Raw genomic sequence first — 144,179 nt, forward strand, 5'->3', positions numbered from 1 at the left:
ATTATAATCAATAAATTTCAGTTATGTAATAATCCAAGCACGCAGAGGCTGTTAAGGGAAAGCAGATGTGCTTCCAAAGTTCAGTTTTGGAGAAATCCATATAAACAAGCCTAGGGAAGTATGCATACAAGAAATAATTATACATATTATCATATTTCAAAAATAATGATCATACCTGGAACAACAGCATCAAAAAGAGTTCAAAGGATAATGGCAGAAGACATGTAACAAAGATTTTTAAAAGCCAGTTCAATGCAATAGACAAGTGGCAGAATGTAGGGATTTAAGACTACTTTCTGTCATCTAACACAGAGAGAAGCATAATGCTCCTTTATTTTTCTTGCATTTTTTCCTAATCAATTTACAGCAAATGTATTTTTGACAGTTCCATATGTAACTTGAAGAAAAAATAGCAAAAACTTTTCCAGAAAGTCAATTCTGCAAGAAGCAGTATAAGAAAAGAAGTGTACTTTCTAGTAGTAGTTCAGATTTCTTTTATTTTTCTTTCTAAAAAATGGTTTTCATTGTACTTGCTTTTGTGAGGACAAATTTCATTGAGTATTTTTAAATGCTAATTTTTTATTCCCTCACTTAGCCTTAAGAACAACTGTCTTGTGCTCTGAAATACAGAAACTGATTAACACCAAAGCAGTCCAGAGTGTATTACTGTGAAAAACAGATGTTGAATAAAAAAATAGGGCAAATATTTTATCTATAAAAAAGAGAATGTGTGTGTGAATGGCATCAAATGTGGGCCTAGGAGGAGGAGAATGCACTAAATACAGAGAATATCCGCAGCATAAAAGGTAGAAGCTAGTGTAGAAAAGACTACAAAGGAAGCTTAAATTCTGCATTGATACAAAACCAGTTCTAAAGTGGACTTGCTTTAAAAGAAATAAAACCAGACTTGCCTGAATAATTGTCGCTGTACCACACAATGGATGAATATAGTATATAGAAATAGACTTCTAATCGCAAGTTCTGAAAATCTGAATTCACAGATCTCCATCCTGTTCAGTCAAAGAGATAAGTCACTGACAAGAGAAAACAAGATAATTGGGTGACATACATTTTGCAACAGATCCAGAATACTTCTAATATAATGGCGGTATCTTTGCTTCCAACAGAGCTTGTTTGGTCTGAGTGCACCTGTCTTACCAGATCTCCTATTTCATCTCTCCAGAAGACGAATAAATGTTCCTTTACTTAATAAAATTATTATTTGTTTACTAATATAAGTACTGAAAATTTGTGAATCTTTTAAAATCTGAGTATAAGTCCATTCAGACTTACTGTCTTATTTGTTTTCAGACTCTAGATAGCTTTTTTTTTTTTCTTTTGGGTGAAGGCTGGGAATATACTTAGACTTATACTTTTATATGTAAAACTTCCATAAATTATTTTAAAAGGTTACTCTGGAAAGCATTTTGAACTCTATGAATTTAAACTACATCTGTAGACGTTTTTAAAGAGCACTCACACAGAACATATAGAGTTACAAATACTGAAAAGCAGAAATGAAAATAAATTAGAAAATCCAACCAAGAGAATTCAAAAGACTGAAGTGACATTGGATTTGAAACAGAATAGAATGAAAAAAAAACCTGGAAGTTCCTGTCTTTTCTAGCTTCGATATTAGTTGTGAAAAACGCCAATCACTTGTTTTTAAAATTTTAAAAGTTTAATAGTAATAAAATTGTTATAAAAATACTAGTACAATTAAAGTAGTAATAATTTGGACAATTTGAATTAGAACAATATGAGACAATAGTGACAAAGAGTTACGGACTTCTGGCTACCTTTTTCTGGGCAGCACGAGCCTGAAAAAGGACACCTGTTAACAAAGGATTAACCCTTAAAAACAATAGCCTGTTGCATATTCATACACTTCATACATGATGCATAAATTCCATTCAAACACAGGATTCTGTCTGGTCATCGTCAACTTCTTCCTCTGATTCCGAACAGCACCTTTGAGGCGGGAAGAAGTTCATTTCTTCTGATAAGAGGGCAATAAATTCTTTTGCTCCGAAAGATTCAGGCATCCTGTGACTGCCATCTTGCTGCAAGTCCTTTCTTTATAAAAAGTATCCTACACAGCATAGTTTCTATTTCAACACTTTTTATAACCTAAAACTATATTTAACACACTACTTAAGAGAATTAATACAGCATTACTTTCTAAGACAACTCATATAATATCCATCTTAATATTTGCGAAAAGCCAATAATAAAATACATGCATTTCTCACATAGTTATGAGTAAGTAAACATGGACTAAAACTATGTGCTATTTTAGGTCAAAAAAATTAAGAACAATGCTAAGGCACCTGAATACATCCAGAAGAAGACACCCAAACAGGTAGAAGAGTTGGAAGGCCTGTCCTGCAAGGAGTGGTGGGGTTTGGAGAGAAGGAGGCTGAGGGGCAACATCACTGCTGTGTTCAGCTGCCAGAGGAGGGGAAGCGAGGAAGTAGGTGCTGAGCCCTTCTCCTTGCAATTCAGTAACAGGGTGTGTGGGAATGGTTCAAAGATGCATCAGGGGAGGCTCTGACAAGACATTAGGAAGCATTTTCCTTCTGAGAGGATGGTAAAACCCTGGCACAGGCTTTCTAGAGAGGTGGTTAATACAATGAGCCTTTTTGGTGCCTCAAAAATAGGCATCTGGATAATGTCCTTTGTTGCAGTGTGGCAGGGTGATAGAAATGCTGCAGCCTTCTTTGAAATGTCTCTTTCAGAAGCTGCTCAGAGTAAGGCCACAAGAACAGCCATTTCAAGCCCATGCACACACACACACCACAGATAGCTCAGCAGAGGAACAGGAAGAGTCTTTATATGATATATTCCAGCGAGGGTTTGTTACATCCATTATGTCAAAGGAACCACAGACAAAAAACAGAACTATGTGGTCTGCACGACTTAAGAATGGGGTCAGTGACCAATGACCTGAGGGCACAGGGGCGGGCAAAGGGCAGGGCAAAGGGCAGGAACCTGTAGCGGAAATGAGATGAATAACTGGGGTGCAGTGTCAACTGGGCAATGAGGGAGGCAATCTAACGTAGATTGGCAGTAGTGCTGCAGAGCATCATGGGTTAAGTCTTCTCTATCAGCCTAGATAGGGAAAACTCTATGATACAGCCTTCCAAGGCATGGCTCTGGGGATTTCCCTGAGGGGAAGCAGTCAGAGGATTCCCCAGTCCTTCATAATGGGCTTTAAATTTGGTCAGCCCTGCAGTGGTCAGGCAGTTAAACCACATGATCACTGTAGGTCCCAACTGTTCTATTCTATTCCATTCTATTCTATTCTATTCTATTCTATTCTATTCTATTCTATTCTATTCTTTCTGTTATTAATTGCCAGACATTTTAAACTCAACATAGGCTATGCATTCAATCCAAAAGCAATAAGGTTAAACAAGGATCATAGGAACACACAGTAACTCAGAATGGAAATGGCTTCAGGAAGGCTGTGGTCCAATGTCTTGCTCAAATCAGGGTCATCAGTGGGACCAAACAATGTCACTTAATCCAGCTTGCACTTGAGAGCCTTGAAGGATACAGACTGCACCAACTCTGTGAGCAACCAGGTCCACTTATAGACATGTCTTCATCACTTCTCTTGCTCTTTAACAATGCACAGTTTGATTTTGATAAACTTACTTACCTTCAATAAACAGCCTACAGCAACATTGGCAAGTATTTTCTGTTGCCTCTCCCTATACATGTGCACACTAAGTGCAAATTTTTCTAAAGACTGGTCCAAAATTTCACTTCCCTTTCCCAATAACTTTTAGATCTCAAGGTGTAGGACAGAGTGTGTCTTTTCATGTTGAATAGTTCAGTTTATAGTTTGAGATGCTCTGAATCACAGCTGGTACTAACTGAAGATCTGCGAAATGCACAAGGTTCTAAACCCACCACATTTTCATATTCTTTCCTGTGTTTGTGTCCATCGGACAAAATTCACCTTGCTTAAATAGCTGTTATTCCAGCTGAAATCAGCCTTATTAGGCAAAAAACTAAATTTGGCCCAATAAGTAAATCAAGGGATGCTTTTTACACTTATTAAACTTTTTAAAATTAATTTTTTTCACTGTTATATAAAAATTAAGATGGTATTTTAATAAATGATATGCTTTAAAATTTTTCTGTAGATTTTAAGTTGATTTTCACTGTATTCACTGGTCTGCAAAGTTTTTAACTTAGCCAAGTAATCTTTTAGGAAATTACTAAACTTTTTTATTTGGATGGAAAAGTTGCAAGTTTTATGGTAACATGTAATATTTATTTCTATGTCTTTTAATATAAAAATACTCCTTCTGTGCCACCCACCCCCCACCACGCCCCCTAATATAATGCTCTTCTGCCACATCAGCCATACCCTCCTCAGAGGTGCTTTTCTCTTCCTGCCCCCTCTCAAATTAGTGCCTTGTTTTTTATCCTGTATGTAATTCTGGATTTCCAGCAAAAATTGTATTTTCAAAATAATGGCTACAATCCTTCAAAAGCAAAAGGAAAGTGAGTATTTAGTAAAAATGTTTGTCTCATCAGGCTTGGTGATTATATCCATGTACAGAGAGCCAAAGAAACACAATGAGTAAATATTCTATAAATTGCTCAGCTTTCAGCTGTTGAATTTAATAACTTCACTAATGCTCAAAACACCATAGCAGTTTCCAATGTACAAACATGGAATACAGGAATAGCAAGAAAAAGAAGCCTTTTGATAAAAGGACTCATGGCATAATAAATCAGGAGGAGCTTGAAGAGGAGAATAGAAATTGAGCTGTTTTCCATGTATTTTACCTTTAATACTGTGTTTACTTACAAATTGTCTCGCATTGTCCTTCTAATTGACAATCATTGATGTGGGAAGCTACTGATGAGCACAGACAGTCTAAGATGTTGGTATTTCATGTTCTGGCCAGGATGATGCAGAGAAAACAGCTTGTAATGGTCTCTTTCTCTCTGTGTTGCAATAGGACTACAGAGTGTTAATTAGATTTTACACGGGAAAACAAAGCCCAAGTTTTCTAAAGTATCTTCATTTTTCATGTAAAATCTTGGATGCCTTGTTAAACATTGCAAAAAAGCAATCAAATATAGTAGTTTAACTTAAGAAAATCTTAACAGCATGATTGCATTGAAAACGCAAAATTTTGAAAATTATGGGGATTTAGAAAAATGTAGGTTCATTTTCAAATATTTGGTTTTGAATTTGAATACTACGTTTAAGTCTTCAAGATCTTTTTTTCTTTTGGTGCTTAGGAATTTAAAAGTTTTGCACCATGTTAATTCTGTCAATGTGATAAATGTTAATAAATTTTACAGCTAATTAAATACTAAAATATCCTACTGCTGCCTGCCCTTTTCTCCTTGGAACTCCATTTCAGAGTCTGACTGAAAACTCAGTTGACAGTGAGAAGGAAGTTGTTGGGAGGAAGTTTGTTGGAAGAAAGTTGTGATATACTAACTCACAAGATCTTACAGCAACATTTATACCTTGGGACATTATAGGAAAATTCCCGCTCAGGCCAGTATTGCAGGTGTCAACATGAACCAAAGGAGTTTGTCTACTGTGAGCAACATGGAGCATCATAACACCCTGAACTACACTCCAGGTTCCTTTTTTTAGACTGCTGATTGACCAGATACACTCCCCATGTTGTGTGCTAAATTTACAAATTTAGTTTTTAGAGCACTTTTGTGATCTTGCAAACCCTATGACTCTTAAGGACTTGCAGAGCCTGTAATTAAAATTCCTTATAAAAACATTGGGGTTTATTTATCTGTTGTTTATTCTAGCTGAGAATTCCAAGGAACACAAATTCCTTGGAGCATTTGGGTGCATAGTGGTTAGTCTGGGTGCATATGGAATGCCAACACCCTTCAGTGCAATTCAAGACCAGAGTACCTGCAACTTTCTTGGCAGGATTATTGGGACTAGAGGGAGAACAGAATGTGGCCTTGGTATGGAGGTCATCCATGCCTTCCCAATCAGACTAATAAACTTCAGCTGTGTGTTTGAGTCTTTAAACACTCATTTTCAGAAACAAAATCTAGTTTAAGTCCACCCCTAGGGGTTTAAGAGCTGTGTGGTAGAGCTCGTAACTATTATTAAAGGGGAAAACCAGGACTATGACATCAAACTTTTTCTTCCCCTTCCCTTTTATTTCACTTGCAAAAGCCAAGTTAAGCAATTGTTTGCAAGGTTTGCTGCAGTAATAGCGTGTGCAGTAATAGCAGTAATTTGCCTGTACAGCAAAATGCTATAGGGAAATAGTATCTAATTGGTTGTTGGCAAAACCCGTTACTAAAGGTTTGTTATCTAGTCGGCGTTCAAACTTTGTAGGCTGTTTGGAAATACTACAGAAGTAGGAGGTATGCTCGCGATGAGAAAGTCACCAAGAGATGGTTCCTTGATCCATTCTTACAGGTATATACAACGCAAGAATGGTATGGGGGACTAACGCTTATTAAACCACCCTGAGGACAGCTGGAAAACACCGAGGCTCACGCCGGGGAGGGAGGCGGAGCTCGGAATGGCCTGGATGTACCGCACGGAGCCGCCGCCACGCTCCGCCCTCAGCCCGGCGCCGGGCAGGCCGGGGGAACCGGGCACCTGCTGCCGCGCGGACCCCGCCGCGCTGGGCCGCAGGTAAGAGCGACCGGGATCTGAACCCAGGCTCCACGGCCTCTGGCCCTGCCCTCGGTTCCTGGAGCTGGGTGGGCCCAGGGAGGAGCCGTAGGCCGGGAGTCTCCTTGGGTGGGCGGTGGTGCCGCCAGCGGGGAGGCCTAGGGAGCCATGCGGATTGCACCTCCGGAAGGCGCCGGCTCCTTTGCCCGCTCCCGGCGGCAGTGTGGCACGCGGACTAGGGGCCGGGTGAGCCGTGCCCGGGCAGCGGCAGGTCGCGTGGTGAGAGCAGCGGCACTGCGCTCTTGCAGGCCCCGGAGCCCGCCCTGCGGCCCCGACTGCTGCGGGACTGAGCCGGTAGCGGGGAGCAAGGCAGCCCGGCAGCCCTAGGAGAGCAGGATGCTTGGTGGTAATTCCCATGTGTATAGGGAAACCGGGGAGTTGCCATGCGGGGCCTGCAGGCTGCGCTGAGGCTGCTCCTGAGCTCTCTCCGTGTCACTCGATGGGTGACAGTGTAAGTGGTGGAAAAGCCCAGAACTTACTCTTTTTCAGCTATGTCTAGTATTAGTGTAAGTATGCATTTAGTATGCATAACCGTCTCCTCAGTTTCAGTTTAAAGCACACTGGCAGCCCCATACTCAAACAAGTGATAAACGTGAATATGATCTTACTATTGAATCTGACAATGACAATGTGCACTAGGGCACAGTTTTCTGTGGGTAACTTTTGTACAACTTTGTAAAAAATTTTGCTTAGTGAAGAGTAGACAAGAGTTTTGTCTTAATATTTACTGTATGGCCTCGGAAGCTCACAGACTGCACTTGTGCACTCAAAGGTGTATTAAAGTGTTACTTCAGAGCACTAAACTTGCTAAGGTGCTTTGGTTCATTAGCAGGCATGTTTTTCCAGTTCTGTCTCTGCACATTTACTGGAAAAGTGTCTTCGAACATCTGAAGTGCTGTTTTGAGTGGTATGCAGAATGTAGGAAAACAATCTCAGATCTTAAGTCTCTGTATATATTACTTATATCCTGGTTTATATATATTTTGCCTAGCATAAATGTATTCTGTATTACAAAGAAAAAAAGAAATTATGAACGCTAACAAATGCTTCTTATAAACATGTCTCTGTTACTGTGTTTTCTAAAGTGGGCCAGGATGTCATACATGTTTGCTTGTATAGCTGCATGCAGAAAGCTGCTTCTCCCACCACCCTCCTGCTGTTGGTATATTTTGAACCATATTCCGGCTAATGGGGTGTGCTTGCTTCAGTTGTCTCTTTTCTCCCTTGAGGAAGAGCATTTGTTGATAATGAAGATAGAGGAGCATGGTTCTCACAGTGGCTTTGAAGCAGAGGGAAATGAGGCAGTGGCAGTGCAATCACTGAAATTAAGCTCTTGCGTAAGAGTACTGACATTATAGGGTAGCTTTCTGTACATTCTTGTTTTTGATCAGCCTTATGCTGCTGGCTTGGCCACCAGCAATGTATAATCATATGCAAATGAGGTCTGGTATTGCAAAGTCAGATGAATCAGAACTGAGTGTTCCAGGAGGAAGATTTCTGTTCACACTAGTTCTAAGTTTAATAGAAATTTACTGTGACTGCATGTACTGTTGGGCTTTTATTAATTGTTACTCTATGCTTGCATTACTCTCATTTTAAAGCAGCATTTAAGTAAGGAAGGAGCGTTTGAGAAGCAGGCAAAAAACAGAACTTTAAAGCCTTTATATACATTACTCTAGTGAGCTTGAGAAAGTGACCTTTATCAATGTGGATTGTATAAGTGAATGTGAAACCAATGCCTTAAGGTTTGAGTTTCACATTATCCAGATTCTGTACTGCATTAGTATATAACTCTGACCTTCATATAAAGTGTTAGCAAATTCTCTTCACAGTTTAGTTAGACAAAATAGTCCTTTTCCAAACTGAGAACCAAGGACGCCATTGCAGCTTCAGGCCCAAAAAGTATTAACAACAGCAAATTGAGGAGAGCAAACTCAGAGGATCGTAGTTTATTACCTGAAGCTGTAATTGGACAATTAACCCCAATATGTAAATGGAACAAAACGTATAAAAGTGTGAGACGTCATCCCCAATTGCTCATTTTGGGTGTAGCTAGAGTCGGGCCCCTTGTACTGCCCAAGGTATATCCTTTGAAGGCCTTTTTAATAAATACCTACTTTATTCCTTTAACACTGTCTAGCCTCTCTTTCTAGGTAGCCTCTCAAGGCATCAAAACCTTTCTACCAAATATCTAAATATCTGCTGCAGATTGTAGCAAGGTAAGACAGAGAACAAGTGACTTAAAGTGCTTCCATTAAAAAAACTGAAAAAACTAAATTGCATTGGTTGAATGTGTTTTTCATAATATTTATGATTAAGTCTATTTTTAAAGTTTCCTTCCTTGAATTCCTAGTCAAAAGCTGAGTATTGTATGATTTAGGCTGATCATTTCAAAATAATGTAACTTGTAAGTATAGAATAACTTGTAAGTATAGAATACTACCCAACCCTGAATTTCTTTTCTAACAGAGAAACATTGGAGACCCATAGTCTCTTTGGTTCTTAAAGAAAAGAAATCAGTATTTATTTAGTGAAAACTAGAATACTTCAAGCACTCTCCTTTTGTTTGTTTGTTTGTTTCTGTCTCTTATTTTTAAAAGGTGGTTTAGTTTTTTGTTGACAACTCAGGTTGTTTGGTGTCTTCCCAAGTGGGCTAAGTAAGAACTACAAAAATTAAACTTAGATTTTATTTGATGAAAAGATGGAAGATCAAAAATACAGAGAACTAAAAATGAAATTATAAGGGAAACATTATTTTACATACTAATCCAATAAAGAATAAAAATTATATGCGTTACAATATGCATCAGCTACTTTGCATGTATCTCATGGTTTCAATTTTTGATGAGTCAGCATAGTAAACAACCACCTTTATGCTGGCCAGGAGCATCATTTTACTGACCAAGTGAAGGGGAAGCATTTGTCTGTGATTGAATCCAACAAGGGAGTCTCATTGTCCATGTGGAAGGCTGTAAATATTTTAGAGAAGTTATGGTCTGTTAAACACTTTTGTGTAGTGTTGCTTGGCAGAGAGATGTTAAATGGCCTTCTTTCCCACCATTTTATTTCACTTCCCCGGCTTGCTAAGTCTGCTCATACAAAATTCATTAGTCTGGTCAGACTCTTTACATTCCATGTGTCTCTTTTCTTTGTAGATTGCGTGCTCTGTCATGCTGATCTGGGACCTGGTCTGAGGTAGTCAGTTGTGTTGCTAGCTGTAGTTTCTTGGTAGTGCACTTTTGACAGTCTTCAATTTTACAAGGTAGTTTTCTGGATCATAATAGTTTTCTTTTTAAACCTGTCAATTACAAGACTTTAAAAAACTGGTTCCTGCTACTTGGAGTAGGGGCATATTAGTAGAAATTGATGTAATCATACTGGGTAGCTGAATGGCTTAATTTTTCACCTGTTGACAAGAACAACCCCCCCCCCCCCCCCCAATACACACACACTTTACTAGTTGTTTTGTAGGCTGTTGTTTTACATTACATTCTGAAATTACTGCACTGGCTTTATTAACTCAGTAATATCAATTCATGTTTTCTTAAGGTCTTTAGGATTATAGTGTATGTTTTATGCATAATTTTGTTTTCTTGCATGTAATTTTGAGGAAGTAAATCTGTCCTATGCTTAGTTGTTTGTTACTCCATCTGAATGTTTTCTTATGTGGTGCAACAATTTTTTCATACTGCCTCCATTCTCTTTAGCTTAGAGGAGTATGGAATTTCTTATAAGGAACAGCAAACTTTTTTTTTCCCTTCAGACTGCAAAGGAAGTGATGTAGACCTTATCTTTCACTCTTCACAAAGAGACAGTTGAAATAATTAAAGATGTCCTGGCTTCACACATGCTGGGCTATTTCACTTACTCCAGATGTCTAACAGGAGTAAGCAACATTTTGTCTTTTAAGTGCAATTTATATGTCAAGTAATGGCAGCACAGAGAAGGGAAAGTGTCAAAACTGGCTTGATATCTCTATACGGTATGTTTGACTCTTCTACAGATATCAACACTGCCATCTCCATTCTGCTTTTTCTTGTTGCAATTACTATAATTTTATCAATGTGACATATCTTAGTGATTCTTAACTAAAAAGTATTGCCTACAGGCTTGGCATCTTGGAGGAAGAATCAGTTCTGAAGAAGAAAACATTTACTGAATGGACAGAAATTTAATGCTTATCTAAAAGGAAAAGAAAGAGGTGTGTTGTAAAATCACTTCAGATTCTAGCTGAGGAGATAAGTAACAATAGAAATGTGAAATTACAGAGAACCAGATACTTTGTTAGGAGTAACTTACAGTAGTTCTAAAATAATGTGGACTTTCTACAAAGCATAAATGTTATCAAGGAAAAAATGCTCTTCATCTTTCTTTTTGTTTTCAAATACTGAATAATTAAAGTTTGTATTGTATAAGTCACATTTCTTTCCTCAAAAAGACAGTAAGTAATGCATGTAACAGGAGAAATAACACTTTATCAGAGAAAAAAAAACTTAACACAAGATTTTGAGTGCAGTGAAGCACATGGCAAGAAGTCATTTCAACAATAAATGATTTACAATGCATATATTGTGATATCAGGCCCTAGTGTGTCATGCATATGTGTTTTTCATTTGTCCCATGTTATGAAAAGGATATGAATAATATCTGACAACTTTGTGGAAGATTCAATAACTGGAAAATATATTTGCAAAATGTGGGAATTTTGATGGTTTTACACTGAAAGAAATATCTCAAGAATATTAATGTATTCTTTGAGGTCATACAGGGATTTTTAATAGTTAATCTAGTATTTATCTTAATTATTTCTCTGCTCTGTGTTTTAGACAATTTTCTTAGTGTTTATATGGATTGGGTCTGGTTACTTCATATGCAGAGCTTGCTTTAAATATACAGAGAATTGATAAAATCTTGTAAAATCTCATTGAATTTTATTCTGAAGGCCATTCTGGTAGGTATTTGTCAAATTAATTCTCTTGGTAAGAATTAATGCTTACTACTTTCATATACTTTGCATATGTTTTTAATATGTGGACCAGCAGCAAAGGATATGCCATCTTGTTCTTAGTCTCCTTGCTTAGATTAAATAATAATCTTCAATTATAAATTGTCTTGAATTGGCATCACTCTGTCATCATTCTGTTTGAGGGGCAAGAAGACAAGCCAGCAGTGATCTGAAGAAGTAATCTTTTTAAACTGAAGTACTGTTTTTTCCAGTGTTATTACTGATGAGCTTGTACTTGTAAACAGCAGTGAACATAACAGAAGTTATCAAATGCTTTATAACCATAGAAATGTCCTAAAAATATTGTCAAAAAGTTTTAACTATCTGTTTATAGGTGATGGTACAGACGCTCACTGTGAAGCTCAAATTATTTTCTATTTTTTAATAGGAGTTTTCTAGATAATGTCTTTGTGGTTTTTTTTGGCTTTTTTCCCAGATAAGGATACAAATCACTTTGAAGCCATATGGCAGCTTGAATAACTGGCTTAAAAGTCTTGGGAAAGAAGAGCTGAACACCTAGATGCTGAGTTTTGGTCCTTTGCTTATGGAGCTGGCCAGTCATTCCTGTCACTGGCTAGCAGTCTCTAGCTCAGTCCCTTTAGTTTTTGATGTTTGTGGCACCAGTTTCTGATGCTGCTGTTGCTTTCAAATGTTTGACAGATTTATTGATTTTGATACTGTTCTTCACACTGCAGCACAGAATGGGAGTTCTGCAGTTTCAGAACCTTAAGTACTTAGGCTGGACCTTGCTGTCTTGAGGACTTTCTGCTCTGATTTTCCTTTGTACTGTTTTACAGTGAGGGTAATTATTGTGCAGTGAACTGCTGACTCCTTCCCTTCTGCATAGTTACTTTTCCAAGTTGATTGCTCTTGGTTGCCAGAGCACATGCCCATGTTTAAAACAAAATAAATTAACTTTAAAAGTTGGGTTCTGAGAAGAGCAGCCTTTGTGTTACTTTCAGATTTTAAACACCAAAAGTGCATGAAGACAATCTTCCTCCTTCCTCTTCTGTAGGGCACATACTGCTGTGACAAGTGATTTGTTTTTTCTGGGCGTGTTTGTTTATTTTTTTGTTTTGTTGGTTTTGCTGTTTATATGTGACTAGGTAATATGATTCATTTTCAGCCTTGCAGTATGTCCATTTTATTTATACGTTTTCTAGCATCATTTCAGTTTCTTTTAACAGAACAAATTGAGTCTTTCTGAAAGGTTCCAGGAGAGATTTCCAAACTGCAGGGTAAAACTTGGGAATTAAGAGCAAGAACAGATACTTGGGTTTCTTGCCTAAAATCACAGGATAGCTGAAAATTGTAATGCAGAATTTCTGTGTGCTGTGCCTCCAGTAATTGTGGTTCCTGGTGGTACATAATTTCAACTTCAGAAATTGTCATTAATATCTTTGTCTCAGCAGCTGAAGCCTCATCAAATTTACTGTTTCACTGCTGGATATGGTGTTAAAGTAGGAAACAACTGCTTCTGCTATTCTAAAACTGGTAATTGACTGCATAAACATATATTGAATTCAATTCAATGTCACGGGAAGCATTATTTAGTTGTGTGGACTTTCTGCAGTTTGGTGTCTGGTTTGCTTCAGTATTTTAATTCTTTATTTGACTGTTTTACTTGTTTTGATTGATTCACAGAATTGTTAGGGGTGGAAGGGATTTCTGGAGACCATTTAGTCCAATCCCAGACCATCTAGTCCAACCCCAGAATGCTTAACAGCTCATTGGATGAAGTATATCTGCAAAAGTTATGGTACGCAAAACTGGTAATGAAGAATTCTCAGTATACCACAACTGAGAATGAAAAGAGACCATTTAAGACTAAAGGAACATTAAAATAGTCTCTCCATAATATAAGTCTGTTAATGGCAAATAAAATCCTCTTTAGCAGAACTGTGGGCATTTTGTTTACTCCTAATTTATTAGCATAGGGACCAGCAGGTTAACTGGGGACTAAGCAGGGAAGGAGAGATAGGAACGTCAGACCCCAGTCACTTAAATCCAGGGTAAAACCAAGATTCTTTTGGTCTGGATAGGTGCAAAGGAGAAATACCAACCAGATGTCTTCAAGAGGTAAAAAATCACAAAGTTTACTAGTGAATTATCGAGGATGAGGAACTTTGTCAAAAGATTTAGTACAACATCAAACACCACAGCACAGACATAGCCCACTGAACATAGAAAATGTTTAAACCCATTTGGCATTATCTTCTGTGAAAAGAAAGTTAGAAGGCAAAAGGGGGAAAGATGTAGAAAAACAGACATAACTACTGCCTTCAGGGTTCCAGTGGTGTAAAGCTCCAAGATGAAGGTAGAGTTAAAGAGCAACATGCTTGCGTCATGATTAGTCTTCTTAAAACCCTTCCTACCAGGTGGGTCTTTCAGTTGCTCAGCCATTTAGGGGGCTGTGTTAGGCAACACTGGGGGGCTGCCTCCATTGTGCCATTTGTGACAGACACTGAGGGGCTGGGGCAGGGCACCACCTCACCAGAGCAAGGCCTCACCCACCCCTTACTACATATTCCAAGCACCCAAGAGGTCTTGAAACAGATTTCCACTCTCTGACAGAACATTATTTGAACTACTCCTTCCCAGTCCCTTCACAGATACAAGGTTATCTTATATTTTGCATAAGGCTAGTATTTTCTTTTGCCAAGTGATAATTGTGCACAGCTCCCTCTCTAATTTAAAACAAATTAATGGAGATTGGTCTTAATGGGATTTTGGGGGGTGTCTTAATTACAGAAGATGGAATAAAGTATTTCCTTGTTTGTTGCGTCGTTGCTACTTGGCCTGTGACGTTCCAAGCCTGAAAATGGCATCAAGTAGTAGCTTCAAAAGTTTGCAAACTCCTGGAAGTGTGTTTAAAGTCAGGCTTATTTGTGAAATATTATTGAGCTTTTGGATGTAGTTTATGATCACATATAATGAATTTTAGTATTCATTCAGCTTAACACTTGGATGCTAACTTTCCTTCCTTTGTTGCCTTTAAACGTGACATAGTTATGTTGATTTTTTTTGGTGAAGTATATTGACTACAGTAGCTGACCTTTAGAGCAAAGGTGAGTCTGACAATGAAGAAAGCATGGATTTGCAGGAAATGAAGAAAGCAGGTCACAAATGTGACCTGTTTTGTGAAGTAGCTGTGTGGGTGAAATGGTTCAGATGATGCTGACAATAGAAATGAAAAGGAGGCCTTCTGGTGTTCCAGCATCTGCTGGTGTATACTTGCTGTGATGGTGACCATATCTTTTCATGTTAGAGGTGATAATAACTTGCAGTGAGTGCTTTTGTTTGTAAAGGCACCAAATAATGTATTTGGAATAGTAGTGAGGGAAGGGTAAAATGTTTCCAAGAGAAATAGGAAAAAAACAAATAAATATTGTTTATTCTTAAGATGCTTATAAGAATCTAATGCTATATTCATTAAACACAGTATACTTTGTTAGAAATACATTAGAATCCTATTAGAATAAACGAGTGTGTGTTTGATTAGTTGTGAATAAGATGATAGGTCAGTTTTCCTGGGGAGGATGTGAAGACTGCTGATGACCTAATCAGACAGGTGTGGAATGGCTAGGATGCCATTCTGTGAATTTAGAGCAAGCTGTCTGCACATATGGAAGATGAAAGCATCAGATCAGGTACACTCAGATCAGGTGTGATCCAGGTCATATCTGAATGAGCTCATACTTTTTAGGCGTGTTTTTTGAAAGCTTTGTTTAATAATATTGTAAGTAGACAAATTACAAAGTAAAGACTGGGGAAGGTGCCGTGGATCTGCTAATGGATGTAGATGCTCCAAGAGGTGAGGGACTACAAAGAATCAAATGCATCAAAAGGCTGAAAAAATGATCCAGAAAGATGCTCCATTTTTATGTATGATAGTATTAATATATTTTTAGCTATTTAGAAATAGCAGTATCTTTATGGTATCTTTTATTGAAAAAACCCACCCAAGATAATTTTGAAAGACAGATGTCAGTGATAGGTCTGTTACGTGACACCATGCAGAGCTAAGACCAGGCTGAATAGGGATTTACTGGTTATGACTTCTGGGTGATAAAAATTCCTTTCCTGTGGTCCTCTTTCATCCCCTTGTATTGCATTTTCTGATCAAGCTCTGTTTTATTTTTAGGAGCAAAGCTTTGTGTTTAAAATGGAAGTTGATGTGACTGGAGAGTCCAGAACTGCCCTCTCCACCCTCTCTGTGCCTCTTGCAGAGTTGAGTTCTGCAGCCAGGATGGAAGCAGAAAAGCCACGCTGTTCCAGCACCCCCTGCTCACCATTGAGGCGGACAGTTGCAGGATATCAGATCCTTCACATGGATTCTAACTACCTGGTTGGCTTCACAACTGGAAAGGAACTGCTAAAATTAGCCCATAAGTATATTGGAAGTGAAGAGAATAAAGGAGAATCTGGTCGTAACTTGGGCTCCAAACATCTTGATTCGGGACTTTCACGTTCCTCGCGTTTGTACAAAACTAGAAGTAAGTACTACCAGCCCTATGAGATCCCAGCAGTAAATGGAAGGAGGAGGAGACGGATGCCCAGCTCTGGGGATAAATACAATAAAGCTTTACCATATGAACCTTACAAAGCACTTCATGGTCCCCTGCCTCTCTGCCTTTTGAAAGGTAAAAGGGCTCATTCAAAATCCCTAGACTACCTCAATTTAGACAAAATGAGCATTAAGGAACCTGCTGACACAGAAGTGCTACAATACCAGCTCCAACACCTTACTCTTAGAGGGGATCGTATGTTTGCAAGGAATAGCACATGAGCTATCATCTCAAATTTAGAAATGGTTTCTGATCTTTTGTCTCTTGCCGCAGAAATCCACTGTTGAAGTGTGTATGTGACTGTCCACATTGTAGGTGGTTTTATCAGCTCAGTGTTACCAGGAAGTAATTTATTTGAATACAGTCTTGGCAATGAAGCGTTCTGCAAATACTTGGAGAGTGAAATCTTTCCTGATTCAGCAGCTTCTGATGCAGATTTGACTGCAACTAGTGGATATTTCTTTGGACACATTTTAACAAAAAAAAAGCTTTTGATTTTTGGGATTTTTTTTTCTGTACTGCTACATCTAGTGTTTACAGTAATTCAACACTGAAAAATATGTGGTGTCTGCTTGGTTGTTGCTAATTTTGGCATGATATTAGAAACTGCTCGTGGATTAGTACCCAAGGAGGTTTTTTTGGTTTACTTTTTGTTTCTGTAGTAAAATGTTTGTGGTTTTCTTACAGCATGGAGAAGAAAGTGAGCTTGACTGGATGAACCACTTGCTATTTAAACAATCCAATTCATACATTTTGAGACTGCGCTTGTACTAGTGATGTGGGTGAGATTTATTCGTAAAAGAAATGTTTGCTACTTTAATCCTATCAAAACTGGTTTTTTAGTTTCTGCATTGAAGTAATTGCTTTGTCCTTTTTATTCTATAAAACATGTTCACAATAAATCTTTAAGTTATTTAAAGCAAATCTTTCAAGAAGCAAAGTGATTTTTTTATTTGGTTGGTTTTTTGGGTTTTTTTGTTAGATTTTGTTTTTACATTGTCTAGAGACAGAAAATGGAATGTCTGTACTGGTATGTTGGTAATGTTTTTGATTTTAATTTGTGATTTTCTTTTCATCTGTAGTAGCAGAAGGTATCAACTTCAGCATAGTTTTGGAAATTTTGTCTACTTGAAGCACTGAACACGAGCTCTGGAGGGCAGATTATTTCTTGACAAGAGTGAAAGTGAAATATTTCTTGTCAGTGTTAAAAAGATGATCTTGAATTTTACAGCAGAATAATGCACTGGTTACTTTTGTTAATAAATTTTTATCCAAATATGACATCAAATGAAGTTTTGACAGCTGTATTCCTAGATGTGTTTAAAACATTTTGTTTAATTAGTTTTTATTTTACTTTAGTTTAAAAATGAAAGTTTTCATACTGTATATTTTTTAGATGCAGTCTTGTACTGAAGCAGTAGATAAGTTGATTTTTTCCTGATGACCTCTGCAGAAGTTAAAAATAATTTCATATTGCTTTGAAGCATAAAATATTTGATCAGTTGTTTCTGATAGAGTCAAGATTTTTTTTGTTTGTTTATCACTCAGAATTACTAGAAAGCACTAGTTAGTGCATGTGCTCTGGGAAATGAAGGGTTCTTATGCAGAGTCAGTCTACAGTTTAAATGAAGGTAGCCCACTATTGAGCATTTTGTAGTTTGGTTATCTTTTTTAGTTTTTTTTAGAAAATACAAAAAACCACCAATGTGTATTTTTCAAAGTTAACTGCACTGGTGTAAATTTAATGTAGTTAACATTGATCTTGAAAGTAAAGTCTTCTATTAGTCTTCAGTTTGAAAAACAGAATACAGTCAAATGCCAAAGAGATAGTGGGTTTATTTAAGGAATAAACACTACTGTTTATTGAAATATGAAATTAATTTGTATTTCTGGCTGAAAAATAAAAAGGCTATTATAAACAGCTGTTGTTGTGAATTCATTTGCTGTGTAGGAGAAAAAGAGGACATAAAAAAAATACAACTGTAGACCAGGGAACATTTAAAAACAACTTGAAAGTCATGGTCCTAGATTTCTGTGAAATAGATGCTTAGCTCTGTTCCTTTGTTTTGGGAAAAGGGCCACACATTTACCTTATGTGCATCTTTCTGATATTGTCCAGTGCTATAATTGTATGGCTACACAAAGAGAATGGTTGATGGCTATATAGCTGAGTTCAGACATAACAAATGTGTTGGTATTTTATCTTTGGTGATTTGTTTGTCAGTGTGCTCAGACAGGGTCATGGTATTCGCTTAACTCACGTACACTTGCAGCCCTCATAACATGGGAAATACTATTTACACTGCATGTAATACAGACTAAGCAAGGAATTGATAATAGATAATTTGTTTTTTCTAAGTTTTAATGGTATGAAGGAATCAGAAACAAATTTTCCAACATAATCAATTTTTAAAAGTTCTGTAGTGTGGTCTGGTTGAAGCTAGTTATTTTCACTTTTAGAGCATTACATGCTAAATGGACACAGTTGGAAAAGATCATCCTTAGTGAGAATATAGTCAGCAAACACTAGAAAAAATACTTTGAATAAGAGTAATTTTATAGTAGAGCTACAGTAAAGTAGAGAAGTATAAATAAGTTGTTAAACTGTTGTAGGAAAAATGTTGATTAAAACTGAAAAATGTAGATTTATTACAATGCTAATAGCTTTAAAGACAATGTCAAGCTTGGCAACCAACAGTAAAATGCACATACCTTTGCATGTTGTTGGAACTGGCAAGTGTGGGTTTATTAATGAATCTGAGGATGACTTTTTGCATGAATGGTTTGCTGTAATCTCTTAATTGGAACATCAGTTTCCATAATGGGTGATTACACTGAACACTGTAAGAGTGGCACAAATGTGCCAGATACACAGATCCTTAGAAGAACACTATAATGTTTGATTTACTGCTTTTTTTTTCCTGTGTCTCACAGTACATTGTTTTAGTCAGAAGATAATGCCAACTTTCCAAGTCTTCAAAAACCTTCTGACAGATTATATGGGTTTTTTCCCAGTGATTTTGCCCGGGTAATTTTTTTTTCTCTTCCATCACAACAGCACTCAGGAAAGATCAAACTACCTTCAGGTCTACAGAATGTGTAATGCTTCCTTTCCACATTGAAAAGGAATGTGGAGCAGGGGAACGTTGCCCTAATATTTGAAAGGAGCAAGGGAACATTACCCTTATATTTCAATACGCACTCTGTCTCACATCATTCTTAACTTACTCTTAGGGAGTTTGGCAGTAGAGAGTGACATTGATGTAAACCTACAGAGAGCGTGTTAGAAGAAGTGGGGAAAGAAGACTATCACTTTTGGGGGAAAAACCCAGAATCAGTTGTCTTGTGTTGAAAACAAAAGAGAAGGTAAGGAAATTAACTAACCACATTGCATCCATTTTTAGGAGACAAGTAGTTTCACCCTGCATATGCTTGGTATCACTTATCAAGAAATTGGCCTGGAGTAAAAAGAGGGGGAGTTTCTCTTTAAGAGGAGGAGGAGAGCCTTGCGCAGTGCTTTAAGTTCTGTGGAGAGTGGAAGGACAGAAAGAATTCACCATAATATATCAGGGAAAGGCTGGAGAAATAAATCAAAAACCTCAGAGGAGCAGTGCTACAAGAACAGCAGGAGTGTAGTTCCAGTGTCAGAAAAAGCAAAGATGTGGAAGAAGATGGTGTGCTGGCCTCAAATCTCTGTAGGTAGCAATGCAATGTGTTTCTGCTCAGCTAAGGAGGCTGATGAGATGTCTTAGCAATATGCTGTGATCAGTTGAGGCTGCAGTGAAGGTAGGAAGCAGGAGCTTGAGGCTGTGTGTGTAACACTTTCATGCTCATAAGGTTAGATGAAATTCAGATGAGAGTGCTGAAAGAATAAAATAATAGTCTTTATTCCAATTGAGCATGGCCTGAATTAAAGTTCTGTGGTATATTATGATACTGAACAGCCCTACACAGCGTGAATAAGTAGATGGTGCAGTTTTGTAGTTTGAGAAGCTCTCTGAAAAAGCAGAACTTTTGTCTGTTAAGTTCCTTTATTATTAATTTTAGTTTAAAAAAATTAAGCATCTTTCAAGCTTTGTTATATATTATGGTGTAAGTACTGACTATGATTTCTGGTAGGATTACTGTTGCATTCAGTTTTGACATTTTGTTAGACTCTCCCCTTCTGAAGCTCCTCATGGGCTGTTCTTTCTGTGATGAGGCAGAAGTGCTAAAACATGCAAGAACATTGAGAACAGCACTGACAGCCTGAACCCTATGAGAAAATGGAGCAAGCCACAATTTGCTGTAGTGTTTTACATTAGCTGATTTTTCAGGAAGTCAAAAAATGGTCAAAAAAAGCTTGAGATACTGGGATGCCTTTAGAAGTCTTATTTCAGGCTAGGAATGTTGCAGGATAGAGCTTAATGGTGTGAACTATAGTCTGCAAATGGATAAAAGCAGAAGGGGAGAGAGAATGTTATTGTGCACTGGAATGTTGAGTGGTGGAATGCTAACTTTTTAAGCTAAGTGGATGAGAGGAGAAAAAAAGAATGTATTAAATGCAAATTAATTTGTTTCTGCCTTATCTCAGTGGTTTTAAGTTTTTAGTGTTAATTGTGGTGAACATCTTCCAATTTTTATGAAAATTGGAGGATATCCAGAATAGCTACAACTCCAAGTGACTGACTATGCAAGATTTTTACCTATCCATCTATAACGATGCTTTCTATAGAATTTAACTATTTTTATTTTTTATGAGACTTTCAAAATTTAGCTGATATTTTTTTCAGAATTAATCTTGTGAAAGAGATAGTTGGCAAAAAATATTGAAGCAAGAAATACTGATGGGAGTCTCAGTAAAAATGGTAGATAAACCTTCATGTAAATAATGGCCATCCTATCAGTTTAATAACTTTTGAAGTAGAACTGCAAACCTAGAGAAAAAAAAAGAATTATTCACCACCCCCAGGTGCAGAGGTGGGATACAATGATCTCTAAAGACTGCTCCAATCTGTATCCAATTTTGCTCCAATTAATCCAATTTTGAGACACAGTCATGTTTCAGAGATGACTTAAGTGCTTCATGGTTGTAGTAATATTTCAGAGAGGCTTTTAGAAGGCTGGAATACCCAGTTCTAGAAACACAGAGTCATTTAGGTCCAAGATCATTGTGTGTCCAACCATTAACCCACTGCCAAATCCACACTAAACCATGTCCCTGAGTGCCACATCTACAGGTCTTTAAATAGCTCCAGGAATCGTTAATGCCACCATAGCCCTGGGCAGCCTGTTCCAGTGCTTGAAAACCCTTAACAGGAAGGAATTTCCCCTAATACCCAAACTAAACCTCCCCTGGTGCAGCTTGAGACTATTTCCTACTGTCCTGTTGCTTGTTTTTTAGGACAAGAGCTGCCCCACCCTGGCTGCACCCTCCTCTCTGGTCATTGTAGAGAGCAACAAGGTTCTACCTAAGCCTCCTTTTCTCCAGACTGAGCCCCCCAGCCCCTGAACTGCTCCTCATCAACTCCATTCACTTCTCTGGACTCACTCAACACCTCAATGTCTTCTTGTGGGAGGCCTAGAACTGAACACTGGATTTGAGGTGCAGCTGTCTTTGAATGTTTTTATCTGCCTTCCATTTTCAGTAGGCCAGTGATGCATTTGAAATAACTTCTGTCTCCTTAGATCTAGGTTCTAAGAAATGTGTGGGAAAAAAAAATCTTTTTTACTCTTACATATTCTTGTCATATAATACATGCTTTAAATTATTTACTGCATAGTCATCCAAGATTTTCATCAGTATTGAAATTGCTACTGCAGTAATTGGTAACTTTTCTGTCTGGCCTCAAAATGAAGTATATTTCTAAATGCATATAAATGTTGGCATTTTCCCTACTTACATGATTTAGGCTTCCAGTTAATTGGAAGATTGACACTGGTTTTAACATTAGAGGATCTGGACTTCAGAAAAATTAGGCTGTAACACTTTTTTCATGTAAAACCTCCAATCAGCTGCCTGCATTCCTATCTCCTGTAGGGTTCTTGTTGATTAATTTAGAACTTCAGCCAGAAGGTAAGACTTTTTTGGAATGAAAAGATTGCCTCAGGTGGCCAATTTTCCAAGGAAAGAATCTTCTTTTGTCAGTTTGAAAAATATTGAGACTTGGGAAATATTGAGACAGTTGAGACTTGCTTATGTCACAAGAAATAATTTCAGGGGCAGTATTTTTTGTATTTATTTGACACTGAGCTGAAGGAAGAAGGCAGAAACCTTATTACAGCACCTAATGCTTAATACTAATTCATATAAATATTGCTGAAAAAAAAAGGGAAAGTATATGTGTCAATCAGAGGAGACATGACTACGGCTTCATTCGGTAATTGGAATCATTCAAGGTATCCTTTAAAGAGAACTTAAAAGAACAAACTCATAACAGTAGGTAATAGGCAGTATTCTACTCACACATGAAAGGTTTTCTTGTACCTTTGATCCAGAAGTTTATTTAATCCTCATGTGGTGTGAAAAGGTAGTAATCCTGACTGGTAAATTGGCAGAAGTTGAAATTTTTTGCAGAGGGAGGGTTGGTAATGCTGCTTGCTGTGGCAATTTCTACACAGGCAGTAATCATTCTCACGAAGGCTCCCTTTTAGACTGAATATTTTCTCTGACTGGAAGACTAAATTTGTCTTTAATCATCCAGATTAGATGACATCATCAGGATGCTATAACCTGGTCGAAGGATTAAATGCCCACTATCAAAATGCAAACCTAATTCTGAAGTTGGAAAAGGCTGCCATTTTTAATTCTTTGATCAGCATTAACTAACTACACACTATAGCTGAATAAAAAGATCTTTATTACAACATGTGTTATATATAGGGAGATTTTTTTTATTTATTTAGCAGACAGCTGCTGTCTCAAAGAATTTTTGGAAGAAGCTTTTCTGTGCTTTGTTCCAGCTGAACACTTACTATGGACAAATTACTGGTATACCTCTGTAGTAACATTTACATTATAGTTAGATATATAATTGTTACAGGAATGAAGAAGTCAGGTAACTCACAGAATTTATTTGCAGAATTCCTACACATTTTAATTATTAAATGAGGCATTTAATTAGAAATTAAGCAGTCCAAAAAGCAAGAAACCTCCAAGCAAAGCATTTTATTAAACCATATCTGACTCATTAGAACATTTTGGGTAGTTATTACAGCGTTGATGTTAAGAAAGGCTGATGTCAGTAATTTAAAAGCATGCTTAAATACACAGGACAAGGCAGACAGTATGATGGACTGCTTAGCTGGAAACAGAACTATAAGATGGTTGGAAAATTCACTTTTCTATGGAAACAAAAGATGGTAATGAAAAGTTCTCTAAATACATCAAAAGCAGGAAGTCATTTAGGGAACAAGTGAGGAGATGACAGGAGGAAGAAATATCAAAGAGGTGCTTGAGTAATGAGACTGACAGACTTGGCAAATTCCTTGTTTCATTTTTGTTGCTGAAAATATTGGGCAAAGTCTCATGCACACAATAAATTATTTGTACCAGAAAAACTGCATGAAATCTCAGGCCAAGGATATTGGATTGATTTTTTTTTCTTTTTTTTTCCTTAAACATTGAATTAATCAGTTGGTGTCAAAACCAGATTATTTAGGAACCTGTCATATTTTCAGACGGGGCAAAGTCCCTTCTGAAAAAATGTATCCCAACCACACAGGAATTACTGTGCTTGGAGCAAGGGTACATCAGGGGTACATCAGTGGTACATCAGGCCCATTAAAACTGAGGTGATGTCAGGCTTGGTTGGCATGCAGTGTCCCTTTGACCTTTTGGTTAGGAATGTATTAAAGAATTCTACAGATGGACTAACAGCTGGTAAAGCACATATGGACAGCGCAGAAATACCCATCTGCAGCCACCACCCTTGTAGGATAAGTCTGTGCTGTGCTCCGTATCCTGACTCTCTTGACTAAGTCATCCAGCATCTTCTTGCTAACAGAGGGAACAGAGTCAAGAGGAGCCAGCTTGATTTAAAGGATACAGATACAACTGTTGAACCCCATGGAAATGCAGAGCAAATAAGCTACCTGGGCTATGGCATCACCCAAGGAACCTGAGCATACATGAGAAGTGTGAGGTGGTGGGATAGCATAGCTTCTCTCTGAAGGGAAATCCAAGTGGACTAAACTTGATATGTGTTCCCTGAGTGAGTCAGAAAGGGTACGGGTAAAACTGTCTAGTGAGTGCTCAGAAAGCCTTTGATAAGGGTGTGCAGCTGAGATTATTAAAACACGAAAGTTACCACAGGGTTGGAGGAGAGATGGCCAGTCAACAGGAGGCAGAAGTGGATCTTGCAAAGGGAAGAAAGTTTTGGAAGCTGGTTGGGTTTTAGTGGGTACTCTCAGGACAAAATGCAGAACAGAAACATTCTTCCTTTGTGTGGTGGATCATAAAAGGAAGCCCCGTTTTTTCATAAGTGTTTCTTAAAACTAAAAATGGACTTGTTATAAGATACCTATAAGTAATCAGTAGCCTAGAGGAGCTATAGTTTGGCAGTTCTCACGTACTGAGACTTGTTACCTGAATGGATGTCTTTTTTATAAATTTAATTTTTTTTAAACTTAAAAAATAATTTTTCTCATAAATTGCTATCATATTATTAATGTCAGGTGTAATATTCTTTGTAGATTATGATGGAACATGACAAATTAAACTAATTACACTATATCTTTTGTCTTAGGTCAGACTTAACAGCTTGAATTATTTGCAGCATCCTAAGGCTTCAGCAGTTACTGCCTTGAACTCTGGTAATGGATGAAGATGCAGGAAATATTCTTGAGAGAGCAGTTAATAATTATTATTACACACAATGCATGAAGCATCTTTATTCCAACACCCACCCCTGTTGAAAATTGGTCCATAATTCATAATGGTTTGTAATGTTCTTGATTACATTTTAAGAGATGTTTGTGGATTGAAATGCATTTCCTATTGGCCTGAACCTTGGATTGGTGAAACTCTTTTACTGGAGATTGAATTTCTATATTGTTTTCCTTCCTTCTGTCCTTCCTTCCTTCCTATCTGCCTTCCATCCTTGCCTAAAGCTGAAAAAGTGTAGACTGGGAGTGTCTTATTATAGTGTTCTATAATACTGGGAGTGTCACATTATAGTGTTCAGCTTGATCTTAATATAACATTCAGTATATCCACATGAGATCCATAATTTCTGGTTGGAACTGCATGTTCAACTGAACTGCACCTTTAGCCATTAGGCCCTTATGCCTTCTTATTTCACTTCGCTGTCACTAGGCATATTACAACAGACATTTTGAAATTATTTTAATTTCCAATTGAAAACTCTGTTTTTATTTAAAATATTACTTTGCTTTTTATAATAGAAAAATCTAAAATTCACAGTTGCCAGAGCTTATCTAGACAGCAGTGCAGAGAGTTTAGGCTTCCCAGAACAAAGATTGGTCTGCATTAAAAGCTTCCAATCTTTTTCAAGTCCCAAGCTGCAGCCATAGACGGAACAGGGCTACACATGGTCTGGTTCACTTAAAACCTTTTCTTTGAGTTACTTTGCTTGTGTCTCTCTAGAAAAGCAGGACGTAGCCGAGAATTTGCTACATGATAGTGCAGTCTGCAATATTAAAAGGTGTAGCAGCATGTGACGATTATATCTGCTATAAGTAGAAAAAGCTGCCAATTTTTTTTTAAAGGTTGCAGAGTGAACAGGTTGGACCAGTTGCTGCCAGGGTGGAGTTCTAACTGTTTGTTATTGTAATCACCGGTCATTTTCATTAACTACCTCCTTTTGTCAGTACCACCCTGGCTGCTGCTTGGTGGATGACCCCCTCGGACAGTGAAAGGAGGGGACATGGAGGGTGGGGGATGACATCGGAGGGCATGCAAATGACCTTGGAGCCAGCATGCCACGGGAAAGCCACCCCACCAAATTTACCAAAAGACCCCAAAAACAACGAGCCAACACAGAATTAAAGATCAAAGTGATGTCTGAACGTGAGGAACAAATTCCAGAGCCTGCGGAGGTGCTGAGACCCTTTTTTGCCCCTTGCCCTAGCTGGGAGGACCTCGGCTAGAGGCAGGAGCCTGGGAGTCAAACCTACTCAGAGGACCAAGGGATTTTCCCAATGCACTCATAGGGGTAGAGTCTTCAGCTTTGCCCACCGACCAGTGGTCAAAGTTGTGCGGTTTTTTATCTCTCAAGTCATTCCTGGCAGGGGCAGGGGCAGGGGTGGTGGCAGTGTGGGTGTGGACCCGTCAGTTTTCCCCCCAGAGCTGATTGCTTTAATAAAGGCATTTAAAGGAGAAAAATCTCCTGCCCATGTTTATATCAGTATCCAGGGAGGCCACAGCCGACCCCAGGGAAAACAGACTAGACAAGTCTCTTTGTTGTTTAGTACAAGAGTCCATTTTATTTCTCCCCCGAATCCCATGCTGGGGTGGGCAGGAGGTGGAGGCCCGGGAGCCCGAGCAAAGCCCAGAGAGCTGAGAAAGCAGAGAGAGGACACAGACCTGGGGCTGGGGTTTTATCAGGTGTCCCATGGGAAGAGTCTTAGGATCAGATTACAGCCTCCTCAGAACGGAAAAGCTCCACAATTCTGCTGAGAAAAGGGTAGAAGCAGGCTTCTGTATTACCCATGTTCAAAAATTCCCTGTTCCTATTATGTAAAAACTACTGTCACAGCATAGTTAAAGACAAAGTTCTGACCAATCCTCATGTAATAATTACTTCCAGGCTCACATTTCCCTATTGTTGAGAAACAGCTGTATTTAAATGGACATTTCTTTTATGAAATTGTTTCCTAGGCTGTTCTGTGCTAATCTAAATTTGGACTGAATAACTGTTGGAATGCATGAAATGGAAGGCTCTCTGAGTCCCTCAGAGAGAGAAAAGAATGCAGAGTTTGAATTAGAGCCTCTAGAGAAGCTTAAATACATTAAGCCACACAGATACCAAATAGAAATGTAAGTCTTAGTTTTAAGTAAGTAGAAATATATCTTAAGTGCCTTAAGAGACTGTATTAGCTAGTAAAAGCCCTAAAGCCTAGTTTAACTTAGCTCCAGACATCATAAAAACATAGCAGAACATTATTTGTGTTTCTAGATAGAATAGATAGAACTACTCATGTAAATAGATCAAATTACATACCTAGATTTTAGGTAAGAAAACAGATAGTATATTTACATGAATAAATAAAATCATGTACATAAATTTTGGGTAAGAATTGAGACTACTTTCGCAAATTAGAATTAAGATCGGGTTGGTGTAGAAAGAATATTTTACAATCATGCTTTTAGCTGATTGGATGTTTTATGGATAAAAGTCCCCCTGTATTGAAGTGCAAAAAAAAGAAGAAAGAAGAAGAATGAAGAAAGGTGGGAGCTGCTTCTGCTGCTGCTTCTGCTCAGGACTTTATGCCAGAAAGCTTTTAGCATGGACTTTAATACTCTGGACTCCTGAACTCTGAACTCCTCCTCCAAGACTGATGTATTCATGCAATAAACAACTTTACTACAACCAACATCTGCTCTTGTCTCTTTGAAGACCCAAGACCCACGAAAACCTTGACAAATAACTACAAATGAAAGCCAACATCTGATATGTTGACCGTAATGATGCAAAAAGGTGCTTTTTAACATACATCTTCCTAAGAAAAAAAAAAGAAATGGTAGAACACAAAAGTGGTGGTGTTCCATGCTGCCAAAAATCTGAAATTTGCCAGTTTTGCTATTTATTTTGGCTTAGTATGTCTCATGAATTAAGATTTTAATTCAATCCCCCTTCCATTGTGTTTCCACTTCTCACTTTGTGTTAGCAGTCACAGTGCACCACCATCTATGAGTTGCCTTATCTTGCTAGAATGATACAAAACAGATAAATTCTTCTGGAACAAGTGGCACTTCATATAACTCTGCAATAACCCTGTGCATATTATCCACATTGTTTATTTTGAATTCTTGTTTTCCCCTTGCCCCAGTGGTCCCAATTAGTTATTAGTTATTAGTTAAAATTAGCTATTTTCCTCTACATCACAAAGCTAACTGCGTCTCAAATTCAGTGTTTAAAAATTATGCAATCAACTCTCCAACAGGGTTTCAGAACTAAGTAGTAAAATTAGAAAGTACACAAAGCATTACTCAGAAACATAAATGCGTTCCTTGCTTGGGTATTAACCCTCTGAAGTGTACGTGTATATTTGTTGTGTAAACATGAACTATTTCTCAAGACCAAAACCTAGTAAATTTTTGTTAGTATGCTGTGGAGCCTGGGGTCAAACTGAATCCTATGGGATATGGCAGTTGCTGGGGTAATAAGCATTATTTGTGATTGCTTATAAGAACTCCTCTTTGTGAGACGGTTTTTTCCTTCTTTCCTCCTTTTTTTATTCTCTTCTTCTTGCCTAAAAAAGGGATGGAAGTGGCATTTCATTTCCACACAATTTTTACAGCAAAACATTATGGGTTTTGACCCCTATTTTAACTAATAGAAAGAGAGAGGCTTTCATAGATAGGGCCTCATTTATATCTGCAAGATATGTTGAATTTTAGAAGAACACATTTGACTTTTCCAAGCTTTTCTGTGGCAATAAATTTTGCTGCTGCTGAGAGCACAAATGCTTTAAGCAGAATAAATATTGAGAAATATTAGGAAATATTGAGTGCTGTCATCTTGCTTATTATTGTAACTCAGTCTGAATTCATAGGAATCCAAAGCGAAGACAGAGCACTATTTGCAAAAAGAGAATGTTGGTTTAACACAGCCTCGCTTTTTGGTGGGGGCAGTGGAAGCGACAGAGGCAGCTTCTGAGAGAAGTTGCTTGAAGCTTCTACTATGTCTGGAAGAGCCAGTCCCTGATGGCTCTGAAGCTGGACGAATTAGAAAAGTTGGTCAGTCTTCTGTGAAAACATATTTAGGAAAGAAAAAAAATTGCCCATAGTCCTCCTTCCGAGGAATGGGGAGGCGTGGAGGCAGGGCCAGCACTGCGAGTGGCCACGCAGCTACTGTCATCTTGGCACAGCCAGCAATGGACTTTGCCTGCCTGGCTGCTTTTAGCCAGCTGTGCTGAGGACAGAAGGACGAGGGCAGTGGCAGCAACTTCTCCTTTTCAGCACTCTGCATGAAGAGAGGTGCTGTGGCAGCTGGCACCACCTGTGCTGTGCCAGTGGGGACCACATGGCCAACATGAGTGATTCCCCGATGTGGAGCCTGGACAGGATCAACCTTCCAGCACTGCTAAACCCTGTAAGAACTTTTCAACTGATAGAACTTGAGAAGAAAAGAACCTATGGACACCAGTTCTCTCCCAGGTTAGAGAAAAGGTGTCTTAGGTTGCAAATGCAAGATGTCAGTGGGGGTGTGTATTCTATTGCCATCTGTTAAAACCAGGTGGGTCAGTTTTCTTTATCTCTTCCATGACCCATCCTCCCTCTAGGGAGACATCTTCTGTTAATGGGCCATTGAGTCTCACTGCTTGACTGATTAAATTAGATCATCCCCTTGTGAGATGCTTTGCCCAGGGGGAGGAGCCAAGCATTCCTTATTGGATATAATCTGAATTAGAACACCACAGGCAGCCTTTTCCCACTGGACTCCCAGAGGAAGACCAGGCCCATCAACACCACCACTGGACCTTCACAGGAAAACCACATCCTTTCTACAGGTTTGTTGTTTCAAAAGAACTAGATCTGTAACACTACATCTGTCACTCCAGGAGGACTGCAGCCACCATTTAATCAGACTGCTACCAAGACCCTGACCAACTGGGTGTCAGGTTGTATTCTGACTCTGTTGGTGTTATTTTGTATTACTGCATTTTTATTTTCATTTTTATTTTTATTTTTTCTTAATAAAGAACTGTTTTTCCTACTCCCATATCTTTGCCTGAGTGCCCCTTAATTTCAAAATTATAATAATTTGGAGGGAGGAGGGTTTACATTTTCCATTTCAGGGGAGGCTTCTGCCTTCCTTAGCAGACACCTGTCTTTTCAAATTCAGACAAGAGGAAAAGGTGAGGACACCAGAGGAAAGCAACATGGCAACACTACGGTCGATGAAAGGAGAGAGGGGCAGGAGGTGCTCTGAACATCGGAGCTGAGATCTACAAGCCATGATATAGACTATAATAAAACAAACAGTTTCCCTGTAACTCATGACGTGCTTGGGCAGATCAGAGGTCCACTTGCTGCCCATGAGAAAAGGTGTTCACACTGGAGTGCATGGATGCTGAAAAGCTGTATTCTAGTGGGAAACTCAAAGAGAGAGATAGAAGACCCTTGTTTCCAGAAATAAAAAGAGCCATTGCTTCCAAAATAGAGCAGCTTATCCTTAAAAGACTACATCCCCTGAACTAAAATGTCTCATGCCATGTTGTTGGAGAAGACTGTTTTGCCCATGGGAGGGACTCGTTACAGCAGGTTGGGTGGGACTGCCACTCGTGAAAATTAGAACCACGTTGGAGAAGTTCACAGAGAACTGTCTCCCATGGGGGGAACCCAACGGCATAGCAGAAGAAATTAACCTTCCTAAGCAAACTGAAGGTTTTGAGTGAAAAACTGACCAAAACTCCCACACCCTGTCTCCTTGTACTGTCGGTGGAAGGGAGGGAGGGGCTGGATGGGGAAAAAGATGACCTAAAGGTTTATTTTAGTTTTCATTATTATCTTTTAATTCTGTTAATAATTTATTTTCCTTATACTTTATAAGTTTGAGTCTGTTTTGCCTTAAGTATTCTCTCCTAATCCTTGGCTCATGAACCCTTCAATTTTTCCTTACTTCCTCCTCCACTCAACTATATCAGAGAAGAATGATTGAATGTTTGCTTGTATTTTTCATGGCTGCCTGGCTTTTAGCCAGTGTCAGACCATGACAAAGACATAAACATTTCATGGATTTCTTTTTTTTAACATTAGCAGTTATGGCAAAAATACAGCGTTTTACCTATTCATAGCAAAAAGAAGAGAGAACTACTGGCAATGCAATAAGTTGGTTTTAAAATTTTTTCTTCCATTTGACATCTTGTTATTTTTAATTTTAAAGACATTTGCAAGGGTATTCTACTTAAAAGAGAAATATCTATTTCCAATCCTTTTCATAAAAATTGTGCTCTCTAAAGTTGTTGATTTTTTTTTTTAACCAACAATAATATATTTTTTACTTTGAAACTGATAGAAATAAGCACAGTTGATATTATTTTATTGCCAAATCATCTTTTTGTGTGTGTGTGTGTGTGTGTGTGTGTGTGTTTTGGATGAAAATAAATTTGAATGAAAGCTGAAAAAGCATATTATTTTCAGTGCAGCCTTAGCAATCAAACCTACTTGGTTTCAGAAGATACTGCAATTTGTAATACTTACATGAAAATTAAATGTCACATTGATTTCTTTAAATAATTTGAAAAATAATTGCTTTGCTTTTGGTAATTTTCCTCATATGCTATGGAAAAAAAAAAGCCATTTGAAACTAAGTACCAGCACTTAAAATGTTATTGAATTTAGCCATTATTTCTGAATGTGAATGATCTTTTATTATAGATGCTTCTCTTTTATTGTTATTTGCTGCTCTTACTGAAACCAGCAAGCCTGAATGCAAAACATGGGTGCAAATTAGGGGATTTTAGGAATTCATGTCTGTAAGTGGTAATTGACTTAAGCAGAAAAGATGATCCCAAACCCATTCACTGGAGGTATACTTTCTATTGCTTTTAGGCATGGTAGTTGATGCTTGTTAGAATACACAAAAAAAAAAAAATTAACAATCTGAAAAAAAGTGGTAAATTTTTTTAGCCATTCTCCAAACTATTTACAAGCTCATTCTGAATTTTCTAAAGAGTTTTTAATGAATCATAGAATAAAAACATATGCTGAGTTGGAAGGGACCCACCAGGATCATGGAGAACAACTCTTGGCCTGCATAGGACCCTCCCAAGACCCATACGCTGGGCCTAAGAGAATTGTCCAAACACCTTGAACTCAGGCTTGGTGCTGTGAATAATTTCCTGGGGAGCCTGTTCCAGTGCTCAACCACCTTCTGGCAGAAGAATCTTTTTTTAATATTCAACCTAAATCTCCCCTGATACAACGTCAGACCATCCCCTTGGGTCCTGTCTCTGGTCACCATGAAGACATTGCTGAAAGTGATATCTTACAAAAATGGAATGATAAGTTCTCTGTTTTCACCAAGGAACAAGTTTCTGAACAGCGCAGGGTTTGCAAGCACAGATTATCTTACAAGATCAGAGTCAGAACTCTTCATGACTGAACCTGATTCTCAGTGCTAGATTTAAGTGGCACTGGTAATCCTGTAAATAAAAAAAACCTGGTGTCACAGCACCAAACAGAATTGAAATGTGTATAAAAGGCACCTTGGGCTTTTTGTATGGTAGAGTTTACAAGAAAACATAGAGTTATGATGACATTTCCTTTCCTGGTTTTTGAATTCACAAACTAGAAAATTCTGGTTGCTTCAATAACTATGTAAAGTAATTTGATATTAAGATCAAACAATGCCTAGAGATAACTACAAAAACTGTAAGCTGATGCAGGTATGATTTCTGCTAATTGGAATATTGTTGGATAATTTCCCTGTTTTAATGATAAGAAACTTGGCTCTTTTCTAGATGCTATAATCTCTCCCTGTCATCTGCAATAATACAGGATAAAAATAATTTTGTTGTGAAAGCTTCTTTTTCTGTGTCAAGATACTTCACAGCTTTTGTTAGGCTTATTAAGGCACACAAAAAGGTCTGTTACTTTTAACTGATGTTTTCTTATGTATCCTAAATCACTGAGAAGTAGATGAGCAATTTTTTAAATGGGACTTAGAGAGATTTATTGCCAGCACAACAAAAAGGAAACTTTCAATGAAGAAAAGTAATCATAAGTTGTCTTTAATAGTTCCCCAAAAAAGTGATCTGAGCATGAATGGGACTTTTCTAGCAATAACTAGGAATGATTTTAGGAGGCACACTGCAAAGCTACAGTTTTTTGTACCTATTACCCTGTCACCTGTATAGTCTTGCAGAAATCATAAAACTTTGCAGAAGAGTTGTGAAGAAACATGGTGGAGAGATTGCTACAGTATGTACAGTGGGAACAACCTAATTGCACTATTGCAGCTCAGGGCTTGAAATAACATGTCCTCCAAAGACAACGGCTTAAACTTAATACAGGTAGACTGTTGCTCTGGACGTGAGTGAGATCACACATAGTTATGTATTTATTGTTAATCTAGTCCATGCAACACTGGGCAGAGACAATTCACTTCTCCTGTCATCTGCCAGCACAATCCCTGTCTTTGTTGCTCCTTTACTTTTTGTTCTTTTTGACTTAAGTTATAACTTCATTTTGGTTAAAGAGTTTATCTCTTTGGACAACATCTCTTCAGCTGCACTAAATATTGTGACCCTTAGAGATGGTAATAATAGTATTTAGAATAAAAGAAACATAGAACCATGGAATGATGTTGGAAGGGAGCTTAAAGATCATCTAGTTCCAACCTGCTGCTGTGGGCAGGGACACCTTTCACTATCCCAGGATGCTCCAAATCCTGTCAAACACTTCCAGTAATGGGGCATCCACAGCTTCTCTGGGCAAGTTTTCCCTAATATAACTTCCACTATCAGTCTGAAGCCATTCCCCTGGCTCTGTTATTACACGCTCCTATAAATAGTCCCTTTCCAACTTTCTTGTGGATTCCCTTCAGGTAATGGAAGGCCACAATTAGGTCATAGATTATAGGATTCATTCTCAGCTCATGCTGGTTCTAGGTTTTTCCAGTGCATTTTATCTTCCACCTTGATGGCATTCTTTCTTTAAATTATTAGTACTAATATGGAAAGATTATTTTTAATTCTTGAATTCTAAAATAGGTTATTTACTGAAGATGAAATGACAAATAGCTACAGACAGGAGTTGTGCAATAGTGAAATTAGCTTAAAATAAATTATACCAGTTGAGGGAAGTGGGAAAAAGTACTTTGAAATTTTACTGGTTTTATGCTAGGATTTAGAGAAGTTTGTAAGAACTGGCCTTTCCTGTAGAAAGTGAACTTTATTTTTCTAAAGTAAATTCTTGCTGTTTTTTCAGTAGTAGGAATTTTTAATTCTGGACTTTAAGAAAGCAGTGAGGTGGCATTAAGTATGGTAAAGTATATCATTCCACATCTGTACTTGAATAAAAGGGGTTTTGGGGTCTGAATTTGTGCTCTAAAAAATCAATGTCAAAATGGCAGAATAAAATACAAGGATAGAAATTTGTTAAAAAGCCCCAAAACCTTCTGTCAGAAATGTCTCTTGTAGTAATATTTAGCTTTATTAACAGTCCATGTCAGTATAGCTCACAGAAAGACTAGGTTGAAAGAGACCTTCAAGATCATTGAGTCCCACCTGTTCCCTAACACCTCAACTAAACCATAGTACTGAGTGCCACATCCAGTCTTTTCTTAAACACATCCAGGGATGGGGACTCCACCACCTCCCCAGGCAGACCATTCCAGAACTTTATCACTTTTTTTGTAAAAAACTTCTTCCTAATATCCAACCTATATTTCCCTTGATGCAGCTTGACCCTGTGTTCTCTGGTTCTGTCAGTTGCTGCCTGGTGAAAGAGACCAACCCCCACCTGACTACAACCACCTTTCAGAAAGTTGTAGAGAGTTATAAGGTCTCCTCTGAGTCTCCTTTTCTCCAGGCTAAACAATCCCAGCTCCCTCAGCCGTTCCTCATGGGGCTTGTGTTCCAAGCCCTTCACCAGCCTTGTTGCCCTCCTCTGGATGCACTCGAGTGTCTCAACATCCTTTCCTAAACGGAGGGACCCAGAACTGGACACAGTACTCAAGGTACATCCTCACCAGTGTTGAGTGCAGGGGGAGAGTGACCTCCCTGCTCCTGCTGGCCACACTATTCCTGATACAGGCCAGGATGCCGTTGGCCTTCTAGGCCACCAGGGCACAGTGCTGGCCCCACCAAGGCACACTGCTGGTTCACGTTCAGTCGGCTGTTGAGCAGTACCCACAGGTCCCTTTCTGCCTGAGCGCTCTCCAGCCACACCATCCCCAGACTATAATGCTGCAGGGGGTTATTGTGGCCAAAATTCAGGACTCGGCACTTGGACTTCTTAAACTTCATCCTATTAGATTCTGCCTATCCATCCAACTATTCCAAGTCTCTCTGCAGAGCCCTCCTCCCAACAGATCAACACATGCTCCCAGCTTACTGTCATCCACAAATTTACTAATGAAATACTCAATCCCCTCATCCATGCTGTCAATAAAAATAAAACAAAACTGGCCCCAGCACAGACCCCTGAGGGACACCACTGGTGACAGGCCCCAGCTGGATGCAGCACCATTCACCACCACTCTTTGAGCCTGGCCATCCAGCCAGTTCCTGACCCAGCACAGAGCGCTCCTGTCCAAGCTGTGGGCTGCCAGCTTTTCCAGGAGTGTGCTGTGGGAGACAGCGTCAAAGGCCTTGCTGAAGTCCAATCAGACAACATCCACAGCCTTTCCTTCATCCACCAGGCAGGTCACTTGGTCATAAAAGGAGATCAGATTGGTCAAACATGACCTACCCCTCCTAAACCCATGCTGGCTGGGTTTAGTACCCTGGCCATCCTGTAAATTCTGTCTGATGACACTCAATATAAACTGTTCCATAATCTTACCTCATACTGAGGTCAGAGGTTGCTTTCTTTCATCACTTAAATAGAATCAAATAAACTTTTATGGGTTGTCATTTGCCTTGTCAAAATAAACACCATTTTTTAAATTTTAAAAGGATGCTATCTGGAAATGAGTCTGTAAAATAGATTAATGATTTAATATGAACTCTGTGTGTTCTGTTTTGAAAGCAAAACCAGTGAGACACTCCAAGTCAGAAATAGAATTTATTAGGAAATGGGAAAAAACCCAAATACATGCAATAATACAAACCAAAAACCACTGACAGAGTCAGAATACAACCTGACACCCTGCTAGTTAGGGTGGTGGTTGCAGTCCAGATGAAATGGTCTTGTTGGAGTGGTGATCCCATAGAAAAGGTCTGGAAGCTCTTGTCCTCTGGAAACCAGTGGGTAAGGGCTGCCTGTTCTGTCCCAAAGCCCACATTATATCCAGGTGGGGATGCTTAGCTCCTCCCCCCTGGGCAGAGCATCTCACAATGGGCTGATATCATTCTGAGTCGTGCAGTGGGTTCTTGATTACCCATTAAATAGACATGGGTCCTGGAGGGAGTTATCTCTGAGTCATGCAGCAAGGCATTGATGGCCCATTAACAGGAGGTAAGGAAAAACAATGCCCCTCCTGGTTTCAGCAGCTCTTGATGATGGGAATAGAATACATCTTTATATTGTAACCTAGGACAGTGTGTTAGCATGAAGCATATGCTAACTGCTGTGGATTGATTAGTAAGAGGAGAAAACTGAAATAACTAGGAAGTAGCAAAATGATGCAGTGATATATATTAATGATACGTATTAATTTCTAATAACCAAATATGAGTTTTATGTGGCTGGCCTGTATTTTCACATGTACAGCTAATTAATAGCAAGATTTCTAAGGAGTATTTTTTTAAACTGGAATAAACAAGGGTAGTAAAAAAAAAATCAGTGTTTCTGTCATTGTTTGGGGGTTTTCTTGACTATGTTTGAGATGAGAAGCTGAAATACATTTTTACAGAGTTTTCAGGCCCTCTCTGGAAATGAATTAAAACATTCCAGTCTCATGCTTTCTATCTTCATTTTCAGAGTCGAAACACCTTCTGGAGGTGTTCCATAGTGTGAAACCATACTGGTGTTGTTTTAGGTGCATGGTTTCTGTGCATGTGCACACAGCTGAAAAGTTCTGCATCCCTAGCATTTGTAGCTTCTTTGAAATTCAGCCTAAGGAAGATGAAGGTGGCTATTTGTAATGGTAGTGGTTTCTGCCTCTGTTACACAGGCAGTAAGTAAGATGTGGCAGCTTAAAATCACATTGCTTTAGAATATCTAAAATACAGGGAAATTCAGTCACCACTTGGAAGAAATGAAATGTGAAGGAATTGTCAGACCTGAGCTGAAATGTTTTTCCTGGGAATTGAACACAGTGTAGACAAGGCTTAACAGTTCCTGATACAAATGTTTTTCTTATGCAATGGAGAGATGATGGGGAACCAAATGCCATGGCCTGGCTGGGCAGTAGAAAGTCAACTATCATGACATATTACTATCAGAGATGAATACTCAACCTTCTCTTTTATCTGTTCACACTAGAAAGCAGGAGCATTTGAGAAACATAGAAGTAAGATAAATTTTATTTTGATTTATAAGATGTGAAGAAAAGTTGTTTCTGTAGGGGTGCCTAAATTATTTTGGCCTGCATATGAGAAATGGGAATTTTTTTTAAACAAGAATTGCTTCGTATCTCAGTTTTAGCATCTCTCTTAATTTCTTTTTGAGACAAGCAGAATTTATATGCACAATAGAATTAAAATCCTCGTATGGTAAGAATTGAGTTAAAATAAAAATTGCCAAAAGGAATTATTTCATCTTATAACCCATGGCATTCTCCAATATCACACTTTTTTAGATTATTTCCCTGATAAATCATTATTCAACTGTTGTGTAATTATCTACTAACTGTATTATAGTGCCTTTATGTACATTGCATAAAAAGGCATATTCAAACTTACTCCTTCTTTAAGAACCAACCATCTGCAAGACCATTCCTCATTTGGCTGCTTCAATCTAGCCTTTATTCCAGCCTATATATCACCATTATATTTGGGCCAATTATGTCTCCAAAACTAGACTTCTCTGTATAACTTTTATTTCCTGCTAAATAGCTAATAATTGCATCTTTCCTGAATGATAAATACTTATAAGATTAAGTCTGAAAGTTGAGGGGGTTTCTTGATCAGGATGTAGTTGTTCCTGATAACCAGGAAAAAGGTCATATTTAAAGGTTTGCTGCAGGCCCCTGTCATAAAAAGAAAACACCTGAGTCCCTGCTTTCAGCCCAGGCAGGGGGCTTTCCATTGGGAATAGCAGAGAATTTCTAAAAACAGAAGAAATTGTTTGAGAAATTTATAGAAAATATGGGAGAGGAAAAAAAGGATAAAACATAAAAATATCTTTTCTGAAGATATTCAGTGAACCTGAGTTTGAGATGAGCACAGAGCACATAGGTCCCTGGTTTGCATCATTGCTGAACAAGGGAGACGTGGGTGTGAGCTGCAGGCAGAACCACAGCAAAATAAATAATAATGAATGCCATCTAAGCTAGGTTCAGATATGCAGTGGCTTTAGGTGGAAAGCCAGGAACTGCTTAAAATAATATCTTCAGAAATTTTATGTGTTTGTATCAAAAAATCTTGAACATTTACTATGATTTGGGGTAAGGCATTAAACCAACACAAAGCTTTTCAATAGGCACTCAATGCCTCTAAATGTTTCAATAGGGATTATCTTGTTCCATTAGGATTCTAAGAACAGAGGTTTTCCTATCTGATTTAAATCAAAGTCCAATGGAGCAGCTATGAGATGAAGAGTTGAAACATAATCTTAAGAGCATATTCTCAGATTTTAAACAGAAAGCTGAGTGTGAGATTCATTGAGTACTGTGTACTCTGGATATAAATCACTTCCTGTAGCATCCAGTTAGAGGGCTGATTTTTATTTACCTTTCATTGCCCAGACAAAAATAAAGTCTGGCTTGAATTAAATCTTAACCTTGGATAATTTTCCTTAAATGTTTTTCATAACATTTAAATATTTTATAAATTAAATACTGAACTTCAAGCTGAAAAATTGAAATATAAGGTCTTTTTTTCAATTTCACTTTTGAATCAAAACAACTGAAATACCTTCTTGTTCTTTTAATGTTAAATTAATGAACTTTGGAAGTTTGGTTGAAAAATCTTTCTGCAGGTCAGCTGCAAAAAATCCTATGCACTAGGATTCTCTTCACTAGTCTGTTAATAAACTGATCTGTGGTCATATACCTTTCTGTGCTCAGATTATTGCTGTCTCCTGTGTTGTTTCTGTTATATACATTAAAAATAGATAAAAATAATGAAAAGCACAAATAGTCAAATAAATATGTTTCGTTTGGACTTACATATTTTTTCTTTTCCTCTTGATAGAAGTATGTACTTAAACCCCTTTAAACACACTTGAAATGACTGGAGTAAATCTATATGAGACTTGAAGAGTGTGGAGCCCACAGATATTTGTATCATGTTTTTATTGCTTCAAACTGACATCATTAGGATCTCAGAAGAGATGGTAGCGGAAAAGGATTTGGCAAAGATCACTCTCTATTTGGGTGCAATGCATGATGTAACCTGCCTGGGAAGGACAATTACAACCTGTCCAGCTTCCTGAGTGGAATTTTTTCATGAAGTATTTGAGAATTAAATGTGAATACATTGTGAAGGATCTATTTCATATGCATTCCAAAAATAATAGCAACAAAGCCCAAGAATATATCCATATGAAATATTGATTTCCTCAGAATATAATCCCTTTACCCCCAGATTTAATTCCTAGCTATTCAGCTTGTACTAATTGACTCCTCCTACAGGTATTCAAGCAATTAATAGGATAGATTTTATGCAAACATATGGTCTTGTATCTATCTATCTATCTTGTATCTATCCTTCAGTCATAACAATAAAGAGAAAAAGAAGGATGAAATAGAATTTCAGGAGAGAAGGCTTTATGAAACCTGCAGTACATAACTCTCATAGTACCTGAGTGAAAGGTAAATGTCAGGGCTATGAGATGTGTAATTATGGTCTTCGTAACTGAAATATTTTCTCTTTTGGTCAAAAATAGAAAAAAATATTAAGCAATGGATTTAACATCTCATTTTTCCTTCAGAGATTTGGCTTCAATATTGCTCCTTATTGTCTACACAAGTAGCTGATACCCATCCACTGCAATAACAAATTAACATTGCATTTTAGTATCTCTGTTCCCTCCAGTATGAATATATTTGTTCATGGCATTTTAACTGCTGTTTCTCCACAAAGAGCAACATTTCACAATTGAGAAAGGTCTGTCAAATGGGCTATACTGACTAACAGTAGGATATCTCAAGTCACTATTCAGAATTCATACCTACAAGGGTAAGCACTGTATTCGGAATACTGCTAATTTAGCTTTGGTCAGGATCTATGTTTAATGTATGTCAGTTTCCTATATTTCCTGAGAATAAATAAAGCTTTGGGTATATGATTATTAAACTTTTCATGAGGCAGATTTATACTCCATCAGGGTTGCTAATATTTATGGTCTTTTTTCATTATTTTGTGTATATATTAAAATATATATAAACACACTCTATGCATTTATATTCCTTATATTAACTGCAGCAAATTCAGCGTATTGGAAACCACTTATTCAATGCCAAAACAGAAAATAACATACAATAATAGAAAATCGCTTACAATGTAATAGAAATTGTGATCTCTTTTAGCTTGTTAAAGTAGTACTATGAGAAAATTACTAATGTTTATAGATCTGCTTGTTAGAGAGCCAAATGCCTGCAGGTCCCGTTGATTCCTTCTGGGGTGGATATTCAGCACTCCTGTAAACCTGTCTCTAAGTGCTTGCCACAGATATCTTTAAAATAGTCATTGCTTATTTGGCAAGAACATGAATATGAGAAAAGTACTGGTCATCACCTCAGTGTATTCCAGAAGCAAACAGTCTGTGAGGTGTTGTCCTCCTGTGATTCTGCAAGAGCTGTTAATAAACAGACACTACTCCTTCCAAACCTCTACTGTTATCACTGATGATGCTGTTGTACAAATATGTTCTGATGTGATAAGGAGATTTGTGAATTGAAGGTCTTTTTTGAAACAGGAGGCGTTTAGTCATTTCCTGTTTCAATTTTGATTTTGTATATGCTGTTTGCCTTACACATTAAAAAAAAATGTGAAGACAAACTTATTTAAATTATGTGTATATGGGTAGTAAAGCAAGGTTGTAAAGGAAATACTGCCTGAAAGTTTTAATCAGGATGTAGTAAAAGTATGTCAGTTTTAATATATATTGTGTCTGATTTGAAAACCAAAAAATCTATTATATATTTCTGGGCTATGTATACAAGATATACTGCCTTATCTTTCCCCTTGCTTCAGTTGAAAGGGAATTTTAGACTTGCTATCACAATATTGATATCAGGAAACCTCCGGTGTCTTGTATCTATACAAATGGCTACAAAACCAAATCTAAGGTGAAACACCAGCTAAGCTAGGCAGAACTCATTACATTTGTAGATAAAGAGGGTGACATTTGTAAAGGACATGTAACAGAGGTCTGATTTCAGTATAATGTGGAAGAGGCTCACTGCTTTGCATGTTTGGGTTATGATTACTGAGATTTTTTTTCTTATCTGTGTTTCCGATAATTACGTATATAGTTGCCAGAATGGTAAATGAAATCTGCATTTAAACTTTACTCTGGAAAGTGTACAGGAATATCCTAACTCTATAGTATGAGGTCAGAGGCATGGATCATGAATCTCAAGAAACATTCAGTAGCTAGAGAATGCTGTGGGCATTTTGAACTACACACAAAGGAAAGGTGCTTTTGGCCTAGTTTCACTTACACCTTCTTGTGACACTGACATTTCTCCTACATGACACCAACAAAGTCTCTGTGCTTTGACATTTGGGATTTTAGATCTGATTTATTTTGCAGAAGGCTGACTAGGGAACATTCCCTGATTGCAGTCTAGTTTTTCCGGTTGCAAGATAGAAAGTAACATGTTGCCTATCACCAAAGTGATGGCTTTCGTGAGGTTCACTAACTTGGTTTTGTCTTCAAGGTGAAGTTCAGATCTACTGTTTCCTGTTAAGAAAATGTATCCATCTACCAAAATACCTATAAAGGTATATAAATAGCTGAATAGGTACAACAACTGCATTGGCTCTTTGGTGAAATGCATTTGGTATAAAATTTTAGAGAGGGCAAGAAAACCTTTCTGGTCACATGACAGATGTAGAAACCATTTTCAATTCTCTTTCTGTTTACTGCTATAAAGGAGGTCATTCTTGTGTTTAACCCCCAAAGAGAGAGACAGACAAACAAAACCACAAAAGACAGACCACAAAAAACACAATACAAACTATTTGTTATGAGAGAGACCTCAGAGCATTGAGGTTGCACTACAGATAATCTGTCGATCTGAGGTATCACAGTAAAGAATTTGTTGATGATTGCTGTGGGTTAATTGAGTATACACAGACATGACTTAAAGATAAGAATGACTGGGAATTACACTCCTCTGCAGAGCAGGCCAGATGCTTTTACCAGGATTGTTGACAACAGCTTTATGCAACAAATGGCTTGTTCTGTAACATGCAACCTGCTGTCATCTTCATAAATTCACAATGTCACTCCAAGGGCATATGGAAGATGAAAGAAGAACTGAAATATTTGTTGACTGAGGTACTATTTAGGTAAGCTAACCTCTTTAGGTTAAATAGGTTAGAGTTTTAATGGCTATTTTTCCAGACTTGCTTTACAGAGGAAGGTTTGAAGATACTTTCTCTGTTACCAATTTTTCAGGTTTTAATGGTACCCAGTATTAGACAAACATGACAGTTGGCTCAAGCAAGGACAATCTGTCAAAACGCAATGTTCCTCTGCCCTATCACTGCCGAAACTTTTAAAGATGTCTGTGCTGTGCATACACTTATAATGAGTTGTAGTGTTATTTGTTTACTTCACATTTCTGCCAGCCTTGCTCCCTCAGTCCTATGAAGTAGCAGCTTTACTGAGGAACATTAGAGACTGTAGTTTAGCTACACCTCCACTTTCTTGTGTGTCTTCATTGGCATCATACTTCACTGTCTTGCTGGCACTGCAATTCTCCAGTAGCAGGTTTACTAACTGTGTTGGGCTCAAATTTTCTTCTGAAAGAGTTTTCTTTTCTTTTTTATTCTCTTTTATTATTTCTAGATGCAGAAACTCAAACTTTTAAAGGAAACCATGATTTTTTCTGTTAACCAGCAGTATATTTTGCATACATAGTGGCTATAATGCAGAGGGAAGTTTGCAAACTTTCATTTTATATCAACAGGGGCTTAGGTATCCCAGACTGTTAAGCCTCAGCCAACTTGGTGAAAACCCTGCATGTGCAACACACCACAACTGAGACATACCTCATACCATAATGAGCTTGTCACCTCATAGCCCAACCACAGCATTGCGCACCCCAGTGGAGCTGCCCTGGGGATCTAAGACAGCTTGTCTAGAGCAGCCTGAGGGTCAGGAAGCATGCTCTGTGTCCACACATGGCAGTGTGGACCCATAGGCTCATTAGCAGTTTTTGTATATTTATTTTTACCACTAACATTGAGAAATCACTACTTCTTTGGAGATGTTACTTGGGAATTCTTAATTGGTCACAGTCAGTTTATCTCTTTGGAGGTAGCTCTGAGTAGTAGTTACAGCTATTATACTGCTGGTAAGAACTTACATTTTGTGATTACTAGTACAATACACATAATAATATATAAGAAAAAAAAATCACAGCTCAAGACTGTGGCAGATGAAAATAGAAAAATATTTTATGTCATTGTTACTTGGACCTGAAAATAGTATTGTTCTGTAACAAAAGTCTTACAATACAATATCTGCTTCATTCTAACAACTAAAACTCAAGAAATTAGGAGAAAGGCTAATGACATGGAAACATGACTTTTCAAATTCTGTTTTTTATCCTTTGCCTTTGATCTGAAGTCTCTGAAGCTGGAGCTGTGCTCTTGAGAGATCTCAGTAGCTAATAACAAGTATTGAAATTTCATCTCCAAACTTGATGTCAAATAAATTCCCTATGAAAGCTGCACAGCACCCTGTAACAAAGAATATATAGCTGCTATTAATCTATACACTGCTCTAATCTGAAGGACGGAGTATGCTTTTAAAAGTCTTCAAAATCAGCCTTTTCTTCTCATTGATTTTAGCAACCAATTGTTATTTCAGCAAATCAGCACTTAGAGCTCTCTGTAAGAGTTCTTCATGCACTACCTCTTCTGTCATTCCTGCATATTTGTTTGTGTGTCTGTGAGGATGAGGGGGTCTTGCTGATGCCACTCCGTCCACTTGTTGAAAATTCTTGATTAAAATTGAGATCCGTGATCCATCTTCCTGTTTGATGGAGGGAGATGACTGTTCTTACTCTTTTTTTAGCATTGAATATATCCTGTGGGATTACCTTGTTTACACCTCTGTGATGTGGGTGGAACTCCGTCAAATCCACACTTGCAATCAAATTAAAGCAACAGTCCTGTCCTATTTGCAGCCTACATTTCTTCCCACAGATTGTCCTTGGAATGATTTTTAAAAGCATCTGGCCATATTCTCTTCTCTGTTGTTACAACTTGTTGATAATGTTGGGATTATGCTGTAGTTGTTTTGCAATCATAATGAAATTGGCAATGACCTAGCGATGGGACAGAGTAACTGCAGATGAACAAGCTTTGCAGCAGTGAACATACCCTGAATGCATGGCACAGAGTTGCCGACATAGGTAAACTTTGTTTTGTGCTACCTTGCTAGCACAGGTATTTACCATCATGAAGGCATAGCAGAGTCAAACTCAATGTCACTGGGATTATGTGTATTTCTTCCTATTTCCAATCAGTGCCAGCTTGTATTGTGTCTAAGATACAAAGCTAGGATTAGATTTCCCTGCCCCTACTATATCTACCGTGATTTACTCTGAGAATCCCCTTTTCCCATGGGATTGTCAGTCACTGTGTATACTGCTGCTCTTCATTTAGTTACTGGTGACCATTTATGTTAACTCTTTTCTTCTACCTTTGCACAATAGCTGTTACTAATATCATTTTAGCTTTCATGTTGTCTCCTTGACAGTGGATTATAATGAGTGTATTGTTGTCTAGGGCTGCATCTTGAGTTCTTGCAGACTGAGGTTGAAAATTTACTTCCTGGTGGTTCTCACTACTTCAATCCTTTCCTTCATCAGATTACTTTGCTAATTATGTAGAGAGAAGTATATTTCATTGGTAAATTTTCACACTTGTTTGTGAATCATAACTTGAAGTCTCTCTATCTCACATAGGAGCACAGAGTACAGACTGACATGCTGGCTCTTTTCTGTGGTGCTGCACAAGGGCACCCTGGATCTTGCTTCCAGCACTCCAGCAAACTGTACTGGGTCACCAGCAAATGGTCTTTTCACTCTGAGTGATTTGGCCAACACATGCATGATGCCAAATTTCCTTACAGGAAAAAAATTCAAATAAATAATTTTAAAGAAGAATATTTAGCTAAAGAGTTCATAGTGTTCCTAAATAATATTGCATGCTGTCTTTATTTCAGAATGAGCAACAATGGTGTTATTTACAGAAAAATCTAGGCCAAAATCCAACAGAAGATTTAAAGAAAAAAAAAAGCTGCAATTTATTGCATATTGTATATCCTTTAGTATTGACTCAATATTAATAAGTTTACTTCTCAGTAATCACATTTTGAATTTTGTTTTTCATTCCTAACTGGGACAAGTGAAAGTACATTGCTACTGGCAACTATTTACAGACTTGAACAGGACGGGACACTTGAAAATCAGTGTCTTGAGCTGGTTTATTTCAACATCAGTCTCAACACTTAACAATGGAGACACTCGATGTGAACAGCTCACTGATTTACACAGAATGCTAAAGAAACGCGATGTTACAACACAGCATAAAGCAAAATCTTTCTAAGTTTCAGCTAATCACACATAGAGCAAAAGCATATTGACATTACTTCTACTCAATTACATGGAGCACACATAGCTTCGGTTAAAACAATAGCAGCCTATTTTCTAACACAATGGCTCGTTTCATGTTAGCCTTCTAAAATATACATTAAGTAAATTTGTTGCAACCAAAAAAAACAAACCACATAGGCTTATTGTTCTATTTCTCATGTCTAAGCTGCAGCCTAAAACTCTTTCTGCTATCTTGGCATTTCTCTGTCTTTGCTGGCTTTTTAGAGACTGCTTTTTTACCATTTTCTCAAAACTCTCTAACTTTATGGATTCCAGCATACATTTTCAATTTCTTGCAGGATGTCTTTGTTTCTTCCAAGTATTTTCATTTAGAAATGTAGAAATTAATTTATATTTGAATATTTAATTACTTTTAATGTAAAAACCTCTTACCATTTATTTTTTATTGAAATATATAATCTCCTATTTAATTTTTTCAAATATTTTTCCTAATCACAGTAACTGCAGCTTGCTGTAATGAAAACAGTTCTTTCCAGATGGTGCTAGATAGCAGATGTTCTCAGCAATGTAAAATTAGGAAAATACTGTTACACATTATAAATATAGATATGATATTATACATTACTACAGCTAATCTAATCTAACATGCAAATGAACCCGCCATGAAATATAATCTTCAAAAACTTTAGCTGTCCTACAGTATTGAGAAATTACTTTAGGTCTTTTTGCTTGTGTATTTTCATTAACAAGACACTTTCTCCAAAATGATGTAGCCTTTAGATGAAAGCAGCACCTTTTCCCCAGAAAAATGAATGTCTTTCCTGACTCTGTCAGCATGTTTTCTGTTAGTAAATATCTGACTTCGTTGGCATAAATTGCCCTTGAGAAGATCATCTTGAATAAGATTTGTCACATTCTACATATTGCTGAAGTCATTCCCCTTTGTTTAGATAAAATTAGTGTATCGTCTTGAGAGGGGTTGTGGTGCTGACAGAGGAAATGGTCATGCGCTCATGAATCAGCAAAGTCTGGGTATTAGTCAGATTTCTGTCCCAGAGTGTTGCAGTGTTTCAGCTTTTGCTAATATGTATCTCATAATTGCTGTGTTTGAAAAGTGGATTAACTGTGAAAAATTAAAAATAATTTCCCACTAAAATGACTTTCAGCTGCTAGTGGTTAGTAGTTCTGGTACGAGAGTCTGGGAGAAAGAAGGTAAAAAAACTAACGCCAGTGCCTTTATCCTTCAAAAACCTGCTACAAAAGGGAGTTATGCACTTCCCAAAAATATTTTTGTGGATTCAAACCTTTTCTAGCTAAATAACTCATCTCTTTGAAAAATGCCTTGGTGACCCTCTGTGGCTTTCCTACTGCAGAACCTTGTACATATTTTCTGCTGAATAGAGCAGAAAAATAGCTCAATTTGGAGGGCAGAAAACCATCTGAATAAACCATGCTTCAAGACCATGACCCCATTTCTTCTCAGTACAATATCATACTCTGTTAGTGGAAGCATTCTGGTTTCAACACAGTTGTGTTCATTGTTGTTCCTGGTAGTGGAAAGAAAACCTTGAAAGTAAATATACCTCATAATAATTATGAAGCCTTCTTTGCAAACAAATGAGCCATAAGCAGGATACTGACAATACAGTGACTGCACATCTTTCCTGACCCCTAAGACAGCAGTGAAGTAACTCACCTCAGTTTCACTTATTTTGAAAGAATTGCAACAAAAGCTCAGAAGGGAACTAAAACTTAAATTCCAAAGGAGAACTTTAACTAAAGTTTTAAATCCAAACTTCCATGGCCTTTGGAGAAATCTGGATTTGGATTAATTATTATTTCTTTGGTGGCAAACTCAGAATTCTTTGTCTCACAGAAAAATATATACCACTGGTGGGGTTTTATTATTTCTTTTTATTCTGGTTGGTTGGTTTGGATTTTTTTTGGTCTTTTTGTTTTGTTTTGTTTTGTTTCTTCAATTGTATTATCTAAGATGTGTCTAATTTTCACAGGCTTTCTCTTCCTGGTTCTTCAAAAAGATTTCCAATCTACTTTCTTGAGTTTCCATTTAAAGCATTGTAAGTATTAAGACAATAGAATTCTGTTGACATTACTGAAATAACTTGAAGACTGGAAAAATTAGTGTTCATGTTCTTTCAGACAAGGAGTGTATTTCTTTCTCAGTTCAGTGGGAAGGCCTAAAACGACTTCATTTTCCCAGGATGGAGGCAGGGTTTTTGCTGTGATCAGAGTTTTCTCACTGTTTTCCAACATTTTTTCATATATAGGTAAAGCTGTCAGTAGTAATTCAAACTCTTCCATTTTCATTAGAGAAAATGAGGAATTATTGCACAATTCTTATGGCTCAAAAATGTATCATTTTAATGTGTATCTGTCCCTCAGGTGAGGATGATAACAAACATGTGGGGGTAAAAACAGCTCAGCAGTTTTTGGCATTTATTGCCGCATCTGGAGATAGAATGCATAAATAACAAACTGCGACTTGCAGAGCAAGACCAGTGTATGGACATTTTTTATTAACAAAACACTGATGCTTTTTAAGTTCACAAGTTCACATGTGTTCTGTTTGTGCTATAGGTATTACTGAAAGTGTTTCAGATTTTTGGTTTTTTTAAACAACCAAGCACTTTTGTTTATGGTTTTAGTGTTATTAAGGTGATAAAATATTTATTACAAGATAGTTGCTATATATATAAGAAAATGGCGAGCTTTGATGCTGAAAAATTACTAAACATGAAAATTTCTTAAAATATCTTTTATGAACTACAGATCAAATAATGAGGAAACTATTTTATTTGTTTTATTTATTTATCCAGGATACTTTCTAACCCATTTTAAACCCAAACATTTTTATTATTTGTTTTAACTCCAAATTAACTGTGCTCTAGCCTAGTGTGGATTAAAGTCACAGATGTAATCAATGGGATGTAAACAGCGACCACAGATATGGGACTTTTAAGTGCTAAGCACCACAGACATGCTCCTAACTTGTAATCACATGTTTAATTTTAAACAGACAGAGGAATGAAACCATATATTTGACTGTCAGGATTGGATTTGGAGTATTTCGCAGATTTCATATTTCAGCCCTCAGACTGCATGCATTATATTGTAAAAACTAGAGGAAAAGTATTTTTTTCTGGTAAAATGTGCACATTGCAGTGTGCTTTATGCTGTGGTGCAGTTACCCAGAAAGGGAATGAATGTGACAGTTCTACTTATGGCTTTACCCTACTTTGTCAATAAAGGCACATTGTTTATTTATTTGGCCTTAAAACTTTCCATTATAAAGATCTCAAATAATTAAACACAGACTGCATAGTACTGAAATCATGCATGTTGAAGGTTACATGTGTAATAAACATCAAAGCTGTTAGAATTAGAAATTAATTCTACATTCCAACACATGCCATCCAGTAACTTTAGTTCTGGCTATAGGTACCATGTTTGCCCTCGAATAAGTGGAAAGGTCTTTTTTGCTACTGAACTGCTGCAATTTCTCCATCAAACGACCTCATCCAATCCCTCAGCTTTTCTCTGCCTAAGAGATCCAGGTTTTAGTGTTTTTTTACTTTCTTCAGCTTACCCATAACTTCTTCATTATTTCTGTTTGTACTTGGAGCATGGTAATAACATATCCTCTGATATGAAATGTATTTGGATTAAATGTTTAGGCTAGTGAAAGGTAAAGTGAGCACACTGGGTACTCTTTTGCTATTCTCTTTCCTACCTTAAAGAGACATTCTTGGGAAGGGCTATTCACTAGCAACATGCATGCATTAGATGTCTCATTATAATAAATAAAATCTGGTTGTGTTATGGAAAGGATGCAGAAATAACCTCCCACTTTAGTTTTTTTTAAAAGGCATGGCTGACTTGATGACCATGACTAACATTTGTCCTGTAGTTCATATGTAAGCCAAGCTTAAGTGAGCTATAATTCATGCTAGAAATATTGCCCAAAAAGTGGTGTGAATACCTGGTGAAAATCACAGTAAAATCACGTATGGTCACTAAGCTTGAGAATTTCCAAATTTCTCTGGTGATAATTTTCATGTTATTGATACATGTTGAGAAAAACTTCAGTATACTTTTCAGAATGCCTTTGGTTCTTCTACCAAGAAAAGGGGATGAATTGGTACAAGAAGGAGTGGATGGCAGTCCAAGTCTCTGGGGTCTGTAGCTACTTCCTAGGAAAAAAACAACAGTCATGGGCTAATCTGATCTCTTGTCAAGCAGACGGAAAGGAACAAGCTTTGACTCAAAGAAATGTAGAAAGCGTGCATTGGCTCCTCCTCAAATTCCCTGGGTTAAAAACTAAATGTTCTAAAGCTTGATAGTTTTGGTTTTCTCTTTAAATAATTTTTCAAACTTTATGGTCATTTGAGAAATCCTAAGTTCACTCACTACACTGAATTTTTTAAATCACAGACTCATTAAGGTCCCCCTAACCATCCTTTTCTCCAGGCTAAACACCCCCAACTCCCTCAGTTTCTTCTTACAGGATTTCTACTCCACACCCTTCTACAGTTACATTGCTCTTCTCAGGACTCGCTACTGTTTCTAACAGAAAATACATTTCTTGTGTTTCATTTTGTTTGCATTTGTTTTATATATTAGTTTTTTTGTTTGCTTTTCTGCTTCCTAGCTCTGAACTGTCACTCTGAATTGGATAGCTATTCCCCAGGGAAAGTAATTCGTCTCAAGTAAACAGCATTTGTACTTGACCCATAAGTGTTATTTTCTTCATTGTGAAAATGAATAAGAAAAAGAAGTAATTCATAGCTATTTCATTATTTATTCTTGGAGTTGTAGCAGAAGTGCAAATTGCATTTCTGAACACAATTTTTAAAAATACTGTAGAATGTAGAATACGGCTGTGATGACTGCTTTTTTTCAAATACAGTTGTGCATTTTACCTCAGAATGCAGATTTATACAAAGCAAACATGGTAACATATCTAGGGTTGGGTGCCTGTTTTCAAAAAATTTGTTACACTGTTTAACTAACCATTCTTATTTCTGAAATAAATCACTGTAGCAAATAATTGGAACAGATTATCAGCATTCTTTGAAGTACTCTTGCTTCAAGCATGTAAAGCTAATGAATCTGTCTCCTAAAAAAATACATTTCTAGTGGCTGGGGGAGCATCACTTGCTTTTTTTAAACTTTTTTCTGCATTGCAATTGATATTTTCCAGGCTAATGGTACCAGCAAGTGAGTAGCTGAGTTTCTAGTGTGTTCAAACAATCTTAAGGTTTAAGGATCATATGAAAAGCAACTATCACAGCTTTTATAATTAGAATTTTACAGATGGGCATTTTTTTTGTTTATATTGGGTCCATCTTTGAACTAACCTTTGTAATTTTACTTGAATTAGTGTTTTGATAAGCTTGGAAATTGAATATCCAGATTTATTCATAGGAAAAGTTATGCTGCTCTCTTTTACTGCTAGCTTTGGAGGAAAAAAATAATTTGATTCTTGAATTGATTTCTGTTCACAAATGTGCTGTGATGTGATGTGATGGCAGATGACCAAATCAAAATCATCATAAAATTAAGACAGAATGTACAATAGTACAATAAAAATGTACAGATTTATTCCATGTAATAGTATGTAGCTGCTAACCCTTCAGTAAACCCAGCTGGTCTCAAGCATCACAACACCTAGAAACTTATAGGTAAACCTACATATGAATTATCTGGATGAAAAAACAGAACACTTTGCAAAGACTGCATTTGCAAAAAATCTACCAAAACCCCAAAAAAGCCAACAAACCACAAAAAAAAAACCCCGAGCAGGGAGTTCAAAATGCATGTGGAATGTATGTCACATCACAGTTGTAAAGTAGACTCTTTGTGTGGTCTGAGTTGAAGTAGAAATACAAAATACAGTGACAAAGAAGGCAACATTGCTTTGCATTTATTTTTTAATGCTTCCAAAAGTTCTGAATGTGTAGCAATGCTAAAGATTAGCTGCTGCTAGAATATCTCTTGAGATGACTCAGAAGATATAGTATGGAATTTTAAATGCAGAACAGAAACAGGGGAAAACCTGAGCTTTCTTCTCACATCCTTGTCTCCTCCAGTGGTCTGTTCATGAAATCTTGGATTGCCTGGTGTAGGGGTAACCATTTATTAATTGAAGCTTTCAAAGCTGTAATCCACCTAGAAGAAATGAAAGACCAACAATTGTCCCTGATCAAGTGTTATGTATACATTTCTCTGCCCTTTGAGACACACCTTTAATAAGTGGAATTCAATTCTGTTACTATGTGTACTCATAATCAGTGGATTGAAGAGATGCAGAAGTTGGAGGAGTTGGCTACAAAAACAATATAGCTTAACAGCAATTTTCCAACATACTGAAAAGCTTGAAAAGCTTTGTCTTCTATTCATTAAATTAAAGCCTAGGTAGTGTAATTAATAGGCTTTAGGTAAAAACTCCTACAGATGTTGGAATTTGACTGGATTATGGTGAGGGAATTTACCTTCAGAATGTGTTTCCATTGCCCAATTTGCTTAAATTAATTAAATTACAATGGTCATTGATCAAAGTCAATAATTCTTGGGAATGAGAAGGATATACACTCTACTTTCACTAATGAGAAGTGCCATAGCTTTTGTGTTCAGTATAATCACCCACACATAATTGTGAAAAACACCTTATCCAGGTTTATTTCCAAACCTCTGCAAGCCACCCTTGCTGTTGTTCCAGCACTGAAAAGAACAGATCTGATGACTCACATGTTACAGGATATGTTTTACTGCAGTTTGACTAAGGCTACTGCTAAAGGGAAATCTAGGGGGAAAAGTAAAAACAGACTGCAAAGTTGTCACTAGATCTTCCCAAGCTACAGAATTCCTGGTCTCCTAAAGTCTGGTAAATAAACTGGAAAAAAAAGAGAAATTAAAAATATTTGGTTTACCTTTTGTTTTCATTTACATTCTCTGCACATAAGTAAAAAGTTTTAAATTCTTCGGATGGAGGTTTGAGTTCAATGACAGATCTCTTGGAGCCCAGGGACTGCTCACTCACAACATAACCCTGCAGGTAAAGGCCACCTGGATAGAATAAAATAGTATGCATTATGTACATTGCAGATACCATTAATAGAATTACTGCCAATTACAAGCATACCAACAAATCTGGCAAATTGGATTTTCAGATTGGTGTCTTCACAGAGTTTTATATACTTTATATTTAAAAATCTGAAAGTTCTGTTTCTTTTATGAAAATTATCTCAACAATGTTAGACAGGCTTCTTATCTATCAAATGATGAGCAATAAAGATTTATTTAGCTTTTCATTAAATAGGATATGGCAAAATATTTTTCCTAGTTTTTGGCTGCCATTAATGAGGCTGCCTCTAGCTACTGTAATGTTCTTTGGAAGAGGGGCTCTTGTCACTGATACTTTCTTTCTTATTCCTTTAAAAACTAAAGGGAGATGAATTTCAACATGAAAAATAACGTGCCTAAAATCAGTTTTGGTTACTGCTGCTGCCATTAGTAACTAAGGTGTCATTGCAGGCCACATTACCCAGCTGTGAAGGAGATGCATTAGACAGAACTTGATCTTCTGGGCATTTTCATTTTAACTGTTTTTTTGCTTTGATCTTTTTATTTAATTTTTTTGCTTCAGACTTTACTTCAGTGCAACTTAAGGTGTAAGTTCACTTTATACATACATGGTAAATAGCCAGAAAGACCTGCAGAAAACAGTCTTTATTTTTGGGGAGTCTCATATTTAGGCACAACAGCACCAAATTAATGTTCTAGCATTGAGAATGATATAACAGAATGAGAATATGTGGTGAAAATGGAAAAGAAATGCACTAACAAGAAAAAAATACTCCCACATAGAAGAATTTTTATGTGGTAGGATATTTAAACACCAAAAGAAAATATTTGGCAGAAGGAACATAAGCTTCGGGGTCATAAATGCATAAAACCTAATTTCTGGATTTCTGATAATTCATTGTTTTTCTATGTGGAAACCTCAGCTTTGGTTTAATGTAAAGAGGAAATCCTTAGTCAATTTGTAAGTATGGCCTTGGGCAGATGAAGAGTGTAGCAGTCTGAATTGCTGCTAACATAGTCCAGGGTAAGGAAGCAGAAAGGGCTTTTGCATAATATCCACAGATGTTTTATTCAGCCATGTTGTGAGATGTTCAGGTTCCAGCACCAAACTACAGGGGCCTGGGGGCTGAGCCTAGTCTTGGGGCAGTACAAAGATGAGGGTCAATCAGGGAATAGGGAATAGATGTGGCTCAGGAACGTAGGAATAGGGGAAGGAGCCAATGGGGTCTAACAGAGCTTTTTGATGGAAGCTTCTTGTGTCTCCCTAGACCAGGGAATGCCCCCCAGGGTCTCCACAGAAGAGTGTTATGCAAATGACAGAAAGTGGAGTACCTTCTGCCTGATCATAATAGCATAAGTGCTAAGAAAAGTTTTTCCCTTTTGGTCTGAAGACTGGCTAGCAAGTAAAAAGAAAAGTATTTTCTTTCTGGTTCTTCTGACTGCCAGCTCCCTTAGCATAGGGAGGAAGCACTTACAGGTCCTCAGCCATCCCCTCTCTGTGTGTGAAGTAAGCTCTGCTTGCAATTGACCCCAGTAGCATCATTTGCTGCTTTGAGAGCAGGCAGCCACCCTCTCCTGCTGTGGCAGGAGAGATGGCAGCTTTAGCTGCAAATGACTGTGGCCGAATCCTGGACCACAGGCTCTCCAGCAGTAGGAAACTTTTGCAAATTGAGGGATGGAATAGCTTTAACAAGATCATGTGAAAACCTGGTAGTTTCAGAGCAACCAGTCAGAGTTCATGATATCTGTGGATACTTCCTAACATGCAGGATTTGACAGCTTTCAGGAGACTACCATCAGTGGGACTGCCTCAACCCATCATAAAGTGCTTTAGAAGGGTGAATCTTGTTTCTGATAACTGCTCCTAAGGTAATGTGTGCAGAATAACTCAATTTCAGAAAGAAAAAAATAAAAATGTGGGAGGAAAAAATACTAGGGTCAGGAATTAGGTGGCTAGTGAAGAGACTGAGTCATTCACCTTCATGGAACAGCATGAATTTCCTGATAAGAAACTCCCATTGATGGTAAAAGTTCTACTTGGAAACTGAAGTGAAACATTTCTACTTCAATAATAAATTAAAATCTAGCAGCCATCCCTACCTTGGGCAGGTGTAGACCGGAGAGTGGCATAAAAGTACAAACATCCATCCTTCAGAATGCAGTAGTGCTGAATCCAGACATCTTTGCTCCTGTCCAGCTGGTGGAGAAGCCCCAGGCACTCGGGGTTCTTAATAGCCAATGGTGGGAGTGTAGTGTTATGCAGTGTGACATCTACCCACACATGGTTCTGTAAAGTAAGTTATGTAATGAAATGTTCTGGTAAAAAATTAAGGAGGACATGCCAGTATTGAAAAGACACAAGCTCTAGTCTTCTGCTAAGAAATTAGTTTTTGTTGTGAAAATCTTCTGAAAAGTTGTGCTGGCTCTGGCTGGAATAGAGTTAATTTTCTTCACCGTAGCTAGTATGGGGCTGTGTTTGGGTTTTGGGCTGAAAACAGTGTTGACAACACAGGGATGTTTTAGTTATCGCTGAGGAGGGCTTGAACTGATCCAAGGGCTTTCTGCCCTTCACCCCACTAGTAAGGAGGCTGGGGATGCACAAGGAGTTGGGAGGGAACTCAGCTAGGAAGGTGACCTCAAGCAACCACAAGGATATCCCAGAACATACAACATGCTCAGCATATGAAACTTGGGGAAGAAGATGGAAGCGGGGGGAAGTTTGGAGTGGTGGTGTTTCACTTCCTGAGTACGCATTGTGGGAATCCACAAAATCAGAGGGTTTTGGGAAGCTGCAAAATGCAAGCCTTAGAGACAGCAGAACTGTGATTAGAGCTAAGCAGCAGCCATGAGATAGGACAGCAGAAAAATTATTTAAAATGTAGAAAAGCAAGGACAAATAGAACAATGGTCTGTGTATTAACGCTTGTCTAGAATAACTCTCTAAGCTACAGAAAAGTTTATCTAGCAAGATATTAGGAAGGCTAAAGCTTAATAATGGAGCTCTGTGCATTGTGTTTTAAGGCTTACAAGATTCAAAATAAGCAAGCATTGTTTTAACCAAAGGTACGTGTGCTCATAGTGGTTGGATAGAACTACTGTCAATATGCTTTTGCTTTGTGTGATTGGTCAAGAAATTTATAAAGTAGGTTGTAACATTAAGTTCTTTGCCTGCTGCCTAGGATGTGAGCATCTTCCCATTGTCATAACCATGTAATGAGACTGATGCTGAAAAATAAAACAGCTCAAGCCACGTTCCACAGCAGCCCCGTCCCATTTGTGATTTGTACATATACCCCCGGCTGGCAATACCCATTACATGTGATGAGGCCCTACTCTCCTGGGGATGGCTGAATACCTGTCCAGCCATGGGAAGGGATGAATGAATCCCTTGATTTGCTCTACCTCTGTGTGTGGGTTTTGCTTCACCTCTTAAAATGCCCTTATCTCAACCCACTAGTCTTCTCACTTTTAGTCTTCTGATTCTTTCCCCCTTCACACTAGGAGCTAGTGAGTGGGCAGCTGTGTAGGGCTGAGCTGCTACTGGGGTTGTAACAACAAAATTCAATGCTGAAAATGAAATTACTGTGTATGTGATAGAAAATATCCAAATGTCTAGTTTCTTCTTAAAATAATGATTTGCCTTTTCTGCACCTATTTTATTTTTCAGTACATGTTTTTTAGGTACAAACAGGTCTATTTCACAGCTGTATGAAGTTTTTTTTTTAAATTTGTCATGTTGATTACTTGACCTCAGTAGTCTTTATATAATCTGGCAAGAGAAAACTCACCATCTGCTCTTTGGGTTTCAAAGAAAATGTCGTGGTGTCTGTCAGTGGGATATTGCATTCACACTTGGATGGAAGCACTACCACACACTAAATGTTTCCCTTCCCTTCCCTTCCCTTCCCTTCCCTTCCCTTCCCTTCCCTTCCCTTCCCTTCCCTTTTTTTTTACTGTGTTGTTAATGGATGAATGCATGAATGATCTTTCAGTATGTCCAATGTTGGAAATTTTATCTAACAGTTTTATGCATGCTACACTAAAGATTGACTCTTTTGATGTGTTTTGTCTGTGTAAGCCTTTATTATCCTTTTTGGCTCAGGCTGTTTTAATGTTTCTTTAGGTTAGGATACACACTTTCAATTATGTGATCTATTTTTGCTGTTTTCAAGTGTGTGGATTCCTTCATATTGAGAAATGCTCAGGAAGAATATACTTGGAAACAAGTTTGGTTTCGCACTTAAAACCTCATGTGAAAGCTAAAGCCAAAAGAAATATATGTTCAATCAATTTTACATCAAAAGGTATTAAAGCATCAAGAAATACCGTTCACTGTTTTTAAACCTAGCATGAAATACTGGTGAAGGAATCACTCATATAATTTTTTTTTCACTCATAAATGCAGCTTTTAATTTGTACCTTGCAATTTTCATATTTTTATAAAGGTGGTTTGTCTATAGCAGGAGAGTAGGACCCATGGGGCCAGGAAAGGGCAGACTAAAATGTCTTTGACCTCTATGGTTCAAAGTCTGGAAATACTAAAATTAGCTTTTCAATTCCCATTTCAGGTGTAAGCCAGAGACCATTGATACTGAATTATGCTGGGTTGAGTAACGTCTCCAAGTAGCAGCTCAAGATCAATTATGACTGTATTTTTCCCAGCCAGAGGGGCCAGCAAAGAACATAACAGTGTAAAGAGATGGTTAAGTCAATTTTTATCAACATACTTATCTTTCTTTATCTCTGAAAACACAGAAAATAAGAACTCAGCAATCATGTCTCATTGTCACCCAATATTCTGTTGGAAAAAGTGGGTTGCCTGCAATCAAGGCAGAAATGTGGGGAATACTTAGGAAGATATGGCCCTTTTCTTCTTTTACACCGAACAGTATTACATAAGGCTGAACACAAGGCCTTGCTTTCTGCCTGCTACAATAATTTCATGTTATGTTTCCAAACCAGCCTAAAGCTGCTCATATCTGGAGAGGAAGTATTTTGATTAATTCCACCATATCGCAGCAAAGCATATAAGCTGAGTCATAATTCTGTATATGAACCGGTCTTAGATTGGGAGTGGTTCACAGCCCAACAGAACAAAAGTGTGCAGCTTCCATGTTGTTGTCTGCATCTGACCATGTACAAACACAGCTAATCTCTCTCTCAGTCTTCTGCACAATCTGCTGTACACATGCTTCTCACCTAAACACAGCATTACCTGATGGATGGGATGCACTGCTTTATCCATAGCCTCCAGCCACCTGTAATATGACAAAAAGTGAGAATAGATTAATTTGGTAGATCAGAACAAATATGCTTCACTGCCTCTTCTAATTCTTGCTGGCATATGCAGCATCTAAAGGAATGCACAATTTTCAGGACATATTTAAGGCTTTAAGTCAAAAAACAAATGGATTAAATCTAACTAAACATTGCTGGCTCTCCAAAATTTAAGTCACAAAGCTTGCTGTATAACACATTGTAATAAATAAAGGCAATATTGCAGACAGGAGAATCTACATATCAAAATGTATAGTTCAAATATAGTTCAACTTGTCAGGCTAAATGATTACTCTCCTTGTGTTTGTTATAATGTAGACAATGAATTAGTGGGAAATGTAAAAACTCTTTAAAATATTATGGGTGATTTTAATCTCTTTGTTTTGTCACCTGTTATCTTTGGGAAATGCAAAACATTATTTTTTAATTCTCTCTCTGTGTCAAACCTAAAGACATGGTCTCTTATCAGAACCAACATGTTTTTGTGGCACATTTGCATTTTAAAATACTAAAATGAAAATGTGACAGAAAGACAGAAAAGGAGATGAAGATGGGATTGTATTTATTACTAGCACTATTCTGCTTGTTGGGCAGAAGAGAGACTGATAAGCAAGTTTACATCCACAGGAAAACTTGCATTTCCATTTGATATAAAAGTGGGAGAGAAAACATGAGAATGGGGTGAAGTTTTTGTTCTCAGGATAAATGAAGAAATCAGGGGGGTAACAAAATGTGAATGTTAAAGATTTTATTTAAAGAAAAAAAGCTATGAAACTGCAAAATAATTTTTGAAGCTTCTGCAATTGAGAAATAGAAACATTATCTTCCCTTAAATTGCTGATAGATTTTTAATTTTTTCCCTAAGGATCAAGGTAGGTATTGTGAACATCCTCCAAAGATCCAACCTCCTTCTTCCCACACTGGAGTAACAAAACAGAAGCCGTGAAAATGAAGGATTTCTTACCTCTTCATTTCTTGATTGGAAGTTGCACAAAAGTAGAAAATCCTGTTTCCAGCTTGAGGTATACATTTAAAAACAAATGGTTTACCCAGACTTGTGTCGACACCAATTTCTGCTCCTTCCAGCTTTGTTACTTCCAGGGGTCTGCACTTCCCTTCATCCTGCAATTAGAAAAAAAGAATGCCCAAAGTTCAGAGCTAATATGAAACTAATCAAACACCCTCTAAACTTGTGTCTCTGTTTTTGCTCTCTTAATTGCTTTTGGTTCATCAGAAGCCATATCTGCATGCAAAAAAACTTTCTAGGTATGTGTATATATTCCAAACATTGAGGGTGCAGCTGAGTGACACCAGGATTTTCAAAGTGCACTGAAGAATTTAGGATCCTAGGTCTCTCTGATAATCAATGCAGTAGTCGCACTTTGGTTTATGCAGAAACACTCATCTTAAATGCATAGATACAGGAAAAAATACTTATACTTGAAAATAATGAGCATAATTTCAGTTTCTTTGCAAAGTTGCTGTAAATATTATTATGTTCATAAACCTTCCCACACAACAACAACCTTCAATGCAGAGCACTTCAAAACCTTTTTACTTGCTTCTGATTGTATCAAAGCTCTTTGAGAGTGAAAGGCACTGCTAATGTCTTTCTTTCCCTGTGGTAAGCAATAAAGAGCCATTAAGCTCCTTTATGCACATGGGCAGGTGAAGCAGTTTATTCCCACAATTTCCCAGCCCAGCTCTCCTTAAATACATGTCATAACTCAAAACAAAAGTGCACACATCTGGACAATGAACTCTGGCTGTATTTTAAAAAATATTCTCAGCCCCTTTTCCTTGACAATCTGTGACCGGAGCTCTAACAATTGCATAAAATTTGGTGGGAATAAAATTAAAAAAGAAAGTTAATGCTGGGGGCTCTGAAGATCATGAGTGCAATCTGCAAAATACACAGATGGTGGAGTCTCAGAATAAAACTGGTTGATTGCTGGGAATTAATTAAATTTAGTCAGAAGGAGCTGAACTGTAACTGCCTGATGTAATTTTTTCTTAGCCTAAAAATAAACATAAAGAGCTTTCCATGAAAAAAAATGCTCTTGTGGGAATTAAATAGTTAAATAATTGATTGCATTCTCACTGGCACATGGAAATATCACTTTGTTACACATAATTCTTCTGTAGAATAAAATAGTCCCTAATAATGACAACAGTATAAATAAATATTCATGAATACATTTCTTCGATTTCTACATTTCCTTGTCTTCCTATTTTTTTAATGCCAAACTAAATTTTTTTAATGTAAAACTGAAGAAGATGAAGGCAATCCTGCAAATTGTCAGTGCTGTGTGACTCCTTTACTTATAATGATTTCAAGACACAAAATAACATTGCAAAGACAGCATAACCAAATTTGGGTCCAAATCCCGTTCCTACAGTGAAGCACAACCTGTGCTGTGCCAAGGAGGCATTCTTCAGTAGGATCCTGTCCATGGTCCTGAAGACAATGGTCGCTTTAGATACTGAAATGACTGATCACAATTACTTTATATCCCTATAAACCTATTTTGTAAACACTTTCTGTGGTGTCTAGAATGAATGTAAATAGAAGTTCTGTGGCACCAAGAATTATTTATGTCCACTGTGTCTCAAATACATCGAGGAATGGAATAAAATGGATTGGGCGCATTTAAAGGGAGACCAAATGCCTTTCACTGAATGATAGAGAGCCGTGCTCCCTCTGATAATCCAGACCAGAGAATCATAGAATTGTTAAACTTGGAAAAGACCTTCCTAATGATCATGTCAAACCATTAGCCCAGCACCACTTTGTTCACTGCTAACACCATGACTTATGTGTCACATCCACATATTTGTAAGGGGTGGCTTTCATCATGTGGCTTTCATGAATAAGAGATCATTCCTTTGGAAAATATCCCTTTGCTGAAAGAATTGCCAAAGGTATATTGCTAAAAAAAAAAAATTATAGAAGTATTTTCTTATGCCTGAGACTAAAGTTCAACCCATTGATGATACTGCCATTATGGAACCTAATATACCTATGTGATGCTGACTGAGAAGATCATGTTTTGTACAGATTTTAAATGCACTAACTCAGATTTTAACTACTACTGTTCCATTCTGCACTAAACTATTTTTTTTTTCTTTCCTCAAGGTTGTGATCATCTAGTTTATGAATTCTAGGCAGTCTTCAGTATCAAACATGGATGAAGTTTTCTAGGTAGAAGGCAGGAAGCAGGTGCTTCTCTGGTACATGCTATTCTATGAACAGGAGAAACATCTGAAGTAACCATTCCTATACTGCTGGTTTTCCTAAGATGATCTGAGTTTTAGGTTAAATGTTTCTTCAAAAGAAATTTAGAGTATTAAACAATGTATAATGATGAGAAACAGAAATCAGAAAGAAATAAAAATAGAAAGTTAGATGTCTCCTTCCTATATTGTATCAAATGCTCATTAAGGTAGCGCATGTAGTCCTATTTAATTTGGTACAAGTAATTCCAGAATTCCAGTTAATGCCATTCATCGTATTTCCTGAGTGATTCATTGCATTCAAGTTTTGTTCAAGCACAGTTATACATGCTTGAAATGATACATGCTTGAAATTACAAATTAAGTTTCTTCATGTATCATTAGGAAGCTGCTGAGAAAATCTATGCACATTTCATGCTATTAGTAGCAAAAAAATACAAAAAGTAATGACATGAGTAACCATGAAATGAACTTGAAAGTAATACACAAAATAGTCTATAACTACTAGTAAGAGGGAATGAAAGCAAATTTACAGAAAACAATATCAAATCCTAGAAGGAATCTAAAAGACAATGAAAACTGAGCAGGGCTAGACAGCAGAAAAGGAAGTCTTGGCTGCCTTGGGAGACTGGCAGTAGGAAGTGTGAGGCAGTTGCCCTGAGGTCACTGGTTTAGATTGGTTTCAGGTCAGTAGTGGCATGACCAAATTTTGACTGTCTTTCAAAAAATATCTTCCTGGATGTCCCTCAGTGTTCTTAAAACAGACATCTCAACTGAGACAGGAAACGGAACTTTTTTTTCTTTTTGCTTATTTCTTATTTGCCTAGCTTTCTCCATCATAGCAGATGAGTCCACAACTCTCGCTGGAATTTTCACCATCTATTATTTTCTGGTTTTCTCTGACCAGCTTCTCATTGAGGTCTGGTGCTGCGTGCTTAGTATATCACTGAAAATTTCTTCTCCCTGTGTCTGTTTTTCTAATCACTGTATTTGTGGCAGACTCATTTTTTGGTTCTTTAAGGAAATTACAGCTGAAGCCTGTTTACTCCTTCTTTGAGCTGGGCAGAGAACAATGCAGAGAAAAAACAAATGCTTCTTATGTCTTTTTCCTTACATCTATTTCCTTTGCCCTCGAGGAAAGGCCTTGCGTATGTCAGTGAACAGGGAGCTCTAGATTCCAGAACAGTTTGTATGGCATTTTTTGCCAGTAGAGATGAATTTACTTAGTTTTTAATTTTGTTTTGCTTTAAATAATTTACATATAAACTAGAGAGAATATAAATACACTGAAGAACAAAGCAATATGGAAAAAACATTTAAAAGCTTCTCTGATTTGAAGAACCCAATTATCACACACCAAACAATACTGGCTGTCAGATGAAATACAATCAAACGGTCTCATGGAATGGTTAATCTTCACATTCCAGTTGGTCCAATTGGTTCTTTCTAATTTGTTGCAATTAATTCCACAAAAGGTAATGAACAGTTTGCAAGATCAAGTCTCACAGAAAGAAATATTCAGTTAAAATTTTGAACAACTTGAGTCAGATCAAATAATGTATCTGTGTATGACTTTCTCTGGGTCAGGGTATGCAATCTTTTAAGCCAAAATTAACACATATATCATCAGCTAGCATTATTTCTCATTTCTCAACAGAAATAATATAGAGGATGCATTGGAATCAATGGATTCAGCAGGTTCTTAAATGTCAACTGAAAAATACATTCTAGAGCCATGGGAGTCATGGTAAACATTAAGAAATCAGATTATACACAGGCTGTATATAAAGTGGCAGCTTCCAGACTATGGTGATACAGCTCCAAGCAAGAATGAAGAACAAATAGCAGTGATACCTCTATGAGCAATGGCTTAGATCTAAATCTATTTCTAGCTAAGCCATTTATATAAAGTGATTAGGCTTAGCAATGAACACACAGGCTTGTTCAAGAGAACAAAGGACTGAATATTTGCCATAGATTGAAATGCTCTGAAGGCTCTGCATATGGCACAGAGGGGATTTCTTTCTTGGTGTAAAAACTGGACTCCATATACCACAGAAATTAAAATAATTTAAAAGCATTTTTTCCTTCTCTGTTCTATTCTAATGGAAACAGGGATATGACCTAACATCTAATGATTTAAGTGATGTAATAGCTTTTTACCAGGTTGGAGTGTAATTGTTTTGGATGATAAGAAATGCATGTCTTTGTTCTCACTGACCTGCCCTCAGCTTTGAGATACTTTGTCTTAGTCACCCACAATATGCCTAAGGGCTTCCTAGAGGCATTAAACTTGGGAGCTTCAGAAATGCAAATCATAATTCTCTTTTTAAAAGTGACATTATTATATATGATTACAAAAAAACACATTCCTGTCCTTCAATGCTGCCACAGGAAGAGTGCTTTTCAAAAGCATATGTTGTAGTTTCAGAGCATTACCAGCATGAACTGTCATGAAGGCCATTTCTCTGAGACTTGGGGCTACACAGGAAAGTCAATTTTCTCTTTATTCACAGTTCAGTCTCTCACTACAGCTGAATCTCTAAAGCATGCTATTTTCTATTGTCAGGGCAATAGTTTCCAACTTGACTATTCCTTCCAACGTAACTGCTCCTACTTCTTTGCTATCACAGCTTCTTCTTTTGACTTTCCTACTTGGAGTCCATACAAAATGCTGGCAGCAAACCCATACTCTTTAGATCTTTATTTCTAACTACTATAGTTCTACATCATTCTTAGCTGAGGGAATTGGACAGTGAAATGGAATAAATTATAAAAGTAATACAAGGACCTGATAGAGCTGGTTTGACTAGAATTAATCAATCTCTGACATCTGGAAAGGAAGTTTGCATGGAGATACGTTAATAACTCTTTCCTGTTGGAGACAGGCCTCTTTAGAGTTTCTCCTAGACGATAACCACAACGATATTTATTTCTTCATTACCTTTCAGGAGCTAAATTAGTTATCTGTCTTGCTATCCTCTTTACCAGGGTCTACTTATGTCCAAAGGGCTGAAAACAATTCCTAGAAACACTGCAAGATAAAAACCAGATAGGAGCTTGTTATAAATGTTTTTTAGGAAATTCTGGCTTTCACTGGCACTTTCACTTAGTGGTTTTGTAAAAGCCAGTATTAAATTTGTTGAACACCTTACATGATGGATATCTGTAATGAGAAATTTTAGGAAACTAATTTTTGACTATAATGCATTTTTAATCCTTGTGTTTTCCTATTAAGCCTCAAACACTGTTAGCACTCTAGCAGGTATTTCCCCATGATAAATAAATGCATGCTCCACAGTCTTTAAACTCCTTATTGGCCCATTTGTTCCTGAGTCCTGGAAATTATATTTCTTTTCTTTAATAAAGTCACAAGACCAGTATTTTTTTTATCCTGAAGACTGCAACCAATTTTAAGGTTTTCAAGTTAGCTGTCATGTTCTAAAAGTGACTTGCTGATGACAGTTTAGAGATTTAACAGGTTGAAGTGATGCTCTGCTGCTGTGAGGTAGATTGTTTTTTCTATCTTATTGGTCTCATGTAAAGCTGATTAAGACTTATTTGTCCTATACTTCACTACAAACATTTTGTGGTTACTTTGCAGCCCCTTTACTGTGATGAGCAGCAAATGGTACTTTTAGAAGAGCAAACATTGCTCCTTTAGAGCAAGCAGAGAATTAATCACCCTCTTCTTTCTCCACTACAAAACATTATATTCTGCATTTCAGGCTTACATAAAAGTTGTCTTCTTACACAACTGGAAACCAGGCATGGCCTTGCTGGAGTCACTGGAAATACAGCAATGTAAGCTGATGTTCTTAACAACAGAATGAAGATGAGTAAATTGAATATCCTGGCTATTTTGCTGGATAGTGACAGCTTTTCCTGAAGTTTTTTTTTTTAATTCCTGAATTATTCTTGCCTTTAATTAACTATTTCAAAGAACTTCCTAGATACAGTAAGTGAAATTTTTTTTCCTCCAGATTGAGGCAAGATCAGGAACATAATATTGCCAATAAAAAGTTGTGTTAAATGAAAAATATTGTTTGTAATTCCTGTAGAAAAAAAGTGGGATGAGCAGTCCTCTTTTTACATCCTGAGAGAAATCATACCAAAAGAAAGAAGTGCCAACAAATACATTTGAGATCCCTCTTATTTCATTTGGGCATTAGGTTCTCTCAGTAGCGAAGAACTGTATTTGTTTTAACTGTCTTGCTCCCTCTCTCTCTTACTAAATGATTCTTCAGAGTACTCTGTAAGCACATGAGGCAGTAAAGAAAATCCTTGTGTGTTCATCTCTTAAAATAGCACCTCAATATTTCAGTATATTCTGAAATGTATTCTTTGGAGTCCAGGGACAGAGAGCAAAAAACCAGCATGAAATAATTTAAAAAGTAATTGAAGGGTGCTAGTCTTGGATAATGCAAGAAAATAAGCAGTAGTTAGCTATTTCTATAAAATATTTATGCAATGCTTTAAATGTATTTACTCTTTTTAAGAAAAAGCAAATGCACAGAGTTTGCATGATTGAAATATTTATTTTCCTAGTGCAACAAATAAGGTAGTTGAGGAACAAATGAATTAAAAGAAATTTAATTCTACTAGTTGAAAGGAAGAAGTGAAATTGTAATTAAATCTTAGAGAATGTAAGATTATGGGGCACCTTGTAATCCTCACTCCAATTTATCTAACACTCTGTGATATTTAATTGATCAAAAACTGGAAAGTGTTTAAAGTATAACTAGATATGCATTTTTACGTTGCAAGAGTTTGATGATGGATCTGGTTATGATAAAATGAAATCTCTTCAAAAGAATGTTTCCTACATGTTTCCATCTCTTTAGTGTGAAATTTTTTACTTGGTTTTGTTTTGACACCAGAATAGCTAGTGCTGAAATAAAGCACTCGCCAGACTGTTGTGTTGCATACCCAGTGGTTCTGCAGCATATTCCTGATTAGATGGCTCATGTGTCTACCATGAGAGATGCAGAGAAACAAGACTACCAGCTATTCTGCTGGAAATGTAAGGTGCATAGAGAACTGTAGAAGAACATTCAACAAGCCTCCTTTGTACACTTCATGCAAAATCCTGTAGCATTGATGTTATGCTGCTAATACCATAAGTCAAGATAATGATCTGCAAATTTGAGTGCAGAACTGCTACACTCCATAATTCAGGACACACTCCTGAATTATGACTTCTCACCAGCCACTCACCTTCTTGTGTTTGTAATAGTGTAGGTAACCACTATGTTTCAGCACAAACCACCTCTTTCTCCAGCCCTTCAGTATTGCTGATTGCGTTCGTTTGTGCAGATATCCTCGGCAGGTAGGTTTGGGGGTGTTGGGGTAACGGCTGATGTCTGATCCCACTATCATCGTCAGGATATCAGGACCTAAAATATTACATGTGAAAACATAAGTCAAAACTATAAATGTGCCAGTATTTCTGAATACCCATCTAGGGTAGGGAGAAGGAAGGCAGTGTTCTATACCATGCCCATGTCCTCCCAGTGTAGCTTCTAGAAGTAAAAGGAAGCAGAGCAGCTGACAAAGCATATTAAATCAAGTGATATTTGGCCTTCTTTTAACACAAATTCAGCAATGGAACTAATTTTGTGTTGAGAACTAGTAATAGAGCCAGCTATCTGAAGACACATCTAAAAAAATTTTTGTGACCTATCTTTGCCAGCAGCATCTTTGGTACTTGTCTATTTTATCAGTTAGGAGAAGTAATTTGAGTAATTTCATTGCTCAAATGGGTGTACATAAATTGAGGTTTAACGAAAAATTGCTGAAAATGCTCTTAGGGGCACCTTCAGTCTATGTCATTTTACATATGCTCTTGAGAATTCTTCATTTTCCATGCCTTGGAGTATGGTAATTTTTTCTGTGCCCCTCACTGAGGAAGATGGCTGCTGGAAGCAAACCTGTGCTAAAGCTTCTAGTTATCATTTGCAAAATGTAAGGACTCAGAAGAGATTATGGGTTGCAAGATTAAAGAAAAAATGTTATCTTCATCATCAATGAGATGCAACATCACAATATGTGCTGACAGTATCAATATATCTATGATTTTGACCCTAAAGGCCTGAAATTCTGATTGTATCAACACCAAAGAGCAGGTGGTAATGCCTGAAGGAAGATTGAGAAATGCGACTGTGACACAATTTCATCTGCAAAACATTTGCTGGGTTTCTTTTTGGGGGACACTTGATTTTCGGAATGTTGTTGATGTGCCAAGATTCAGTCCAGGGGGTGTTCTCTGAGGAGTTGAAAATACCAGTAATCACAGATTTATCTGCTGAAACACTCAACATTCTCTTAAATAGAGTGAATGGCAGTTCTATAATTAAATAAAACAGTATGTGTCAAGTCAAATTTGTCATTGCCTTGTAAAAGTATTTTAATTTATTGGATTTCCCATGATCCTTTGTCAAAAATTTATCTGGGATAAATACGGGGATAGCAGTAAACTAATTTTCCCCATGTAAATATGGCTATCTGTGAGTTTTAGTCATCACAATTCTGGGAAGGATATACTGGACTAATATCCCTGACTGTCTCTGTGGTGCTACAAAAGAATGCCTCATGAAATAAACTCTCCTATCTCCTGACTAGACTTCACATCTTGGAAACAGAGAAACAGAAGGAAGGTATGAAGTCTTTCCCTGAGGAAGTATAAGGCATTTGTGTCTCTCTAGTCACTTTAAGGGCTTTCTGAGTCACTTTCTTTGAAAGAGGAAAGCCAAACCATTACAGTTACATGCTCTTTGGGGACTAATTTTCTAAAATGTCTAAAAAACAAGGTCTAGATAAAAAAGTTACCTCGGCAATACCACTCTATGAAATAGTAAGGGATTAAACTATTAATTGAGATTTCTGTTGCATATATCACCCCATTTCTCTGGATGAACTTGGAGCATTCAACAGAAAACCTGACCCATTAATTTAATTTATTGTGATTCAGAATTACCTTTCCTTGCCAGATTTGCAGCTTCTGAATGTGGCATGCTGGTGACATCAGTTCCATTTACTGCTATCAGAATATCCCCAACCTGAAGCCCTGCTTCTTCAGCTGCACTATCTGGAAGAAAAAGATAAACAAAAGAGAAAAGAGGAAAAGAAAAAGAGAATAAGAAGATGAAAAAGATAAACAAAAGAGAAAAGAGAAAAAGAAAAAGAGAATAAGAAAAAGGGAAAAGGAGAAAAGAAAGAAAAAAAAAAGAGAAAAAGAGAAAGAAATGAAACCAAAACCAAACAAAATAAAACCACCAAAACCAAAAATCAAACACAAAAATTTATTTACTGCTAAGATATCAAGTGTGTCTATATGATCACACTTTTTCAGCAAAACAAGTATCTGTTCAACCAATCAAGGATTATGTTTTAGGGCCTTCATGATGTCAACTTGGAGGTGAAACAAGTTTTACTGACCAACCTGTTACTCATCTGTTAAGGAAGCTTCAGGATTTGGATATGGATGCAACCCTAGATAATCACTGGCAATGGAGAAATTCCATTTAAAATGCCATTAGGATTTAAATGCTTTAAGATTCAAATAGATATTTCAGTATCTGAGAGTTTTTTGGCCTGAAGTGCAAAGAAAGATCTGATGCAAAGCTCAGTAGAGTCAGTAGAAAAAATATCTATTATTCTGATAAACTTTGAATTTAACCCCAAAAGAGTACCTTCTGTATTGATATTTATCTTTGCTGGTTAATAGAATTCAGATATAGCATTTTGAGAATTTTTGGCTTTAGGAAGAAATTACATGGTAAGTTAAAAAGGTCCCAGTGAAGGAAGAACTGAATCAGATTTTTAATGCCTCACCTTTTGTTTATTTGTTAACCATTGCAAAGCACATGCATTCCTAATAAAACACTGCTCAGACACATGCAAGCCAGGAATGGAAACAAACTAGGGAGGTGATAAATATACTCTATTCATGGGCACCAATACACAGTTACTTAAATCCCAGTTACAAATTTCTCAAATACAGTATTTATCTTCTCATTTATAAAGAAGCATTCTGAATGTACTGTAAAATAATAGTTTTGAAAAATATTATTTCATGTCCTTAACATTTACTGTATGCTTTTAAAGATTTTGCACCCTATGATGCAGTAAATGTGATCCTTCAGTGTATTTCTGAGAATGTTTAGAAACTGTAGGGATAAGATTAGTAAAAGCTTAACAATAAACAGGCACAATAAAACCCCAGTCCACCCTCATGTGTATTAAAAAGAATTTGTAAATGTCAGAACATTTTGGGTTGTGCTGGCCTTGAACATGCCATACCAGACTTTACGACCATAGTGGGCTATAAAAATATTATTAAAATATTCATTATAGAATCATAGAATGATTTCAGCTGAAAGAGACCATCTAGTTCCAATCCCCTTCCACTAGACCAGGTTGCTCAAAGTTCCATTCAACCCTGCCTTGAACTTTCAAAGGGATGGGGCATCCACAGCCTCTCTGGGCAAGATGTGTGAGTGTCTCACCACTCTCACAGGGAAGAATTTCTTCCCAATGAAATGAGTTATATTTTGAGAAAATATAATTTTACTACAAGCTCATCTGAACAACCTTATTTTTTAATGTTGTCACTGTTTTAAAGCAACTGTGTTTGAAAACAACATACAAATAAAAGTGCGATATAAAATGTGAGTTGCTGTACTTAATTTTAAGTGGTAGGGATAAATTGGTAAGTGTCAGAGCTATTGTATGCATGATGTATGATTTTATTTGTACTTAGGTAAAGAACTTATGAACTCACATGCTCCTGAATTCACAGTCTTTCTCAGTGTTGTCAGGATAATGGACAATCTAATACATAAGGCCGGTAATAGTGACAGAACTATTCTCAGATGCCATGCCAGAAGGCATGCACTAGCATTCTCTGTATGGGATGACATTTTGCATAGTATCTGCTATTTTTAGTAAGAATCTATCATAGTCTCTTGTACCTTCTGCTCTTTTCCTAATTCTACTGTGCCTGTCCTGAGATGCAGAGCAGTAGAGCAAACAGTACTCTCGATTTGGATGAGCCAAGGTCTTAGGCAGCAGCAAAATGACAGAGTGTCTGTGTCTCATTCTCTCTGCTGTTACTGACTGAGTCAACTTTTAGTCACATTTCTAAGTTGACACTATGCACAGAGCCAATGATTTCAGAGACTTTTCAGTGGTGACTTCCAAGATCTCATTCCTGAGCGATAGTGCCAACACCATTATTAAGGCATGGTACAGCTAGCTCATTCTTCTCTAGAAGCAGTATCCTTACATTTCATCTTCTCTGAAAATTATCTGCCATTCTTTGCTCACTCACTTGGGTTTTGGAGTTTCTTTTGGGGTTTCTTACAATCATCATAATTACCAGAAGAAGTTAATAGTCCACCTGTCAAGACTAACAGATGGCTCCATGGATCCAAGTGGAAGTGTCCCTAGCCAATAAGATTTTTGGAAATATTAGGAGGATCACTGCATCCTCATTTTAATTTTTAATGGCCTATTGTCATTCATGGATGTCAGCCCACAAAAGTTTTAGACTTTACATCTTGAGGGAAGCAAAATACAGGCACTTGCACAAGGTATGAACTGACATGGAAGAAGACAGGGCAGTGGAGTCTGATTTACTACTAGGGATAGAGGGGCTCTAAGACAGTTGCTTATGAGCAGTTCTTGCTCTCAAACACCTTTCCACTAATTAAGGAAGTTATTGTGTACATCAATATTATAAATTAATATAAAACAGATGTTCTGTACTATGTAGATCATATTATATCATGTAGCTATATATAATATAATTATATCAGTGTATATAATATTATGTATTTAATTTTTATATATTTCCACAGGTGAAATTAACCAGTACTAACACAACTTACTTGTGTCAACTTCAGTCACAAGGATAGGCTTTGAGAACTGGATCCTGAAACCCCAAGGGTAATTGCCAGTTCCTTTAGCAATCTTCACTGTTCTTTCTCGAACTGGAGATAGGAAGAAAGATACCTTTTTTCTTTAAACATTCAATTTAATAGGCAGCAGTCTGTTCTTAAAACTTTTTGTAGGTACTGAGCGTTACTGATTTTACAAATAGTTGGGGTGCTTTCACTATCACTCCTGGCTGTTTAGTGCTGGTCCTCAGGGGGGTGACACCCCTCACACCGCAACAAATCAAGTATCATTCATGTCAGGGCACAGGCGGACAGTAATTTAAATTAAATGCCTGGACTTTGTAATGTAGGCTGAAATATTCAGGTATTCCACTCTACTGATGGTGTTTTGGGAGAGAAAAACACTCATGCCCTGTGTGTCAAACCTCTATTCTGCAAATACAAAATAGACTCTAATTTCTCAAATGAGTTTAAATTTGTTGCTTGTAGTTTCATTCTTTTTATATTTCATAAGGCTCTATCTTTTGGATAGTTGTTTCTTCTCCTTTTGTTTATCCATCCACTCCGCACTCTCAGAATGCCTTCCAATCCTGTAGTTTGACCTCCCCACCCACAGTGGCATCTGCTGCCAAGGGGAGCTGAAATATCTTTCAACTCATCAGAATTTAACACTTAAAGGGATCAACTTCCATAAAAAGGAAGATCAGGGTCTAATTGCTTACTTCCATCTTTTTCTCAGGGTCTATTAGTATTATTTTTCTGACTTAAATGGCCTGGTTCTTTAGCAAATATACTTAAGAATGATTTCAGTGTAAATTTGATTTCTTGGAGTGTCTGATTTTGATCATTTAACTACCTTACTATGTATTTTTTCTTAATGGAGGCCAATTCAATAGTAATTTATGACAGCTGTTTTGTCTTCAAATTGTGTACTATTTGGAAGACAGAAATGTCAAGATTCAAGATTACTTTAATATCAGGCCAATTGATGTTATCTGTCCAAAATAGATACTTCAATACTGACTTTAACAATCATGCTGAAGTTCTGAGCTCTCCCCTGAGAGAAGAAGCAACCAAAATGGTTTTCCAGAATATTCTCATCTGTGTTAAGGAAAATTTTTCATACCAGAAGATTCTGGACATTTGTTTTCTCTCATATTCTGAATTATTTATGAGCTCCAACAAAGCACAATTTCCTGGAAAGCTATAGGGGTGTTTCAGCTTGTCTTAGTTCTTTGAACTGTGTTACTTTTGAGTAACTTAACATCTGAGAAGTGAAGGAAAACCTTCCCTCCAAAAGAAAAAGTTGTTCACTATATCTGTTTGCACAGATTTAAACTACAAATAGAACAATCCTCCATACTCCTAGCAAATGATTAATTTCTTCCTGGATCAATTATGCCTGAAAGTTTGATGTAAACCAGGTTTTATGTCCATTATAACACTTTATGACCATAAATATCTCTAAGATTTTGGCAAGCTTGAAGAAGTCATGGAATTACATTGCCTCTAATTTGCAAATAAATAAGAATTATTTATTTTTTAAATAAGCTTTTAGATTCTTGGGTTGCTCCCTTTCCTTTCTTTAGCATAAGAGACCAGCACCTACTCCAAAATGTTGTTCCCCTGAAATCCTCAGAGTGCCCAAAATTAATAAATTTTTATGACATTTATTACCTGTTGCTCTAGCCAACTTACTTGCCACTGGTCTAGGTCTTTTGCTGAGACATCTAGGACTGTTATCTGGAGAGACATCATCTCCTCTGAAAACCCAGGAAGCAGAATGAAAATTTTCTGTATAAAAACCTCTGTCCTCATTTTCAGAATATAGTCCCAGATCTACTGATCGAGCATCCTCTGAATTTACTGTCATGGTGATAAAACAAGTAAAAGTTATGTCAGGAGGGAAAATGTATGAAGAATAAGAGACCTCAGCCACTCAGCATGCAAATAGTGCCACAAACTTCTTAATTAACTGTTTGTGATGTTTATACTGAATTCCTCAATTCTGTTGCTGTTAAAGGAGAAGTCTGCAAGGATTTCCAAATATAAGATCACAATACTGGAGGCTAATGCATGTTGGACTTGAGTAAGAAATGAAGTCTTAATGCAAGTGGTCAAAACAGGAGCTACAACTCTTTAAGACAAATCTGGCTTTAGCTAGTTCTTAAGCTATCTAATGTGACCCATTTGATTAGGAAATCAAACAAATCTTCTAAAAATTTAGTATGAGTTCAGTTCATATCAGAAGACAAAAGAGAAGATGAAAAGTATCTTCCATGACAGGGGCATTGATGACCATATTTTCTGTTTTCTTAATCTTAGCTCTTCTAGGCATGAAGTTTTTTTAAAAAGGAGGTGAGGAAATAATAGTTGGGTAGGTTTTTTTTTTTTGTTTGTTTGTTTGTTTCGGGTTTTTTTTGTCTTTTACCATAGAACTCCTGGCTAGTTCCTTCATTGGCTGTTGAATATGTGTATTGAAGCCCCTAAAATGAAGCCCCTAAAACAGTTACTTTCAAGAGATGATGGGTTAAAGCATAGAATATAAAGCGGTTACGGGAAATATTCAATGTTAGGAAATCACATAGAGCAATAAATTGGGTAAGGTGTGGAACACAATGACAGGGAAGAGATAAGGACAGACAGTGATAAGTTCAGTGCATTTCAGAGCCAAGAAGAACTGCTGGGTAAGGCACGTTTAGGGCCAACATGTCAAATTGACCCTGAGACCCCTGCCAAGGCCTGGAGGCTAAGCCAACTACACCGGGAATTGACCAAATTTGGGGAGAGGTTCAAAAGTTTAAAGAGGAAGACTCCTCGAAGCTGATGAAGGCCGACCGGAACGACCCCTGAGAAGATCCTCAAAAGAGAAGTCCCCGCCCACGCTCCGCCTACACCACTCCCCATATGTATATGCATGAATATGATGTAATCCCAAACCTAAAACTGTATAAAAAGGTACGCTTTTGCTGTAAAGATTCAGAAATCCCATTTTAGGATTTCTCCGACGTCGTAATAAAATACCTCCTGCTTATTTGACTGAGTCTCTTAAGCAGTAATTTCTCGCCTTTTGGGGCAAAAATCGGCATCATTTCTGGCGACCCAGATGGGACGAAGCAGGGGATCCAGGATCTGAGGAGTCCCCTCGCTGGGTCCGGGGCTGGGACCCTCTGGGCGCCCCTGACGACTTTTTGTCAGAAGAGACTCCCCCTCGGACCAAGCGCTCTTTGGTGGACGAAGAGTTCCCTGCATCTCCTGCTTCTCCTGCTCCAAATTAAAGAGGTATTTTTATCATTGTTCATTGGTTTTAGGATAAAGCGCTTTATGGGAACACGGGGTCAGACGTGACCACCGGAGGGTAAACCAGAGGACGCTCTGGTAAAGAATCCCTAATTGGTATTTTTGGGTACCTTTTGGTAATTGGTGTCTTTGCTAACCAGTAATTGATGCCTTTGGTGGGTACCTTTTGGTAATTGGTGTCTTTGCTAACCAGTAATTGATGCCTTTGGTGGGTACCTTTTGGTAATTGGTGTCTTTGCTAACCAGTAATTGATGCCTTTGGTGGGTACCTTTTGGTAATTGGTGTCTTTGCTAACCAGTAATTGATGCCTTTGGTGGGTACCTTTTGGTAATTGGTGTCTTTGCTAACCAGTAATTGATGCCTTTGGTGGGTACCTTTTGGTAATTGGTGTCTTTGCTAACCAGTAATTGATGCCTTTGGTGGGTACCTTTTGGTAATTGGTGTCTTTGCTAACCAGTAATTGATGCCTTTGGTGGGTACCTTTTGGTAATTGGAAGAAAAAAAGAAAAAAAAAAAAAAAAAAGGAAAAAAAAAAAAAAAAAAAAGAGGAAAAAAAAAAAAAAAAAAAAAGAAAAATAATAAGGAGAGTAAGAAAAAAAGAGGCAAGACTCTGATGCACTTGTTCTTCTTGTATTGATCTTGTTGGTTTGTTTGAAACTGTGATTTAAGGGTTAAAAAGAGTGGTCAGTTTTTGTTTTTATCTGAACTGAACTAAATTCCGGGACTCGGTCCAATTTTCTCCACTCCCTTGGAGGAACTTGGAAGGAGTGTATACGTTTTATACCTTTGTTTAACCCTGTTGTATGCTTTGATGTATTGACTGTAAGATTTTTGCAAAGGGACGAGTTTAGTGGTTTTTATGTTGTCTGAAATTTGTTGTGATATTATCGGCAAAACCGTACTATTGATTTACAGTTTTGCGAGTGTGTGACGGCCTGGAGCCGACCAATATCGGTATCTTACGGTCTGCCGGCAACATCTTACGGTAAAGCAGTGTATTCTGATAGAACGGAAAGGTAGGACAGTTTGAATGAATTGGCACCGTGTATGAGAGAGTGTGTCTGAGACGCAGCCCGGCTGCGAAGCGAGTGGGAGTCCGGCTCTGCAGTTCCTGTCCCTCGCGAGAGGCCAGGTCAGAAAAGGACGAAGCGCTTGGATATTGTATGAATGAGGTGTTAAGATAAACTGGTATATAGTGCTTGTGGGAAGGAGATTTACTTAGTGAGATAAGAAACACCGACCCAGAAAATAGCAATGGGGAGTCAACCGAGCAAAGATATAAATATGAAAACCCCCTTAGGATGTATTCTGAAGCATTGGAAGGACTTAGGGGGGATTCCAGAAGGAAATATAAGTAAAAAGACACTCCTTAAATACTGCACGCAGTGGTGGCCGTTGTATAAATTGGATGATGGTGAGAAATGGCCACCAGAGGGGACAATTAATTATAATACCATTTTACAACTAATGCTCTTCCTCCGCCGGCTCAATAAATGGGATGAGGTGATGTATGCAGACATGTTCTTCACCCTGAGGAATAAACCTGAGTGGCAAAAGGAGTGTGGAATTAATGCAGCCCCTCAAGACCCTCTGGCACTAGCCCTGGAAAAGGATAAGAAAGGCTCAAAATCTAAAAAACGTTGCTGCGATGCATGTAGCATTGGGCAGCGATGTCTTAAGCTAACAAGGAGGGACAATGGAAAAGAGAGTGAAATAAGCCTGTGGGAATACCATCCAGGGCCCCTCCCCAAACCAGGAGTTAGATAAGAGTTGGGGGAAGGCTAGCCCGTTAAGGTCGGAAGAAAGAGAAAGAATCGAGAAGGCACCGAGGTACAGGAAGAAGATCCCGGGGAAGGGATCAGCCACTCGTATTATACCAGATCTGTGGCACGGGAGGAAGCAAAGCAAAGAGAGGGGGGGGAACCACACGATAGCTCCCCTCCGACAAGTTGTGCCAATGGTAGGGGAAAGGACAAGAGTAAAGGTGCCGTTCTCGACCAATGATTTAAATAATTGGAGGGATGAGGCAAAGAATTTTAGAAGGAATCCGGAGGGAGTAGCAAAGAGGTTTGAATTAATGGTAAAGAATTTGGATATTGATTGGGAGGATATAGAGGTGATGTTGTCAGAGCTGACAGATACAGAAAGGGAACTCGTATTGGAAACAGGAAAGCGACATGCTCAACTATTATCGGGGAGACTAGAAGATAATTTTCCCAGCAGCAAACCAGAATGGGACCCGGGCAATGCAGACCACTATCAGCGGTTAGTGCAGTATAGAAAACTGATAGCAATGGGCTTGCGTAACGCGATCCCCAAGGCTATCAATTGGTCAATGCTATATGACATCAGGCAGGGAAAGGATGAGACCCCATCGGAGTTCTTGGATAGACTTAGGGCAGCCATGAGACAATACACACCCCTGGACCCAGCGACGGAAGAAGGGAAACAACACCTGTTAGGATTAATGATGGGACAAAGTAATCCAGACATCAGGAAGAAATTGCAAAAGCTTGAGCATCCAGCAAATAAAAACCTGGAGACACTGCTAAATGAGGCATGGAAGGTGTATAATAATAGAGAAATTGAGGAGAAGAAAAAGGAGGACAGGAGGATAGCTCGAGTGGTGGCTGTAGCCGTGGCAGCTCAGAATACAAGTTACTCGGGACCTGGAACCAGGGGAAGAGGTAGAGGCAATCTGGCAAGAAGGGGGGGGAGACTCCAACCCCACCCAACTAGAGTGGGGCCAAACCAGTGTGCGTACTGCCTGAAAATGGGACACTAGAAGCAGGAATGCCCCCAGTTAAGGGAGAGACTATTGGGCACTACTACGGCCACACAACAAGATAACGACTGAGGGGGACTGGTGGGCCGTTCCCTAGCAGACCCACTGGTTAAAATAGAGCTAGGAGAAGGTGAAAAGGAATTGGACTTTTTGATTGATACGGGAGCAACCTTTTCGGTTCTAAATCAGGAACTGGTACCTAAAAGTGATGAATTTGTGCAAGTTGTGGGAGCAACAGGCCAACCAGAAAAAGCTTACTTTTTGAAACCCATCAAATACAAAATTGGGAAACAAATGAGAATTCATCAGTTCCTGTATTTACCAAATTCGCCAAAGCCCTTATTGGAGAGAGATCTATTGGAAAATTTGAGAGCTATAATAAAGTTCAACAAAGACAAATTGGAATTCCAAGTAAGTGAAGAACAGCTGATCACAGCTCTAAGCCTGACAATCAGCTGTGTAGAACCAAAGCCTGAGAATCATGACATCAGGCGAATCCTAAGTGAAGTATACCCACTAGTATGAGCTACTGATACACCTGGGAAATCAAAACAAGCAACACCTATCATTATTGAACTTATACCTGGAGCAAGGCCGGTGGTTAGGAAACAATACCCACTGAAGTTAGAAGATAGAAAGGGAATCGAGCCCATAATTAAAAAGTTCTTAGAATTAGGATTATTGATAGAATGTGAATCAGATTTTAACACCCCAATTCTGCCAGTAAAGAAACCTAATGGAACTTATAGATTAGTCCCAAGACTTGAGAGCAGTAAATAAGATAACCAAGACATTACATCCGGTAGTTGCTAACCCATACACGCTTTTAACTAAACTGAAAGATAGTTTGACATGGTTCACCGTATTGGATTTGAAAGACGCATTCTTCTGCCTTCTTTTAGCTCCTGAGAGTCAAAAGATTTTTGCCTTTGAGTGGGAATTTGTGGATAGAGGAAGAAAGACCCAACTTACGTGGACAGTATTACCCCAAGGATGGTGTAACTCCCCCACGATTTTCGGGAATCAGTTAGCCAAAGAGTTAGAACAGTGGGAAAGGCCGCTGGGAGATGGCACTCTCCTACAGTACGTAGACGACCTCCTAATAGCAACAGTGACAGAGGAAGAGTGCATTGCATGGACTATTTCCCTGTTAAACTTTCTGGGTTTAAGTGGATATCGAGTCTCCCAACAGAAAGCGCAGCTGGTGCAAAAAGAAGTGGTGTACCTGGGATACGAAGTCTCCAGAGGACAGCGATCCCTGGGAGCAGCCAGAAAAGAGGCCATCTGCCAGATGCCTAAACCAGAGACGGTGAGAGAACTGCGTGCCTTCCTGGGGATGACAGGTTGGTGTCGGCTATGGATCTACCAGTACGGGATGCTCGCTAAACCGCTGTATGATTTGTTGAAAGAGACCAAGAGTGTCCTAGTTTGGACTCCCGAAGCAGAGGGGGCCTTCAAAAAGCTGAAACAGGAGCTAATGAGAGCACCAGCTTTAGGTCTCCCAGATGTATCAAAACCATTCTGGCTGTTCTCCCACGAGCGACAGGGGATGGCCCTAGGAGTCCTGGCACAGCAGTTAGGACCACGTAAGAGAGCTGTGGCCTACTTCTCCAAACAGTTGGATGAAGTAAGCAAGGGATGGCCTGGCTGCCTGAGAGCGGTGGCCGCAGTAATCATTAATATCGAAGAGGCCAGGAAACTCACGCTCGGCCAAAAGGTAACGGTGCTGGTGTCTCACACCGTCTCAGCTGTGTTGGAGCAGAAAAGTAACCACTGGCTGTCACCTTCCAGATTTTTAAAATACCAGGCCATTTTGACTGAGTCAGATGACGTGACTATTCAGGTCACTAACATTGTGAACCCAGCTTTATTCCTAGAAGGGAGAGCCCCAGCAGAGCCGATCGAGCACGACTGCCTGGAAACAATTGAGGCCGTCTACTCCAGCCGCCCGGACCTCAAAGAAGAACCATTCGAAGATGCGGACGACTGGTTCACGGATGGAAGCAGCTTCGTGAGGCAGGGAGTGAGAATGGCCGGCTATGCAATTACCACCGCAGAAGAGGTAATTGAGTCGAACCCTTTACCCGCAGGGACTTCAGCCCAGAAGGCAGAACTGATAGCTCTGATTCGAGCCCTGGAATTGGCGGAGAACATGCGGATCAACATATGGACAGACTCTAAGTATGCCTTTTCCGTCGTACATGCTCATGGGGCCATCTGGAAAGAAAGGGGACTGTTAACTGCTCAAGGAAAAACAGTCAAACACGCAAAAGAGGTCCTGCGACTGCTGGAAGCAGTCCAGCTCCCAGCACAGGTGGCCATAATGCATTGTAAGGGACATTTAAAGGGGGACACTATCCCGGAGATAGGGAATAGAAAAGCAGACGCAGAGGCTAAATTAGCTGCTGCAAGAACTGAAGAAATAAAAGTAGCAGCTCTAGTACCAGGTGAGTTAGACACAAATTTTCGGCCAGAATATCAGGAGTCAGATCACAGGTGGATTCAGAAAAATAAAGGTAAAATGTTAGAGAATGATTGGGGTCAATTGGAAACGGGACAGTTAATAATACCAGGGAATACGATGTGGCAGTTTGTGAAAGCAGAACACGAGAAAGCCCATTGGAGTTTGGACCCGCTATACCAGTATTTGCAGGCTCGGATAGCAGGACCAAAATTGTTCACCACTGTAAAACATGTCACATCCCAGTGTGAGAGGTGCCTGAAGAACAACCCGAATACAGGAACTAAGATACATCCAGGGGCCATAAATCGAGGTAAATTCCCAGGTGAAGTGTGGCAAATTGATTTTTTTGAGCTCCCAAGAAAAGGAGGGTTTCGATATTTGCTGGCATTAACTGATACATTTTCTGGGTGGCCTGAAGCATTCCCTTGCAGAACAAATAAGGAAAGAGAAGTGACCAAAGTACTGTTAAATGAAATCATTCCACGGTTTGCGGTACCGAAGAGCATTTCTTCGGATAGGGGTACACATTTCTGTGCAAAAGTGGTAAGGGCAATAAGCAAAGCACTACAAATCAAATGGCAATTACACACGCCCTATCGCCCACAGGCCAGCGGCCAGGTGGAAAAGATGAACCATCTTATTAAGCAGCAGATTGCCAAAATATGCCAGGAGACTAATTTGCATTGGTATCAAGCTTTGCCTATTGCTCTGCTTAGACTGAGAGTCAAGCCAAGATCGAAAGAAAGGCTAAGCCCATTTGAAATTCTGTACGGCAGACCTTATGCTATGCAAACTGTAAATGGGGACGCTGTAGATCAAATAGGTAATCAGTATATTTATGACTATGTGATTATGGTGGGGAAGCAATTTGACAAGAATGCTGCGGTGGTGATTGACCACCAACCTAAACAACCTAACTGTAAGTTGCATCCTTTTAATCCCGGTGATTAGGTGTATGTTAAGAATCTTTTAGGAAAACCCCTACAAGAAAAGTGGGAGGGACCTTTCCAAGTACTGCTGACCACCTTCACCGCGGTTCGAATCAAGGAGCGACCTACGTGGATCCATTACTCACGGGTCAAGAAAGCACCGGGGAGTAAACAAGAGGAGTAGACACCGTGACCCGGATTCCACTCCAGACCCCTACTATCCTGATCATCAGACCCTTGGGGTTCCATATGAATGCCAGCCAAGTTCTCTTTGGATCCCAGCTAAATGGATAAGACCTGCCTTGGATGTGGAGCCTTCTGAATCAGCTGACCCCTCGGGATCACGAGAGAATCCAGCACAAACTGACATTAAATACAAATGTCCAGTGAAAATGGGCAAGCCCACCGTTTGGATCCAGCAAAAGGGCCCAATTTCATGCCTGTGGAGTGACTTCAGGGAAGACCCACCTGGATCACAACCCCGAAACTCGGTAATTTATAGAGAAGATTCACTTGGGGAACTACATCCTCAAAATATAACCTTTGACCCTCACCCTCTCCTCTTTCCTGTGGGAAAGATCGTAGCATCTAGCGGTCCCGAGGAAGGGAAAGCACAGTGTGAGATGGCATTTAGATTGGATCAGTCGATGACGTTCGCATGTGAAAGGGAGTCGAAAACGCTGGAACAGAGTACTAGTTTCCCCAGACGTGTTACCAGATACGAAGTGGCATCACCGGAAGATGTGATCTCCTTATATCCAAATTTAGACTTGCCCCAAGAAATTACTCCACCAATTGAATGTAGAAAGGTGCATAACTTAACCTTTATCGGGCCCCAGGTAGTAAGGAGGTCAAATGAACTGAAACTGCTGCTAGACCCCACGTACTCTCTGAAAAAGGTGCAGATGAATATTCAGACTAACATTACCCATCTGCAGAAGGACTGTCAACCGTTCATACAACAAAGCCTTAAAGGATGGGAGGCATGGCTAGCTACTAGGTCTTATCACAGGCGGGCGCAAAGGGATATAAGTGGATGGGTCAGCACTGGATTTGGAATACTGAATACCATAGATCAAGAGGTATTGGTTAACAAATTGAGTACTGTCACCACCAACTTAGGAAAACTTAAAGTGCCCCTGAGTTCATCTATGCTTACATTGGCAGAAACACAATCACTGGTAGTTAGGTTACTAACCCTGGTAGCAAATCACACTGCTGAAGATTTTGCTAGAATTGCCGGCTATACAGGAGACATTAGCAAGGAAATTGCGCTTGCTATCCAATGCACACAAACACAACAGTGGGTACAGTCAGTGGCAGCAGGAATAATAAGAGAAGGAACGTCAGGAACGCTGTCCCAGGAAATAAGAGAGACGATACTGAAGGATAGTCGTACTACACAATTTGAAAGGGACCATCAAGCCTGGTGGCAATTAGTAAACTTTACTTATGTACCACAGCATGAGCACATTGAAGCCTATGTTCTTACCATCAGTGCTGCAGAGGAAAGGGCGATTTTCCCTATCCTTACCTTAGGGACCATACATCAGAATGTCCTTGTTAGGCCAGTAGATCATAATGTTTGGGCGAGTTATGATGACGCCAAAAATAAGTGGCAGTCTGTTAGTACAGAAGCATGTATTCCTAGGGGGCAACTAGGATACATATGTAAAAATGCTATAGTAGAGACAGAAGATTTATGCTTAGATGCTGAAAATAGTGTATGCACTTTTGAAATGCTTCCACACAATAGAGTACGGTCGCAGGTTTATTATGTAGAGAATGGATGCGCCTGCGTCAGAACAGCTTGCAGTAACGTAACTGTAGATAGTTGCCAAGAGGAAACTAACAATACTAACTTTTGTGTATGTAATTTTACCAAGATTATAGGTTGTGATTTTAACTATACCGCTCCTGTAACCACCCAGCAGCTAATTAATGCAGACTACGACCTGTATCATGAGTTGCCAAAATTACAGATAGGTATGGATGTCGAGGTTCTTAAGGCGATGCTCGTGCATCCAGAAGTAAGAAGACTGGTGCAAAAAGTGAACCAAACAGTTAAGCGCATGGTCCTACAGGTGGAGCACAACTCAGAAAGAATAAAAAACATCCTGACTGAAGTAGAACAAGTAGGCCAACATCACTGGTGGGACGTTTTCACAGGATTTTCCCCAACAGCAACACAGGTCTTTCATTACCTGGTACACCCGATACTAATTTTAACTATAGCAATGTTTATACTGACTTTTATGAACCTATGCTTGTGGTGGAGGCTGAAATCCTTGATGAGTAAGATCCAAATGATTTGGGCGATGGTGCGGGCGTATCAACGCCCCGAAGGATTAGAACTTGACGAAAGAATTCGTAAGTTATAAGAAAAGGAGGGAAATGAAGCCCCTAAAATGAAGCCCCTAAAACAGTTACTTTCAAGAGATGATGGGTTAAAGCATAGAATATAAAGCGGTTACGGGAAATATTCAATGTTAGGAAATCACATAGAGCAATAAATTGGGTAAGGTGTGGAACACAATGACAGGGAAGAGATAAGGACAGACAGTGATAAGTTCAGTGCATTTCAGAGCCAAGAAGAACTGCTGGGTAAGGCACGTTTAGGGCCAACATGTCAAATTGACCCTGAGACCCCTGCCAAGGCCTGGAGGCTAAGCCAACTACACCGGGAATTGACCAAATTTGGGGAGAGGTTCAAAAGTTTAAAGAGGAAGACTCCTCGAAGCTGATGAAGGCCGACCGGAACGACCCCTGAGAAGATCCTCAAAAGAGAAGTCCCCGCCCACGCTCCGCCTACACCACTCCCCATATGTATATGCATGAATATGATGTAATCCCAAACCTAAAACTGTATAAAAAGGTACGCTTTTGCTGTAAAGATTCAGAAATCCCATTTTAGGATTTCTCCGACGTCGTAATAAAATACCTCCTGCTTATTTGACTGAGTCTCTTAAGCAGTAATTTCTCGCCTTTTGGGGCAAAAATCGGCATCAGTATGATGTGTTATCCTGAGGATTTTCAGATTCCTACTTTATAATAATTTACATTCCCAGTATCTTGCAATGAGTTCACATAGAAATGGAGGAGAGCTCACATGGAAACAGAGGAGAGCTCTAATTCTCTGCTAAAGTTGAGACTCTCAAGGCAACAGGATGTCAGGCAGCTGGCTGTGACAGGTTATAAACAGCAAGTTGAATGTAAATAAATAGTCCAACAACATCCCAAGCAGACCAGGAGCTGGAACTTCAAAGTTAAGACTGGATCGTGAAAATCAAATATAAGTATACATCATCAGATGCTGTGCTAACAGATAGACTGAAAATATAAATTTTCTGAGAGGAAAAAACCATCACATACCTTTCAGTATGAAATGCCTGGTATAATGCAGCTAGATTTAATGCAGCTGGAGGAAGGATCTGTTTGCTTTGTTTATCCTGTGTTTTTACATTCTTTTTTTGATGTAAAATGATTCCCAGTTTAAAAACAGAGAAGATAAAAATATACCTTTATTTAAAGTTATATTTGTTCAGGAAGTCACTCCCTGAATACATCTAAGTGGCAGTCCTTTCTTCTCTTAGAAAATGTGCTCAGTTGTGTCTCTCTAGACAAATACTCTAGGTCCACTGGCTCCTCCCTTATGCAGAAAGTATGAGATTACATGCTTAACTGTTTAAGAAGCTACTAGCAAATAGACAAATAAATAAATATTACTATGCTGATATGTTTAAAGCTCATTTTTCCTCAAATGCATAAATTAAAACCTAGACTAGCACCAAGCAACTCAGTACAGCACAGTATTTTGCCAGTTTAATGCTGAATTTTTGTAATTTTAGTAGAGTTAGAGTAGATTAAAATGTGACAAATAGGCAAAACTATATACACTGCCATGCTGACACTGCCATGGAATTATGCCAAAACATTTCCTTTCTCTTCTCCTTGAGTTTTTGGAACAGATGTCAAACTGGAGAGTCACAAACAAGCACACTTAAATTATTCCCAGATGCTGTAAGTAAGAATGTAAGGAGCTGTTGCTTCCATATGTCAATCAGAGTTGTCTGCCAACAGAGGATAAGTCAAGCTACCAAACCAAAAGGGATGGAAGACTCAGGCCTGTGGCATACTATCCAAAAAGATTAGATGTGAGAATCTGTGACAGAATTGTCTGCCCACTCACCTGTTCTGGAGACCACTCTGGGTATATGCCATATGCTACCCAAAACTTTGTCTCAAGGAAAGCAATTCTAGCTCTTTCAACTTGCTCTTTTTTGACTTGTTTGATTTGTTAAAGATATATATATGCTTCCTCTATGAAACCAAGACATGCTTAAGTTAGTAAAATTTATGGTCCAGCTTTATATTCAAGAGACATCACTGTTGAAATCAAGGAATAGTTTAGCCTGTTGTATATAGCTTCTGGTAAGTTTTTTTGAGCACAGGTGGTTTGACATGATAACTTTCTAGTCTTAATATGACGGCTTAGAACCTGTTTTAGGGGCAAGCAATGAAAATTGCTACCAATAAAGACCCTCTTTATTCCCATGTGAAATGTTAGTCATGCCTTCTTCTTTGTTAACAGGCATTAAAACCATAGGGAGTGGCTCAGTTACCTGAACAGAGGTGGCCTGTACCATATTAGATACCTCAGGGTGTCTTGCTTGCTCTTCAATTACTACTTCAAAAAGGCTTGGGTTCCCTGCTGGTTCACATATCTCAGGTCTGGTAACCCAGTTGCCAACTGAAATCTATGTATAAGTAGTGAATTAATGTAGGATTTACCTCTTTGGTACAGGCATGGAACATATTTATACTTAATCATCTATTGGACTTGCACTGAGGAACTCAGAGTTCAGAGTCTTCTATACGTCCATATTTTCCCTTCTTCAAAGAGGAGGCTATACACCTACAAATAAAATTTCCTATACCAAAAGAACTCATCGCACAAAATATTTCCACAGGGAGGTGCACATTTCTTCATTCCCACGAAGTATTTTTTATATTACTAAAATAGCAAAACAGGAGGTAAGGCAGTGTTAAGTAAGAAGTACCACATATCCACATAGTAGATGGATAATAGACTGTGCAATCCTTGTTTGGTGGTTCCATCTGCATGCAATTTAAATTCACTAAGCAGTTAATCTTAAAAATTCCTTTCCATGAAGTTGAAGCAGATGAATTTGCATGTGGCAAGGTGACAGATCCCTTAAAGAGACAGTTGAGTCACAGTGAATAACAATTTAGGCAACAAGTGTAGATGAAAGTTGGAGCAGATGGTTACCTTTGTGAGGAGGAAAGACTCCCAGCTCAGCATGCTTTGACATAAGTAGATATCAGGATTATGATTTTTGTTATAACCTCAAACCTGCTGCCACATAATTACATGTTTGTGCCTAAAGTTTGTCTTAATATTATTTGAACATATAATTTGAACATGTCCTACCATGAACACGCATGGTAGAATCAACTTTTTTTAGTCAGATTGTTTGCTTAACCAAGGAGAAAGGATGTTTTGTGTTACTCATGATAATGACTAACACAGACATTTGGATAGTAAACTGGAGATCAATTTCCTTAGTTGAAAAGCCTGTCATATTACCAATTACACATACAGGAAAGATAGCAAGTATAATACTAAAGTACTCACTTGATCCCTCAGTGATTGTGCTGTTTATGGAGCTTCCTCCAGTTGAACTGCACTTTTTGCTGTCTTTGAACTGTTTCCGTCTTCTGGCCCACTGGTCTATTGCATCTTCCTGGGAACTGTCACTTGCTCTGGCGTCTTTCTTCAAAGGCAATTTTCTGGTTTTATTCATTTCTGATTTCAAGTCTAAGTTATAACCAGATGTTGTTTGTGAGAAATATGTGACGCAAGTTTTTATAAGTAATTTTACTGTGTAATATCTCCGCATTCTAAATCCAAGAATAATCTAACCAATATATAAATTAAAATACCAAATAATACTGAAAATATTCTGAAAATATACATTTGAGACTAATTGAGTAGAAGTATCTCTAGTTAAATACCTACATATCATAGTACATCACTATTTTAATGCAGAAACTTGTAAATTGCTCATGGATCTTCAGAAATATACATTTCTGAAGCGGTCAATAGGTATATATATAAACTCCTATTTGAATACTAATAATCTTGTAAGATATGCAAGAAGATTTTCCGGGTTCAGACTTCTTTCTAGTTAAGGCAGAATAACCTTAATTGTTGCATTATTATTTCAGGTAAAACAACAATGGTAAAACAGATCTTGTATTATATTCTGTATTAAAAATGTGACTGTAACCATTGGCAAGGACAGATAGAGAGAAAGTCCAACCTCCACAGGCTCCCTGGAGGACTCTGTAGATACACTCATGGCTGCACAGCCTTTTTCTGGCTTCAGCCAGATGTTCATCACATGTAACTCAGCAAGGGCATTCCAGGGCACTATTCCAGACCATTGCTGAGACTCAAGAAAACTATCTCTTCCAATGCCTTTCTAGTGCCCTTTGCAGGGGTCTTTACTTCTTCGATACAGTCATGAAGTACCCAGAACACTAGAGACTTCTAGAAAGCCTTTCCCCCATCCTGTTTACCACAGTAGCATCTCTTCTACTCTGTTGTAGAAGTTCTCATTCTTTGCAGAAAAATGACACATTTGCTTTCCAGTGTCACTGGATTACTATACTCCATAAGTCCCACACTGCCCAATGTCTTGGTAAAGTAGGTTGTAAAATTTATTCTGGATGCACACACTTATTCATTTAAAGGAGGATCTCCACAGCATTGCTGGGAATGATGATAAATCAAAATATGACCCTGGACCAAAAGAGGGCCAAAGCAAGATGACAGGTATGAGAAAGAACACACATAGATAATTCTTAGCAAAGGGCAAAAGGGAAGAGAGAATAAAAGAAGAGAAAAGAAAAAAAAATGAAAAACATAGCTATATCTCACTTCTGTGCTGTGTCCTTAACCATTTAGGTCTAATGTCTGAGAAATCAAGGATTTTGGCGTACTGTTTCCTTTAGTATCTTAATTCTATACCTTGTTCTATAGAGATTTCCATTTCATCAATTCTCTAGTTTACATATTGATACCAAGATACTGGTATTGAGATATTTATGTTGAGATACTGGTCTATATAGCAATATGAATCTATGTAGTATATCTATATAGTGTATAAAATACTTCAGGTATTTTTTTAAATTTCCATTACCAATGCCAAAAAAGACAGCCACAGAGGTCATACCAGTCTTTCTGCAGGTATGGTGAACGAAAAGATTTTTTAAAACTTCAGCTTCTTTGAACTAGGATTATATAAGACATTTTCCATAAGAAAATGTATATTTTTGAAATTATATAAACCTCTTAACCTCCAAATCTGCTGGAAACATTGCCTTCTGGAGAGGTGAATTTGAGATGTATTTGCATATAACCTGATTAATATTAAAAAAATAAAATTAAAGCGTTTGGAGTGGTATTTTAACAACACATACACACATATATGTGTACATATTCATAATGTAAAAGGCTCACATTGTAGTGTGCAATATCCCAGGATGACTTAAAATTTTTATACTTCAAAACACATTCTGAAAGACAAGTTATGGATATGGGTAGATGGATAGAAAAAAGGAAGACAAGAAATTTTGTAACATTAGCTATTAAAAATAAGCCTTTTTCATACACAGTTTCTTCAAACATATAAAAGAGAGGAGAAAAGCAGGTTAAAGGATCCCCTATGGTCATCCAATTAAAATGTTCAGCCAGAATTAAGACCGATATGTACTCATATATATTCAGTATTTGTGTCGATCACATGGATTTGAAAGCCAGATTTATGTGGTTTTAAACACAGGCTTGTGCCCTGAGTTCATATCATGCGGCCACTGCTTTTACTATTTCTTCCTGCATGATGCTTTCTTCTCTGACTAGATGTACAGGATAGGAGGGACGTTTAATGTAGGAAAACTGCTTCTTGATCAAAGCTGCATTAATTTTTTTGGTTTTTTAAAATTTCAATTTCTTGGCTCTGCAAGATGGATCCTAGAATCCTCAGCAGAATAACTGCATATTATAACCCCATGGCTAAACATATACCATAACAATATCATTGAAAACTTTTAATATACATTTATTTACCAAGTAAATAGATGTCACAAAAGCTCCTATGCAAAAGGTGTGTGATATTAACTTGAGAAGTGTTGTAACACCTACCTTTCTGACTAATATGTCTTACTGATGATGACATATCTGCAGTCTCATAATAATCTTCTTTCATTTCAAAATTTGATTCAATTTCTTCAAAGTTGGACTTGACTAACAGAGGTTGTTGATTTATTCCAGGCTCTCTCCTTAAACTGTTGTCAGTTGACTGTTTACCGCAAAAGTCTTCCATTCTTTGCTTAATGTTTAGATGTTCTGTGAAATTCTCTTTATTTTCTGTGCCTACTGAAGAGGTAGATAATACGAAGATCTGTGCTGAATTATTACGGCAATCAGATTCAACAAGGACATCTCCAGATATGTACTGTACCTCAGAAAGGCTTTCCAATGCTTTATTCATGTCATTCTCTTTGTGATCTAACAAGGATGACAGCAAGGATTTTTCTTGTATACTGCAGGTAAGGTTAGGTTCTTTCTTCACTGCAGAGCCAAAACATTCAGGTATCAATGTAGTGTTGCCTTGGATAAGTCTTCCTTCTACTTCTCCAGTTATCACTGGAGGGTCAGTCAGTACTGACTCTCTCCTTTTATTTGTTACCTTAGACTCTGCATAAGGTGGGTGAACATTTAACTGTAAAACTGAACATTGTTTTGGGATGCTTTCTGTAGATGCATAATTAGTACTTTCTTTATCATTAATGAATTCACTTGAAGGGCTTGTAGAAAGTGGAGAGGCTTGTATCAGTTGAGCTTTGTTTTGCCATTCAACATGCTTTTCTACAGAGTTGTACTCTGATTTCTCTTTATCTAAAGCTTCAGTAGACTCTGAGTCGTCTTCCCACACGGATAGGTTTCCCAGAGCCTCTTCATGGTAATTTTCTCTTTTGTCAGGTGTAGTACCTCTGGAATGAAGACTCTCCATTAATGCTTCTTCTGTTTCTTCCTCTTGCCCCACACAGTCTGCACAGTCTTTCAGTGAACAAGTGCCATCTAGACAGACACCTTCTTCAGGCTCAGATGGATAAATGGTAATATTACGATCAAATGATGTTAAAGCATACTGATATGAAGACTTAAGACTTCTCAAATTTCTCAGTGAGGAGGTCAAGTCGGGATACTTGCAAAGCTCTGTCAGAGAGGACGTCAAGTCAGGACACTTAAAAAGTTCCTTGTATTTCGTAGGAATATGTGAGCTTCTGTTATGGACATCTGCTTTGGTCTCCTTAAGCAATACATTTAAGGACGGCAGTGAGTAAAAGCCAGAATCCCTTCTAGGGTGAACTGGTGATGGTACCTCCAGGGTAGTATCTGGGAAAGACTTTCTTCTTGCTGTTTTGGGTCCTCTATCTCTGTGTTGGTCACAGTTATTTCTTTCTTGACATAATACGTTGCTCTTATTAACACATTCTTTCCCGTTGTTTGGATTATGCAAGGTATTAATAGCTACGAGACAATTAGTATTATTTATTTTTGAGAAAAATATTTTATCCTTAGAAAAATCTTCCTTTTCATTGGTATGGTCTTCATAGTCCTCTGTGTTAAGTTCACAGGAATAATTTTCTTCCCCCCAAATACTCAAGGCTGTAGTGAGACTGTCAGATTCCTTTCTGCTATTAACAGGGTATGAAGATATGCCTTCTGCAATTGTATCGAGGTGCATTTTGTCACAGTCAGCAAATTCTTTAGGTGGAGGAAGAAGTGTATATCCATCTGGGAATGTATAATCTACTTTTTCATGAAAGCTAAACAATGACTCACAGTCTGTGTTACACAGTGCCTCTGTAACAGAATTATCTGTTTCACTCCAGTATGTATCTTCATGTTCCCTGTTGAGTGGTTTGCTCTGTTCCTGCTCACCAGTTTTGATGTTAACCTTCAGATTTTTATTTCTGCTGGTATATTCCACCTGAATGTCTTTAGTTTCAACGTTTATTTCCAGGGAGGGAATTTCATTGATGGCACTTTGAATTTTATGTAGAGAGGATCCCTTATATTTCCCCCTGTGTTCTGCTGAATGTTCAGTTAAAGGGCATTCGTACTTGGAAGATTTTGAACACTGACTTTTCTGGCACTGTCTTTCATGACATTTCTTGTTCTTTGAACTCTTCCTTTGTTGATCTCCAACTTTTGTTCCAGAATCAAACAAAGAAATATTCTTAATTTCTACTTCAATATTAAAAGAGCCATATTTTACTTCTGCAGAAATTTTCCCAGTGGCCAAGCTAACCGAGTCTGAAGAATCTGGCTTGCGCCACAGTGTAATTTTTCCTTTGGATGAGCCCTCTGACTCACCAAAAGTTACTGTAGCTAGGATTTCATCTTGCTGAGGTGAGATCATTTTAGGAGTGCAGATCTTTTCCTTCTTCCCTTCTTTTTCAGTGTCTGATACATTATCAAGGTCTCTATCTTCAGAAGCATCTGAGCTACTCTGATTCTTGTTTTCATGATCTTTTCCATTTTCTTCAGCACCCTGTACATCCAGTGGCTCTGTGAACTGAGACAGAGCCTCATGTTCTTTATTTTCAAGGCTTCCTACACTTTGCTGGCATTTACAAATGGGTGACAACTGTGCATCTAATTCAAGATTAAAAACAAGAAAAAACATTTTCCATGATTTGGTAAGCAGCATCATAAATATGTGATTAGCTTTGAGACAGTTTTCATAGAAAATGCCTACACTATGTTTAAGATCTAGTGTATTTTCCACATTATTACTTTTCAATTTCAGTATTAACTAGTTTTGTCATAGTTAACTGATAAGTAATGCAAAATGAGATAAACAGGATGGGCCACATTAATTCACTCTGATCTAAGAAATTCAATATATTTGCAATTTTTTAAAATAAATTTTTGCTTTTGTTAGGGTATAAGATATTCTATTTGTTTATAATAAGAGCTACATTAGAAATTTTATTACTCCTCCTAATATTTACTTTGTTCCTGTGAACACACTGGGTCAATCATCATCTCACTGCCTGCTTGCAGTCTGGGTAAATTCTATGGAAGATGGCTTTTATAATCCTTTTACAGATGAGCAAACAAAGGGATTAATTAATAGAATCACACAGCAGGTCAGTGGCACAATGCCAGAAGATGTGAGTCACAGTACCTGATTTAAGTATAATAAAATAGTGTTTCCTGGTTGTAGTAGGCAAGATTTCATGGCATTGAAATGACATAAAATGACACACAATGACATAAAATTCTCTCTTGCTTTGATTTTTGTAAGAAAAGGTCATATGCATTACAGGGTAACAGTTTAATTGTGACATCTACTTAAACAGGATTAAAACAAGCTATTAAACTAAGACAACACTGAGGTTTACATCAAGAATGGTGACATTTTGAGGCAATTGAACAACAATATATTTGGAAAGCTTTTGCCAGAAATAAACAGGATAGCAGCTTAACTAAAATAAAAGAACTAGCTTCACCATTATGTAATACATTACCTCTATGTGTCCACACTTAAGTGTAAATATTTCCAATCTGACAAACAGCTGGGCTCAAAAGTGAATTTCTGTCTTGATGAGTAAATTAAGAATAGCCACATATGTTTCTGTCGATTTTATTTTATATTAAACATTTCTGTAAACTTACATTCTCTGGAATCTGAGCTCTTTCTGCTCTTGCAGCTTTTTCTTTTCTTTCTGCTCATTTCCAAGAACCAAGGGCATCTGTGTTCTAGTTTTCTGTGTGGGAGGGAAAACAATGGATAATGAGAAGGATTCTCTGGAATAGTTTTGCCCTCTAACTCTCAGGTTTACTAACTTGTTTTGTTATAACTTGTTATAATAAAAAATCGAAAAGTTCTATTGCATAATATAATGCAATTATTTCTATTATTTCTATTATTTCTATATTGCATTTATTTCTTCTTTTATTTATTTAGGAACAACTTTTGAAGATTTAAAAATAATATCTTAAAATCAAGATCTCATGATCTCAGTTACAGGGCCTGAACCAATACCCTTTAAAATCTGCGGAAGCTTTGAGCAGTGGGTGATCTTTTACAGTCTATGATTTTATCTGATTCAGATTTTTAGAGATTAATACTTTGTTTTAAGCATTCATTTTAAATTCAATCTTATTTATATGTGTAACAAAATAAATAATAGTAATTGTTTTCTTCTCTTGAGAAGGGATTCTTTGAAGTGAGAAGTATTTGTACACCTAATACATCATAGGTGTGGTCTTGGAAATCAATTAAGTTATTGTTGGGAAAAATCAACTAATTACAAGTCTTATTAGTCATAATAGTCTTTGGATGTTTGTTTATCAGAACATGCAATACATCATTGTGGAAGGAGTGTGAGTGAATTTTTAAGGCCACAAACTTACTGCAATGATGAGGATATATGAATCTTGTTACAAGGATAAAGCTTTTAAAATAATTACACTGAAATTTTAAGACTCATGTTACATGTCACTGTATGCCATGATACATAGCTAGCCAAACAACTGGGATGAAATTTTTTCAAGACACAGTCATTTCTACTTCTGAAAAATTTTAAGTTAGTGTGAGGCTTGAATGACTGAATATGGCAGTATACATTCTTTAGCTGGCTGTAAAATGAAGGCAATTCTCCTCTGTCTTTTTGGAAGACACTGCAGGCAGACTGTGAAAATGGTGTACTCATTTTACAGCAGGCACTTTGGAATGTTTACACTCTCAGTTTCAGTTTGAAGATATATCTGTACTTTTCCAGGAGTTTTTAGTCTATCAGCTCTTGGATATTAATTATAGTATTTACATATTACTTTTATTGTACCTGCAGTATGTTAAATTGTTGATACCTTAAATTTCAAAAAAACATTGGAAACAACTTCATGATGCAAATAGTTTTGCTGCCCATACTATATTTCCATATGTTAATTTATCCTTTCTACTCTTAGGCCTACCATATCAGAAGAGGCATCCGTTCTTTGCTTTTCGTTTATTCTACCCACGCATTGTCTTGGTCTATTCTTGTCTCATTGATCCTGGGGCTGAGATGTGATAAGAGAATTAGGAATCTCATCAACTTGAATCCTACTCCTGAGTAGACCTATTGACTTGAGCAAGGATTAATTGTATGCATCAGGACTGCAGGGTAAGACCTTGCCTTAGGAACTATTTTGTTCACTGTTGGACACTAGATGTACAAGAGACAAATTAGCTTAACTGGGAATAGAAGCATTCAGCATTTGCCTAGATGGAAGCCAAAGTCCATTGACATAGTTTCTTACATGATAGATTACTCTTACTACATAGATTACTGCTTGGGTTAGCTCAGAATAACAACATCCTAATTTTGAGTAAAAGATCAATCTAGAAATGTTTGCATCTATATTTATACCCCTATTATCCCACTAACAGGTAAATCTCTGTTTAGAATATATTTATTTTCATTGTTGATAACATCTATAATGCTGTTTCCTTCAGGTTAATGCAGATGATGACAAGCTCTGAGATAATGAAAGCAAAAACAAAAAAACCCAAAACCAATGTAATGAATGGCTTTGAGTTCATCTTGTTATGCAGGAAAAGTTGCCTTAAAAACACTGATTGGAAGTAAATTTGAAAACATAGGAGCTATTTTACTTTATGTTTATATGTTTATATAGTGGAGATTTTACGTAAAACTACATGTATTCTTTTGTTTTCTAAACAACCATGTTCCGTGAACCTATAAGGATGAGACTGTCAGAAAAGACAAAGGTAAAAAAAGAAAGGAAAATACAGAGAATATATTTGCTAATGCTGAATCAGAATGGTGTGATGACACAATAAATTTGAAAAATATTTTAAGTTCTTTCAGGATAATATAAACCATCCTTTGAAGCTGTAAGTCTCTTTCTTCTAATTCAGAATCCTATGCTCTATTCATAGCCAAAACCTATGAAGGTTTTGGCTATGATTATATTCAGAGGTACCTTGCTGAATACCTCCCTACTGATGGTGGGGAGTGCTCACAGACTTTAGAACAATGATGTCACAGCCTACCAAAACAGGCCTTTCTCAAACAAGAATATTTTACTTCTCTTTCCTTCTGCATTTCAACATTAAACTCTTCTATCTGTTTCATCCCTTTTGATACAGAATCATTTTTGTCCCTGTTTCCCTAGATGAACTTAGTAACACTGAATTCAATTCTCATTTTTTTCCATTGTGTCTCTTTGTATTTCACAATATTCTACTGTTCCATACTAATCATTGCTTTGACTTTGCTTCTCAAGTTACTAGCTATGTGTGGTCCAGTCTCTAACTGCTTAGTTCCTCTCCTCTAATTACTAAGGTTTGAATTTTCCAGTGTGAATTAGACAATCACAGAATGGCTCATGCTGGAAGGAAACAAAGATCATCTCATCCCAACACCTCTGCCATGGACAGGGACACCTTCCACTAGATCAGGCTGCTCAAAGCTCCATCCAGTTTGGCCTTGAACACCTCCAGAGATGGGGCATCCCCAGCTTCTCTGAGTGATCTGTTTCAGTGCCTCACAGTGAAGTAACTGACACAGTTAAAACCATAGAAACTCTAAATAGAATTATCCAAAGCCATCTGAGATTCTCAAATATGTCTAGGCAAATGCTAAAGTTTACTACTTGATTTATTCTTTTTATTTTCTGTACTGATTGCGGTCTGTGTTGTTTTCCCTACTTTAAATTTCTTACACTGGGGTAGATGCCCCACATATACTTTACAAGGTCATTAGAATGAGTAGTATAGGACAGTCTTGAGTTCCACAGAGAGCAGGCAAAAAGGGTTCATCACTGATTTACCTTTTACTTATCTCATTGAAATACATCTTATTGAAATACCTTCTAGTTTTGCCTTTTTCTCTTTACCAAGCTTCCACTAGAATTTTATTTGAATAATTTCTGAACACACATTTCTGAAGTACTGTAGAATACATTTCATGTCAAAGAATGCTTATGTCAAACATATATAAAATGTGCCATAAAAGTGCCTGTCTTAGCAGTGGTTTCTCACTCTCTGCCTCAGCTGGAATGGATCCTGTCTTCACTTGCTTAGTTTCACCTATGTATTTTCCTGAAAAAACCGGCCTTCTCAAAAATGTCTGCAAAATATCTAGAAAAAAGGAAGAAGGCAGCCATTACAGGGACTGTAACAGTACCATATAGCCCTTTGTAAAATTATTAAAATCATTAACTCTATGTCTGAAAATAATCAGATTCCAATCAAATGGAACTCAGTGGATATATGACAGTATCTACTTAGTTCTGAGAGTAGAGGACCCAAAGTAGAGGACACACAATAAAACATGGACTAGTGAACTCAATTTGCAACAGGTGTTCTGCTAGGACCCACTGATCAACCATTTTATGTCATGAACTGTACTATTGCTGAGTGTGCCCATAAAATCTTAAAATCCTTGCTTGAAAAACAAAGAGGCGGGGAGTTGGGGCACCCTCATGAGCTAAAGCCTTGTAGGTTCTCAATTTTTAAAATTTCTATGAGACAAAACAAACTGCATGTGAAAGGCAGTATCCTTTCAACACGAAGGCCCATCTAAAACCTCCTGTGATGGCAAAAAACCTACTGACTGCAGAATGAAAGGACCACTGGCCTTGTTGACATGGGGAAGAGGATATGCCTGCCTCTCGACAGGCCATCATGTGCAGTGGATTCCATCATGGTGTGTGCGGCCTTTTGTCACAGCATCCTGAATTAATGTATATATATAGTCACTATGTTATAAGCCTATGTTGCAGTTTTTTTAAAGTTGTAATATTTATTATTGTTTTCCCTGTTATTAATGTCTTAGGAGTTGTTTAGGTTTTTCCTAGTATGTTTTTCTTGCTTAATAAAAAATAAAAGCTTTTATGTGTGGAAGGGGCTAACAGCGGGCCTGTTAGCTAAAGGAGCGAGGAGAAGCAAGAAGTAAGAAGAAACTGATAAGGAGCTCTCTCTAAGTTTCTTGAAATACACCGCATTGTACTGGCTGGAATAGAATTGTAGCAAGATGCGCGATGTCGTAAGGTGAACGCAAATTTGCATTAATCACACGTATTAATTGCATTACTTCTGAGGAATTAATACCATACTGAGCTGCTTTCGATTGGAGGTCTTGCACAACTTTCTAGGCAAAGACGTGATGACTGTCATCCTGCCCTGCTCCAGGAGCTGCTTTAAAAACTGGAAAAGCTATAGGGTTATCACAAGCAACATTTGCATTGGCACTGTTCTCTTGAGGTACTCTTGGAGCACTTTTCTATGGTGTCCCAATTCTTTTCTTCAACTGCTTTCTTCTTAACAAATTCTTAAAACTCTTGAGGGTGTCGAGGAAGCAGTTACTTGACATGGAGGCAAAGTCCATGGGGCAGCAAGGCTAGAGCTCTTTGGAGGTAAAGAGACCAGAGCTCCTTGCCCCAACTCAGATGTTACTGCAGGCGACTCATCACTTGCTTCGCTGCTGCTGTCACTGTCAGGTAACGGAGGATACGGCCTTGCAGGTTGTTCAAACTGCTCAGACAGGAGCGGGGGGGCGGACGGCTGGACTAGAGCGGAGGGAAGCGGGGGGGCAGATGGCTGGGTTTGTCTCTCTGCTAAAGATATTTCAGCTAACTGGCGTAGCGGTGTAGTATATACAGGCACCATTGCGAGCTGCTGTGCAGGTGTGAGATAGAGAGGTTTAGGGGTCTGATAAGAGGATGCTACTGCAGGTTGCCCAGAAGTTTTGGCAGCTTTCTTAGAAGCTTTGGCACCTTTTTCAGAAGCTTTGGCAGCCTTCCCGGAAGCTTTGGCAACTTGCTCAGAAGCTCTGGCAGCTTTCCTGGAAGCTTTGGCAGCTTGCTAGGTAACTTGCATGGCACTCGGACTTTTTTCAAGTTCTCCATCAGAGGCCCCCTCTGCCTCATCTCCCTCGTCAGGTTCTGTTATCAGCCCCAACTCTTCGTCCGCATCCCGCTCTGCTTGTTCTCGCTCTGTTTTCTATTCTTTTAATGCTTCAAAGAGCGATTTTCAAGTAACTGCTAGATCAACAACCATTTTATCTCCCTTTCGGATGACTTCTCACAGTCTGTCCCTGACTTTTTTCTATGCCTTAACACTAAAAGCTGTGTGGGGATCAGTGCCAAAATTCTGTGATTTAGCCCACAGCAGTATATTTCGAAGGGCATAGTCTGACGTATTAATTCTCTTATTTCTTAACAAAACTTTCTATGTAGCTAGAACATTTTCTTCTTCTTTAGATAAATTATGTCTCATTATTACTAGTTGGTGGCTCACCTTCTTCCAGGTGTCTTGATAGGAGAAAATCTGGTCTGGACTTCTTTGTGGCTTTTACCTGCCACTCTCAGCTACACCAACGCCGCCTCCCCCACTACGTCCCAGTGGGTCACAGTTGTCAGTTGTTAGGACTTCATAAGGGTCTCCACCGACTTCTTATCACGTCGGGAATCACCAAATGTTGCTGTCGAGGCGGTCACGACATAAAGCAGAGACCACAAGCAGTCTTAGTTGGCAACACTTTATTATTGAATATGGCTGATTTTTATACACTTTCTAATTGTTTATCCTTCTTCTATCTTTACTATTGGCCACAATAAATCAACATAATACTATTGGTGAGAAGTTCTAGTGACTTAATTAACTTTCTAAAAATGTTTCATCTAGCTGCAAAGTTCTTCTATCTTTCTTCCCTCGGTCTCCTTAGTTACAGCCTTAGAGAGAGCTCCTTATCAGTTTCTTCTTACTTCTTGCTTCTCCTCGCTCCTTTAGCTAACAGGCCTGCTGTTAGCCCCTTCCACATTTATGGGGTTATATATTATTATGGGGTTATAATTATTAAAGTTGCTAAGGCTTATGCTCATCAGAAGGCCCCATGGGAAAGGCACAGCTGCAGGTTGGACAGTTGGAAGTCGCTTGAGAGGTGAGAGGCAGTTATGAGTGAGGAAAGAGTCAGCTAGAAGTGAGATCGTGATTGGCTGGAGGAACACATGGACAGTTTATGAGCAGGAAGCTGATTAGATGATAAGACGCATGGACAGCAGCACTGCAGCTGAGGCAGCCAGTGGGTGCCTTCTTTCTGTTAAGTCTCAGTTTGGTTTCAGTTATGTCAGGTAGAGATTAAAGGCATAAAAAAGGTGTGATTTTTTTACAATAAAGGGATCTCCTTCTGATGCATAAGGGGGTCCATGTCACTTGTTCCTCACTGCTACCGTGGCACTTTTTTTTTCCACACCACAAAAAGATTGCAAACACCAGTCAGTATGTCTTTGGTTCTGATTCAGATGGAAGGTTACTGTCTAAACAACTAAAACTATCACATATGCCATAAATCCACATATTTAGGAAACCCAAACCCCGTGTAATTAGATTTTGCATTATTTTTGACTTTTCTACAAGCAGAAATGGACACAATATGAATTGTTGAATAGATTTTGACCAATCTTTTGAAAAGAAATAATAGTTATATTATTCTCTACAACATATTAAAGCTATTTCCCTGCAGACACCTCACTTTGGATTCAAAAAATGCTACTACAATTGCAGTCAGTCAAATGTTTTCAAGATTATTTTAACTCAGCACTAAGAATGCAGGTACCAGCAAAGTTGCAGTGAAATACAGATTAGCAATCATGGGCTGTATATACACAGGTATTTCTGCTTTTTTAGAGAGAAGTGAAGTCAGTTGTTTGTTTTTTTTTAATTCTGCTAAATCATATGTAAAACTCATGTCCTGTAAAGCTCCTGTCTACTTATTAAGTAATTCTGCTTTTTGGTTAATTATTTTGAGCTTTTGCAACAGAAGACAAAATAATGTATTAACAAAGATAAACATTTATTTTAGATGTTGGAGATACTCAATTTCTGCAGCAGCATTTTTCATAATTACCTTAATTCAAAAATGTGCACTGCCATACACTACAACAGACTAGTAGGTAGCCTCTGTGCTGTAAATGGTCTATAAAACATTCCACCACGACTTTAACACAATTACTAAATAATTATTATTCTACACTTTACTACAATGGAAGTTCATGTATTTATTATCATAGTAAAAACATATTTATAAACAGAGAACAGAATTTGTTGTGCAGGACCTCTCTTTTCTACTGCATAAAATAATTTTCCTTAATCAAAAGCTCTGAAAATGTGTTTTAAAAATCACATAAACTTCCATTTCTATTTACATTGTTGGACATCTTCTATGTCTGTTTTAGAGACCAAAGGAAAACCTCCTAAAGTATCAGCTGATACTACTGAGTATCAGCTGGATTAGCCTGTTCATGTCAGTGAGTTTGTCATTCTGATATTCAGAGGGTTATCTATGGAATTCATGCTTTGTCAGTACCAAAATGACAGCAGGTATCAGAAATACCCTACAGATGTGATGCAACAATTGATAATGAAACTAGTAATCTCACTATAACATACATTAACAATGACATCTATAACAACCATAACAACCATTTCCAAAAATGAAATGGAGTTTCTATACTGAAAGAAGTTACTGTCATGTAATACTACAATTCTTTCTCAATCATTCTCAAATAAATTTCCTTCTCAATTCTTTTTCAAATAAATTAATCCAATTTATTTGAGCTTCAGAATTCCTTGTCCCTCTTAACTGAAACCAGGTAAATTCAAAGTATTTGCTTATAATTGAAACTCAGCCCCCCAGAAAAACCCTGCAGAGTAATTGCATACTATAAAAATTTTACCTGAAAATGAGGTAGTTTTTTATTTTCAAAATGTCTGGGAGTACAAAATATAAATTACTGTTATGTATGAAAAATATTCCATTGTTCATAGAATGCAATATGGGCAAAATCTGTCACCCTATCCTAACTTCTAGGATTTGATTTCTGGTGTCTGAAATGGGAACCGTATTTCCTGACCATACAGTTTCCAGGGTCACTTTCTCCACCTGAGCAATTCATACAAAGTAAGTAAGGAGCAATTTAGACTTAGAGTGACAAAAGAATTTGAGACGCTTATTTCATACACTCTTTTTTAGCTTTGACAGAAGTCTTGAGAAAATACCTACACTTCTTAGCTGAACATTAGAATGCTTCTCTCCTTGGAAAGAAACAGAGATGTACTTTACCAAAGCTAGACTAGTTTGCAGGATGAGGAAATGGTAGGAGGAAAAAAATTACTATCCAGGTTTACTTAAGTGCTGAAAAATTATAATGTAAGCTTCTCTACTCAACAGGATCCTCTTCTCTCAACTCAACTCTCAATATTCCTTCTTGACTACTAATTCTGTAGTCTTATCATAGCACTCCTCATATTCCAGTGTGAAATGTTGGTTGCAGAAAGGCAATACTTCTAACAAATGCAAGTTCATATAAGGTGGCTTTAATTTTCAAAATTATATACCACTAAACTTATAGTACTTATATGCTAAAATAAGATAATCAATACAGATTTAGGAATCAAATATCCATCTTAAAAATCTATCACTTAGGAAAAAAGTCATATTTCTTTCCTGTGAAAAAAAACTGCAGAATTTCTATTTAACAAAATTTATGATGAATTGTAATAATTAGTAGCTACAGAATACTAATTAAAACAGTCTAATTTACCAGAAAAAGGTTTATACTTACCATTGCCATAAGCCAATATTCATTTTCCTCAGATGCTTGCTGTTACGGACTGTGAACAGTTTGCTTTTCTAAGCTCATGAAGGATGGGTTGGCTGTCTTACTAAGGCTTAATAGGATAAAAAGTTCAATTTTTTTTCTTTAGACTTACCCCCATAAGTACCATCAAACCCAGTCAGCAATGATATACAGTATATACATATCCTTCAAATCAATGAAGCAATAAAGGACTACCACTTATTTAACTCTTTACAGATAAAGCAGATAATAAAATAACAACTAAATTATCCAGCAGCTACAAAATGCCAGCTCCATCTGAAAAGTCTTAATCAATCAGATTACCTAATTAAAATTAAAGATAAAAGAGGGAGCAATGTTCACAGCCTTGTTCCACTTCTTTTTCTATTTCTGTCTGCTAAGCTCAGAATCTGATTAGTATATTTAATTCCATGAAGCATCATGACTGGTCTACCTTTAATCAGCCTGTTAACATCCACCCATTTTTCCCTCACATCTTGCAGATTTCAACGTAATCAGACTTCAATCAGTAATCAGTTAATTGGCAAGAACGGACTTGTCAATGCTCCTGTAGAAAACATAATGTTCAAATTATAGAATCAACACTGGAATGATTCTACTTTTCATGTGTTTACATACATCTAGAATGAAAAATGAGTTAAAAGAAGTATGTTTATTAGGACAAATGCAAAGTTTGTAAAAATATCATAATCAGTATTATACTTACATTAAATGTCATTACATTGCATGAGATTACAGTTTCATTAGAAGTATCTGTTTTGGTTTGTGTTCAAAGACCTAATTATCTTTTCCTGCTTTATTAAGCTACTATTTCTATTATCTGTAAATTATTATAAAAACAGATAAAATACGTAATATTTTCAAATTATATATTGAATAGAAGGTAGTTCTCTTTAGTACACAGGCAAACTGGGATAAAAGGCATCTCCAGAATTTTCTGCCTTGTACATCTGATATCATGAGTACTATTTATGGTCTGATACCATTGTACAAGAAAAGGAAAAAAGTGACAGATCATTACTCACATCGTAGAAAAAACCCACTCTTTTTAGTAAGTAACACTATTCTCTTAATATACCGCATTAACTTTGTGGCAAGAAACAGCCTGCTTTCAAAGCTGCTGCTGTCTTTTGAGTAAGTTGAACTACTGAGATCTTCTGGAGGTGTTGCCCATACAATATTCCAGTCAGAACCACTACACTCTCTTCAACTGTTTCTAAATTTAATTTGGCACTTTCCTGAAATGCTGTAGTTGCCAGATAACCACAGCATTTGGCTCTTCAATTTGACATTTCCTGTGTAACCTGGAAACAGTAACTGTCCTTAAAATGTATAGGTAATTTTGAAATAAATTTAAACCCTGACCTGCAAATAGGGAAAGTTAAGCAATAAAATGCCAGGAAAAATCTTTCCTTAAATGGATTAAATTTATCTAACTGGCTTTCTTAGATTTGTCTTCTTCCCTGCAAATGGAATTCTTCTCTTGGTAAGGGAAAAAGGAAAAGAAAGCTTCAAAACCTTTTTCAAAAGCTTGGCTTAGATTTTGAATATCTATAAAGACTAAAAATCGTTGACATACTTAAATTATTAAACTTGAAAGATCATTAAAAGATTACTCTCAAAATCAGAGATTATTTAAGTGTTGCTCATTTTGTCATATTTTTCTGGTCTTCTTCATACATAAAAGTGTACATTTTTTATTTACTTATTAGCATTGTAACTGCACATATATACTGGTATACAGATCCTCAAAAAAAAAAAAAAGTAGGCAGATTATTAACATCAGTTTTAATTAGGGATACTGTGTTTGGAGTTTCACTTTTAGAAGCATATCTCTATAGCCACTCACCATAATTTTCTACGCAAAAAACTATTCCAATAGTTTTAAAAGTATTCCTATGGATCTTAGTCATGTACATTTAGCTACCTCAAAGCCACAAACTACTTATTTTTATGCTACCTATATTTGCTCTACACTTTATCCTCCTTCTTCCATCTGGCTCCTCACTCCCTTGTTCATCTCTCCAAATGTAATCACCACAGCACTAGTTGAAACTTCCTTTCACTGCTCAGCTTCCACCACTTTTTGCATACTTTCCAATATTCTCCTTTACTCTATGAGCAACCTCCAACTGATAATTGCCATTGGTACCATACAGTCTTGCTGGTACATGCTTTCCATAACTCGCTTTCTCTGTAAAAGCAAATTTTAAAGGAGCACTGTATTGTTTCCTTCTCCTTGCCAGACAAGAAATAGCCTGTATTTATTTTTACATATGGCTAAAACAAGGAAGAGAATGAAGCAACATAACATGTCAAATACTCCAAATCTGTCAGGAAGGCTTCTTGCTTTAAAGTTTCTTAGGTACTGCCTTACAAAAAAAACCATGAAAACTGCTGAGCATAATGTGACATGGATGGGGAAAACAAAGTACAATCAGAATTTGTACAACAGTTTTACTGATTCCAGGTTCCTGAGAATTTTGGAAAAAAATGTGACACCATTCACTGTTAAAAACAAATTACTCCAAATAAACAAATCACAAAATAATAAGTTTACATTTGTCACTACAACTTCTTCAGGTCATTTGCATTTCTTTTGATATCACTGCAATGACTGCAGAATGAGAGAGTACTATTACATAATGAAATTAATATTAAACCAGTATACTTCTCTTTTTAGAACATCAACACTATCTTAAATAACTTGATAAATTAAGGCACAAATCTGAACTGTAGCATTAAAAACACATAAATACATATTTTAATTAACATATCCCTGCAGTCTTATAGCTGCAGTTAATATACTTCTTTCAAATATAAGATTCTTAATAGCAGTAACAATCTTGGCATCTCTATTTCCATAATGCACTTTGTGCATATTTTGAGATACGTCTTGTTCTTCCTTCTCCATTATTCTGTAATTTCATTTCTAATTATCAGAGAATGAAATTACTCACTGCCTAGCATCAATAAGTACATTATTATCTTATGAAAACACTAATACTTAGGCATTCAGGGATGGTTCTCCAACACCTTTTTCAAAAACAAAATATTGTGTTATACCTTTAAATTCAGGCTGACATACAATTGGATAAGTGCAGGCCAAGTCAGAATGTACGAGTAAATGGTCTGCTTTGAGTATTAACATAAATTATTAATGTAAAAGATACGAAGTACCACATAGTTACATATGCTTTCACTAGTTACATAGTTTCACTAGTTACATATGCTACTGACTTTAAAATAACCATACTTGGTAAGGCTTACAGCACTGAATGTAGATTTTTGTGACAGGTCAAATTTAAAAAATGGAGATAAGCAAAAATGAGAAAGAAACAATTAAGGCCAAAGAGGAGGATGTAAGTAGAGAATTCAAATAGCAGGCAAGGTCAGACAGCCCTCTTTGTAATGCTGTGAATCCTTCCAGTGGGGGAAGACCAAATCAAACATAAAAAGTGTAAAGAAAAAGGCATAATAATTTCATTCTAGAACAAGAAACACAGCCTGTACTCAACAAGGTACCAATTCTACTTATTTGGTGCTTGCTTGCTTGAGATAATTATTGGGTTTTGTCCAAATCTAATTCAGGTCTGAAAACACCTACAAAGATTGCATGGTTTAGCTCTGGAACCAACGTAAAGGCTCAGAAAATCACTTGGTTACACATTCACTAGACAAAAAGTTCTAATTTGTTCCTAATTAAGCATTCAGTAGAAGAAGTAACTTAAAGAAATCAATTATTTGAACTAAAGATTAGCATTCATTCCAATCCAATGTTTCATCAACTGGTGTGCAATAGCTCGACTTGGTGGTACAAAGAAAGAACGCTGGTTTCCTTTAATGAGAACTTCCACGACCTGCAATAAAAGCAGATTTTTTAACTTTAGAAGATAGCATTATAAACTATACAGAATCTAACATTGTATTAATACAGAAATTATCTTCCTATAATGATCCATCAGTCTGCCACTGCTATACCTATTAAAGTGCTACTAAGAGATTCTCCAAGGTAAATGCAGAGAAAGTCCAACATTGTGTGAATTATGACATTTTTGAGCCTAATGTGCTCCAAAGGATAACTTCTTCCTAACAGAACTGTGGAGACTGCTAGTATATTATTTAAGGTTTCTGCGAAGCTTTTTTATGGCAAGGACCACCAGATGGTGCTCTACACTGTGACAAAAATATTTTTTTTAATGTTTACATGTAGTGCCATGGAGATGTGTTTTCTTGGTCATCTGAAGAAGTTGCAAGTAACATGTGAATTCACTTTCATCACATTTTTGAAGCTTATTTCCAGCTGTATGCCAATCTGCATGCAACTAGTTGTATTCAGAACTGATATTCCTTTAAAATAATGCTCCCAGTGTTAACAGAAACACACTGAGATTGTAGGTGATTAACTTTGCCTTCAAGGTGACTTACAGTCAAAATGCTTTGAACAGCTAGGCAGATGTCCAGTGTTATTAAAAGCTTAGCTTCTAAGTTGCCTATAGGAAAACCTGTGAAAACTAAGTTGTGCAAGCAACCTTTCCTTCTACTCATGAACTGAAGTATTTCTGTGAAAGTATTTCTTTTCTGCCTCACTTTTATTTGACTGTATTTTAACTACTGATGGAAGCTAAGTGTAGGATTTCTTATTAATGCACAGTAAGCTGCATTTAATAACAGAGTATTAAAATAGTACTGCATGAAAAAAATATATTCAATCTAATTAATTCCCAGAGTCCTTACTTTAACTTCCACCCTCATAGCATATCTGGTAGCATGCCTGGTTTGAGAAACTGTAATGAATAATGGTATTAAATACTACTACTGCATGAAAAGCACAGGCTTGCTAAGGACACGGGTTAAAATAACTTGACTATCTCACAGAAGGGAAAGATGAAGAGCAAACTGGCAAAAACCTCATAAAATGAGCATGAAAGTAACTCAGACATTACTGTGAATAACTATCTTTTTCTGGTTGTGTCTAACCTACACTGACAATATATTGCCTCTCAACCCTCCAACTATGATTTATCAACCTAGTCACAAAACAACTAATAATACCCCTAGACAGAAAAGGACACAAATGAGCCCTAATTTTAACATCCCTCATAATCTTCTTTCCTACTCATTAATCTTCTAGGCCTATTACCTTACACATGTACCCCAACCACCCAATTATCTATAAACTTAGCCCTAGCTTTCCCCCTATGACTAGCCACCCTCCTAAGAGGACTGCAAAACCAACCCTCTGCCTCACTAGGCCACCTCCTGCTAGAAGGCACCCCTACTCCACTAATCCCAGCCCTAAGGCACCCCTACTCCACTAATCCGAGCTCTGCTGTATGATAAAATGAAGAGTACACATGCTTATTTGACTTGCTGAAAAAGCAAGTGTCTGTTGTATGCCAGAACCAATACAGTCACAGACTAATCAATAGAAGAAGAAAATGAAATTGAACTTCACCTGTTCTCTAGTGAACCAGCGGGCATCCTCTATTTCATTCTTGTCAACTTTAATTTCTGTGGACACTGCAACAGCTAAGCAGCCAATCATGAGGGAGGAAGGCATTGGCCACGGCTGACAAGAGATGTACTGAACATGGGCAACTTTGACTCCAGCCTCCTCCTCTACTTCTCTTCGAACAGCATTTTCTATGGTTTCACCTTATCAAAAAGGGCAAAGAACAAGCAGCTCATGAAAATACTCCAAGCAATGATCACATGCTGTGCTTTGAACTGACTCAAAAGATTTGAAACTGCCCAAGGCAATTATCTATAAAGATCTAGTTCACAGATCAGAGCAAAGACCTCAGCACAAGACACAAAAGTCCAATAAGGTAAAACAGCCAAAAAAGCAAAATGGAACTTTGAAAAGAAAGTGTAGTAATTTCCCCACAATAATATTTATTTTCTGAATTGATAATTCCTTATGCACACAAACCATTATCACTATATCTAAAATGTCAAAAATTGAGTAGAAATAATCCTATAATTATTCTTGAAACATTCATTTGTAACTAGCACTGTGTTAATTTCTGGATTTTCAGTATGATTGCAACAGCATGTATTACAACTTGAAAAATCAGTATTTAGAATTACAATAGTAAGAAAACAGAGATTTAGAATACTTGCTAACATTTCTGTGTTGTATTATTCCCTTTGCCTGACTCATTCTTCATTGTCTTAATACATGCAGACAATACTGTAAATTGAAACTGCAATGGAAAGCTCTGCTTCCATATCCATAGAAAACTGTAGATGCATGTGCGCGGAATGCTGATGGTCACCAGCCTACATAGGCACATATGCACTGTGCTGTAACTGCTGGTTACAGGTTCATTAAAGGACACAGTCCATCCATCAGAAATAAATATCTTGACTTCTTTCAAATAATACCTGAATAAACTTGTCCATGCTGTCACTGTATGTCAACCTGCACATGTTTACTGAATATATTTATTCACTATAATTTCACTGGTGATAAAGATCTATTCACAATACAGAATATTTTGCAAGTTGATCTGCAGGTACTTATAATTGTAACTAATTTCAACTATTATTGCTTGACATAGCTATTGAAAAATCTCTTTATCTTTCTTTCAGAATTATGGAATGTCTACTTATCTTCCATAGAATCAATCAGGCCCTAAACATGTAAGTATATGCTTAACTTCATGTTAGCTTTAACTTAGACTTTAACACTTACTTTTCCTATGCTAAAATCCTTTGCCTAAAGTATCACTGGCCAAGGTGACATGTTAAAATATTTTTTTTTCTTTTAAGTAGTGATTTAAGACTACATGATTTGAAAACTGTTCAGTATTTTTATTTACTCAAGTTGCTCTTTGCTTTTTTTTAAATAACTCAACAGCTGCAAAGTACAGAATGGGTATATTCATTGTAACAACTCATCTATCAGGAAGCAAAAAAACTTCAATTTGAGAGAACACAAATTATAGTTCTTTGTAATTGTAAAGGTATAATACTTTCATTGAGAAAATACATTTGATAAAGGAAAACAAAATTACTCACCAGGTTCTACAAATCCGGCAAGGCAGGTAAACATTCCTGGGGGAAATCTCCTCTGCCTACCTAAAAGGCAATGGTTGCCATCTGGATGGATGACTTGCATTATCACAACAGGATCTGCAAAGGACATTAAATTAATATATTTCAACATTTGAGAGACTTAATGCAGTAAAAACTTCTAGTCTATTCCATACCAATGCATATAAGGGCAAAAATTATATTGAAATCATAACTGTGTCTGTACCCAGAGTAAGCTGTTATTTCATTTCACTTTGGGGTTACCCTCCATGCAAGATATTCTTTATATGGTTGCGCAACATACATGCTTAATAGAAGCAGCTTACTAACCAAGGCTTGAAATGCAGGACAGAAATTACCTGTAACCAAAGGACACAATTTGCTAAGAGTCAGTACTAATCAGCAATACTAACCTGTGCATCCAGCATATACCAACAGTTTCTGCAACAAACTCGTTTATCATCTTCTCTTCACCACAGAGGTCTGAAGAATGTCTTTTTGACTAAACACCTAATAACTAGACACTTTGCTGACAACATAAATACTGACTAAATACTGACTACTTTCCACCTTTGATTTCATTTACTCTTTGCTATCGGTTTCTCATATGATGTTGCACTTTGACAAATTTTCTCACTTCTGGTCATTGTATCTTTTTCTTTCCAACTAGTAAAACTTTAAAATATTACTAACGTAATATTTTCTCCTATTGGTCTAAGCAGCCCTATCAACTTGTGATCTTTTCTCCTTTTTACTGTCATCTAGTTTTAAGTAAAAAAGTAAAATGTGACCCTTTATACTGCCAATTCTCATTTATACTCTTGGAACTTCTAACTGATATTAGTTGTTGAAATAAGGTTTGCATTATCACAGCAATTCTGTATCACAGACTACTGAAACAAAGAGAAGCCCAAACTACTTAATCCTAAACAGAGCTGAAACACACACAGCCTGTGGAGAAACAAGTATGGAAGACCTAGAACAGAAGTAAGCAGCTGAAATAACTAGAAATAAATTGATATACATGCATAGCAATTTACAAGCAAATGATTTGAGTGAATATTCTTACCAACTCTTGGATATGATGTGTTGTGAACTCCTTGGAGACTGGGACAACCTTCTTTTAAGCAAGTTTTCTTGTAACCCCCTTCTTCAATCTTGGTTGCACTCCCACATGTTGGACAGAATCGGTAACGCTGGTGCCATGCTAGAACAGATCTCGCCTGGGCTATTACTCCTTTAAAACAATACATTGAGAGTGCACAAAATCAAATACTAATTCATGTTAAGGTTTAAAAAAAAAATCAAATACTGAGTTTTAACACAAAAAATCAGAGTGTGGTTTGGCTACAGGAGAAGTTGAGCAAAATGAGTTATGCAGACCTTTTTCTTTGCAGCACAGCAAACACAATAGAACATAGTATTAAAGAGCTACAGGGCAATTTACACATATTCAGGAACAAATTCATCCAGATCAATATACCCTGTTTCTCACAGAAGTCTCTTTGTGGAGGCAAACTGCCAAAATTACATGTATCAAGTCTTCTTCAGATGACCATTTTAGGGCTACTACAGGTATTGACATAATAATGCATTGTTCCATTTGAACTTAAGGTTCAAGTTGAGCTTTTCTTTATCCTTATGTAAAAACATAACTGTTACAATAGCAGTCATTAACAACATTTATTGTTAATGTCCTTACTAACATAGATTCACTTTGGTATCCTAAATTTTCAACACTTTCTTGTCAAATGAGTATCCAACACACTATTATGAAGGACTTAGGTTCTCATTTCCTATAATTAATAATTTCATAATTATTAATTTTAATTAACGATTTCATTACTGAAAACTCGGTAATGACAGTTTTTTCCCTTTATGTTTACAATGTTCGCGCATTAATAGTTAAATAGTACCGTTTAAAACCCATGATGATCAATAGGTTTTACAGTCTAATACTGTCATTGCAGAAATTAGTCCTTTGCAAATGCAAATGTTCTTACATACAAAATTCTTCACAAAACCACTACCAGGCTTTTAAAATCAAAATATTTCTAAAACCACTGAAAACACAATTTCTTTGCAGTGTTTTGTCTTTTCTTTGAATTAATACCTCAGGAAATACCAAAAGGAATCTTTCTGATTATGCATTTTGTACTTGCTGCATTTTATGCACCTTACCAGCTTCTTTTTCAGGTAACTGCAGTAGCGCTGGCATCGGTGGGTGAAGAAAGTAACAGTCCTCATGCTTCTGTTTAAATTTTTCAGCAGAAGCAGAATCTATGCTAAGAGCAAACCAAGCAACTAACCCATCTTCATCTTCTTGCTGAACTCTTCCACTACAAGCAGCCATCAGGTTCTTATCAAACTGAAGGTCCACTCCAAGAAAAACCAAGGTACATTCTTCAGTTTGGTTCATGCACAGTTCCACATCCTTGTGGCACAACCTGCAAAGCTTTACTTCTGGTTGCTGCGAGCTCTCTCTTCCCCCACCCAAAGTAACCAAGGGACTTAGATTTGAGAAGAGGATGTACACTGTATCTGGATGGCTTTGTTTTTTACTTAGCCACTTAGAATCTGTTCTTTTATCACTCCTTCTGTCCAGAAGTGTCATGCCAAAATAATTTTCATATTCTTTCACATCATTTGACAAAAAACTAGGTTTCTGATCACCTTTCACATTAGCCAACAAATTAGCTATGTGTTTGTACCCCCAAAATTTAGCAATGTCCAGAGCTGTCTGCCTTGATTTATTAACGATGGATCTGTCACACCTGAATAAACAGAAAAGAGCCGAGGTTACCAGAATAAATATGTTTAGAAAAGGTCCTGTTGCTGTATTATTCTTACAGCATACATATCTGACACTATTAAGGTACAAGAACTTCTAGACACTGTCAATACTGGGATAATCTTTAGGCAAAATGTTTAGCATCATGGTAATAAAATATAATTTACTTCTTCCTTTGCCAAGGCTGTATTTCACATTTTTGTTGATCCCTTCTTGTTGATCCTCTCCAGATTATCATTCACCAAAATTCATGAAGTAGTACAAAGGCAATGAATTTATTAAAATTCCACATACTGTATCATTAAAAAAAAGGCTCAAAACCAGAGCTTCAAAAGTCAGGCTATCGGTCTGCTCCTCATAATCAGTAATCAAAAGGGGAAAAAAAAAGAAGCCTAACCAGCATTACCTTCTAGAAGCTACTGGAAGCAGCAATAAAACATTTACAATAAAATATTTTATTGAGGTTAATTGGCTTGTTCAGCCTGGAAAAAAGAAGACTGAGGACAGCCCTTACTGGGGTGTCCAACATCCTCACAAGGGCAAGCAGAGGTGCAGATACTAATCTTTTCACTCTGATGACCAGTGACAGGACACAAAGCCGGACTTCAAGGAATGTTTAGACAACACTCTCAAACATGGGCACATGGCGGGATTCTTGGGATGACCTGCACAGCTGCAGGAGTTGATCCTTATGGTCCCTTCTAACTCAGGATATTGGATAATTTACCATAAAATTAGAATCAAGAATACAGCCTCTCCTTAGTGACAGAAGCTGGTTCCTGTAGGGATTTTTTAGTTACCCAGATGTCTGTAAAGTGAAACAGGTAAGGGATATGTTGCCTCATCACATACATTTAAATACTAAAACCAAAAAGAAACCCAAACTTTAAATAGGTTGAGGCTGACTGGGAGGTTAAAATAATACAATTTAATTATTTGCTAATCTTAAATTGGTAAGTAAAACAGAAATGTCACTGTAAATTACAAATTATGTAATAAATACTAGACTCATCAGTTTTTAATACCAGAAGATGCCAGTATTATTAATGTTGCTGATACACAGTTAACTGTACCACAGGCAAGACCATTTTGAGATTTTATATTAAACTCAGTAGTTTTTGAGGGAATTTGAGTATACTGTTTAGAAAACTACTCAAAACTTAAATTACAAGTATTTGCTGCTAAAGCAACTCTTTGCATGACCAGTAACAGGACTTACGGGAATGAAATTAATCTCTCTCAGGAGAGGATTAGGTTGGCTATCAGGAAAATGTTCTTTATCCAGAGGGTAGCTGGGCACTAGAAGAGGCTCCCCATGGCAGTGCTCACAGGACCATGGCTGACAGAGCTCAAGAAGTGTTTCGACAAAGCTCTCAGGCACACGGTGTGATCCTTGGAGACAGTGCTGTGCAGGACTATGAGTTGGATTTAATCCTTGTGGGTCCCTTTCAACTTAGGACATTCTATGATGCTACAGTTCTGTGACAAAAACGCAACTAGATTTCTAGAATTATTGTCTGTAATGTTATGAAATATTATCTTCATAGACATTCATGTTTGTATAACCAGCAACTATAATTGTCAAAATAATTATTCTAAGCATTAACTAAAAGAAGAGCAATGAGGGTACAGCATCATTTCATGAACTATATTCAATTGCCTAACAGAGCAACCCTGAAAAGGAATTTAAAAGTGATATTCACCTTTTATTTTATTAAGAAAAGCTTAAGATAAAAAAACTGATAATCCTATTTACGAACTGATAAATTTCCCAGCATCACAAAAGATTCCTCAATACCCAAAATCTTGCACTAAGATACCCTCTACGTAATGGAATGTACCGATTATAGTAGAAACCAGTGGTTCATCTAATGCCCCACTCTGAGCCCCAGCAGAGGCTACAGGCCTTGGCTATGACTGAAAAAAAAAATCAAGAGTGGGTGGGATGATTACTGGAGGATGTGGAATGCTATGCCTGAAGTCAGTCATTAACTACAGAATGAACTAAACTTCCTTTTTTCTGTAAGTAGGAGTTCAGAACGGAACACCCTGGGCTTGAATAATGTTAAACTCAGTTAAATGCATTTGATTTTAACTTAGTTTTAAAGCATTTTCCATTTGGAGTAATTTTGGAAAAGGTGAGTCTGTGATGTCCTACTGAAGAGTCAGCAAACATTCTACACTAACAAAGATTCAAAATTCAAAGTGGATTACAAATCAAGTTTAGAGAAAAAATTTAAGTGGAACGATCAAATACATCCAATTTATCATACAGCAGTTGAAATTAGGGTGCAAACTCTGTTCTATTCTGTTGGCCTCTGTGAAAAGTGACAACATATCCTTGAATATCAAAGGAGTAACTTTAGAGATGCTTATAAGTTTTAGACTTTCTTAGCAAAAATAAAAAGCATGATGCAACAGCAGAACCCAGTTATAAAATGACACAGAATAAACTTTCCTGAGTTTTATCCCTGAAAATTCAGCCATTATCTGTCTGGTAAATTTACTTCTGAGACAAAACTGATAGGGGCAAAAAGGGGGTGCAAAACAGAGCTCTTGAATAGGTTCTACTAAACAGCTTACCCCTCTTGAAGAAGAACCTGCACAACCTCAAGGTGTCCATTTCTAGCACCGTACATGAGGGCTGTCCAGCCATTCCCTGTGGCTGCATTGACCAGTGATGGCGAGTGCCTGAGCAGCACTTTCAGCCCGGCTGTGTCACCAGCAGCAGCAAAGTCATGCAGCTGAGAAACCATGTCCTGATGCAGGTTCTTTTCAAAGTCAGTCATTGTGCCTTCTAAGATTAAAAAAAAGAAAATAAAAGTGCCAGAGAGCATACCTCCCACTACTAAGACGATTTAAGCAAAAGATTGAACTTTAATCCTGTACAGAAAATCAGTATTATTACCAAAAATACAGATACAAGAAATTCTTATGATTGGTGCGATATTATTATTCCAAATCTTTGTCCCACCCATCTCCAAACATTGTGAAACTTTACCTTAACAATCAAAACCAGTTTTAAAGAGGATTGAGGACCAGAATATTTCACTGTGGAAATGAAGATTCTGAGTGTGAAAACAATACATCAAGGTTTCTAAACCAAAAGCACACATAGATACAGAGAGATAGACAGACAGACACACGCACACATGCACGCACGCACACGCACACACAGACACTGCTGCCGTGACCGCTGCGCAACGCATCGACAGCTTCTACTTCCTCAGGTCCCGCTCCACTCACTTCCTCAGGGCCGCGACCCGACCTCAACAGCGGGGCCACGTTACCGTGCGCAGCCTCCGCGGGCGGCCAGGCCCTATGCCGTTCCCACCGCGCCCGGCAGCGCTGCGGAGGAAGGCCCGCTCCAGTGCGAGCCCGAGAGACACGGAGCAGGGCCGGAAGGGGCCGAGCGGAGCCGAGCGCGATTGCCACGCCCGGCCTTTCAGGCGGGCGCTGGGCTTGAGACGCAGCGTGTTCCCGGAGGGAATTGCCAGTCGTTCCCCGAGCGCCGCTGCTGGATGGGTTGGGTCGATACACAGGGTTAAAGGGCAAGCAGCCATTTTGTCCGCCGGGCGGCAGTGGTTATAAGGAAATGATCAGATTGATTTTTAGCATTGCTTTACCGCGCTAGCAGAAGGCAAAGGTGGGTGGCAAGAGAATGCGGAAGTAGTTGTGGAAAAGGTGCAGCTATTGACATGGCAGGGGAGAAGAGTTAGCGGCGAAATCGGAATGATGTAATCAGCCAGAGGTGTGTCCTGACTAGTCAGGAATATTCTACGAACACCAGAGGTTTATGTCCAAAAAGAGGAGTCCTTCAACTTTTTTTTCGAATAAAGGGGGAGACTCCACAGGGGCACATGGCCTCGGGATTTTTTCTCTCGAAGTTTCAGAGGGCGCAGCCTCATTTTATTCCAAACTATATGTTGCCCTCTTCCTTTCCCCATTGCTGAGGTACTAGAAAGGTACCACCTTAGGAACCACCTACCACGTATCCCCCCTTGAATCTACTGTCATTTTACCCCAAAGAGCAGAAGTTCAGGCTTGTGCAGACCCTTGTCTGTCTCAGGAGTGTGAAAAATGTGTATTTTATAATTGCCTTTTTGCAAATATTAAAATGAATATTATATGTGTTGTGTTAGAAAGTAGTGCTGTATTAATTCTCTTCAGTAGTGTGTTAAGTATAGTTTTAGGTTATAAGAAATTTTAAAATAGAATCTATGTTATGTAGGATACTTTTTTTAAAGAAAGGACTCACAGTGAGATAGCAGCCACAGGACACCTAAATCTTTCAGAGAAAAAGAATTTATTGCCCTCTTATCAGAAGAAATGAACTTCTTCCCACCTTGAAGGCGCTGTTACGATTCGGAGGAAGAAGTTGATGATGACCATACAGAATCCTATGTTTGAATGGAATTTATGCATCATGTATGAAGTGTATGAATATGCAACAGGCTATTGTTTTTAAGGGTTAACAGGTGTCCTTTTTCGGGCTTGTGCTGTCCAGAAAAAGGTACCTGGATGTCCATAACTCTTTGTTTCTATTGTCTCATATTGTCCTAATTCAAATTGTCCAAATTATTATTACTCTAATTATACTACTATTTTTATAACCATTTTATTACTATTAAACTTAAAAAAAAATTAAAAACAAGTGATTGACATTTTTCACAGGAGCCAAGCAGTCTGGGCTCTGCAACAAACCTGCTGCCCAAAGTTAGTAGAGACACTGTAACCCATTTCAAAGATGCTAACACCCACACCTTCACCCATCATATTGTTTGTAAAGACATTAGCTTCCCTCTCACTAAGAAAAACCTTGGAAAATCGAGGCAATATTAGTCCTATAGAAATGAACATGGAATTGTTGTCCTAATGCATTTGCACCTGGAGAGTGCAGGGAAATAAAAAGGTGTAGCTTTCGAAAGGTCAAAATAAAAGTTTTGTACTGTACAGGGTAATCCTGCAAAACAGATTGCGGTTATTCCCATTGCCTAAAGTTGGAATGCAAAGGTTAATCTAAAACCAATTCTGACATGCAGAGAAAAGACTCCACAACCAGCAAGGTTGAAAAGTAGGTATTTTATTCAGCGCACTGGATGCATGAGGGATCACTCCACCACAAACGTGTGTGTCCATTGTTGTCATTTACCTCGCTTTTATACACAAAGATATTTCATATTCAAAATAATTATGAAAAGTCTATACATATTCATAACATTTCCCCAGAAAGGCATGTTTTATTATAATGAGTCCTGGGAAGTAATTTCCATAGTCCCCACCTTTAGCTCCTTTTGATTGCTCCTGTGTAGTGCCTCCTGGTGGTCATGGGCTGGAGGCTTTAGGATGAAGTAAGCTTCTCTTCTTCATGCTGAACTTTTCATCTCTGTTCTTCATGCATGTTCCTTGGACCCTTGGCATTTGTCCAGACCACAAAGCCAGTTTTGGCTAGTTTAAGATGCTCCAGGAAACTAGTCCTTACTCTTACCAGGGACCAGTGCTTGTTTTTATCAGGAACTGTCCATAACAGGCCTTTCTAGCCCCTTTATCAATAGAACAGGCCTTAGCCCCTTCATCAGTTCTTCCATCAGTATTACATTAATGGTTTTCCCACTTGGATTTGTATTAAACATGAATAGCTAACTCATATGAATCTTTGTGAGATATTCACCATTGTATTCAAATAATAACATGATTGGTCATCAGCTTGTTTTTAAATGTGGCTCTCAGAAGCTCCATAAAGTTTCTGTTTTAGCAATAGAGTTTTAGCTGGAGATACATACATATATAAAAGTATGTATATATAGAGGTATATGTATATATCTACATAACCTATTACTCAAGAGCAGTGTCATTTATGATTCAAGAGTATTGCAGAAGTTTAGTAATGTATGAACAGGAATAAATAGTACAAGGAAGAAGGTTTTATGTCTTGCTGATGGTAGGATACACTCTCTGTGTCCTGATATCATGTCAGCAGTTCCCAAGGTCCATGATTTTAAGTACTTCTGGTGGAATTCATGTCATTTTCAAGTGCATCCTTGTGAAAACAACTTAGTACCCCTTGTTTAAAATACCAGCAACTATAATAAGTTCAATGTGACTTCAAAATTGTAACAGTGAGAAACAGGTCACTATTTGAAAATTTTTTATAAAAGTTTAATAAGAGATAAAAGGGACAATATCCACTGCTGGGGTGCTTGACAATCTGCCAAAAGTATACCATAAGGTTCAACAATTTTCTTACATATGTTTCATTACATTGGTTAAATGCTTATTAGTGAGGGTTATACATATTGAAACATTCCTGTGAGTTTACAAAAGAGTAGGAACTCTTTTGTTTGGTTTTAACCTTTGACATGCCATCCTGTAGATTAAATCAATATATTTTATTTCTTCTGGAGGGTCCATTCTATTGTTTTGACACTTCCTAATAACTGGAGAGTCAGCAGTAAATTTTTCTCTTAAGTGTCCTGGTCCTTGTCACTGTTATAATTCAGATAAGATAGTCCACAACTGTGAGAAACAGCAAAGCTATTTCACACCAATATCTGAGATACTTACACCAATAAAAGCATTTTTACATTACACAACCTCTATTTTAGTATTGTGATAAGGCCTAAGATATATGTTTATCACACTACTATTTATGTAAGCTATATAGTGCATACATTAGATGACAGATTATATTGTACCAAAAAGCAGTTTAAAGGAATTACAAATTGTACCATATCAAAATCTTTGTGGTCAATAATAACTAGCAAAAGTCAATACATAGATGCAAAAGCCAATGCTATTTTGTCATTTAGAACAGTAACATACAAACTTGTGAGTTTGAAAATAATTTGTTTCTACTAACAGATGTAGTTACTTCACTGGATAAAAGGTTACAAATTCTTGTGAATATGTCAATCTCTATTTAATAATCACTGAGCTGAATTTTCTAAGGGCAATTTAATTTTATTTAGAATGGAAATATGTAATAGTAACTTGCTTTAAAAGCTGTTTTTAGCTTCGGTGTAGTCAAGAGCTAAGTAAAACTCACTGATGAGGTCAAAACAGTGCTAAATGTAGCTGTGCCATAGTTCTTGAATTTTGTAGAAAATAAAGCCTGTACTGGCCAGTATTCATTCAACTTCACTGAATCTGTTAGCTCTTCAGTAGTGGAGAGCATGGTTGTAGAGATGTAGTGCAAGGCTTCAGGAGTCCAAGATTGTCAGTATGAGAATAGAAATGAATGCAACATCACTAATTTACACTGATCCTGAAAGAAATGGCTCCATGTTGATAGTGACTAATGACAGTCTTTTCAAAACGCTTGCTGATTGCTGGGGACAGCAGTCAAGGAGTAGTATCTGAATGTCTTGATGCCCTATTCATTTGGTGCTGCAGCCTTTAGAAAAAAATTGCATGTGTACCTAAATGCCATCGGGAGCACTGCAGTGATTGGGAAAAATAAGTATTGGAGTGCCTGCAAGAAATGAGACAATTGTGCTTCTGTCTGGTCTGAGTTACCTTCTAAATCTCTTGAGATTTAGCTGAGGTGGATGTCTGAAAAAGACACCAATAACTCTCCTTTAGGTTAATAGAATTATTAAAAATAATGTAAAATGTCATTATTTTTATATTTATATTGTCTAGATTCTTTAGAGCGAGAATCTGAATTGTACCCATTTTAGTGTAGGGGCTAGGTTACACACAAGAATTATCTATTTTTAATGCTTTTCAATAAAACAGTAACAATATGACAAAAGGTTTGTTAGTTCTTCATTTGGGCTTGCATTTCATTCTTAACCTTTTAGTTCCACCCATGTTTCATGAAGGCTCTGTTCAGAGTTGATGTGCTAGGTAAAGTTTAAAAGAAGCTCTGATTTTAAGTTGTTCATTTTAAGTGAAAAAAGTGAGACACTGGATGTGTGAAAGGACTGTGTTGTCAAATATTTTAGTTTATGTACATTGTGATTAGTGTATTGTAATAGACTATGGTTTTCGCACTTCTTAGTATCAAAATGAAATTTTGATTTGTCTTAAGGAGTCAAAGTTGTTATGAGGGAAGCAGAAATCAGTATTATCAGGCACTTAAGCATTCTGTAATAGTATGCTTTGAAGTTGTAAACAAGGACTTTGGGACAATACAACTAGTGCCTTTCCTAAGCATCTCTCTGATTAATTTCCAAGCAGTCCTCCCTGAGAAACATTTGGGCAAATACTAAAGGGCCTGATCCAAAGCACTCATTGGTCTAAATATGAGTTTCTTGGTATTGAAGAGATGGAATCCTTTTGGTGGGAGTTTTTACTTTCTTGTAGGAAAGAGCTGTAATAAAGCTGTATGACAGTATTTATTATGAGAAAAATCCATTTACACATATCAGTTAATTTCAAAATACTTTTTTTAGTACTAAGTCTGGACCTCAGCAGTCTAGAGAATAGGGAGAATAGGAATTCTTTCAACTCAAAATGCTTTCAGTCAGCTGAGCAAGAAGTTTCTTACAGCTGTGGAAGGTACTGCAATACATGCTGTGTCTGACAGTCTGACAAGATAAAAGGCATGTAGAATCTGCCCAGAACATGTTCCTGAAAAGTGAATGGTTTGTCATATGATGGTTATGAAACAAATTTTCTCCAAGCAACTGATGTGGGGGTGAGAGGTGATGAGTGCTGAAGCTTAATGTTCCTGAATTAAATTTGTGGGGACGGTATGCACAATATGGAGAGCTGGAAGGCAGAAGCACAAACAGCTTACTTTTTCAGAAGGGACCACTGCTATGGAAGGTCCCAGCTGCTTCCTCTGTGAGACTGAATCCCTGACCACTGCCCCATTTTCCCCTTCTGCACCTTGCTTAATCTTGATTCATTGGGGAAAGATGAAGCAGCTGTTCAATGACCTAGCACAAGGTGCAATCCAAGTGGGGAATGTTTCTGGTGTAGTAATCTGCAGGAGTCTCCTGAAAAACTGTGAAGGGTATAGGAAGAGAAGTAGTGTGTCTAGAGCGGGCATGAGACAAGATGATTATAGTATGGGTAGGATTATTATATGTGCTTTGTGATTGATTAGGATTTTCTAGTTCTTCTCCAAATTATTCTTGGATTTTCAGTTTTTTCCATATTCTAATTTGGTTGCATTTGTTAAGCACTTGTGTTTAACTGATCACTTATAAATTTGGAAGCATAGCTCCCTGAGTTCTAGACTGGTTAATTTAATTTCTCAAATTTCTCAGGTGATGGCTGAGCTGGTGTTTGAATTTTTTAATAAGGGTTTATTAATAAAAGTGGTTTTAATAATTTCTCAGTGTCTGGCTTGCAAGTACTTGCTCATGATCAGCGAAGTCATATTTGCAGCAAATTTGAGTTGAAATGGCTGTTACTCTTCCTGTTCTGTAGACTCTCTGAGGCCTGGAGTTGGCATTAGAAATATCTGATAACATTATTTTTCAAACTGATATGATACCTGCAAATTATTTTTTGCTTTAATCATAATTATCTTCATGCCGCTTGTTTCAAATTCAAAGGATGACTTCCTTTGAAGTCAAATTAAACTGTATTTTAAAACCAGGAAACTAGTTTTGCTTGTTTTGGGAAAAAAAAAGAGACTTTCAATATATCTGAGGGAAATAGTGGAACCAATTCAGGGATAAAGATTTAGGTCATCAAAGCAGGTTTCATAAAACTGTTCCGTCTCCGAGTTAATTCTTTGTTTTTATCATATTAGCCTTCTATCTCCTGGGATCTGTGATCTTGCTTATGCTCACTCTCGCCAGTGCCACCCACCATATATTTTGGAAACAAGCACTATATTCCTGCCTATGACAGGAGAGGCCCCCTCTTGCTCTCTGTACCTTGTGCTGGGATCCCCCTCCTCACTCCAGTCTCTGATGCCACGGGCCAGGAACACCCACATTCCCAGGTTTACTCCAATGTCTGGCACCACATTCCATTCACACACAGGCACGTGCAGGTCCCCCCAGGTACCTGGCACTGAGTTCTTGCAGCATGCATATACATGGGACAGTGCAATCAATTATGTAGAGAGGAAGATAAGAGAATTTTTAATAAGAAGCTGCAAGAAGACAAGACACACTGTGGCCATCAAGTGCAGGACTAAGCCAGATTAATGTACTGAGTGGTACTTCTTTACAGACAACTGTACCCCTTTTTGTCCTTTTTGTCTATCTGTTTTTCTTTGCTCTCCCTTTCCCTGCTTGTCGCTCCACAGCTCTGTTGATTCCCTCACTCCACATGGTTCAGGGCCCCTGGATTTGCAGAATGACCAGAGGACCCCTGGGTTTGCAGACTTACTAGCTGAAAACTCCAGGTGAGTTTTCATCAAAGTAGTGGCCATAGTTGCATGATAGCTCAGCAGCTGTTGGACTGGCAAGGTTAGTTTACTGTCTCTGTTGACATATTTGCTTAGTCAGGTGTCAGTATATTTTGCTTCCTGCCTACCACTGTTCCTTTGGTTTGCCAACTGACCAAGTTCCCAATTAAGATAACCTTGCTGGAATAAATATTCCTTTGCCTTCACATGTCTCCTCATCAATTTGTGTGGCTGACCTGACCCGGCTGTCATCACCACCTTCCTTATCATTTTGTGGTCAGGTTTGTGTCCCTGTATCTTCCTGTGTATGGCTTCCTCCTTTTCTCATTGGCTGCACTGAAAAAGGTCCTTTACCAGATAACCTTGAAAATACTGACACTCATTTCCATATACCCTTGCTGCAGCCATGGTGGAACATCTTGTATCTGCCAGCTTAAACTATTTGCCCATCTCCTGGATCTGCTCATGTCTGCAGTCTTGATTCCTATGACAGATTTTCAAGCTCATTACACTGCTTTCTCTTTCTCACTATTCATCATCTTAACATCTTCCATAATTTTGTCCCACACAATCACAATTATGTCTTCAATTTATGTCTTCAATATAGCTACTCCAATTGCTACATCCAGGCTGCTGTTATTCAATTGTCATTTCCTATTCTTCTACTTTTCTCAAGATAGTTTAGCATGCTTTCAGGCTGGTGTTTGCTCAATTTTTAAAGTCTAAGATATCTATGACTTCTTTGACAGTGATTAAAAACAGACCTCATGGTGTTGAAGATTGCAAGAGTTCTTCCTTAGACCCTCTTTCAATAATTTGCAGAATACTTTGGAGATGGTATTCATGGTTATTAACAGTCAATGATCTTTCCTAGAAAGGGTTTTAAAAAAATAGGTTTTCTTTCCAAATAATTGAATTCTAGCATCTGCAGTATTCAATTGCAGGGAGCACCTTAATTGCAGGTTGTTTGGAAAAAAACAAGGTTTTTTTGTTGGTATTGTTTTTGCTTCGAACCTGCCATCTAGTATGTTCTTTTGATTCTTATGCTATTGGAATAGAGTAAGCAGTCATTTCTCACCTATTTTATGTCACTCATAGTACAATTCTTTCATATTCTCCTCTGTCTTTTCTTCGAAGGAAACAGTTGAACCTAATTATTGCTATCACCATATGACTGCTTATTGTACTCTTAACATGTAATTTATATTCCCATACTGTCTTAATGTTGTAAATGTCCTTGTTCAGTCAGCCCAGTCCCTCTGCTGTCCCTGTTATGTATCTACAATTCCTTGTCAGTATAGGGGCAGTCATTTAGCTAAGGGATTCTTTATAGTCAGCATAGTGGGAAGAAGAAAGAATTCCTATAAAAAGTATGCGGTGGGTTGACTTTGCCTGAATGCCAGATGCCCACCAAATTCACTTTGTCACTCTCCACATCAGCTGGACAGAGGAGACAATATACAAAGAAAGGCTTCATGGGTGAGATAAAGATAGGTACAGATCACTCACTGGTTACTGTCATGGGTAAAGCAGACTTGGGGAAATTAATTTATTACCATTCTAACTAGAGTAGGATAATGAGAAGTAAGCCTAAATCTTAAAAATAGCTTTCTCCCATCCCTCCCTGCTTAATTTCTTAACTTTATTCTGACTCTCTACTCCTGTCCCTAGCAGTGCAAGTGAGACAGTAATGGGAGTTATGGTCTCTGCTACTGCATCTTCCTTAGGAGAAGAAATCTTTCCTCTCCTCCATGCACTTCTCCAGTATGAGTCCTTCTTACAGGCTGCAGTTATTCATGAACTGCTTGAACATGAGTCCCTTCCATGGTCTGTAGTCCTTTAGGAATGCAGTGCTCCAGCCTGGGTGCCCTTTGTGGTCACATGTCTTGCCCACAAACCTGCTCCAGCCTAGGCACCTCTCTCCATGGAAGTCCTCTCTCCAGCAGGACTTCTAGTCTTCTACATGGTCTTCCTACAGCTTCATTCAGACATCTACCTGCTCTGGCACAGCGTTGTCCTTGTGCTGCAGGTGCATCTGTGCTCCACCATGGCCCACCATGGGCTGCAGGGGCACAGCTGCCTCACCATGGGCTATACCTCGGACTGCAGATGGAATCCAGCTTCAGTACCTGGAGAATTTTCTACCTCTCCTTCTCCACTCATCTGGGTATCTGTAGAACTCCTTCTCTCACGTATGCTTACTCCTCTCTCTGGCTGCAATGGCTTTGGTGCAGTAACTTTTTCACTTTCTTAAAACAGGTATCCCAGAGGCGATACCACTGTCAATGATGGGCTCAGCCTTGGCCAGTGGTGGGTCTGTCCTGGAACGGGTTGGCACCAGTTCTGTTGGATAGTATCCTATAGAAACTACTACTAAGAGACTACTTTCTAATAGAAACCACCCCTATATCCCCCCTGCTATGAAAACCTTGCTATGGAAATCCACTGCAGAGCAGAAACAAGTCCTCAGTTTGAATCTTCACATCTGCCCCAAAAGATTGTTAGTGCTTTTTATCCCACAATCCACTCTCTTCATTTTAGTATTTTAGCAATAAACTTTTCTGGAATTCAACCTTCAAGACCAGGCAGTGGAAAGGAACATTTTCCTTCAAACACAATATTCTGAGCAGCAATGTAAAGCAAGCATCATGATAGCTTGGCTTACTTACTACCCCTGAAATTTAGTAGTAGATTTAGGGCAGTGTTACATGCTTTAAGAGATAAACATATAATTAAATAAATTTATAAACTCCCCCACAAACATACATCTCATCTTTTTCTCTCTCTATACAAACTTACAAGAATAAAGTATGTACATGTACCAAGTTTCAATTTCAGAAATAAAATTATTTTTTAATTTGTTTGCTCTTTTGTCTGTACAGAAACCTAGGCTAGTTCTAAACAGAGTTGCAAAGGAAATGTAATAATTTGTCTTTCATTGTTGAATAGCTTCCTCTGATTAAATTCACAGAAGTGTATTAATACCATAGAGCTGAAGGCCTAATTTATATTATAAAATCCCACAACAACTTACTAGGTCTATTTTCTAATGAGTAAAAGTTACTTCTTTAACATCTAACATCTCCTGAATTTCTGTGCTAGGTGTGTTGGCCTAAAAATTAAACAACATAATTTAATAATTTTTTAATTAGATTATTTACTTTTTAATTTTTTACTATGTGAAAACATCTTAAGAAACACATAGAGGAGCCTAAACAAACACTTCCAAAAAGCAGGCAGGAAGTCTTGCTTCTTTAGTGTGATTATTCTGTGCATTTAAAAAAACCATGAGAAGGAGAAAATTATGCATCCGCTGCCATAAGAAACTGAAATAACGAGCAGTGTTTTAAATGGTTAAAAAAATCAATGTTGATTGTACAGCTTTCTAATAGATGAGGTGAAATTAGCTGTACAAAGTCGGTAGTTAAAACTATTGAGCAAGAAACAAAAGATGAACAGCAGGTGGCAGTGCTGTCAAGAGCAATGGTTTTGATGAACATCTACTGTTCATATACTGTCAGCACTTCTACAAATGTTAAGTTAAATACCACAATATCAGCTATGCCTTGTGCTTTTGGGGTAAACAATAATGAGATATTAGCCAAATTGAAACAAATCTCTTGTTTCAAGTGGTTTCTCCGACTGCAAACATGAAATTACTTTTATAAGAAAGGTTGTATTTTGTTCTATAAAATGACAAGTTTATTCTGTGCTTCCTTCTAGATGGAATTATGAGTGATTATATACAGTTTATATAAGAATAAATACAGAAAATCAAGAAAAGTGAAATCTAATAAAATAAGTTTTGTTGTAAAATTTCAGACATGCAAACATCTCAGTCCATAATTCTGCTACCTTAATTACTGACTTGTTATATCTTTGCTAATGCAATGTTCTTTGTCGAAGCTGAGACATTTGTTGATATTTTAGAGAACATTTTTATAAACATTACTGAAATAGTTTATCTTAAAGACCATATTTTAGCATCCTCTCATATAATTGTGCTAAATCACATTTATACATTTTATTACAGAACAAATTGCTAAGCTTAATATTTTTTACTTAATAGGTCCTTGGTGCAATATGCTGTTATTTGTGACAGCTTATCCTTTTGCCAATGGTTAGCATCTTGCAAGGAGCTGCACAGCTAGAGAATAAAATCACTGAGCTTCAGTGTGCTTACACTTCTTCTATTGGTTAGCCTTAAAATCATTCCAGCAGTAGAGAATGCCAGGATCCCAAGTTCCCAAGTGCAGAAAGCATGAGACCAGTTACTGCTGATGACTGTCCCCAGAGACATTTCTCAAGCACTGTTGTGAGGTTCCTCTACAAGTCTCCTTAATGTTGGTGCTCTCACCGTGCTTCTTAAAAGAGAAATTGCTAAAAAAATCAGAGGTAATCTAAAGGGAGGTTAGAAGAATAACTTTTGGACTTACAGGCCATTTTATGAGAATGTTGCAGTCTGTGGGCGTTACCACAAACTTTTTTGAGTGTAGTATCATTGTAGAAAAGTGAATTGGGTCATGTTGTTTCTGGTAAGTCTAATCATGACTTCCCGATGCTTTCAACTGTAGGGACCATGACCTGCCTTAATTATACCTTACGTAGTAAGAGGAAGAAGGTTGAAGAAATTCAGAACAAAGACGTAATACAAAAGCATTGTGTATAAAATGTGTTTTTTCAAGATTTTTGTAGGGTGTCAGCAGATCCTTAACATTCTACTTTGAATTCAAATTGTCAAAGTTTTCAGTAGATGACAGATTAATATAGTTAGCATTAGGAGTTTAAGCAGCTCTAGTAGTTGTGTCAGTCTGGGAAGAAGAAAAAAGAATTTAATGAAGTGTGTTATAGATGGTCAGTTTTTCATAAAGCTTTACCCACAGGAATATAGGGCTTTATCAAGTCTGGTTTTAGTAATCTAGGTATTAAAGCACTGCTCTTTTCAAATCACTGCAAAGAATTGGTTTGTGTATATTTCAGGCAAGGCAGTTTTCTTTGGATTTTTGGTACTGAATTTGCCTTGCAGTTAAACCATCTTTTCCATGTAATTAAATATATATTGGTTGCTTCACTGAGTTGAAACTGCAGAAATATAAGTTAAAAGTCAGAAATATAAGTTAAAAATATAAAAATGCCTTTTTTCCCCTTTTTTGGTTTGTTTTTTGTTTTGTTTTTAATAGAAAGATACTGGGATACTCTTTTCTTGCATGAAATACAGCAAATGAGAAGGCAGGGTACTCTGTGTTTTAATTTAAGCTATTTTAGTTGATTTGACTGAGTATCTGAAGAAAAATTCATGTTGTCTTTAAGGAATTTCAATGTCTTCACAGAAATACCAAATTTATTTTACCGATTTCTTTTGTATGTTTTTCACCAGGTGAAGAGTGTACCTATATTCCTGAGCTTTGAAAATAGCTGACTCTTTAGTAAACTCATTATTGTAGCAGTAAAGCCCACCTGAGAGCTATGTTAAACTGTCTGGTTATGAGCAAGGCTTCAGTGCCTTCAGGCTTCAGGCTGCTAGTGCCTGAACCAGCAGATGTAGGATGGCAGTATGGCCCATCAATAGGGCACGTGTGACAGTGCTATGTTATGCAATATTGCAATATGCATTCAAAGTGTTGTTTGAAATCTATGGAAGATTTTAATGTTAGTATGTATTTTCCTCAAAGGGATCACAGCAACACTTAGTGTATATGAATGAGTGGGGGACAAAAACCCCCATTAATAATGTGATTTTGTCTGAGTGCTAACAAATTGCTGAGTGCTTCCCTGATTTGTCTGACAAATTAGGGAAGATGTTACAAACATGAATAATTGGTCTGACAACCTCGGTTCTCATGAAACATGAGAGAGTACAAACCAGGGGATCACTCAGATTTCTGAAGAGCTTAAAGGAAACAAAAATATCATCCAAGGGAAAAGAATTTTTTGTTTAAACAAATAAATTTTAAAATTGTACAAGTCAGTTCAATTTTATAACAAAATATATAGTTTGCAATACAGAAGCTAGGGAGTGTGTATTTGTCTACATGTAAGTTAGTGACACTGGGACACAGTGTATTGCACAATACAGAAAAACTGAATTTTTTCTTATCCTACAAAGTAAGCAAAATAGGCTGAAAACAAAGCAATGTGTGTGGGTCTCTTTATATAGACGCATACAAATGATTTTAATTTGTTTTGGGTACATTTATTAGTTCTAAATTTGCCATCTGAATTTTAAAGTCACTATCTCAAATATGTACAGAACCTGTGCAGTATCTGATTTTGAGTGTGATTTGCTCTTTCTTTGCAAATACCTAATTTATTTTGGTTTTGAAAGGTCAGTTTAGGTGATTTCTTTAATTGGAATTGGACACAGCATTTACCAGGGAAAGCTCTTCCTTATCCTTAAAATGGAGAGCCAAAAGATGGAGAGGAAAATTATCAGGATAAAATCAAGTTAATATACCCTTTGAATATTCACATAATCTCCAGTTAGACTTAAAACAGCATGAAGATATTTAATCAGGTATTTGCAGTGATTACAAGAAGACTGTGGAAGAAGTTCCAAAAATGAGGTGCTTGGTAAAAAAAAAAGCCAAAGAAAACTACAACCAAAAATTCTGTAAGCATTAATCACTAAGTTTTTACAAAAAATGTTTATTTTATGGCAAAGACACTTCAGATGAATAATAGACATTGGAACTAGAAAACTAGGTATGAAGGATAGAAATTTTGCTCATGAGCCTAACAGCTCATATACTAAAGTATTCTGATGTGTACAAGTTTATTAATGCTGTAGCACGCATGAAAGACGAAATACTTCATCTTATCTTTATGACCATAATATGTACAATTGAAACTGGTAATTTTCAGGTACATAAAATCATTATACTACAAAGTTGAAACAATAGCTTTAATACTGTTAATACATGCAGCGTTTCCTAAAGCATTTTTGAACCATATGCTACAAGGCAAATGAATTCTGTCCTTGTCACCAAAATAATTCACTCATTTTTATTTAACACTATTCAGTATAGCATGTCTGTTTAACAGTGATCTATCTGTAAATTAGTAAGGACTTTTAAGAAAAAATGTTACTTATACAAGCCCAGGATTGGGCCTCTTTCTGTAGATTCTATATAAGTGCTTGAGTCAGAATACATTTGTTTTAATGGTGTTCCCTTTCAATTATTATAAAGACAATGTTTTAATCAATTATTATAGACAATGGATTTATTAAAAACAAAGAATGTAGCTAATTCTATTTTTGGAAACAGTTCAAGTGCTGCTTGCTGCTGAATGAAATACAACTGCATGCAGTTCATGGTAGAGATTGTCTGAAAAACAGGTAATAGCATAAAAAAGGACACCCTTGTTTTGTCAAAGTCAGCAAAATACTTCTTTACAGGAGATGTGACAAGCAAGCAGCTCTCTGTCAACTCATTTTAAGTACATGGACCTCTAAAACTAGGACTTTATGTCTTGTTAGTATAAATTAACAGCATAACATGGTTATACTTACAGTGGAAGTTCATTGGAGATTAGCTTCTTTATCTTTTGGTGTGATGGTTTATAGAAGTTACAAGAATTCTACCATCTCAGAGAGCATCTGTCTGACAAAGGCATTCTGCAGACCACTGCTCCTTTTCTGTGTTTATTCTGTGTAGGTATCCCTTAACCTTCTGTAAGACATCTACTAGTCTCTGGGGCTTAAGGTAAGCATGTATTTGCTCTGACTACTTCCATCTGTTTAGGATCACTAATTTGAATTTTGCTTTCATTGTCATTATCTCATCCAGAATCTTGAATTTGCTTACAAATGCTTTTTAAGGTATACTCATTGTTTGTTTGTTTACCTATTTTATGGTTAGGATTAGTCCTTGGCTGGTGAATTTAAATTTTTTTTTGCCTCTTTTCTCTAACTTCTGACCCTCCTGGTTATCATTACTTTGTGTTCTAGTCACACCAGAAAATCCAGACAAAATCATATTCAGTATTGTGCAAACTACATTAAAATTGTGCTAATCTAGGGGACGTGTGTCTGTAGCAGTTGGATAGGGATAAATTCCAGGTGTTCAAGAGAGGCATTTATTGATTTTGGCTAAGTAAGTATCTTGTTAATGAAGGGATGGCATGAGTGATCTTGGTTACAACAGAATTATCATGAAAATTTATACAACCTGCACAGTCCTTGTTGCATTGCGACAATCCATTTAAAATTCATATAAATAAGTTCAGCTGTCGTGTGTCATGAAACAAAAGCTGAAATCCCTGAGAAATAGGGAAAAGTGCATTTAATAAAAGGTCTGTCTTACATTGACAGTAAAGCTGAGAAAGGGATACAATATTGAATAATATGGGTGCTTTGTTGGGGAGTTTTTGCCGCTAGAGGGTGCACAATGCACAGGGACAGCAAAAAACTGCAAAATCCTTTACTACTTGAACCATAGGGCAGAAAAACATGTCTGAGGAACCTTCTCTGTTTAACGTTTCAGGTACCATTCAAAAGTTCCCAGAACATTTCTCTTAGTCTCTGAGTCTGCAAGTGTCTGTGCTTGAGGTAGATTTAATGATTGCTTTCTTTACTTAAGTCCTCTGAAGAACAGATTGTCACTGTTTATTCTTGAAAACCTATAAAACTATTTTAAGAGATGGTTTTAAATATTGTATTAAAAATTGCCTTTTGTACTCTAAACTTTGTAAGCATTTACATGAAACATGACTAATCACTGAATGATTGGAGTTTACCTTCTAAAGTTTCCATAAGAATCTGACTTTTACCTAGATATTGGAGATCAAGTATTGTGTATGTAGGAAGTATTGATCGAGTGAAAAATGTAAGAGCAATAGCAGGTGATGCACCATAATGGTGGACCATAAAATACCCTTCTCTCTTTTTTTTTTCCCTAATAAATTACTATAAATTACTAAGTCATTTGAATTACTGAGTGTAGTTATTCTGATCTCTAGGGTGTAATCCTCATTCCTGCTTCGTGTCCAAGTACATGTTATGTACATGTGATTTTTCCCTTTCAATGTTGTTGCTTTTTTGAACCTAATTTTGGGTGCCAGAACCCCATTAAATAAGAAAATAGGACCAAAGTTGTCTAAAATACTAAGAGATTTTTGATCTTTACAGTGGTTGATATGAGGCATTCCAGGCAGCCTTTAATACTTGATTTTCTGGTTTTCAGTTAATTAATGGGTCTCTGGTAGAAGCAAGACATAAGCCAAGAAACAGGTGGAAGGTATGTGAAAAGTATGGCCAAATGGAGTGCTCATTTTCTTGCAGTATGCTTCAGAGACCAATATCCTTGGTCTAGAGATATCAGCTGTAAAGGATCTCATATATCAGAACAACAGTATGAGGCCTGGTAGCAATAACTAATGGGGGGCTGAAGATAATTTCTGTGCACTCTCTTCTTCAGTGTTGTCAGGGAGGATAATTGTGAGGGGACTGTGGTGAAATCCGTTGTGCACACACAAGTTGTGTTTGTATTTTCCCATTTACTGTCTCAGTCCAAGGACAGGTCCATTTTCTCCCTGTGTCTTGGCAACTTTGCTTCTTGGAGCCAGCTGCCAGGGTTGCCTTCTGGCAGCAACTTTTGTAAAAAGAAAGAAGCACAATAGGAAAAAAAAAAAGAAAAAAAAGGAAAAGACTACTGTGACTAAACTGTTATACAGTCTGATTATTTCAGTGAAGGTAAAGATTCTTCCTTTTCCTCCCACTCCATCCTCTGTGTAGTTAAATTCCAGACTATGTGCTACTATGAATATTTCTATTGTAAAACCTCAGAGATCTCTGAGCAACAGAGAAGGGTTAAATGGTCATGGAATTGGTCCACACCCTTACCACTCTGCTTAAAATTTTACTGTACCTAACAGAGCTTTATGCAATGTGTAAATTCTGAACTAAAACACCTTTTCCAGGGCTAAAAGAGAAATTAATTTCATAGACCATAATTCTGCAACCATTCTTTGGAGACTGCCAACTCCTGTTAACCAGTGCCACATGTGGTGGGTTTCTTGATATGGAATAGAGCACTGAGCAGACTATATTTCATATGAGACTTTAAGACATAATTTCATATGGCTTTCATTGTTATCATCTTATGATGCATTTTAATTTATCTTATGAAGTTGAAAGGCTTTCTGTGCCCTTACATAATAATCTTCAATCATTCAGGACACTTGTTTCAGATTGTTTGAAATACTTTGTAAACAGCTATAGGTACCCACTACAGCTCTGGAAGAAAAAAAAATCAAAACAATACTAAGTGCATTAAAATGCTACATTAAACTGCTAATGATATATACCATTTTATAATGAGAACAAAGCAAATATTGGGAAGGAGCAGAGACAAGGAAGATGAAAGCAGGAGACACATTTTCAGCATGTTAGAAAAAAATGATTGAGGAAGATTCAAGAAAATTCTTGACTTCTGTGCTTTCCTTCCTGTTTGGAAGGTAGAGGGAGAAAGTACTTTTGTTTCCTTCCAAATAGAGGCAGAGCTGGTCCTTTTGCAAGTTTTCTGATTTTTTTAATGTCAAGATTTGCATTGAAGCGTTTTAGGAGGCACAAAGTAGCAGGAAAACAGAAAAAAAAGTTGCCAAAAAATGGTTTAGGAGAAAGGAGAGTGATGAAGTTAAAGCCATACACTGTATACTTGTACACTTATTTTTTTTCCCCATTCCATCTTTCTTTGGCTCACAGCTGCATCACACTGTTTGTCTTTTGCTTAGTTCTGCCATGATGATTCATGATCACCCTGTACACTGTTTTTCAAGATCTTAGTACATGGCTCACACACTGACAGAGCTTTAGAAAATTGTCGCAGGAGCTGAGTCAGAACTGTGATCTTCTTCTGATCTTGATGTTGTGTGGCTGTTGGAGCTGAAAGAGGACAAGGAAGAGTTCTTTCAGGGAATGAATGGTGCTGTGATTGTAAAGCTGATTAAGCTTTAGTGACCTCTCAGCTGTCTTTCTAAGGAGTCATGGTCTGGCATTCCTAAATAGTATGAGGTCTAAATGTCATACAATTATCAAAATTTGAAAAGCTATAGTAATTAAAATACATAAATTAAATGTAGTAGGCTATACAATGGTGTACCATCTATTCTATGCAGTTTCTCAGTAACTTCCAAATCAGAGAGTCAAGAAAAGAAAGAGTCTGAAGACAGAATGAAAGGATGGGACTGTGTGGCTTTGTACATCATGTGGTCCATCAACACCTTGAGAGGCTGTTATATATTTGAGTGGATTAAAATGCAGCATGAGCAAAGGTGTCATACGCTTTTCTCCTGTGTGCTTTGCCTCAGAAAGATTACTGTGCCCTTGAGAAAACATACCCCATAGTTTAGCCAAAGGTTTCAGTTTGTACAAAATGTATATGTGCATTTTTTTTCCTCTTTGTCAGAAAAGATTAGATGATTCAGGAGTTTTTTGCCCAATGTAGGTATGGAACAAAATTGAAAGTAGTTGTTAACTAGATCGAAGGCCTTTTAAATGGGCTTTAAATTGTGGGTACAGTGGTGCTGCAAAGTGTTTGCAGGATGACTGAGAACTGTAAACTGTGATTCTAGATTTATATGAAATACCATGCTTTTGATATACTGGCAACAGTTTGGCAGACGGTTATGGCTTTTCTTATAGAAATGGGATGGCTTTTTGAGCATGCTTCTTGGGACATTTGGGGTTTTTACTAGTGCAGATCAGGATGTTTCAAGAATGTCATCTGTTGCACTCCTGTATTTTGCAAAAGTAGTTGATTCTATAATTAGCTGTGCCAAGTGTATGCTTAGTTGACACTGGTTTTTTAAGTGCTTGCCAGAACCACATGATTTATCATGTCTTTTATAAGCACACAGATATTGACATGTGCTAGCAATTTAAACTAGCATTTGCAAGTTCACGGTATAACAGTTAAATTACTAGTGCAATAATTTTACTAAGGGGCCCCAGAATGTAGTATTAACAAACTCTATGGCTAATTAATTTTGCTAACATGAAAAGAACATCTGGCCAAACATGCATAGTCTAGACTAAAACCAAATTTTTTGCTTTTAAAGTCTATGCCTTCTGCAGAAAACCATGTGTTTCCTGACCCCTTCTAGATAAACATGTCTTTTCTGAAGTAATTTAATGTAAGATCACAAATAGTCTACAACTGGCTAATAGAAACTTCTGAGCACAGGGTAGAAAAAGACCCAAAATATTATTCTGTTGAGACCTTTCAGTCAGCAATTCTATTTCATATCAGAGGATTAGGCATTTTGCTGGTAGCTCAAGTAAAACTTAGGTTAAAAGTTATAACCTTTGTCAAATGTTGGCAATGTTGTTAGAATTAATTAGCTTACTGTTTTTAACTTTTTGAGATCATTTGATTAGATGCTGTAAAAGTAAAATAATTGCTTTATGCTTGCAAGAAATTTTGGTAATAGTAAATGAATAAAAGATTATGGTAAACCATTATTCAGCAAATCCATAAAATCATGACTGAAATAGACAAAATGACAAATAGAGTAGAATAGAATTAATATATAATTTAAGATTGTGACGAATATTCTCAAGATGAAATATTGTTGGTCTTTGACATGACAACACAGTTAAAAGTTTAAAAAAAGATGTCCTAGGACACCTAGGAAAAAAAAGTGTCCTATTTTTGCTGAACCCACCTGCTACTGATTTTATTCCAAAATGTAAGTATTGCAAAGTTTATTAAAATTGCATCATTCCTATGACTGCTAATGTTATTTTTATTAAGAATGCATATGTCAGAGCATGCAGATTGCATTATGATTATTGAGAAGAGGCAGATGAATATTTTTTACTTGTACTGCCTTCACAAAACCTGCTTTTCCCTTAAAATAATGATTGCCCACTTGCTACAATACTTGGACAATTTAGTGTAACACTATTATAAACAATTTAAATGAGGTCTGAGTTAAGAGTGGAACCTGTAATAGAGCCAATATTTTCTCATGCCTGCTCTATATCTTGCTTTCCAGAGAGAGTCTGCCTTTTGTAAGCACAGCCTTCATAGCCACACTGAAAATACTAATTTCAGTCTCCTCTGTAGTGTGAGATTGGAGTTAGGCACATGAGAACAGGCTTTATTGGTCAGACTTGCCTCCAGAAAGGAAATCTTGTAACCATTGTAACCATTCATCTTTTCTCTTTCCGGAAGAAAAGCATTTAAAGTTCCCATGCTGTGACTGTGACAATCACTCCTCACGCCTCGCCTTCTTAATCTCTGACACACAGATTGACTGCAACACATTCCCTGCACAGCTCCTCAATATGCTTCTGGCTCCCGACTATTTCTGAGGAGAGCACTACCAGGTTACTGCACTACAACCAGGCCTGTATCTTTTGGAGAGAAATCCAGGCTCAAGGAAGGTTGAGTTTACCAAGGCACTGGGCTGGCACTGTGGTTCCTGTCCATCGACTGTCCTATTTAGCATGAAGGCATACCCATCATGTAACTGCACATATATTCATATATGTGAATATATGAATATATGTGCAGTTACATGATGGGTATGTAACTGTCTGTGGCTGTAGAACACCACAGGCCTTTGCTACAGCTTTCCTACCTGGTCAAATAATTGCATTCTTTTACATCAGCATTCAGATAAGTCAGAAAGCTTTGTCAAGCAGGGGGTAGAACTCAAAAAGAGTAAGTCAAACTTGAAAAGAGCTTTAAAATATACTTTGGGGTTTTTTACTCTTTGGAATGCAAGTGTGCTGAATTGTTGTCAGGCGTAAATTGGTATAATTTGAGTACAAAGAAATGCAAGCAAGTTTGTTGACTCATTGCAGTTGTGAGACAAGCAATAATTTTAGTTAGATTGTAATGCAAATAAAATGTCATGTTGTGTCACCCTGCTTCTCCCCTGGCAAATTCATTAGCTGATTATTCAAAAGGGATAAATAATTCCTTATATTTGCATTCCTTTTTGACAAGTGATATGAACTTTTCCTTCACATGAACAAAAAATGAAACTGACTAATAATGAAATCACTGAGCATACTTAAACATGAAAAGAACCTTTAAAACCAGAATGTAAGTGTGGGTTCTGCACACAAAACAATATGGATTTTCTATCAGAATAACAGATGAACAAAATATGAACAAAATATGAATTTTCTTTTGTCTTTATATAGGTTTTCCTGTGCATATTTCTGTCCACAGAGGCCTATTTCTATCCAGGAGAAGGGGGTGGAGAGCTGTAGTTTTGCTTTGATTCACACACTCATTGTGTCTTGAAGAGTGGGTGATGTGACAGTATCCTCCAGGAGAAAAGGCAGAATTCAGGACATCTGTAGTAGAATGTTTTTTATACATTCTAGAATGCAATTGAGCTCATACTCCATATGTAATTATTTAATCTAAAGAGAGCGTTATGTCTATAATCTCTCTCCCCCCTTTCTGAAGAGAGTTACTGAATAAAGACTGGGAATTGAAAACAAAATTAAGTGCCTCATACTCACAGACCCTTTCATAATCATAAATTTTATTATATATGGCCAAATATTTAAATATATCTTCAGTCCAAGCAATTTTTAAACAGTAGAAAGGCTACCCCAAAGAGACTCAGTGGTTATCACCATTTAGGTAGAGTCATCAGGCAATTTGATTTATTTTGTTTTCTGTTATATTTTCAGATATATTTCAGACATATGGCCCTTTTTGTTTGGAGTCTAATCCATACTTCATTAAATCTGATAAACTTGCACTTGAATGGTTCTGGACATTTTTTGCATAGATGTATGTTGTAGCCTGAATAGCTGCTAGTAAAGTCCAAGGTAAAGAAACAAAAAGGGCCTTTGCATAGTATCCACAGATGTTTAATTCAGCCATGAGGTGAGATGTTCAGGTCCCAGGCACACACATGCAGGGTCCAGCTCTCTCTCTCTGAGGGGCCGAGGGGCTGACCCTGGTCTCGGGGCAGTCAGTACAAAGATAAGGGCCAATCGGGGAATAGGGAAGGAGTGGCTCAGGGACACAGGAACAGACATAGGAACCGGGGAAGGAGCCAATGGGGTCTTATTGGCTTTTTGAGGGAAGCTTCAACCCAGGGGATGCCCCCCAAGTTCTCCATGGGTGTGCATGGACATCAGTGGGATGTAAGAAAGAGGACTCTAAAAGCCGCTTTGGGTCATTAAGTACAGACTTTTACTGTCACATCTGAGCACATCTTAGAATCCTGTTCATCAGCTTATCAAAGTGTGATTTAAACCCAAACTTACTTGTTCTCCTGCACCTACAGAATCTAAATTTGACTCTTTTGAAGGTCAGAGAGTAGGAACTGGAAAATCTGTCCTTTTATCTCATGTGAAAATTATGCTACACATAAAATCACTCTTAGAATATATATGTTTCCACAGATAGATATTTAAGATTTGCTTAAGAATTTTTTAAATGAATTTATAAAATGTGGTGGATTTTTTTTTAATTTTTGGGATTTAACACTTTTTTCTAACATGGAATTAACAGTGGCGTTTTCTTTCCCTGTGCTGACCTCGAATTCACTGATACACCTTCCCTCACAGCAATTTAAAGCACTGCCAACAAAAGATGCTTTGTCATGTGTTGACTCTATCAAGCTTTTAACTAGTTTCTCCTCAGGTGTCCATTGAAGATGAAGAAGGTTTTGAACAAATGTGTCTTGGGGCCTGTTTGTTAGCTAATTTTTCATCTGGGTTTCCAGCTGTACCAGCAACCAGCAAGGAAAAAAGAAGGTGATTTTCAAGACAAATTCTCACTAAAACAGAATAAGCAATGCAGTGTTTGGTACTTGTCTTTTGAGATAGATTACTTTGACCAGTTATCTTCACTTGTTGCTTTGTTATCTCTACATTTGTGTAAGTCACCAGCAGTACAAAATTTGTCTCGAAATACAAGCAGAGATCTTTTAAGCACGTTTTTTTTGTACTTCCTAAAAATTGAAGTCAAGATTGCTACTCCTGTAATAGGGAATTCTAATTTTGAAACAGCTGTGGGACCAAAGTCATTCATAACATTGTCAGTGTCTAATAAACTTACAAGTAGTTATGGTTCATTATGACATAATAAAGTAATCAAATAATCTGTCTCCCATGCTGCCAGTGAGTGGCTGAACAAGCTGGGGAGAGCATGGCTAGCAGAGGTCATCCAAACTGGCCAAGAGACATTCCATACCATACCAGAATGCCATACTCAGTAAGAAAGTGAGGTCCTGGTTGCTACCTGAGGACACTCTAGGCATCATCTGGCACACAGTGAGCAAATGTATTGGCCATTAATTTGACTTCTTGGTTTTTAGTTCCTGTCTTTTATATGAATTTATTACTCTTCATTATTATCATGATGTGGATTTTTGGTTGTTTCACTTTTTCCAATTCTCCTCCCTATCCAGTGTTGGTTGGCAAAGGGAAGGGAATGAGTGAGCAGCTGCACCATAATTGGTGCCCATTTGGTCTTTACCACACCTATTAATGCCTCTGGGTGCTGCTCTTTCTCAGTATTATCAAATCAACATTTTCTTACAGTGCCTACTAGACACTGTAAGAAAGAATTCTGGCTGAATAATTCCTGCAAATCACCCACAAATGACTAAAGACCAGGAAAGACGTAATATGAGGAGTTTAAGTGGTAGGTGTTAAAATATTTACCCTTCTGCTTTGCAGTATTGTGTGTATGGGTTTTCTAACATGCATCCTCAGATGTCTGAGTTTTCTCTTTTTCCCTGAAAGTCTTCAGAGGTTTCTTCTTTGCTGTTTATTATAATGTGGATATCTTTGTGTAGGGTAGTCAATTAATTTGGCCTTCCTGTTCTTTCAGCTCAGATTTCCAAAATGCCTAGTGGCTTTACCAAGAGTGAAGATATTTAATTTTTTTCCTTTTTTTCTTTTAAATGTTTAGCTTTTTATGTGAATATTAGGAATGTGGTGTTTAGTAATCATCCTATATCTAAAAATTCTAATCAGCTGTATTGCATGAGGCTATTAAGCATGTTGTTTTCTTCATGATGTTAGACTTCCATCAAAATCATGAGTCTTAAAATAACAAGATCTCACTCTGTCCAGGATAGAAATTGGATATGTAGGAAATTTTTCACTGGTGCTTATCAAGCTGCATGTAATCTGGACAGTTTGTGTGGCTGATTTCTCTCCTGGGCTACCTACAGCACATATCACAAAGGCTAAAATTTGGCTTTGAAAGAAAGCAGTTGCTTCTCAGACTAGCTAGTAGGTAACTTCTCCTAATATTTTGACTTTAATAAGCTGTATGCGTCATGGTCTTGTGAGTTTTGCTTTTTTTTTCAAAAAAAAACCCCAACCAACCAACAAAAAAAAACCCAAACAATACCAAACCCACAAAAAACCCCACAAGTGAGATTTTTTGCACATCCAAAACCAAGTAAGAAAAGGAGAAGTGTGGAGAGCTTTGTGGACAGTTGGCTAGCTGAGAAAGGTCATGTTGACATAATACCGAGGGTTAAGTTAGAAGGGGACAAGTCTAGGATTCAGCAGTCAGTGTCCAACCACTGACAAGGACATTGTGTCCTTGGTGCAACAACTGGATAGAGGAGAAGATCTTTTGCCAGAAATATGAGGATAGTTTCAGCAGAATAACCACAAGAATGTAGAAGTAGTAACAACATAACCATAAGAATATAGAAGTAGGCGTGGTTGACTGATAAGTAATTAACCAATAATGAGCTCAGCTTTGCAATATGTATAAGCTTCATTAACACCAATATAAAATATGTGTGAACTATCAATAAAGTTTGAGACTTGCTGACCACGCATATTGTGTGCCACATTTCTTCCGCCGATCCGACAAATGGTGACCCTGCGATGAGATACCGGCAACGGCAACCATGGTGGATCGGTGTAGGAGTTCAGGTCCTATCGCAGCAAGGACAGCGAATAAGCACCGCTGAAAAAGGGAAGATGCTGTGCCCTGGGTGACCTCATCAGAGAGCCCGGCCGATATGTGCTGCCGAGACCTTGTAGGGCTGCAACAGCACCGACGTTTTTAAAATGGATAGAGAAAGGCAAGCAGCATATGATTTATTTACTTGCTTTTTACAAAAGCTTCAAGTTAAGGGCATAGATTTGCAGAAAGAGCTTCCTGGGTTGTTAGCTTATGGGTATGAAGAGGGAGTTTTTCAAAATCCTCACACAGTACATGAGTTAACGGAGTGGCGTAAATTTGGGGACAAGCTGTGAGAGGCAGTCATAGATGATGACAAAACTGCAAAAAAGTTGGGAAAGCTGTGGCGAGCTGTGCATGATGAGTTATTACAATATCAGGCAGAAAAGAAGGCTGCTCAGCAAGCTAGCACGGTGCATGAAAAGAATAAGGGTTATGGGGACTGGTTTAATTGTCCGGTACCCCCTGCCACATCTACAGTCATTTTGCCACCAACATCGGCTCCTGCTTTGAGCAGCAGCTCACCCCCTGCGTGTGCTACAACAGCACCGTCCTCACCGCCTGTGTCAAACACTCCATCTCCTCCTCCTAGTAATGAGCCGATCCCTGGGTCAGAAAGTGAGGGGGCCATTGCACGGGGGCCATTGCACGGGGGCGAAGGGAGGCATGGGCAGCGATAGCAAAAGATATCATGGATACGGGGGATGAGGAGGCTATAAAAGCAGCTATGGATGTTGCTTGTCTGGTGATATATTCACCCGTGGCAGGGGGTGGGTTTCAAGCAACAATAACTCTAGACTGGAAGTTGTCGCAATTACGGTCCACAGTTAGTCAATTTAGGGTAACCAGTGAGCCCACAAAACAAATGATTGATTATATCTGGGAGACTCAGGTTTTGCTGCTGGCTAATTGCAGAAGAATAGCAAAGCTTATCTTCACTCAGCATCAGCAGCTCTTGTTTAATGCACACTGGCAGTCACTCTGTCAGGAATGTGTAGCAGTAGCACAGCAGCCAGGTGACCGTTACATGGAATAACCCTAGAGGGGTTAATGGGTCTAGGGCCTTTTCTTTGGACAGAAGCACAAGCGTTCATCGGTCCTGATAAGTGTCGGGAGGCTATGCGCCTGGTGCAGTTGGCTATAGATAAGATAAAAGAGGCAGAGGAGATTCCCTCTTATATGAGAATAAAGCAAGGAAGAGATGAGTCATTTAGATCTTTTATAGATAAGGTAGCCAATGCTATTGAGCGGGCAGGAGTCCCTGATTTCATGAAGGGTACTTTGTTAAAACAATGTGCACTCCAAAACAGTAATCAGGCTACAAAGAATGTATTAAATACCCTAGGAGCTAATTGGTCTATAGAAGAAGCTTTAGAACCATTGGCGAATGTGCCCGTAGGGAATCAAGCAATGTTAGTAGATGCTAACTGGGAACAGCATTACAAAAACAGGCAGAAACCTCACAGAGTCAGGTGTTAGTTGCTCTTGCCCCCCTACAAGCAGCGGCAACAATTACTCCACAGGCTCCATCTACTGGCCAATTCAAATGTTACCAGTGTGGAGGTATAGGACACACACGACAGGCTTGTCCAGCAGCCAGTGTCTGGTGCAAAAATTGTCACTTGGATACCCACAACACCGGAGCTTGCTGACGCCTCACAGGAAACAGGAAAGCCAGCGCGTCCACCAGCAGCCGCGCCCAGACACAAGTAGCTGCTGTCAACACCTCAGCCCAGCTTCCCTTCAACCAGCCACCGCCGGGAGCCTCAGATTGGACGTGGCAGCCTCAGCAGCAGTAACCTTGATGACCACCCAACCGGAAAAGGTTCCGACTGGAATAAAGGGACCAATCATCATTGATGGATTACCTATGGGAGCTTTACTTCTAGGACGATCATCAGCCACCATGATAAGATTAGTTTTACCTGGGGTAATAGACGCTGATTATACGGGAGAAATTTCTGTTATAGTGCATACTCTTTTTCCGCCTATACAAATCGAGAAAGGACAAAAGATAGCTCAATTGGTTCCATTGGAACAAATGGCTAAAACTTTACCCCCTCGTCAATCACGGTCGAGAGGAGAGCAAAGATTTAGTTCCACTGGAGGACTTACTTTATTAACAATGAACCTGAATGATCGACCAAAGTGCACTGTAATAATGGAGTATCGGGGTGAGAAGCAAACCTTAGAAAGATTATTGGATACTGGCGCAGACTCCACCATTATTAGTCCAGACTTCTGGCCCCACAACTGGCCATTACAGCCAACCACAGTGACAGTTACAAGGTTGGAGGCCTAACACTTGCAAGAAAGTCACCCATGTTATCTGTAACTATTGATGGAAAAACTTTGTGGAGTGTTTTCTCAATTGTACCTTTGCCCCCTACTGTGCAGTGCCTTATTGGTCGGGACATTTTGGCTCAAATAGGGGTGGTGCTGACAAATAAGCACCCTTTAGGTTAATGGCCATTGCGTGGACTTTCCCAATCCCATTAACTTGGACCACGGACATTCCAGTGTGGGTTAAGCAATGGCTGTTAAAAAGGGAAAGTCTGGAAAAAGTTCATATACTAGTACATGAACAATATAAGCAAGGTCATTTACAGTTGTCAACATGTTCATGGCATACCCCTATCTTTGTTATTAAAAAAAAGTCAGGGAAGTATCGCTTGCTACATGATTTGCGGGCTGTAAATGAACAAATGGAGCCTATGGGAGCATTGCAACCAGGATTACCTAATCCGGCTATGTTGCCAAGGGACTGGCCACTTTTGATTGTTGATCTTAAGGACTGTTTTTTTACTATTGCTTTTCACCCTCGAGACAGTCAGAGGTTTGCCTTCACCTTACCGGTGTTAAATAGGGAAGAGCCAGACAAGAGATTTGAGTGGACGGCTCTTCTGCAGGGAATGCGCAACAGCGCCACCTCGTGTCAACTGTATGTTGACAATGCTTTACAACCTTTGCAGCAAGCCTGGCCTGAAACAATCATTTATCATTATATGGATGATATTTTATTTGCGCAGCCACAACCTTTTACAGGTCAACAAATTAAAAAAATACATGATGCTCTGAAACTACATGGATTGGCTCTAGCTCCTGAAAAAATTCAGTTATCTGCACCTTGGAAATATTTAGGATGGACGCTTACCGATCAAATTGTTACCCCCCAGAAATTGCAATTAAATATTAAAATACATACATTGCATGATGCTCAAAAGTTACTTGGTGATCTACAATGGCACCATCAGATTCTCCAGGCTTCTGAGTTAGATACTTTACAAACATTGGAGCTATTGGCTGTTGTATGGGCCATGATGCACTTTTCTGGGCCTCTCAACATAGTGACAGATTCTTTGTATGTTGCAAGAGTATGTGAGTGAATAGAAGATGCCTCTATAAAAGAAATTCAAAACAAGAGGTTACATGAGCTGTTTATACAGTTGCAGAAGGCAATTAAGCTGAGGAAGCAGTCTTTCTCTGTTATCCATATCAGAAGTCACAAGTGAGATATTGGTCTAGGAGAAGGTAACGCATGAGCAGATAAGCTAGTCTCAATCACACAAGCAACTCCAATTCCCAGGCAGACTTTAGCCAGAGAGGCACATTCCATGTTCCACCAAAATGCAAAAGGCCTCCATAGAGAATTTCAGATATCTATGGAGGAGGCACGGGCAATAGTCAAAGCCTGTCCCATATGTAGTCATCATAATGGGGGCTGCAAGATAGGTCTAGGAGTTAACCCAAGAGGGCTGAACACAAATGAGACCTGACAAATGGATGTCACACATGTTGCTGAGTTTGGAAGGATGAAGTATGTGCATGTTACTATAGATACTTATAGTAATTTTATATGAGCCACAGCACAGACTGGTGAGAAAGCAAAGCAGGTAGAAAGACATCTCAGTAGTTGTTTTGCAGTAATGGGAGTGCCACAGCGCATCAAGACAGATAACGGGCCTGCTTACTGTAGCAAAGGAATAAAGCAATTCATGCAAGTATGGGGGATAGAACACGTTACAGGCATCCCTAATTCTCCTACAGGGCAAGCGATCGTAGAGAGAGCAAATGGTACCTTGAAAAGATATCTGGGTAAATACACAGACATCAGAGAGCTGCAAGAGAGATTGTTAAGGTGTTTATTTGTCTTAAATCACTTGTGTTTTTTTAGGGAAAGTAAAGTTCCTGCTGTAATTCACCACTATGTACAGGAAAAAGATGATGTGAAGCAAGATGTATAGGTAAGATACAGAGATCCTAAAACAGGACAATGGCAAGGTCCTGCTAAAGTGTTATATTGAGGCCGCAGATATCTTTGTGTTTCTACCCCTACAGGATCTTTG

General features: G+C 37.7%; 3 protein-coding genes across 6 annotated transcripts; 1 reads left to right on the forward strand and 2 right to left on the reverse strand.

Annotated features, from left to right (window-relative positions):
• Nucleotides 1-6,583: 6,583 nt before the first annotated feature.
• MACIR (macrophage immunometabolism regulator) lies at nucleotides 6,584-18,191 on the forward strand. Of its 2 annotated transcripts, none has more exons than XM_066569199.1 (2): nucleotides 6,584-6,658; nucleotides 15,847-18,191. In XM_066569199.1, the coding sequence occupies exon 2, from the start codon at nucleotides 15,868-15,870 to the stop codon at nucleotides 16,489-16,491; it is 624 nt and encodes a 207-aa protein (XP_066425296.1). In that variant the 5' UTR covers nucleotides 6,584-6,658; nucleotides 15,847-15,867; the 3' UTR covers nucleotides 16,492-18,191. The 2 variants fall into 2 exon arrangements, with proteins under 2 accessions (XP_066425296.1, XP_066425295.1); XM_066569198.1 differs by lacking the exon at nucleotides 6,584-6,658 and adding an exon at nucleotides 13,381-13,461.
• A 33,789-nt stretch (nucleotides 18,192-51,980) lies between these two features.
• Nucleotides 51,981-90,122, reverse strand: LOC136569158 (DEP domain-containing mTOR-interacting protein-like). Of its 2 annotated transcripts, XM_066569494.1 has the most exons (11): nucleotides 89,229-90,122; nucleotides 86,658-86,840; nucleotides 73,221-73,388; nucleotides 71,514-71,615; nucleotides 68,600-68,710; nucleotides 66,841-67,019; nucleotides 59,354-59,511; nucleotides 58,328-58,370; nucleotides 55,213-55,399; nucleotides 52,959-53,094; nucleotides 51,981-52,197 (listed from the first exon to the last, which is right to left on the reverse strand). In XM_066569494.1, the coding sequence occupies exons 1-11, from the start codon at nucleotides 90,097-90,099 to the stop codon at nucleotides 52,098-52,100; spliced, it is 2,238 nt and encodes a 745-aa protein (XP_066425591.1). In that variant the 5' UTR covers nucleotides 90,100-90,122; the 3' UTR covers nucleotides 51,981-52,097. The 2 variants fall into 2 exon arrangements, with proteins under 2 accessions (XP_066425591.1, XP_066425592.1); XM_066569495.1 differs by lacking the exons at nucleotides 51,981-52,197; nucleotides 52,959-53,094 and having other exon boundaries at nucleotides 55,263-55,399; nucleotides 58,312-58,370.
• Nucleotides 90,123-99,943: 9,821 nt separating this feature from the next.
• On the reverse strand, nucleotides 99,944-114,788 carry NUDT12 (nudix hydrolase 12). 2 transcript variants are annotated; one of them, XM_066569336.1, is made up of 7 exons: nucleotides 114,608-114,788; nucleotides 114,190-114,403; nucleotides 110,997-111,589; nucleotides 109,885-110,052; nucleotides 108,801-108,914; nucleotides 107,233-107,432; nucleotides 99,944-105,634 (listed from the first exon to the last, which is right to left on the reverse strand). In XM_066569336.1, exons 2-7 carry the CDS (start codon nucleotides 114,393-114,395, stop codon nucleotides 105,524-105,526), a joined length of 1,392 nt encoding a protein of 463 aa, XP_066425433.1. In that variant the 5' UTR covers nucleotides 114,396-114,403; nucleotides 114,608-114,788; the 3' UTR covers nucleotides 99,944-105,523. The 2 variants fall into 2 exon arrangements, with proteins under 2 accessions (XP_066425433.1, XP_066425432.1); XM_066569335.1 differs by having other exon boundaries at nucleotides 114,190-114,787.
• Nucleotides 114,789-144,179: the final 29,391 nt, after the last annotated feature.

This window comes from Molothrus aeneus, chromosome Z (genome assembly GCF_037042795.1).
Source record: "Molothrus aeneus isolate 106 chromosome Z, BPBGC_Maene_1.0, whole genome shotgun sequence".
Lineage (NCBI taxonomy): Eukaryota > Metazoa > Chordata > Aves > Passeriformes > Icteridae > Molothrus > Molothrus aeneus.

Coding starts and splice junctions, on each gene's coding strand:
- LOC136569158 (XM_066569494.1), bottom strand. CDS start 90,099: ATGGAGAGTCTTCATTCCAGAGGTACTACACCTGACAAAAGAGAAAAT. Junction 71,616..73,220: donor AAGACCTAGACCAGTGGCAA/GTAAGTTGGCTA, acceptor TCCTATCTCCAG/TTCGAGAAAGAACAGTGAAG. Junction 67,020..68,599: donor TGCAAATCTGGCAAGGAAAG/GTAATTCTGAAT, acceptor GTAATATTTTAG/GTCCTGATATCCTGACGATG.
- NUDT12 (XM_066569335.1), bottom strand. CDS start 114,443: ATGCTCTCTGGCACTTTTATTTTCTTTTTTTTAATCTTAGAAGGCACA. Junction 108,915..109,884: donor CACATCATATCCAAGAGTTG/GTAAGAATATTC, acceptor TGTCCTTTGCAG/ATCCTGTTGTGATAATGCAA. Junction 105,635..107,232: donor GCTGGTTCACTAGAGAACAG/GTGAAGTTCAAT, acceptor CTTTTATTGCAG/GTCGTGGAAGTTCTCATTAA.